Here is a 144,179-nt window from a genome sequence, read left to right as displayed (position 1 = left end):
ATCTTGATGTTTTTGAGAGCTGATGATGGAAAATGAATAATTGTTGATAGATTAATATGTTTTGTTAAGTGATTTTTGGTAAAAATGTCAATTTTGGACTAAATTGTGAAATATGATAAATTGTGTGGTAAAAGTGTGAATAAATGAAAGATATGAGCTATTATGAGCATGTATGAAATTCGGCCAGCTTGGGCTATGATGAAATTGATTAAATTTGCATTTTACGAGTTTAGGGACTAATTTGTAAAAAGATCAAAAGTGTAGGGGTAAAATAGTAATTTTACCAAAATATGAAATTGGGTTAAAATGAATAGAATATGAATTGAAATAGCTGAATTTTATTGATTAGATCAAGTTAAACCTCTTATGAGTCTATATCGAGGGAAAAATAAAGTTTCGAACTAGTCGATCCATTTCAATGTTTTGACGATCGAGGTAAATTCGTATGCTAATAAACGTATTTAAATTGAGCTATAAATGTTTATTTATTATTGAATTGAATTGAATTATATACGTTTATTTGACATTGAACTGCTATGAATGTCAAATGAGCAATTATGAGTAAGAATCGACAGAGTTACGACATCCGAAAGTCCCATACAAACCTTAGGAATAGTATAGGATACGAATGTCATGACATTAGGTTACAGAAATGTGATTACATGTAAGACCATGTCTGGTACATTGGCATTTTATTGTGATTACATGTAAGACCATGCCTGGTACATTGGCATTATATTGTGATTACGTGTAAGACCTTGTCTGGGACAGTGGCATCGATATGTGATAACATATAAGACCATATCAGGGATATGGCATTGTATTAGCTTATGTGATTACCGAGTATCCTTAACAATTCGAAGTGGTTCAACGGGCATAGTCAAGATGAGAATTAAAGTACGGTCAGAATAAGAAATACAAGTACGTACAGAACCTATGTGAGAATTGAATGAAAGTAAATTGTTGAGTTCATATTGTATTATGTATGTGTTTATTTGACTATAATGAAGTATGTATTGAATGTTATGTGAGATATGGATTATAGTTATTTTAACTATATATATATGGCAATCGATTAATAAGACCATAATCGGGTTATGGCATGTGAAAGAAAGACCACGGCAGAGCCTTGGCAATGCATGTGTAAGACCATAGTTGGACTATGGCATTGGAAAATTGATGAATTTGTATCATACGTAATAATAAACCAAAGAGGTTTGATGAGAGTATGGGTGATAAATAGAAAGGTATCAGTATAGGTATGTATGAAAAACTACTTAAGTATTGAGTTACATGAAGTTGAGATCTTGTGAATGAGGACATGAATAATTTGATGTTAGCTCATGAATTGATGTTTTAATTGTTAATGATTTATCTATTTCGAATTGCTATATGAATATTTTGATCATTTTTGGCTCACATACTAATTACTAAGCTGTGAAGCTTACTTGGTATTATTTTTCTATGTTTTATAGTGTCTCAGACACATTCGCTCAGGTTGGCAGTCAATGGAGATCGCATCACACTATCCGGCTATTGACTTTCAGTATTTTACACCTTGTGGCTTGGTTTTATGGCATGTATAGGCTAATGAGTTGATGATATGTTTTAAAGTTTAATATATTCATGAGATTTGGCTTGCTTTTGTTGGAAATGTTGGTATGTATTTGGCCATTTAGTTTGGCTTAAATTATGTGTTGGATAAGTGTTATATGTGATGTATATAATGTCTTGTGTTTTGACGTGGTTGTTGATATGACTAAATGGTTACTCATTTGGTTAGTTATTAATACTTGAGGAATGGTATATTATGGTATGATTATAGATAATGATAAGGCATGTTTTGATACATGATATAGATGATAATTAGATGAGTAAATGCATTTAGTAGTTATGTGAGATTGACGATTACGGCATATTGATTTGATATGTTTTTGAATATAGAATTGAGTAATTGAAATGGTTGTGGATAGATCGCATGTTATATGTAAGAAATAGCATATTTTGGTTGCTAAAATGTGTATTGAAATGGTACCGAATTGTTGCTATGTGTGCATGAGAGAAGGGTGGCAAATTGGCTTTATAAATGGCCTATTTTTGTCCACATGGGCAGAGGCACAGGCGTACGTCTTAGTCATGTGCGACACACGGTCATGCTACACTACTGTGTGTCCCTTGGGGTTCCCTTTGAATTTAAGTCAGTATGCCCTACAGGTTTGACATGTCCTAGACACACGGGCGTGTCTACTAGCCGTGTGTGGCACACGGGCTGGTACATGGGCGTGTGGCCGGCCGTGTGGCCAAGTCAGTAACCCCTCTAGATTTCACACTCTGGCACGCGGGCGTGTCCTCAGTCGTGTGGTGCAAGCCAGTATGTATACCCTATTTTCACACGGCCTGTGACACGGGCGTGTCTGCTGGCCATGTGAGGCATACGGCCTATACACACGGGCGTGTGACCCCTGAATTTGTGAAAATTTTATAAGTTTCTCCAAGTTTGCAAATGTTATCGGTTTAGTCCCGAACCACTTTTAAGCATGTTTTAAGGTCTCGTAGATCCTTATAAGGGTCAATGTGAATGATTTGAATGTATTTTGATTATGAATGCATAAATGTATATGAATGATGTGTATTATCTAATAATACCTCATAACTCTATTCCGACGACCGATACGGGTTAGGGGTGTTACACAATACTAGTATTATAATCAAGTCGGGACTTAATCGAAAACTCTAAGAATTTTTTGTGACTTTTCAAAATTTTTCCAAGGTACAGGGATCACACGCCTGTGTGGTCCAAGGGACACGCCCATGTGACCCTAGGACACGCCTGTGCTGCAGGTCGTGTTCGACCCCGTGTAACTCTCTGCTTGTGCACACGGTCATGTCACACGCCCGTGTGCTAGGCCGTGTGGTTAATTAATTCAATTTAAAATTAGGAGCAGGTTTCACACGGCCAAGACACACACCCGTGTTCTAGGCCGTGTGGCACACACGGTGCCACACGGCTGAGGCATGCGCCTCTATCTCTGCCCGTGTGCTCAATTCTGAGCATTCTGTTTCTTAAAATTAAGGTGCATGGGACACACGACTTAACTACACGCCCGTGCACTCGGTCGTGTGTCACACACGGTCTAGACACATGCCCGTGTGTTTGCCCATGTGGACAAAATAAAGCCATGACTAGCTTCATTTCTCAACCAAAATCACACCAAAGGCCTACACTTAAAACTCACATCAAATACCAACCATTTCAAGCATTTAAATTAAACAAATTTCATCATTCAACAAGGCATATCATTGCTTGCATACATGTTTATAACTTACCTTGGTATATTTCATATGTTAAACATAATTTGATCAACTACTTAACATATACTTAGCTACCATAGCATGACATTACAAGTATATCACAACAACCATTACTAGCCATTCCAATGACTAGATTACAAACATCATTTTCAAGCCACTAATGGTCAAGTTGTCTTATACATGCCATTATACCAAAATGGTTTTACTAAGTATACCCAAAATAAGCTAGTTGATAGTGTGACGATGCTCCAATGATCTCCAACCTTTGCGAGCTTTCGAGCACTATAAAACAGGGAAAATAAAACGGAGTAAGCATTACATGCTTAGTAAGTTTGTATAACGGAAACTAAACTTACCAATCCCGTTTATTAAATCTAAGCATGCAATATCATGTTTTCCATCCATTAGCAAAATTTCCTAAACACATGCATTCAATCAAACATGTTAGTCACCAAAATCTTCATATCAATCAAGTAAACATAGATGAGCTCATCATGCAATATTCTTTCAATTCATTATCATTTCATCTCATAATTCTCATACCATGTCAAGAGTTGTGTCGTTGAATTATTGAAATTTTTGATGGATGCTCAAGTAGTACACTTGAGGTGTACGATTCAATAACCCGTCATTCTATTTCAAGAGTACCCATTAGGGCACTTAACCAAGGAACACACTCTCGAGCCACATATCATATAACAGGATTGCCAATCCCAGCTAAATCCTTTATATAACGTATACTCGATAGTTATTTTATCAGGATTACCCATCCGGGCTAAATCCTTTCTACAATGAGGTCAATAGGATTACTCATGTGAGTAAATATGTCAGTAATAAATACAGGACCTCATCCATTTCGGGAAAGCACGTATATTCATCGAAATTCAATATTCAATTGGAACTTAACCATTTTTCCACCATTACAAGCATATATTCAACTTTTCATTATAGCAATCAAATAATTCACATCCATATAAGGGCTAGTTTAGCAATGCTTTTGAAAAGTGCTTTTGAGAAGTACTGTGGAAAAGTGCTTTTGAGAAGTGCTTTTGAAAAATTTGGTTTAAATTTTGAGTGTTTAGCATTGCTGTCAAAAAGTGCTTTTGAGAAATAAAATGTCCATTTTAGACATGTTATTATCAAGTAACAAATATACATTTAAATAATATTTAAATTAGTTAATATTATTATATTTTAGTAAGAATATAAAAAATATATTATAATTTCTTGTTAATATTTTAATATATAAAATATAAATTTTAAATATTTTAACCAATAAATATTAATTATATATAAAATTTAATTAGAGTATATAAACTATATTTTAAATATTTAAATATAACTATTAAATATTTGTAATTAGTATTTGAAAAATATTTTTTATTTTTAATTAATGATTTTAACACATTTGTAATTAAGTACCAAAAAAAAAGAGAAGTACTCTATTATTGAAGGGTGAAAAGTAATTAAGCACTAAAAGTGCTTTTGGGAGAGGAAAAGCTAAAATTTTAACTTCTCTGTTTGAAGTGCTTTTGAAAAGCACTTCTAAAAAGCTAAAATTTCATTAAAAGCGACTTGTTCAAGATGACTTTTCTTCCAAAAATGCTTTTGGAACCAGAAGTGCTTTTGAAAAGCAATGCAAAACTGGCCCTAAGTCACATTACATACAAACACAACATTCAATTAATCATATTTACATGTTCGATTAAGTTAAACGTCCTTACCTCGACACTTGTTCGCGTAAGTAATCTACTAATCCGAAACCTTTTCTTTTCCTCAATGTAACCTCAAATTTGTGTTGTCCAGATCTATATAAATAGCTTTAATCATATACTCATTTGGACTCAATTTACGTTCTAGGAAAAATTACCATTTTGCCCCTAACTTTTCCATAAATTCCAATTTCGTCCCAAAATCATGTTTTCATCAAAAATCACCTTGTAAAAGTTGTTTATCTATCAATAACCTTTCATTTTCTACCATAAATTTCCAATTTTCAACATATTCGTCCATGACCAAAATTTCATACCTTGATAACCTTTCAAATTAATCCCTCAAATAGATAGATTAAGCTATCCTGGTTTCAAAAATATCAAAATTACTAAAAACGGGACAAAAAAACCCACCCAATTAAGCCTTGAAAATTTCTTCTCTCTCCTAGGGTTTCCATAAAATTTGGGGTTGAAGATGACAAAATAATAAGATAATATCTTTTATCATCTTTTTAATTAATTAATTATTTCAATTTCCAATTTAGTCCCTACTCTTTTCTAATTGCTCCATGGATGAGTCACCAAAAATCTACATAATTTTCTTTAATGGTCTAATTACCATATAAGGGCCTCTAGATTTGAATTCCATAGCTATTTAATCCTTATAGCTACTAGAATTCAACTTTCGCATTTTATGCGAGTTAGTCCTTCTTGTAATTAAGCACTTAATCGATAAAATTTTCGTATCAAAATTTTCACACGACATGTCTATCATAATACGGACCATATAATAAAATAAAAATAAACTTTATTTTTGGATCGTATTTGTGGTCCCAAAACCACAGTTCCGATTTCACTGAAAAATGGGTTGTTATAGTTATGTTATGTAGTGTTATGTATGTATATTTGTATGTTATGTTATGTTATGTTATGTACTGTTATATATGTATGTTATGTTTATTGTTATGTTTGTATATTTGTATGTATGTTATGTTATATATTGTTATGTATATTTTGTATGTATGTTTGTATGTTTGTTATGTGGTATATTACTATTATGTGTATGACAGTTTATTAATGTTTATGTATGTTATGTATGTTATGTTTAGCACTGTTAAAAATTTGAATTTATATTGCAGTTTATATTATGCATGTGCAGTTTGCTATAATGTCTTGGGATAAATGTGTGGTGCATATGCATTTGGGTGAAACTTTTGTTACAAATCTATATGCATGCTATGTTGGAGGGGAAGTGCTGCAATGGGATTTTGACCCTAATTTTTTGTGTTACTACACGTTGTGTGGGATGGTAATGGAAGTTGGGTATAGAGCTATGAGAAATTTTGTATATTGTGAGGGTGGGGTAGATTTTAGTAAGGGATAGTGTCTTTGCTATGATGATTCATCATTCATAGCAATGATTAACCATATTAGACAAAGAGGATCCATACATGTATATGTTCAACACGAGGTAGACACTCCTAATGTTGTTGATGATACCATGTTGTTGCCTAGCAATAGGGAAAATGATGTAAATAGTGATGTAAAATTGTAATGAAGAATTAAATTGTAATGAAAGAGTTAATGGTGGGGCTGGGGAAACATTTACGGAGTTAGGTAGGGAATCTAATGTGGGACCAGACTTCATTGGGAGTAGTGATGCACGTGCTGAGGATGGGGAAAGTACTGAAAGTAGTGGGGCCAGTTATACAGATAGCTTATTAAGCAGTGAAGGGGCTTTAGGGACAAAATCAGAGGATGAAGAGGTGAGAAATATAAAGACTTGGTATAGAAAATATGGAGGGAGAAAACAAATAAGATGAGCAAAGGTAGGTGAAATTAGTGAAAGAGGAGAGAAAAATGGTGAGGTTTCATCAAATGAGGGAACTGAATATGTTGATTCATTAGATCTAGGGTCTTATGGTAGTGATTCAAATGGTGAGGTAGTTTGTAGGAGAAGCAAACATGTATGTTTTGATCCTAATAACCTAATACCACATTTGGAGCTTGGTATAATGTTTAGGGGACCAGAGGAATTTAAGACTGCATTAATAAAATATACAGTAAAAAAAGGTTTGATATTATGTATCTTAGGAATGAGAAGGGTAGGACTAGGGCTAAATGTAGGGTAGATGGATGTCCATTTAGAGTATATGTTGGTGTAGATAATAGTGATGGGTGTTACAAGATAAAAGCCTTCATAGAAACTCACAAGTGTTATATTACTTTTTAGAACAAAAAGGCATCTTACAAGTTTGTTGGGGAGAATTTCTTAAGTAAGATTAGACTAATTCCAAAGCTGAAGTTAACTGAGATGCAGAAACTAGCTAAGGAAGAGTTGAAAGTTGAGCTAAGCAGGGGTACATGTAGTAAAGCTAGGAAATAGGCATTGGAGGAAATAAATGGAAGGTTTTCTATGAGTTTAAGAGACTATGAGACTATGCAAATGCATTTAGAAAGGTAGATCCAGATGGAAATATAAAGGTGATGGTAGAAAAACCAACCCCTACTGAAGTTTCCAAGTTTAGGAGATTTTATGTAGGGTTTAGTGCTTTGAGAAAAGGGTTTTTGGTGTGTTGTGTACCCTTTATTTGTCCAGGTTGATGTTTTTTGAAGGAGAGATTCAAGGGGGATATTCTGTGTGTTGTGTGGGGAGATGGTAATGACCAAATATACCCTATCTCATGGGAAGTTGTGGAGAATAAAAGTAGAGAAACGTAGAGATGGCTTCCTAATAATCTTATTTCAGATTTAATAATTGGTGATGGTTCTAGATTCACCTTTATGACTGACAAATATAAGGTATGTGTACTAAAATAATTCTATGATATTATGCTGACCTTATTAAACCAGCCATATCATTTTTTTATTTTTTTGCATTTAGGGATTGATGGAAGAGATTTCTGAGTTGTTGTCAAGGGTTGAGCACAGAGTCTGTGCAAGGCATCTATATGCCAATTAGAGGAAAGAAAATCCTGGAGGCGACCTCCAACAAGCATTTTGGGAGCCTGCAAATCATACATAACTACTGACTATGAAGAACACATCGAAAAGACTGACCGTATCAAACATCGTGCCACTTAGGACTGACCCTGAGCAATGGTCAATGACCTTTCTTTTTTTGTAGGTCCATATGTGGTGCAACTGACAACAATTTTTCCAAGTTATTTAATGCAGCAATTTTAGGAGCTAGGTCAATGTTTATAATTTCTTGTTAGAAGAAATTAGACAGTATGTTATGGATAGGATTGTAAAGAATTTGACCAACACTAAAAACTGGAATAATCAATTATGTCCTAAGATATGTGAGAAGTTACATAAGTGTATCCAAACGAGTTCATAATGTTATGTCAAATGGAATGGAACAGAAAGGATTGAAATGGCCAACTTTCGCGATGTTGTAGTTGTTGACTTATTTCAGTGGTTATCTAGTTATAGGAGATGGGATCTCACTAGCATCCCATGTCCACATGTTATTGCAGAAATTTTATGAAAAAAAGTTGATATTTCTGAATTTGTTTATAAGGGGTTTAAAAAAGATGTTTATGAAAAATTGTATAGCTTTATATTGCCTACTGTCCCAAGTGAGAAATTCTGATTAAAAACTGATATAGGACCAATTGGCCCTCCCATTCCAAGGAAAATGCTCAAGAGACAAAAAAACAGAGTCAAAGAAGAGGGAGAGATAAGTGGGAGTAAACTGTCTAGAAGAGGGCGGAAGATAAAGTGTCACAAGTGTTCCATGGTTGGACACAACTCTAGAAGCTGTCAGAATTCAACTACTATAAGTGTTAATAACTTATAATAATTTTAATACAAAACATTTTTAATTTGAGAAATACTAACACGTTTAATTTGCAGAGTATACCTCCACTAGCTAGAGTACCTCTAGTAGCTCCTGCTCCACCAGCCGCAGCAGCTCTTGCTCCACCAACTCCTTCTCAAACTGTTGCATCCAAAGCATCTGCATCATCACCACTAGCTCCTTAACCACAACCAACTCCTCCCATCATGCCAACATTTTCAACACAGCAAATACATACAAGACTTCGTAGCAGGGGAAAAAAAGCTGTGCAAGAGATTGGGTTATACACTGATGAGAGGATAGGGATGCAAATTTTGAATGTAAGTAGCCAACCTCTAAACTGTTTATTGTATTTTGATGACATCTTTTTTAATTATGTATTTTATGCATTGTAGCCTAGTATGAGAGGGGAAACCATGGTGACTACCCCAACCAAATGCACCAATAAAAGGAAGGAGAAGGAAACTACTGATGGGACTTAGGAAAGTAGGAACACGAAAAAGGCTAAGTCCAAAGACCCACCCAAGCACAATCATAAGCCATGGAGATTGTTGATGTTAATCCATGTTTAATTTTATGGTCTATTTTGTTAACATGCGATGGATAGTTTTATTTTGTTGGATGATTTTGTTAAATGTATTTGGATGATGGACGGTTGAATTGATGGTTGTATCTTGATGAACACTTTATTGATGTTTGTATTTTGATGGATAGCTCAATTTTGTTTGTAATGGATGGTTAAATTTATTGATGTCAATTTATGGACAACAAAAAAATTATTTTTCATTCCATTCAATTCATTCATTCTCAACAACTAATGGAAATACATGAACAACATTTCACCATCCAAAAGCAAGATAACCAAAAAAACATCATCCATGATACAATTAACAAAAATTTATAAGCAACCATTAAGTTGTTGTCCCTGGACATTTTATCCTTGTACAATTTTATCTTCTCTTCCAAAAGAGTTTGTACACCCTAAACTCGGCCTAGATGTTATGGTCGTATCTGGCAATGTCACACGATAGTGTTTTTGAGACCTCGTTGCGACGATGAAAACATTCCATTCTATTATCTTTAGTAAACCTTTGTTAGAACTTAGGAAGTTGTCTTTATTCATTTAAAACATTTGTTTTGAAACATCCCTCGTTGCGGAAGCTTTAATAAAATAGTCTAAGTGATCATGCGTTTATAAAATACTTTAACTTTTTGAAAACCGAATTTCCTACGGCCAGTAGGTATAAATCCATAAAGTAAAATAAATAAATAAATAAAAACCCCAATTTAAAACTGAAGTCCGAGAGGGTCCTTAAATTACAACCCAAATAATCAATAATAATCAAATTATAAATCGTAAATTTTAAACCATGAAGTCCAAAACTTACTGTGGTCACCGCTGAGTCCTCTGTCGCACCGATCCGTCTAAGTCTGGGGATTACCTGTGCACATTAAACAAAAAGGGTGAGTTTACGTAAACTCAGTGTGTAATCCAGCAGAAACAAACAAACAATCAGTATTCATAGTGCACAGTTAAACAGACTTGGGCCTAAGCCCTTAGGCCCTTTTCAATACTAGTGACAATTTAGGCCTTAGCCCATCTCAGTACAGTGTCAAAAATGCTGTAGAGCCTTAGCCCATCACAGTATCTGTAACACCCCTTACCCGTATCCAATACCGGAATAGGGTAAGCAAGACTTATACACAAGCAATCATACAAAATCGAGACAAATTTCTATCCAAATTTAAAACTTTTCATACACATTCATATTGTCCATAAAACGAGTTTACGAGGCCCAAAAGATGCATTGGAAGCGGTTCAGGCTAAACTGAAAACTTTAGAAAATTCTACAAAACTTAGAAAATTTTCTCATTTTGGAGGGTCACACACCCCTCTGGGAAGGCCGTGTCGTCACACACGCCCATGTGGCTTGGGACATGTCCGTGTCCCCAGCCAGTGTAACTCTTTGTTTATGACATCATCAACACAATTAGGGTCATACGGCCAAGTCACACGCCTGTGTGCTAGGCCATGTGGCGAATTAAATTCCAAAAATTAAGTGCAGACTTCACATGACCTGGGCTCACGCCCATGGGGTAGACTGTGTGTCATACACGGTCTAGACACATGCCCGTGTGTCTACCCGTGTGGACAATTTTGAGGCTATTTTCCAAGCCATTTGCCACCCTTGGTTACACAACCACATACATGATATCAATGGCACTTAACATGGCATAATCGAACACTTAAAACATTATCAAGCAAGTCATGGTTGTGGCTTTATCATGTTAGCCTTTACATGTACAAGATATCACACTTTATCAACCCAACTTACCAATCCTCATTTAAGTCAAGGTTATCATCATACAAGACAAATCTCAATCAAATCATCAAGCATTCATAGCCATAACACATCTCATCACATACATATATCCACCAACCACATCACAATTGCATGGGTACATGCATGCTTGAAAGATTAGGCTTACAACCCAATAATCATTATAAGCCATATCATATGGCCATACACAAAATAAATCAAATATCATCATAAGCCAACACATTTGGCTAAACCAATATGACATATAACAAAAAGACCAAGTCCCTATACATGTCATACTCAAAATAATGAGACTAACTATACCCAAATATCCAATTGATAGTGTGATTGAGTCTTCGACGTCCTTCGATCCCCGAGCTAGCTTGGCAACACTATAAGAAATGGAAACAAAAGGGGAGTAAGCTTAAAGCTTAGTAAGTTCGCATGCAAATAATAAATAACATAAATCACACAAATAACATAAGGTAAAGTTTCATAAAAGTCATCAAGTCTCACAAGCATAACCTTCCCATTTGCATTCTTACCACATGTTCATAACAATACTGAGGTCTTACTCAAGAGTTTTACCTGTACCAACTCGTAGCACATTCTCATATTTCCTCATCGTTGACTTACTTGCCGAACTACTCACGGGTTTACCTATTGAACCCTTGGAATACTATCGGATACACTGAAAGCTTACACATAGTGCTTCATACGTAGCCACATGCTACCCCATATCACATATCACACATTGCTCACTTTCGAGCTCATCAAGGACCTATTCACACAAGCTGACAATCAAGACGTAACTACACGGGCTGCTCACACAAGCTGATAGGTACCTGCAACACATGACGGGCTACCCAGCACCTGGATTCACATAAACACATATCGCATATCTCATGAGCTCAACTCATACAGTTCCTAATGACATGTCACATTGTATCCTAAATTATTCCTAAGGTTCAAATGGGATTTTCTCGATGTCACATCTTTGTCAAACTCGTTCACAATATCATTCTCATTGACCATAATGTCGTTCGTACACTCATTATAACAATTTCACATAAAAATTCATGCATTAAATAGCATTAAAACATAATATGATATTGCATTATTTACAAATAAACATACCTCGGTACAAAAATAGTAAGAACGGATCTAATCGTCACACACATTGTTTTTTCCCCAGCCAAGGTCCATACGTTGTTTTTCTTGCTCTATAATACCAAATTTTACTTATTTAATTATCACATTATTCAGAACAGCCACTAAATTTTACTTTGGAAAAATTATAATTTTGCCCCTAAATTTTCACATATTTACAAATTAGTCCCTAAGCTCGTAAAATGAAATGTCTCTATTTTCTTTGTCACCCAAGCCTAGCCAAACTTATAACATGTTCATAGAAGCCCACATTTCTCATCAAATCATACATCTTTCTACCCATTTTACAAACTTTACAAATTAGTCCTTTTTAACCATTTTCACTAGAAATCATTTCGTAAAAGATGTTAAACACACATCAAACTTTCATAAGCTACCATGAAACATCAAAATACATGCATGTCACACATGGGTAGATTTTTTAACATGAACCCTAGCTCAAAATATGGATTGAAATAGGTAGATCAGTTGATGATAACTTCAAAAATACAAAGAACATTAAAAAAAGGGCTAGTATGCACTTCCTATTGAGCTTGAAAGTTGAAGAAACCCTAGCTATGGTGACCTTAGGAATTTTGGCTATGGCATGGAGAAGATGAGCAAATTTTGCTTATTTTTTTCCCTTTTTATTCTTTTATTAACCAAATGACAAAAATGTCTTAAAGGTCTTTCTTTCAAATTTTTCCTATCCATGCCCATTTTTGTCCGTAAATTTAGAAATTGGTCAAATTGCTATTTAAGACCCTCTAATTAAAAATCCATGACAATTTCATGCTCAAAGCTTCTAGAACATGTATTTTACAACTATTTTTGTCCATAAATTTAGAAATTGGTCAAATTTCTATTTAAGACCCTCTAATTAAAAATCCATGACAATTTCATGTTCAAAGCTTCTAGAACATGTATTTTACAACTATTTTTGTCCATAAATTTAGAAATTGGTCCAATTTCTATTTAAGACCCTCTAATTAAAAATCCATGACAATTTCATGTTCAAAGCTTCTAGAACATGTATTTTACAACTTATTCAATTTAGTCCTAATTATCAAATTGGGCACTTTATGCATAAAATTTTTTCATGAAATTTTCACACAAGCATGTAATCATATCATAGATCTCGTAATAATTATAAAATAAATATTTCTACTTCAAATTTGTGGTCTCAAAACCACTATTCCATCTAGGCCCTAATTCGGGATGTTATAGTATCAGTAGCAGTAACAGTTATGTAGTAGCAAAATCCTACCTATCTAGGCCCTAATATGATTATGGTTGCTTATGGTTAATGAGTATGATGGATGACATGTATGTTTGGTGTATGAAATATGATTAATGTGCATGACAATAAAGGTGATGCAAGTGTGTAACTTGAAAGTAGGTTAGTAAAGATGATGGATAAATATGAAATTGGTGTGGAATGCCATATGAAAGCATGATAGTTTGAATAAGTAATATGTTGACATTACCAAGTCATAATTTAACCATGAATGTGAATGCGTAAGTATTCAAATGTGCCATGTTGCATGCCATGAAATGAGTGTAAGTATGTGAGTGTTTAAGGGTGACAAATGTCTTGGAAAATAGCCTAGAAATTGTCCACATGGTTAGACACAAGGGCATGTGTCTTGGCCATGTGTGACACATGGTCTGCCTTATGGGCATGTGATCCAGTCGTGTGTCTCCTACACCCTAATTATGTAAAACAGAATGCCCGGTAGTAAACACACGGGTTGAGACATAGCCGTGTGTCTTAGCTATGTGAAGGACACGGCCTTTGGACATGGACGTCTACCGAGGCCGTGTGAAGTCTACACTTGATTTTTGGAATTTAATTCGCCACACAGCCTAAGCACCCAGACGTGTGACTTGGCCGTCTGACCTTATTTGGTTGATGACGTCATAAACAGAGAGTTACACGGGCTGAGGACATGGGCGTGTCCCAAGCCACATAGGTGTGTGAGACCACACGGCCTACCCACACGAGCATACGACTCTCTAAATCAAGAAAATTTTCTAAGTCTACTTATTATTTTCATAGTTCTCAGTTTAGTCCGAAACTACCCTTGATGTATGTTTTGGGCCTCGTAAGCCCAAAATAGGGGCGAAATGCATCTGCATGAATGGTTTTAAATTAAACAAAAATTTTATGGTCTGGTTTTGTATGATTGGTTATGTTTAAGTCTAGTAACGCCTCGAACCCTGTTCCGGCTTTGGATATGGGTAAGAGGTATTACAAGAACTCCCAGGTCAGACATTCGAGCTGACTGCCCTCCTTAACAGTGAGCCACCACTGATAAGCCTTATCCCTCAACAGTGAGACTGCACCCTTTAATTTCTGCTCTGGGGTGTAGTCTATCTCATCCATAATCTTCTCTGTGGCCTCAATCCAGTACTCGGCTACATTAGGGTCAACTCTAAAAGAGCTCAGCTCCATCGGACCAGAGTTGTTCATAACCGACCCTCGGCCTCCAGATCCAGTATTAGGTCCAGCGACCCTCTCAAAAATCCTTTGCATAGCATGGGACAATGTATCGTCCCCAACCATGCGATCTTGAGACCTAGTCTTAGTAGCAGGCGACACTAGCATCTCACTCGTATCCAAATTTGGTATGCTACCCAGTGAAAAGGACTCAGCTCGAGCTCCTCTGCGGCTTTTACCTTGGCCTCTAATACCCTATCCGTAGATACCTCGTACGCTCATTGTTTTATCATGTTTATCTTTATTAAAATTTTTATGAATCAGTTAAAGTTCCAGTGTTTATTAACAAATGTTTTATGTAAAATAGTATCGGTTATTCAGAGCTTTTTTTCGTAAATCACAGTCTCACTACAGTTTTCAATTTCTCTACAATTTTTAGTATACACTAACTAGAGTGTTTTCAGTACAGTTTACTACCTATAGTAGTTTCAGAATATACTATCCATAATAGTTTCAGTTTTAAACAAACCACAGTTCAGAATACTTACAAGATTGGCGCCAGAGACTCGGTGTACCACTTAGTAAAAACATTTTAAATTATTTGGAAATCAATTAATTTTCAAAAGCCCCTTTTTTTATAAAACCTATAATTCACAGTCGAGTTTTGAAACCTGACTCTGATACCACTAAATATAACACCCCAAATTTGGCCTAGACGTTATGGTCGTATTGGCAATATCACACGATAGTGTTTTTGAAACCTCATTGTTACGATGAAAACATTCCATGTTATTATCTTTAGTAAACCTTTGTTAGAACTTAGGAAGTCATCTTTATTAATTTAAAACATTTGTTTTGAAACATCCATCATTACGGAAGCTTTAATAAAACAATCTAAGTGATCAAGCATTTAAAAAATACTTTAACTTTTTAAAAACTGAATTTCCTATGACCAGTAGGTATAAATCCATAAAGTAAAATAAATAAATATAAACCCAATTTTAAAACCAAATTCCCAGAGGCTCCTTAAATTACAACCCAAATAATCAATAATAATCAAATTATAAATCGTAAATAGAAAACCATGAAGTCCAAAAATTACTGTGGTCACCGCTGAGTTCTTCGTCGCACCGATCCATCTAAGTCTGGGGATTACCTATGCACATTAAACAAAAAGGGTGAGTTTATATAAACTCAGTGTGTAATCCTGCAGAAACAAGCAAACAATTAGTATTCATAATGTATAGTTGAACAGTCTTGGGCCTAAGCCCTTTTCAGTATCAGTGACAGTTTGGGCCTTCGCCCATCTCAGTACAGTGTCAAAAATGCAGTAGGGCCATAGCCCATCATTATCAGTAGCAGTAATAGTTATGCAATAGAAAAATCCTACCCAACCAACCTCTACACACCATCTTCGCCGAACCCTACACTCCATGTGGGGATATAATCAACACACCCATCCCTACACTCCAAGTAGTACCGAATATGGTACAAAATAGTAGTTTGCAACTAAGCTGCCAGTAAATTAGGCTTAAAGCCTTTCAGTACACTTCCTTCGGATAACAACCCCCAACTCAAAGCAATGCAATATACAATGGAAGGTATGCTATTATGCAATTTGATCGTGAGGTTTCGTGATAGGTTTTAAATATTTATAAGTACTCGTTCTTGGACTAACTATTATCGCGATGTAGGCAAGTGTACCTATCGAATAGCAGTATAGTTTTAGCAAGACCGGATTGTCGAACCCAAAGGAACTAAAAGTACTAGTAATGACTGTCTTTTTATTATCTAGCCTAAGAATAAATAGATTTTGTTTAATTAACTAATTATCTAAACTAAAAGATTTTGTTTAATCAATTGAATGAAGACAATACCTAAGAAAAAATCCACCTAGACTTTACTTATTATTCTGGCTCCAAATCGAATGATTTATTCATTCAACTTATTCCGTAGAGATCCTTAAGTTATGTTATTATCCCTATTCAAGACTAATAACGTCTAATCCCTAGATTGAATAACCGAGACTTTTCTCTAATTAACACTCTAGGGTTGCATTAACTCGATCTATGGATCCCCTTATTAGCTTTCACCCTAATCTGGAAAAATCTTGTCACCCTATTTCTAGGGCGCAATCAACTCCGCTTAATTATGACAAAAGTACTCTTAGACAGGGTCTATTCCTCCTCTGAATAAGAGCATGTCTTGAATCAGCATCCTGGGATATCAAAACAAGAATTAAGAACACATAATTAAGAACAAGTTAAATATTTATCATACGATTCAGAAAATAATAACATGATTCGTCTTAGGTTTCATTCCCCTTAGGTATTTAGGGGTTTTAGTTCATAACTAAATAAGAAAACATCTCAGAAGAATAAAGAATACAAAACATAAAGAAAACCCAAAACTCCTAAAGGGAAATTGAGGAGAGATCTTCAGTCTTAATGATGAATCTTGGCTTCCGAGATGGATCAATCGGCTTCCTTAGAGGAATTCCTTACCCCCCCTCTTCTCCTCTTCTAGGGTGTATTTATAGGCTTTGAATGTCAATAAGCCCTCAAAAGTGGCCTTTTTCAAATTGGACTTAACTTGGGCTCGGGAGGGACACGCCCGTGTGCAATTACTTTAGGCTATGTTCGAGCCTATTAAAATAGCACAGGCTTGTGCTATACCCGTGTGAATCGTGCTTCAATTCTGCCAGATTGACACGGCCGTGTGGTCTACCCATGTGAAGAGGTCCAGGCTGTGTTGATTTCGTACTTTGGCCCATTTTCTCTATTTTTGGCCCGTTTCTCGTTCCTTTCGCTCTCCTATGCTCTCCTAAGTATAAAACATGAAATTAAAGCAGTAGGAGCATCGAATTCACCAATTCTAACGAGAAATCATCCATAAAATGCATTAAACATGGGGTCAAAATATGTATAATTTACTGTTTATCAAATACCCCCACACTTAGGCATTTGTTTGTCCTCAAGAAAAATTCTCAACTCATAATCAAAATAAATTTTTCTCAACTTATAATTTCTATCGATAATATCTCAGAATAATCCATAGATAATCATACATTGAGAATTCAACTAAAAGAACATAAAAGTTTCAAACATTCCAAGTTGAGTATTTAATCATGCAAACATAGGTGTCTCTCCGCATCTAAGTAATTACCTTTGATTCAGAATATCACAGAGTTTCACATCCTCACTAAAGATTCACTTAAATCACTCGAGGTGTTCAAGGACAATAAATGAAGAACTCAATAGTCAATAATGAAAAGTCATTACCATAGGCTTGCATGAAAATCAAATCTCCACCACTATAATTTAAGATGATACATCAATCAAAAGGTCTTTATAGGGTTGTAATGAGGCTTGGTTAGGGGGGTGTGGTCACAAGCTGAAAGAAAGGGTTAGAATCAAGATTGAATTGAAAAATTGCCTAACTTGAAAAAAAAGTTAATCTTCACTTGCGTATAATAGAGCTTCTTCTCAGAATATGAAATTACAGATATGTATACATAGTTGTTTTTGTTATTTTTTTTTAGAACAAGTTAAATAATATAGACTAACTATTAAGAACCAAATATAGCTAGGTAATCCATTCAACTCAAATCTCGACAAAAATAGAGATTAATTTAGGGGATTTCAACAATAATAGGTTAAAGGTTAATATTAAGGGTAATAGAAGAAATAGCTTGTTAGGCTCAAGAGGGTTTACTAGGGGTTAATCGTGGAGGTAGGCTTTTCATGGCATGAGTGGGTTAATCCTAAGTGCCTTAATCATTTTGACATATCAAATCAAATGGTGTGGTCTTAACATGCATAATCAAGCAAGTTCTAAAATAACAGTTCAATACTGACGCGCTCAAAGCAATAATAAAAGTGAGCATGAAAGAATTAATAGATGCTCAAAAGGCTCAAAAATCTCACAAAAATTATGGCTTTTTGATGTTTAGACTCGTGAATTCAAATTCAAAGTAATACCTAGACTTGAGGAAACAACCTATAATTTTAAATTCTTAAAATTCAACTTATCATGCTTGATTCTCTAATGTCTTAAGTTTTAAACAATCAATGCATAAATGCCTATATTTTAATTCAAGAAATATCAATCAAAATCATAAATCAATTAAAATTTATCCTAAATATGATATGAGAGTTTTTCAAGAGAACAAGGTGATTATTCAGGGATTTTTCTGATAATCAATGAATGCCCCCCCACACTTAAGATGCGCATTGCCCTCAATGTTCAAAGATAGATATTATAAAATAAAAATAAGATAGGGAGAGAAGTGAAACTTCCTGTATTAAGAATGGATAATGTTCTTGGATTGACGAGATCGAGTATTAGAGATAACTCTGGATGGCAAGCTTAATTTTGAAGGTAAGCCGTTTTTAAAAGGAAAACAAATGAATATTAAAAACTTAATGAAAGAAAAATAAAATAAGATAATTATTCTAATTTTTCAAGTGGCACGGCCGGGGCACACAATTGTATGCGCCTGGCTCGGTCGTGTTTGTCGCGAATTAAGATATCACCACACGGTCTTCTCGCACGCCCGTGTATATAAGCTGTGTCGCTACAAGATCATGTCACACGGTCGTGTCTAGCATGGTTCGCTTCTCCCACGGTCGTGTACGTTCTCGCACGCCCGTGTCATTCTGACGGTGTTGTCCACGGGTGCTAGACGCGGGCGTGTCGTATGCCCGTGTTTATTTGGTAAATTCGACCACGGCCATGTCGTACAGCCGTGTCGTTTTATCGTAGCCCGTGTTTGGGGAAATCTTCTACCCTGTTTCTGCACAGCCATATCGTACAGTCGTGTTTCTATCTGTGCTAGTCACACGGTCTTAAGTATGGTCATGTGATAGGCCGTGTGGAGTTGGGCACCTGTGCTTTAAGTACTCTGTTAGTGACATAAATGTTTAAAACTTGAAATGTAAATAATTTAAAACCGTTAGTATTCGGGTTGCCTCTCGAGAAGCACTTGTTTATAGTCTAAACTCGACTGTTACCTTGTTGGTTTATTCCGGGCGGTTTGTGGAGTCGTAGCTCCTCTCTATTGACTTTAAAATTCTCACCATTATAAATTTTGAGACGGTGTCCATTTACTTTGAAAGTACCGTATGATGGGTGAGTTACCTCTATTGTGCCATATGGAAGAACAGGTTGAATTACGAAGGGTCCTGACCATCGTGATTTTAGTTTCCCGGGAAACAATTTGAGTCTTGAGTTGTATAGTAAGACGAGATCTCCAACTTCAAATTGTTTTCGTTGCTTTAAACGAATGCCATGGCACCGCTTTGTTTCTTACTTGTATAGGCGTGAATTTTTGTATGCATTGGCTCGCCATTCATCAAGCTCGTTCAGCTGCATCAACCTGTTTTTTCCTGCAAGTTCGGGATCAAGGTTTAGAAATTTAATAGCCCAAAAAGCTTTATGCTCTAGTTCGAATGGTAGATGACAACTTTTTTCCATAAACAAGTCTATAAGGTGATGTCCCTATGGGAGTCTTAAAAGCAGTTCTGTAAGCCCATAAGGCATCGTCTACTTTTGTTGCCCAGTCTTTTCTGTTTGATTCTACTATTTTTTCAAGGATCCGTTTGAGTTCTCAGTTTGCTACTTCAACTTGTCTATTAGTTTGAGGATGGTATGGGGTGGCTGTTCTATGATGAACTTCATATTTCTTAAGGGTTTTTTCAAATTGGGTATTACAAAAATGAGTGCCCCTGTCACTGATAATTCTTTAGGTGTTCTGGATCTCGAGAAAAGTTTTTTAAGGAAATGTACTACCACTCTAGCATCATTAGCAGGTAGAGCTTGGGCTTCTACCCATTTGGACATGTAGTCAACTGCTACTAAGATGTATTTATTCCCAAATGAACTGGGGAATGAGCCCATGAAATCGATTCCCCAAATGTCAAATATTTCACATGAAAGCATATAGTTTTGAGGCATTTCATCACGTTTAGATATGTTACCTGTCCGTTGGCATTTGTCACATGAAGTAACATACCTGATAGTGTCTTTGAATAACGAAGGCCAATAAAAACCCGATTCAAGTATTTTGTGTGCGGTCTTAGTTCCACTATAGTGTCCTCCGGTTGGCCCTAAGTGGCAATGTTCCAATATTTTTTATATTTCTGATCCTGTAACGCATCTTCTGATGACTTGATTTGCACATCTGTGAAACAGAAATGGATCGTCCCAAAAGTAGTTTTTCACATCATTAAAGAATCGCTTCTTTTGCTGGTGTGTTAACCCTTTTGGGATAATGTTAGCAGCTAAAACATTCGCGATGTCTGCAAAACAAGGTACCTCGGAGTTAGATATAGCGAAAAATTACTCTTCAGGGAACGAATCATTTATTTCAACGTCATCTAGTTCTCTGGTATTAGATTTCTCAAGCCTGGACAGATGATCAGCCGCGAGATTTTCAGCTCCTTTCTTATCCTGAATCTCCAAGTCGAATTCCTGCAATAGGAGAATCCATCGAACGAGTCAAGGTTTTGCATCGAAGTTAAAAGGTATATCTTTTTCTAGCAATTTAGTCAAAGGCTTAACTATTTTAGAAAAATCCTTAATAAATCTTCTATAAAAACCAGCATGCCCTAAAAAGCTTCTAATAGCCTTAACCTAACTAGGGGGTGGTAATTTTTCAATTGTTTCTATTTTAGATTTATCCACCTCAATCCCTTTACTAGAAATTTTATGCCCTAATACAATACGTTCTTTAACCATGAAGTGACATTTCTCCCAGTTAAGCACAAGGTTTGTTTCCTCACATCTTATTAAAACTCGTTTTAAATTTTTAAGGCAGAGATGGAAAGAGTTACCGAATACCGAAAAATCATCCATGAAGACTTCCATGATATCTTCCATAAGTTCGTCGAATATGGCCATCATATAACGCTGAAAAGTGGAAGGAGCATTACATAATCCAAAAGGCATTCTACGATAAGCGAACGTACCATATAGGCATGTGAATGTCATCTTTTCTTAATCTTCAGGAGCTGTTGGGATTTAGAAGTAACCAGAGAGTCTGTCTAGAAAGTAGTAACACATGTGTCTGGATAATCTTTCCAACATTTGGTCAATGAATGGCAAGGGGAAGTGATCTTTTCTTGTGGTGTCATTCAGTTTCATGTAGTCTATGCAAACTCTCCACCCTGTGACTGTTCTTGTTGGGATTAATTCATTCTTCTCGTTGGTCACAATCGTCATGCCTCCTTTCTTGGGGACAACTTGTACTGGACTTACCCAAGAACTATCAGAAATAGGATAAATAATTCTAGCATCTACAAGTTTAATTACCTCAGCTTTTACAACTTCCTTCATGTTGGGGTTCAGACGTCTTTGATCTTACACACACGGTTTGTATTCATCTTCCATCAAAATTTTGTGGGTGCAAAAAGAAGGGCTGATTCCTTTAATGTCAGAAATTTTCCAAGCTATGGCCCTTTTATGTTCTTTTAATACTTGGATTAATTCCTCTTTCTCCTTGGGTTGCAAATTAGAAGCAATAATAACTGGTAATGTAGAATTATTTCCAAAGAATACGTATTCTAAGTGGTTTGGTAATTGTTTAAGTTCCAGTTTGGGAGGCTCCTCAATAGAGGGTTTTTGCTTAAGTTCATCGTTTATCTTAATACCCTCATATTCTACTTGTCTTGATGAATGGTCATTAGTTTCCTCACATGTCTCCTCGTCTTGAACTGGATATGGTTTCATCGTCTCCTCTTGTATAATTTCCTGAAAAGCGTCTTGAGTAATATGATCCATAGAGTTAATGAAATAACATGAATCATCCTGTTCCCTAGAGAATCTCATAGCATCGTAAATTTTAAAGATAATCTCCTCGTCACCTACTCTAAGTACCAATTTACCGTCACCCACGTCAATCACAGCTCTAGCAGTCGCTAGGAATGGGCACCCTAAAATTAAGGGTACTTCCACATCTTCATCCATGTCAAGCACAACAAAATCAACAGGGAATATAAATTTATCTACTTTTACGAGTACGTCTTCTATAATACCCCTAGGATATTTAACAGATCTATCGGCTAGTTGAATACTCATCCTAGTAGGTTTAGGTTCCCCAAGACCAAGTTGTTTGAACATTTTATATGGCATCAAATTAATGCTAGCGCCTAAATCAGCTATTGCTTTTTCAACATTCAGACTAGCAATTAAGCAAGGGATAGTAAAACTTCCTGGATCTTTCAGTTTGGTTGGCAGCTTGTTTTGGAGTATGACGGAGCACTCCTCATTGAGTTCTACTGTAGATAAGTCCTCGAACTTCCTTTTATTTGTTAGAAGCTCCTTCAAAAATTTTGTGTAGGTAGGCATCTGTGAGATGGCTTCAACAATAGGTAAGTTGATATGTAATTGCTTAAAAAGTTCAAGAAACTTGCCAAATTGTGCATCAATACGATCTTTTTTTAATTTTGCTGGATATGGAACTGGTGGTTTATATTCCTCCGGCACTGGTTTATCACTATTTTCGGGTTTTTCTTCCCCCTTTTCACTTTCCACGGCTTCTTTTCCTAACTTCTTTTTAGATTTCGCAAACACTTTCCCACTCCTTAGTGTAACTGCTTTGACATGCTCTCTTGATTTGGTGTTACTAAGTAAATTTCCTAGTGGTCTTTCCGAGATCAGTTTGGATAACTGGCTTATCTGAGTTTCGAGCCATTGGATCGATGCTTGTTGATTCTTAAGTGTTGTCTCTGTATTTTGGAAACGGGAATCTAACACAGAGATGAATTTAGAGAGCATCTCCTCAAGGTTCGGTTTCTTCTCTTATTGATGATATGGGTGTTGAAAACCCCGAGAATTTTGTGGCTTTTGATTCCCTTGACCACCCTAAGAGAAATTTGGGTGGTTCCTCCAACCTGCATTATAAGTATTACTGTATGGGTTATTTTGAGATCGAAATTTATTGTTACCCATATAGTTGACTTGTTCCTCTTCAGTTGTAGGATTGGAGGATTGATATTCTGTATGCACACCTCCTCCACTTGAGTCACACCTCATTACTGGATCTACCTGCGTAGAACCAAGTAAACCATCAATCTTTTTATTAAGAAGTTCTACCTGATTTGACAGCATAGTAACTAAGTCGACGTTATAAACGCCGGCTGTTTTTGTTGGCTTAGTCCTCATGACTTGCCACTGATAATTATTCAGTGACATTTCTTCAATGAAGTCATAAGCCTCTTCAGGTGTTTTGTTGTTGATGGTTCCTCCAGCAGCTGGGCCAATCATCTATCTTGTTGAAGGATTCACACCATTGTAAAACGTTTTAACTTGCAGCCATAGAGGTAACCCACAGTTAAGGCACCTTCGCAATAGATCCTTGTATCTCTCCCATGCATCATAAAGTGTTTCTAAATCCATCTGCATAAAATAAGAAAAATCATTACGTAACTTAGCCATTTTAGCCGGTGAAAAATACTTTAGTAGAAATTTTTCAGTCATTTGTTCCCAAGTAGTGATGGACCCTCCTGGTAATGAGTTTAACCACTGTTTAGCTTTGTTTCACAGTGAAAAAGGGAATAATCGAAGGCAAATGGCATCATCAAAAACGCCATTAATTTTGAAAATGTTGCAAAACTCCAGAAAATTCGCCAAGTGAGTGTTGGGATCCTCATCCTACAAACCATCAAACTGAACAAACTGCTATATCATCTGAATTGTGTTAGGTTTCATTTCAAAATTATTCGTAGCAATAGCAGGTCTAACTATACTTGACTCAGTTCCTGTTAAAGAAGGTTTAGCATAGTCATACATAGTACGTACAGCAGGATTTTGATTAGCCGCAATTGCAGGAGGTAGTTGATTGCCTTGGTTTTCAGCCATCTCTTCGGTTGGGGGTTGAGTATCGTCTTCTTGCTCATTCTTCGTGTATCTTAAGCTTCGTCTTATTTCTCTTTGGTTTCTATGAACTATGCGATCGGTTTCTTCGTCAAACAATAATGGTCCCGACGAGTTTCTTCTAGTCATAAACTATGAAAACTTGCCAAGAGAAGGAAAAAGGAAGTTAATAAATAATAATAAAATTAAATTACATCGCAAGAAAGATAAATGGCTAAAGTAATAAAAATTGAGTGTTCCTAATATTTAAGGTTTTCCGCAATTAAACAAAAGGAAGAAAAGGAAAGAAATAAAATTTCATAAGAAATGCATTGAATTTTCTTTAAGTAGGAGAAATAGGGAGGTAGGTGTTAAAGATTTGTAATTAAGGGAAATACCTTAGCTCAACTATTCCTTCCCATTCTAAACGTTAGCTCAGTTTTCCACAAACGTTGAGTAGAATAACAATTTTAGAATTTCTATGGCTACAACAAACTGTCATGTCTGGTCTATTATGACAATGTAGGTGCCACCTACTTTTAAGTTAATCCAGTCTTGCATTTCCTGAATGGTGGAACTTATTATTCAGGTTTTTTTAGGGAGTTTACTTCAAATTTTCAATAACTTTTAATTGCTTAATTAAAATTTGAGCCACTAACTTTACAGAGATCTCTGCCATGCCTAGAAGGAAATGGCTGATATGACTCGTTTAGCATGCGTCATATTTTGTACATGGTGATCTATCTGCTCCCTCCTCCTACATTGCCTCCGGTAGAGATGGTGCCAAGGGAATATTATCAATTAATCCCTTAAATTTTTTTAAATGAAAAGTTAATTTAATAGTAAAAATATGCTTTGGGCTCCCATAAATGAAAAATTTTCAATTTAACCTCTTTAAAATTCTAGACCAACAAGCATATACAAAGAAAAACTTGTACTTTTAACTCATTAAAATTTTATAATTTAATTTTGATCCCTCAAATATAAACTTCTAACTCAAGTTCAAGAGAAAACGGCATTGCCCATTCCATATTAATTGAACATTTATCTAATGTATTTATTGCCTAGAGGTTACTTCTTAGATACTGTTAGTACAAATCTCCGATGAGGAAAATCTCAAACACACGAACGTAACTCAAATAGAAAAAGAAGAAATACAATAAGGCTCCAAGGCGTGTATCAAGCCACTATCTTTAAGGTTATATTTACCCCCACCTATTTTCGGTGTGCAAATGAGTTTCAAGCAAATTAACCTCGATGATACAATGAAGCCAATGACTATTAGTGTTTTGCACTGACGAGAATAGTCCATTAAGCACTAAGCAATGTATTACAAGAAACTCAATTTCTACAAAGAATTTTTGCTGTAACTCTTTATAGAACAATCTAATAATATTAGAAAAAAAGGAAGGATATAAAGAACTTTTAGAACTTATTGGTGTGTTTTCCAAATGAAATCTCATTCCAATTTATAGGAATTTTCATCTCTCTTCATAAAGATATCTTTCAATAGGTGTCTTTATGAATAAATAAATAATAATAATTATTCATTTAATTTTATAACTATTCAAACAATATTTTTATAACTATTCAAGTAATATTGTAATATTGTTTGAATAGTTATAATTGTTTTTCAAAAATCAAATGATATAACTTTTGACCAATGACCAAAAGATTTATCTTTTGTTTAATTACACACATTCATTTATAATTATTGGAATACAACAAAATTTGAAAATGTTCAACAATCTCCCCCCATTTTTAAAATATTTTAGATTTTGATATTTGTAGAAATCAATTTGCATAAATGAAAGTGTCTTACGATTGAACCTTTATTTAGTGAAAATATGTTAAAGTTAATCGAAATTGCGTGGTAGACTAAGCTTTAAGCCAACTATTCCATTTGATTAACCGAACACATCTCACACAATGATTTCAACATTGGTCAATGCATAGTATCTAGGGACACTATTATTGCCATGTGTCTGTGTCCTCTTTTCATGAGTGCTGTTAAAGCCAAGCCCTTGAGTTCCTAAAAACGGTCACATAGGTAGATCCCATCAAGAGTGTTCTCATAATTATAACACTCAAACATATTTATATTATGGGTCCATTAAGAGTACATTACTCATCCTTCCCTTATCATTACAGGTACCTAGCACTTTAATCTTAGGATGAATTTATTTATAGTGCTAACAGTCACATACTAATGATGTACTTTGTCTTATTGAACTCAAGACTTGATGTTCTACCAAGCGTTGAGTCGAGTTTCCATCATGGGTGACTTTAATTAATGGGCTTGAGTCCCATCCCTTTTGAGGTCCTTTTTACTACATCTCTAGCAAGACTTTTTGTCAAAGGATCCGCCAAAATTTTACTTAACCTTACATAATTAATAGTGATCACTCCATCAGAGATTAATTGTTTGACATAGCTATGTATTAATCCAATGTTTCTAGACTTTCCATTATATACTTAGTTATATGCTTTTGCTAGAGTAGCCTTACTATCACAACGGATAGAAATAGGTGAAATTGGCTTAGGCCATAAAGGTACATCATAAAGCAAATTTCTTAACCATTCTACTTCTTTAGATGCAGCGGCTAATGCAATAAATTATGTTGCCATGGTGGAATCAGTAATACATGTTTGTTTCTTGGAACCCCAAAAAATGTCTCCTCTACCAAGAATGAAGATCCACCCACTAGTAGATGCATGATCCTCCAAACTTGTAATCCAACTAGCATCCGAATACCCTTCTAAAACTGGAGGATATCCATTATAAGACAATCCATAGTTAATAGTTTTCTTTAAGTACCTAAGTACTCTATTCGAAGCTTGCCAATGCAAACTACTTGGATTACTTGTATATCTACTCAATTTCCCACAACATATGCAATATTTGGTCTTTTACAAGTCATTATGTACATAAGACAACCAATTAGACTTGCATATTTCAATTGATCAATTTTCCTACCACATTAGATACTAATTTTATTTGAGGATTCAAGGGTGTAGATGTAACAGCCCGTTTTTAGTGAAATCAGAATAGTGGTTTTGGGACCACAAGTCTGAGTCAGAAAGAAAATTTATTTTAATATTATTGCATGGTCTGCATTATGATAGGAAAGATGTATGAAAGTTTCGATAAGAAAAATTTATCGATTTCATGTTTAATTATAGAAAAGACCAAATTGAATAAAATACAAAAGTTGAGTTCTAGTAGCTATAGGTATCAAATAGCTATAGAATTCAAAATTTGAGGTCCTTATATGGTAATTAGACCATTAGATGGAGTTAGTAGATATTTACGATGAATTATCCATGGAAAATTAGAAAAAGAAAATGACTAAATTGGAATTTGAAATAAATAAAGATGATAATAACTTAATATCATCTTATTTCATAATCTTCCCCATGGAAAATTAGAAAAAGAAAATGACTAAATTGAATTTGAAATAAATAAAGATGATAATAACTTAATATCATCTTATTTCATAATCTTCCCCAAATATCTTCTATGGAAACCATAGCTAAGAAAGAGAGATTCAATCAAGCTTAATTGGGTAAGTAATCATGTCCCGTTTTTAGTAATTTTTACATTTCCAAGATCGTAATTGTAACACCCAGAACCCGAGACCGTTGCCGGTGTCGGACACGAGGGGTTAACAAGCCAAAACCACTTATGGCACCGACCAATTTGACATTCCCAGGCAAGCTGGAAAACTGTGTCGCTGTCGCCTTAAAAAGCATATATCGAGTTTCACAACTCGGAAACTGATTCCGTAAATTTTCCCTGAATTTAGACTCATATATCCATCCATGGATTTATTTCTAGAATTTTTGGTCGGGCCAATTGGTACAGTTTATTAGTTAAAGTCACCCATGTTACAGGGGTCGACTACACTGACCTTCGCGTGTTACAACTTGAATATCTCTCTGTACAGGGTTTCAATACTGATGCCGTTTGTTTCTAATGAAACTAGACTCAAAAAGGAATCTGCGCATATAATGCATGACTTCTAATTCATTCTGGATAATTTATGGTAAATTTTCAAAGTCACAACAGGGGACCCAGAAACCGTTCTGGTCCTGTCTCATGAGAACTTTAATATCTCTTGGTATACTGTTCATATGATCGTTTTGTTACTTTCATATGAAAATAGACTCGTCAAGGTTCGATTTCATAATTTATTCACTATTTAAAACCATTTATACAAATTTTGGTGATTTTTCACATCCACGTCACTGCAGCTGGCAGCATCTGTTTTTAAGGTAGGCTTTACCTATATTGTAGTTCCCATGGACCAACTATAGTCTAGTCATACTTAGGTCCACATATGATCATATTTAGCCATTCCAATGGCTGATCATGTGACCAACTCTCTCATTCCAAACCATAATCACATCATGAAACCAAATATAATTACAAACCACATATGGTCAAATTCCATACTCCACTTTTACGAACCATTTTCGCATGGCCGCACACATATACATCACAAGGTACTTAAAACAACCGAGGGTAGTCCTATACATGCCATATCCAAAACTCAACTAAAGGAGTACCAAAAGGGCTTTGATAGTGTGGTTGACTTCAACTTCTATGATCCCGAATCCGATCGCTAACGAGCAAAATCTATAAACAGAGAAACAAAGAAACGGAGTAAGCAATTTATGCTTAGTAAGTTTGAGCCATAATATACACACAACCAAAGCATAGCATTCAAGTAGCTAAACAATAATTCATATGCACAATTTCTCAAAGACATGCTTACTTCACAATCCCAACTCTCATGTTCATACACAAATAACGGCTTAGTTAATGCCGATAGCTCATTTATCATTGGAGCGAATATTCATAAGACTTACTCATAGTGTGCAAAGCACACACAAAACATACCTTGTTGTTGGGAACTTCACAGTGCATTAACTGAAAATTTTACAGCAAGCTTATAATTTTCAAATCACATACCTTCGGAGTTTAACCGGATATAGCTACTGCTCAAACGCCTTGGGACATAGCCCGGTTATGGTAACCCGCACAAATGCCTTCGGACTTAACCCGGATATCACAACTAGCACAATTGCCTTCGGCTTAGCCCGATATCATAGCTCGCACCATTGCCTTGGGCTTAGCCCGATATCACAACTCGCACAATTGCCTTCGGGCTTAGCCCGGATATCACAATTCGCACATTCATACACATCTTTGTTTCAATTTCATAACAAACTTTTATGCAAAATTTACTTAATCAAGAATATCATTTCGGCTCAATGGCCACATACAAGGGCACAATTTCGATTGCTTATTACTTGCTCAATCGAATCAAAATCTAAGTTTCGATACTCAAAACTTACCTCGGATGTTGTCGAACGATTCGATGGCAATTCGACTACTTTTTCCTTCCCTTTATCGGATTTGGTCCCCCTTTGCTCTTGAGCTTAATTTAACAAATAATTTGATTCAATCATTTGAGTATCGAAAAGAGGAACTCAAGGCACTTAGCCCACATATATTCACTAGACATTAAAGTCACATAAGTACGGAATTCATGAATCGACTCAACACACAAAGCCTTCAACATGCTTACTCATGGCCGAACAACACAACCTCTTAGGCACTCATTCATGGCCGATTATGCATGTTGATGTTGAGGCCAATTACATGTTTAACACCACACATGAATGGCACACATTTTACTAGCTAATGCTTTACATATTGTAGCTCAATACTTATAATATAGCATCAAGCACTCATATGGCCGATTATACTTAGTCATACTTGCACCAAATCAACAATAAATTCCAAGATTTTCACATCATATGTGTACTAGGCCGAATGTACTTGCAATTTCACAAACATTCTTCAACATTTTCTTCTTTAAACAAACATATTTATCACTTATTTCATAACCAAAACATCATGTGCAAACATATATACACATATAGGTGCAAGGCCGAATTCTCAAGGTGTTAACAACCATCCAAAACACAATTTTTAACTATCATGCAAGAAGCATAAACCATGCTCATGAGCATACCATGGCCAAACACCTCACACACCATACCCCTTTTAAATTTTTGGTCATGGTTAAACAAAGGATTCAATGTCTTACTCAAGAATGCTAAAAGAAATTTCAAGAGTAGTCAATCCATCATTGCATGCATCATCAACAAGCTTCACATTTAGCATGCAATGGCTTTAACACAATATCAACCTTGGCCAAATACCATTTCCATGGCACAACAAGGACTTGAACCATGGCTAACATGAACATCAAGTTAGCAACTAAAACATGCATGAATCTCATGACACAACCTCAAACATACCTTAATCTTGATGCAAGTATAGCCAAATCTCCTTCTAGATCTCTTCTAAACCAAAAATGGAGCAAAAATCCCTCCTTCTTCCTTAGTTTTGGCTCAAAGAAAGGATGAACAAATTTTTTTCTTTCTTTCTCTACAACTCACGGCAATGGGGGGGAGATACCACACTCACACACATTTTTTTTTCATTCTTTTCTTACCCATACACCTTTGTTTATTATTTCTCCCTAATGCACCAACAAAACATGTTTCATGACATGTTTAGCCCATCCTCTCTTGCCATGGCCGCCACCACCTATAAAAGGGGAATTTGACATGCAAGTCCATTGTTTTGCATGCATGCTTTAATTAGTCATCACACATTTCCTATCGTACTTTCAAAGTTCACTACTAAGTCCTTTCTAGTGAAATTCACCTTTATAACACTAAATCAATCATCAAAAATGTCACACACAAATTAACACATATCATAGGCATCAAAATAAATTTTAAATTATTTTTATGCCTCGGTTTTGTGGTCCCGAAACCACATTCTGACTAGGGTCAATTTTCGGCTGTCACAGTAATAACCTAATCTATTTATTTTGGGGATTAATTTGCAAAGTTATCAAAGTATTAAAAGTTTTCCATGGATGAGTACGCTGAAATTTTGAAATTTATGTTAGAAAATGAAAGGTTGTTGATAGATAAACAATTTTGTAAAGGAAATTTTGATGAAATTGTGATTTAAGACTAAATTGTAAAGATGTAAAATTCATGGAAAATATCTAATTTTTGTGAAATACATGGGTTGTAAATGTTATATATTGATTATATTTGGAATAAGGATTAAGTTGCATGAATTTCAATTTCCGAGCCTAGAGACGAAATTAGAATTAATTAAAAGTATAGGAGCAAAATGGTATTTCTGCCTAAAATGTGAATTTGATTGACTTGAAAATGAATTTCATTAAATTGATTTAAATTTACTCATATAGATCTGGATAGACCTAGTACGGAATTGGATCGAGAAAAAAAAAGTATCAGATTCGTAAATCTCCATATACGAGCAAGTAACGAGGTAAGTTCATGTAACTAAATTGTGTATATTTATATGCTTGAATTGAATGTTGTGTACGTGAATTGTATAAATACCATATACATGAAATTGATTACATATCTGATAAAGCCCGATAACTATTAAATCTCATTTGAATAATGGAATTCGATGGATACAGGATTTCCCGAATTGGTTGTAGTCCTACATATGTTGCAGACACACCACAGCTCCTACGAGTATCCCGTTATAAGCCCTCTCGAGCTTCCCGTTATATGGTTCCTGCGAGCATCCTAATCGGTAGTGATCTTGCATATGTTGCGGACTACTGCAACTTTTTGTGAGCGTCCTGTTATATGATCTGTTGTGATCCTGCATAAATTGTGGACACAAACGCAGCTCTTTATGAGCATCCTGATAGAGGTTCTTTGTGATCTTCTTGATATGGCTCACTTGAACATCTTGCTATATGGCTATCCGGAGCTCTATGATAATAACTCTTCGGAGTTACCTGTTAAGCTCAACGAGCTTCCTATTTTAAACTCTTATGAGTTTCCTATTATAGCCCGGATAAGCTTCATGTTACATGGCTTACATGAGCATCCTGTTATATGGCTCGAGAGAGTGCTTCCTGATTACGTGCCCTAATTGGGTACCCCTGAATATGAATTGACGATTTACAGTTTTGTACACTTTGAGTGTACTACATGTGTATTTATATATATTTCAAATAAATTCAACAGGAAGAGTTCTAACATGGTTAAAATGAACTTAAGATGATCTGTTATGGAAATGCACATGTTATATGGAAATATGATATGAAAAGCACATGTTTATGAAAGTTACTACATGATGAGCTCATCTTTGATTCTTGAAATTTATGTGAAGTAATGACTAACATGTTTGATGAAGTTGTGTGTTTTAGGCTATTAGCCAAATTGCTTGGATGTATTTTTGTATGCTTACCTTAAATGTAAATGTATGGTAAGTTAAATTCCCGTTATGCAAACTTATTAAGCATTAAATGCTTACTTTGTTTTATTTACCTCTATTTTATAGTACTCAGAGGCTCGTGAAGGTTGGAATTTGGTCAAAGTTACATCACACTATCCCTCGAACCTCTCGGTCTATGAAATAAGCTAACTTTTGATATAATGGCATGTATAGGTTAAATAGATTAAATGATGAAATATTTTGGTTGTAACTAGCCATTGGAATGACTAGTATTAAGCATACTTTGATGTAATTATATAAGGACTTATCATGTTTGAGGTGTATTGAAAATGGTTTTATGGTGGAAGGTATATAAACCAAATGATGGATGGAATTGAATTAGTATAATTGATAAAATTTGCATATATACATAAGTGCAACTTTGGTAAGTTTAATCACTTAAACATATGTGCTAATATGTCATACATAATACTTGTATTTTGCTTGATTTAAATGTATTGAAATGGCTTAGAAATGTATTAAAATGTTAATGTAGGTACAAGGCAAATTTGTGTGAGAAATAAGGCTTGGAAATGGCCTTATTTTGTCCATAGGGGTAGACACACATGCATGTGTCTTAGCCGTGTGTGACACATGGTCATGCGCACAAACGTGTGGTTTGGTTGTGTGTCCTCTGCATCTTGAAAATTTAGAAATAGAATGCTTCGATTTACTCACATGGACAGAGGCACGAGCGTGTATCTCAGCTGTGTGTGACACACGGCCTAGAACACAGGCGTGTGTCTTGGCTGTCTGAATCCTGCACTTAATTTTTAAAAATTAAATTGTTCATACTGTCTAGCTACGGGCGTGTGGCTAGCCGTGTGACTCAAGCCAGAGAGTTACATGGGTATGGACACGGGCGTGTATCTCACATCGACTGCCCACACGGCTTGAAACACAAGCATGTCACTTGGCTGTGTGAGCCTCACGGCCTACCTACATGGGCATGTGTCCCCTGTATCTAATAAAAATTTTGAAATTTTCAAAAAAAAATTTGAGTTTTCGATATATTCCCGATTTATTTCTAATGCATAATTTGGGCCTTGATGGTCTATTTAAGGGACGATATGATTGAATATGATTGGTTTCAGATATGAATAGTAAATGAAATGAATTAACTGTATTTGTTCTGTAAAATCTGGTAATGCTCCATAATCCTATTTCGGCAACGGATATGGGTTGGGGTGTTACAGTAGATGTTGGTATAAAATTGAAAAGATCAAACTTGTCAAACTTACTATATATACACTTTTCGAATTCATTTATTTTATTGTCATTAGCTAAAACAACCTTGTCAAACTTTTGGTGCCACTGTTTTGGCCCTTGTTTAAGTCAATAGAAATATTTAACAAGCTTACATACCTTATGCTCTTGTCCTGGAACAACAAATCCTTCTGGGTTCCATGTACACTTCCTCTTCCAATTCACCATTTAAAAATGCAGTTTTAACATCTATTTGGTGAACAACCAAATTATATATAGAGGTAAGTGATATTAAGAGTTTAATTATAGCAATTCTTTCAACTGGAGGGGTCACACGGCCATGTGACACAAACGGTTCAGACACACGTCCGTGTCTCAGGCCGTGTGGACATTCAAAGTAGGGACACACAGTTGTGTCCCAACCTCTGTCTGTGCCTGTGTAACTCTCTAAATTGGGTCACATGGCCAAGTCACATGTTCGTGTGCTAGGCCGTGTAACTCTCGAAATGGCCTCATACGCCTGTGTGTCAGGCCATGTGCTAGGTCGTGTAACTGTCTGACTTGCAACACTTTGAAACCTACAAGAACCACACGACTGAGACACACACCCATGTCTTAGGCCATGTGGACAAGAATTAGGCCATTTTCAAGCCATTTCTTTCACCCAGATTACGCACACACATACTATCTATTTGCATCTATTTCAAGCATTCAAAATGTACCTAAAATATGCATAATCAAGCTAGAACAAAATGTTACCAATTCATATAACCAATATGCCTCAAGGTACCACAATCACAAGTTATCAAATTAACTTACAACATACATATAATTAGCCATTTATCAACTCAACATTTTCTACTTAATTCCATACCAAACCATACCACATTGGCCACAGTCAAACATACTAAAAGAGCCATTTATAACATGTATTCAATTAACCATTCAAACGCACACCATTTAAGCACCAAAATGCCAAAATGTTAACAATCATAAAGCCATATATACATGCTAACGTAACAACTAACCAACCACCCAAAATACCATATTTACAACCCAAACATATTGGCCATTTCATCAAAAACAAAATACCTATACATGCCATTATAACCAAGACTTGAAAACATCAAAATCTACCAATATATAGTGTGATATGTCTCCGACAATATTCCAACTCGAACAAGCTTTCGATTAACTATAAAACATAGAAAAAAAACACAAAGTAAGCATATAATGCTTAGTAAGTTCGTAATACATAAACTATGCTTACCAATACAATGCATAAGCTTAAAATAAATATAAATCAAATCCAACACAAGCTTGACACAAGCCTAAGCATCACAAACATCCCAACTTAGTGCTTAATCACATAAATTCTATATCAACACATGATAAAATAACTTTCATAAGTTTAAATCATATAAACTCATACTTTCCAAAATCATGAATATACATGCTTCTTACCTTCCATACTAACAAAGTAACTTGCATTAAAATTCTTACCGAACCTCATATGAAGTGGAATCATGATGGTCGCCACAATCCTATTTCATAGTTAATGGTCGTCACCATCCCTTTTTATAATCGATAGCCGAAGCTATTCCTTTTCATAATTCGATGGTCATCACCATCCCTTTTCATAATCGATAGCAGAAGCTTTCCCTTTCCATAATTTTATGGTCGTCACCATCCCTTTTCATAATCGATAGCCAAAGCTATCCCTTTTCATAATTCAATGGTCGTCCCATCCCTTTTCATAATTGATGGTCGTCACCATCCCTTTTCATAATTTATAGTCAAAGCTATCCCTTTTCATTGGTCAATGATCGTTGATATGCCATATGATTTTTCCACCGAGACATAATTTGATATTATAAAATAATAGAATTTTAAACATAATTTAACACGCTATTTAAACGTACGAACTTACCTCGACGACAAAATATAAAAACGGAGTCGATTAATCCAAAGCTTTCTCTTTGCCTTGATCTAAAGTCATATGAGGTCTATCTTGAACTGAATGAATAAATTCAATCAATTTAATAGTCATTCTTTTCAAATCAATCCAAATTCATATTTTTGCAAAATTATAGTTTTACCCCTAATGTCTTGATTTCTTTATAATTTAGTCATTAAGCTTGTAAAATGAAATTCATACAATTTCATCCCTACCTAAGCCTAGCCGAATTTCATATAAGCTCATAGCAGCCCACACATTCATTATTTCAGAAATTACACCATGAATATTTCCTATTTTTCAATTTAATCCATAATTGACAATTTCATTAAAAATCACTTAAAAAAAGTTGTTTATCTAACAACAAAGGTTCATTTTCTTCCATCAATCTTCACAAAAAACATGAATTCATTCATGGAAAAACCTTATTCTTTTAACAGTTTTGCAAATTAGTCCTTGAGCTAGCTAAATTAAGCTACAACGATCTAGAAAACATAAAAATCATTAAAAACGAAACTGAAATTCACTTACATGCAAGGATATAATGACTGAACCTTCAAATGCACTTCAATAGAGTTTTTCTTTCCTTATTTTCAATTGAAGATGGACAATAAGATAATAGGTTTATTTTTTTTATTAATTTTACTAACCTTTATTTATTAAATTACATGTTTAACCTTATTATTAACCTTTGAAAATTCATAACTAATGTCCATATTTGTCCACTCAATATATCAATGGTACATAAATCCCTTAACAAATTAAGTTCATAGTCATTTGATACCTTTAACTTATAGAACTTTCATTTTGCACCTTTTACAATTTAGTCCTTTTCACTAAATTAAACATGCAAATGATAAAATTTCTTAATGAAACTTTTATAGGACCTTTCTAATACTCCATAGAAATTAAAATAATAATAAAATAAATATTTCAACGTTAGATTTGTGGTTTCAAAACCACTCTTTTGATTTCACTGAGAAACGGGTTGTTACAACTCTCCACCCTAAAAGAATTTTCATCTCAAAAAATCTTACTAGCAAAGAGGTTCGGATATTATTTTCTCATAGCTTCTTCCGATTCCCAAGTGGTCTCCTCTATACCGTGTCGTTGCCAGAGAACTTTTACTAAAGCTATATTTTTATTTTGTAATTCTTTAACCTCTTGAGCTAAGATTCTAATCGGTTCTTAGCTATACGACATATCAGGCTGAATCTGAACATCCGCTGGTGAGATAACATGCAAAAGGTCTAATTGATAACATCGTAACATTGATACATGAAACACATTATGAATATTTTCTAACTCTGACGGTAAAGCTAAATGATACGCTACTAGCCTGATTCTTTCAATAATCTCATACGGCCCGATAAATCACAGGACTTATCTTTCCTTTACGACCGAAATGAAGAACTTTCTTCCAAGGAGATACTTTCAAGAATACTTTATCGTCGACACAAAATTCAATATCTTTACGTTTTAAATCTGTAACACCCCGAACCCGAGACCATTGCCGGTGTCGGACACGAGGGGTTAACAAGCCAAGTTCTCATATTTTGCCCACCAATTTGACATTTCCAGTCAGGCTGGAAAACTGCATCACCGTCGCCTTAAAAATCATATCTCGAGTTTCAAAACTCGGAAACTGGTTTCGTAAATTTTCCCTGAATTTAGACTCATGTATCCATCCATGGATTTATTTCTAGAATTTTTGGTCGGGCCAATTGGTACAGTTTATTAGTTAAAGTCACCCATGTTACAGGGATCGACTGCTCTGACCTTCGCGCGTTGCAACTTGAATATCTCACTGTACAGGACTTTAATACTGGTGCCGTTTGTTTCTAATGAAACTAGACTCAAAATGGAATCTGTACATATTAGGCATGACTCCTAATTCTTTCTGGATAATTTATAGAAAATTTTTAAAGTTATGACAGGGGACCCAGAAACCGTTCTGGCCCTGTCTCACAATAGCTTTAATATCTCTTAACATGTAACTCCTATGACCATTTCGTTTCTTCCATATGAAAATAGACTCCATCAAGGTTCATTTACATAGCTTATTCACTAATTAATACCATTCCTACAAATTTTGGTGATTTTTCACATTCACGTCACTGCAGCTGGCAGCACCTGTTTTTAAGGTAGGTCTTACCTATTTTGTAGTCTCCATGAACCAACTAGTCTTGCCATACATAGGTTCATATATGATCATTTTAACCATACCAATGGCTGATCATGTGACCAACACTCCCATTTCCAATCCATAATCACATCATGACACCATATATATACATACAAACCACAAATAGTCTAAGTTCATGCTTCCTTTTACGAGCCATTTTCGCATGGCCGTATACATATACATCACCACATTTTTAAACCAACAAGGGGTTGTCCTATACATGCCATTTCAAAATTCAACCAAAATTTATACCAAAATAGAGGCGTTGATAGTGTGGATGACTTTGACTTTATTGATCCCGAATCCGATTGCTATCGAGCGAAATCTATAGAACAGAGAGCCAAAGCAACGGGGTAAGCATTTTTATGCTTAGTAAGTCTCAAGGAATATAATCAGCTTTAATTAAAGCAATACATTCACATAACCAAATACATCATTCCATTAATACTCATTCACATAGTCATTCTTACTTCACACTTCATCATTATATACTTTCACAAAGTATCGATCAATTCAATAGCTGAAATTCATTAGTCGATTGAGCGAATGTTGCTCAAACATGTCGACTTTCCAATGCACATATAAACGTATTCTTATTCTTTGGGCTTTTTGAGCGTACTAATTGAATTTATTACAGCAACCAACACTCACCTCCAGCCCAAGATTCTTCGAATATAACCGGATATAACCACGCACAAATGCCTTGGTCTTAGCCCGGATAGAATGTCTCGCACGAATGCCTTGGTCTTAGCCGGATGTAGCCACTAGCACAATTGCCTTGGTCTTAACCGGATATAATTTCCAGCATAATTGTCTTCGGGCTTAGCCCGGATATCATTCAATTTCTCATGCACACATACATCAATAATCATTGGACATACATATTTCATTTTCAAGTTACTAAGGCTCAAACACAATTATAATCACTAGCATAATCGCGGGACTTAGCCGGGTATTATTCAATACTCATACACACATAAATCAATAATCAATACATCCATATTTCATTCCACATAATTCAAGTAAGGTCACTTCTTGAGGACTTACCTCGGATGTTGTCGAACGGCTTTTACGGCTATTCGATCACTTTTTCCTTCCCCTTGTCCAATTGTGGCCCTCTTAGCTCTTGAGCTTAATCTTGATGCAAACTTAGCCAAATCTCCTTCTAGATCTCTTCCAAACCAAGCATGAAGCAAAAATCCTCCCCTTTTCCTTAGTATTTTCGGCCAAGAAGTGAAAATGGATGAACACAACAATTTTTTTTCTTCCTTCTTTCTCAACTCACGGCAAGGGGGGGAATGCTACTCTCTCACACACATTTTTTTTTCATTCTTTTCTTACCCATGCTTATTTGTTTATTATTTCTCCCTAATGCCCAACAAAACATGTTTCATGACATGTTTAGCCCATATCTCTTTGTCATGGCCGGCCATCACTTGTAAAAAGGGGAATTTGACATGCAAGTCCATTATTTTGCATTCATGCTTTAATTAGTCATCACACATTTCCTATCGTACTTTCAAAGTTCACTACTAAGTCCTTTCTAGTGGAATTCACCTTTATAACACTAAATCAATCATCATAAAATGTCATACATAAGCACACATATTATAGGCATCAAAATAAATTTTTAATTATTTTTATGCCTCGGTTTTATGGTCCCGAGACCACATTCCGACTAGGGTCAATTTTGGGTGTCACAACTCTCCCCACTTAAGAAATTTTCGTCCCGAAAATCTTACCGTAAATAGGTTTGGATATCGCTCTTTCATAGAGTTCTCGGTCTCCCAAGTAGCTTCTTCTATCCCGTGTTTGAACCATAACACTTTCACTAGCGGAACCCGCTTGTTTCGCAACTCTTTCACTTCTCGTGATAGGATACGAATCGGTTCTTCCTCATAACTCATATTAGCTTGAATTTCAATTTCGATGGACTAATCACGTGCGATGGATCGGATCTATAGCGTCAAGCATCGAAACATGAAAGACATCGTGAACCTTTTTGAGTTCGAGGGGCAAAATCAAACGATATGCCACTTTGGACCGACTCATTCAGATATCTCATATGGCCCAATGAACCTCGGCTCGGCTTGCCCTTACGGCCGAATCGAGTATCTTTTTCCAAGGCGATACCTTGAGAAACACTTTATCACCCACCGATACTCGATATCCTTACGCTTCAGATCCGCGTCGACTTCTCGACGATCGGAGGCTATCTTCGACTTTCACAGATTACTTTCACTTTCTGCTCAAAGATCTCTAATCAAATCCACCTCAAGATCTTGCTTTCACCAAGCTCGGTCCAAAACAATGGTGTACGGCATTTACGACCGTCTGAGCCTCGTAGGGTGCCATCTTAATACTTGATTGAAAGTGTTGTTGTAAGCGAATTCAATCAACGGCAAATACCGCTCCCATGAACCACTAAACTCGAGGACGCAACATCTCAACATATCCTCAAGTATCCGAATTATCCGCCGGATTGACCATCGGTTTGGGGTGAAAGGCGGTGCTGAAATGCAACTTGGTACCCAAAGCTTCTTGCAACTTTTTCCAAAATCGCGAGGTAAATCTCGGATCTCTATCCGACACGATGGAAATAGGCACCCGTGTAATCTCACAACCGAGAAACGTACAATCGGCTAGTTTGTCCATTGAAAATCCGTGACGTCACGGGGACAAAGTGAGCCGACTTAGTCGATCTATCTACCACGACCCAAACCGCATCCTTCTTACTTTGCGACAATGGCGGTCCGGATACAAAGTCCATTGTGACTCGATCCCATTTCCACTCGGGTATCGTGATTGGTCAAGTAATCTCAAGGCACCGATGTTCCGCTTTCACTTGTTGACATATTAAACATCTCAAACAAAGTCGAGATGTCTCGTTTCATACCATGCCACCAAAACCGACGTTTCAAATCGTTGTACATCTTCGTACTCCCCGGGTGGATTGCCATTCGGCTACAATGGGCTTCATTCAGAATTATCGAAATGAGTTCCGAATTCTTTGGAACACACAGACGACCTTTGAACCTCAAACAATCGTCATCATCGATTTGAAACTCCGAGTCCTTGTTCGGAACACACTCAGCCCGTTTTGCAGCCAACTCGTCGTCGACTTTCTGAGCTTCTCGAATTTGATGTGTCAATAAGGGTTTGGCTTTCAATTCAGCCACTAACACACTGTCGGATCGAACAGACAAGTGCACATTCATCGGTCGTAAAGTGAATAATGATTTACGACTCAAGGCATCCGCAACCACATTCGCCTTTCCGGGTGATAGTCAATGACCACTCATAATCCTTTAACACTCGAGCCAACGTCTTTGTCGCAGATTTAAGTCTCTTTGGGTCATCAAATATTTGAGACTTTTGTGATCCGAGTACACATGGCACCTTTCACCAAATAAGTAATGTCGCCAAATCTTTAAGGCGAATACGATGGCGGCCAATTCGAGATCATGGGTCGGATAATTTTTCTCATGTGGCTTTAATTACCTCGACGATAGGCCACAACTCGACCTTCTTGCATTAATACACAACCTAACCCAAGTAGGAGGCGTCGCTATAGATGACAAACTCTTTGCTTGGACTCGGGTTGCACTAGAATTGGGGCTTCACCAAATAAGTTTTCATTGATCGAAACTTTTTGACATTTCTCGTCCATTCGAACTTAACATCCTTTTGGAGTAGCCGTCATCGGCGTGGCTATCGTTGAGAAACCTTTACAAATCGTCGGTAATAACCGACAAGCCCAAAAAGCTCGAACCTCAGTAATATTTCTGAGGCTTCCAATTAAGTATGGCTGAAATTTTATTCGGTCGACTCGAATACCCGATCTGAGATACCACATGACCCAAGAAGCTAACCTCTCTTAACCGTAACTCACACTTGTTGAACTTAGCATATAATTGCTTATCCCGTAAAATTTGCAAAGACTAACCGCGGTGTTCAAAGATGTTCGGTCTCATTTCTTGAATAGACCAAGATGTCATCAATGAACACGACTACTAATCGATCCAAATATGGTTTGAAGATCCGATTCATTAAATCCATAAATGCGTAGGGCATTAGTGAGCCCAAACGGCATCACTAGGAACTCATAGTGACCATATCTCGCTCAAGGCGTCTTGGGTACGTCCGAATCTCGGATTCGCAATTGATAATAGCCCGATCTCAAATTTATTTTCGAGAATACCGAGGCTCCTTCAGTTGATCGAACAAGTCATCGATACGTGGCAACGGATATTTGTTCTTTATCGTCGCTTTATTAAGTCGACGATAATCGATGCTGCAACCGCATGGTTCCATCCTTCTTTTTCACGAACAACACCGGCGCACCCAAGGCGAAAAACTCGGCGAGCAAAACCTCTATCCACCAATTCTTGCAACCGAGCTTTCAACTCCTTTAATTCGTTGGTGCCATACGATACGGAGCTATCGAAATTGGAGTGGTACCGGTACCAATTCGATGCCAAATTCTATTTCTCGAGCAGTGGTAAACCCGCAATTCTTCGTGGAAAACATCCGGTATTCACAAACCACGACACGATTCGTGTTTCTTTTCGATTCCTTGTCATCGAGCACGACGCAAGGTACGCTTCGCACCCTTTTCTTACATATTTTCGGGCCAACATTGCGATATTATACCGGCAACCCCTTTAAGTCCGTAAACTCAACCCGAATTATCTCATTATTCGCGACCTCAAATCGATAGTCATGCTTTTGCAATTTACAACCGCGATCGTGCATGGTCAACCAATCCAAACCAAGAATAACGTCGAACTCATCGAACGGCAAAAGTATCAAGTCCGCCGGAAAACAAGAACCTCGTAACACTAGGGACTTTTCTTGCACACTTTGTTGACAAGCACGTAATGACCCAAGGGTTTGACACCGAATTACAAACTCAGAGACTCAATAGGCAAAGTCTTCTTTGGATGCTAAGGTTTTACATATATATGAATGAGTAGAACCGGGGTCAATCAAAGCAATCACATTTGTATTGAAAAGAGTGAAAGTACCGTAATGACATCCGGAGAGGCAGATCCTCACGCGCGCCAGATGGCATAAGTCCTTGCAGAACACGAGCCTCGGATCGATGGTAGCATCTCTAGATCCTCTCGACCGCCATCGTCATTGCCCATATTTCTAGGTGGCCTACCTCGGCAAATGGTAGCACCGGGTTTCCACTCGACTTACATTCTGCTCATGCATCCTCGGGCAATCCTTCATAAAGTGGTCGGCCGATCCACACTTATAGCAGGAGCGATCACGAAACCAACAGCTCCCGAATGCCATTTGCCACAATGTAGACACTCCGCCCCTCTCGGCGATCATTTCCACCATGGCGATCAAGTGACTCGTGTGGTCACAGGGGTCGATCGCGTCCTCGTCTAGAAAAGCCCGAAATGCCTCTAGACCGGCTCACATCATCTCGAAATCTCTTCGATGCTTGTTGAAGAGACTTTCCCGAGGACCTCTTTCCGAATTCTCCAGTTCCCACATCAGCTTTTTGTTTCTCCTTTCTAAGCTCTTCGGCTTTACAAGCTCGCTCAACAAGTACTACGAACTCTCGATCTCGAGAATGCCAACGAACATCCTTATATCATCATTCAGCCCATCCTCAAGCGTTTACATAATGGCTTCGGACGAAATGCATTCTCGTATGCATCTGGCTAAGCCTCACAAATTTTCGTTCGTAGTCAGTAATCGACATAGAACCTTGCTTAAGATCAAGGAATTCCTTCGCTTTTGGTCGATGAATCTCGACTAATATACTTTTTGAACTCGGTTTGAAAGAATTCCCAAGTCACTTGCTCTCTAGGCACCACAAGTCGAGTACTCCACCAATAGTAGGCGGACTCGCGTAGCAAGGAGATGGTACACTTTAAGCACTCATCGGGTGTACAGGATAGCTCATCGAGCACCGGATAGTGTTATCCAACCAAAATTCAGCTCGCTTCGGCATCATCATCATCCGTAGCCTTAAATTCAGTGGCCCCATGTTTTCGAATCCTATCGATTGGGGCTTACTTGACCTTATTTGGTCATCACCGGAGGTATTTTAGGTGCGGGGTTGCATTTGTCGGGAATGGAGGTTGTGGAACACCGTGTTAGTTCGAATGTATTGATTAAACCATTCGCTCATCACACTATAAAAGGCTTGCCTAACCTCGTCATTCGGATTGCTGGCCATAGGTTGAGAGTCCGCTTGGCGCTGTCCCTTGCGCGGAGCAGCGCCACACTCTCCACATCATCAGCTATCGCTTCGGTTGGGATCGGGATCCATTGCTATAAACAAACACAAAGTCAAATTGTCGAAATCACCACACTATCGATTCATCATTTAATGGCATGTATAGCTAGACCCCAAACACATCACGGTAGTCCTAGAATCGACTAAACCGTGGCTCGATACCAATAAAATTGTAACACCCGAACTCGAGACCATCGCCGTGTCGGACACGAGGGTTAACAAGCCAAGTTCACATATTTTGCCCACCAATTTGACATTTCCAGTCAGGCTGGAAAACTGCATCACCGTCGCCTTAAAAATCATATCTCGAGTTTCAAAACTCGGAAACTGGTTTTGTAAATTTTCCCTGAATTTAGACTCATGTATCCATCCATGGATTTATTTCTAGAATTTTTGATCGGGCCAATTGGTACAGTTTATTAGTTAAAGTCACCCATGTTACAGGGATCGACTGCTCTGACCTTCACGCGTTACAACTTGAATATCTCACTGTACAGGACTTTAATACTGGTGCCGTTTGTTTCTAATGAAACTAGACTCAAAATGGAATCTGTACATATAAGGCATGACTCCTAATTATTTCTGGATAATTTATAGAAAATTTTTAAAGTTGCGACAGGGGACCCAGAAACCGTTCTGGCCCTGTCACACAATAGCTTTAATATCTCTTAACATGTAACTCCTATGACCATTTCGTTTCTTCCATATGAAAATAGACTCATCAAGGTTCATTTACATAGCTTATTCACTAATTAATACCATTCCTACAAATTTTGGTGATTTTCACATTCACGTCACTGCAGCTGGCAGCACCTGTTTTAAGGTAGGTCTTACCTATTTTGCGTCTCCATGAACCAACTAGTCTTGCCATACATAGGTTCATATATGATCATTTTAACCATACCAATGGCTGATCATGTGACCAACACTCCCATTTCCAATCCATAATCACATCATGACACCATATATATACATACAAACCACAAATAGTCTAAGTTCATGCTTCCTTTTACGAGCCATTTTCACATGGTCGTATACATATACATCACCACATTTTTAAACCAACAAGGGGTTGTCCTATACATGCCATTTCAAAATTCAACCAAAATTTATACCAAAATAGAGGCGTTGATAGTGTGGATGACTTCGACTTTATTGATCCCGAATCCGATTGCTATCGAGCGAAATCTATAGAACAGAGAGCCAAAGCAACGGGGTAAGCATTTTTATGCTTAGTAAGTCTCAAGGAATATAATCAGCTTTAATTAAAGCAATACATTCACATAACCAAATACATCATTCCATTAATACTCATTCACATAGTCATTCTTACTTCACACTTCATCATTATATACTTTCACAAAGTATCGATCAATTCAATAGCTGAAATTCATTAGTCGATTGAGCGAATGTTGCTCAAACATGTCGACTTTCCAATGCACATATAAACGTACCTTATTCTTTGGGCTTTTTGAGCGTACTAATTGAATTTATTACAGCAACCAACACTCACCTCCAGCCCAAGATTCTTCGAATATAACCGGATATAACCACGTGCACAAATGCCTTGGTCTTAGCCCGGATAGAATGTCTCGCACGAATGCCTTTGGTCTTAGCCGGATGTAGCCACTAGCACAATTGCCTTCGGTCTTAACCGGATATAATTTCCAGCATAATTGTCTTGGGCTTAGCCGGATATCATTCAATTTCTCATGCACACATACATCAATAATCATTGGACATACATATTTCATTTTCGTTACTAAGGCTCAAACACAATTATAATCACTAGCATAATCGCCTTCGGACTTAGCCCGGTATTATTCAATACTCATACACACATAAATCAATAATCAATACATCCATATTTCATTCCACATAATTCAAGTAAGGTCACTTCTTGAGGACTTACCTCGGATGTTATCGAACGGCTTTTACGGCTATTCGATCACTTTTTCCTTCCCCTTGTCCAATTGTGGCCCTCTTAGCTCTTGAGCTTAATCTTGATGCAAACTTAGCCAAATCTCCTTCTAGATCTCTTCCAAACCAAGCATGAAGCAAAAATTCTCCCCTCTTTTCCTTAGTATTTTCGGCCAAGAAGTGAAAATGGATGAACACAACAATTTTTTTTCTTCCTTCTTTCTCAACTCACGGCAAGGGGGAATGCTACTCTCACACACATTTTTTTTCATTCTTTTCTTACCCATGCTTATTTGTTTATTATTTCTCCCTAATGCCCAACAAAACATGTTTCATGACATGTTTAGCCCATATCTCTTTGTCATGGCCGCCATCACTTGTAAAAGGGAATTTGACATGCAAGTCCATTATTTTGCATTCATGCTTTAATTAGTCATCACACATTTCCCTATCGTACTTTCAAAGTTCACTACTAAGTCCTTTCTAGTGGAATTCACCTTTATAACACTAAATCAATCATCATAAAATGTCATACATAAGCACACACATATTATAGGCATCAAAATAAATTTTTAATTATTTTTATGCCTCGGTTTTATGGTCCCAAGACCACATTCCGACTAGGGTCAATTTTGGGCTGTCACAAAATCCGTATACGATTTCTGTCGATCTGAAGCTTCTTTCAAACTATCTAGGATTACTTTCACTTTTTCTTCAGTCTCTCGAATCAAATTAGCGCCGTGAATCTTTTTCTCACTGAGCTTAGTCCAATACAAAGGAGTTTGCCATTTATGACCATACAAAGCTTCATACGGTGCCATCTTTATGCTTGATTGATAACTATTATTGTACACAAAATCAACCAACGGTAAATATTTCTCCCAATTGCCTTCAAATTCTAAAACGCAACACCGAAACATATCTTCAAGTACCTGAATCACTCGTTCGGATTGACCATCTGTCTGAGGATGAAAAGCAGTGATAAAATGTAATCGTGTATCTAGAGCCTCCTATAACTTGCTCCAGAGTCGTTATGTAAACCGCAGATCTCTATCCAAAATAATGGAAACTGGTACCCTCTGCAAACTAATAATCTTAGTAACATATAGCTCGGCTAACCTCTCAAGAGAATAATCTGTACGTACTGAAACAAAATGTACAGACTTTGTCAGACGATCAACGACAACCCAAATTGCATCTTTATTCTTCAGAGACAAAGGTAATCCCGATACAAAGTCCATCGTGACTCGCTCTTATTTCCATTCCGGTATCATCACTTGCTGTAACAAACCAGAAGGTACCTGATGTTCAGCTTTAACTGGCTGACATACTAAACATTTTGATACAAATTCAGAAATTTATCGTTCATACCCGGCCACCAGTACATTTGTTTTAAGTCATTGTACATCTTATCATTACTAAGATGAACAAACAAGCTACCACTCTAAATTCTTCGGTACGCAAATTTTGCCTCTAAAAAGTAAAGAATCATCGGATCCAATCTGAAAATCTGACTCAGGAGTGGACTCATTCTGTTTCCTTTTAGTAATAACAAGTCATCACATTTTTGAGCCTCGCAAATCTATCGTAAAAACATCGATCTAGCTTTTAACTCAGCTAAGATTGAACCATCATTAAACAACATCAATCACATATTCAATGCTCGTAAATCAAATAGGGATTTTCTACTCAAAGCATCAACAAGTACATTTGCTTTACCCGGATAATAATCAATGATCAAGTCATAATCTTTCAATAATTCAAGCCATCTGCGCTATCTCAGATTCAAATCTTTCTACAAAATTAAATGCTTCATACTTTTTTGATTTGTAAAGATGTGACACTTTTTCCCGTATAAATGATGTCGTCAAATCTTCAACAAAAACACAATAGTTGCAAGCTCCAAATCGTGTGTCAGATAATTCTTTTCGTTTGGCTTTAACAATCTGGAAGCATAAGCTACCACTTTCTCTTCCTACATCAGAACACATCTTAAATCATTTTAAGACGCATCACTGAAAATCACAAACTCTTTACCCGACTTAGGCTGAACTAACATCGATGCCTCGGTTAACAATGCTTTCAAATGATTAAAACTTTGCTGACATTTCTCAAACCACTCGAATTTCATACCTTTCTGCAATAATCTTGTCATCGGCATAACAATCATCGAAAATCCCTTAACAAACAATCTATAATACTCGGCTAGTCCTAGAAAGCTTCTAACCTCTGATACATTCCTCGGACATTTCCAATCAACAACAGGTAAAATATTTCTCGGATCAACTCTGATGCCTTCAGCTGATACAACATGTCCCAAAAAATCTAGTTTCCTTAAGTCAAAATTCACACTTATTAAACTTGGCGAATAATTGCTTTTCGCGTAGAGTTTGCAAAACAATTCTCAAATGTTCAGTATGTTAGATCTCATCTCATGAATAGATCAATATATCATCAATAAATACCACCACAAGCTGATCTAAATACAGTTTGAAAATTCTATTCGTCGGGTGCATTAGTTAAACCAACGGCATCATAAGAAATTCATAATGTTCGTACCTGGTCCTGAACGCAATTTTCGACACATCAAAATCTTTAACTCGTAACTGATAATAACCTTAACGAAGATTAATCTTCAAAAATATTATTGCACCTTTCAACTAATCAAACAGATCGTTAATTCATGGCAATGGATAGTTATTCGTAATTGTAACTTTGCTGAACTGGTAATAATCAATATAATCTCATAGATCTGACCTTTTTCTTAACAAGTAGAACAGATGCACCCCAAAGAGAAAAATTGGGTTAAGCAAAATCCCTATTTGTCAACTCTTGCAATTGTTCTTTCAACTCTTTCAACTCAGTAGGACCCATTCTGTAAGGAGCAATTGATATCGAAGATGTTCTCGATACTAACTCAATGGAAAACTCAACCTCTCTAATCGGCGGTAACCCAGGTAACTCTTCTGGAAACACATCTGGATACTCACAAACCACTAGAACTGATTCTAACATCCACTCAGAAACTCTAGAATCAAATACATATACAGGGTATGCATTGCAGCCCTTTCTTACATATTTTTATGTTGACATAGCCAAAATAACACTAGGCATACCACTAAAACTATCAAAGCTGTTCTGAAACTTTAACACAATAAGCTTTCGTCTACAATTCACAATAGCATCATGCAGAGTCAGCCAATCCATGCCCAAAATCACATCAAACTCATCGAACGACAATAATATCAAATCGGCTTTATGACCTCGATCAACTAACACAACAAATTCTTTCAGTTCAAGTATCCCGACAAGAAGCTTTATTTCTTCATTTAACCCCTCCTTGAATCGTTTACACATAGCAACCTTGGTTAGAATACATTCTTGGGCATATTTGCTCAATCTGATAAATTCTCTTTCGTATTTAGACACTGACATACGACCCTATTTAAGCTCAAGGAATTCTTTACGTTTCTGATTAAGGAACCTCTGACTTATATACTTTATTCTGAACTAAATTTGAAAGAATTCCAATTCGATACGTTCTCTCGGCAAACCAAAACCAAAGTATTCCACCATTAATATGCTGAGTTTTTTAGTAGAGATAAGACATATTTTACAAACTCTGCCGGTGTACAAGATAATTTAGTTCTCTCCATATCATCACCAACTATAGCTTTAAATTCTTCAGAACCATATTTGCGAATTTTGTCAACTGGCGATTTATAAACTCACATTGGTTCCAAACCTTGAGGAATGATAGGGATCGATTGAGGAACAAGTGGGAGTGGAGGTTATTGTACCACTCAACGCTGCTCCGTGAATGGAGGCTTGCGCATTACTTTCGACTTCGTCAGAGTTGGCTCAATTGGATGTCATTACCATATGAAAACATATTTCAAACGAGTCAAGAGTTATCACACTATCACAAGTTATATAATGGCATGTACTGCTAGACTCGTACACGCTACGTTTAGCCCAAGAATTGACTGTAGCTCTAATACCACTAAATGTAACACCACTAACCCGTATCCATATCGGAAAAAAGTTACAGAGTATTACCGAAAAATTTAAAACTTAAAACATTCATTTCTAAACATTTCAAAAATCATGTTATAGTTCATTCAAAAATAAGCATATTGTCCCTTATATGAGCCCTCGAGGCCCTAAAAACACTTTAGAAATGAATCGAGACTAAATCTGAAATGTATAGAATTTTTGGGAAAAAATTAGAATTCTTCAAGCTACAGGGGTCACACGACCGTGTGACACACAAGACTAAGACACATGCTCGTGTCTCAGGCAATATGGACGTTTGAAGTATGGACACACAGCCGTCTTCCAGCCCGTGTCCTTACTCGAGTAACTCTCTAACTTAAGTCATACGGCCAAGTCACATGCCAGTGTGCCAGGCCGTGTAACTCTCGATGGTCGTCACCATCCCTTTTCATACAGTAATGACGTCCATTCGAGCGGAGTCACATTCAAAGTAGGGACACAAGGTCGTCACCATCCCTTTTTATAGTTGATGGTCGTCACTATCCCTTTTTCTAATCGATAGCCGAAGCTATCCCATTTCATAATCCAATGGTCGTCACCATCCATTTTCATAATCGATAGTCGAAGCTTTTCCTTTTCATAATTCGGTGGTCGTCACCACCCCTTTTCATAATTGATGGTCGTCACCATCTCTTTTCATAATCGATAGTCGAAGTTATCCCTTTACATAATTCGATGGCCATCACCATCCCTTTTCATAATCGATAGCCAAAGCTATCCCTTTTCATAATTCGATGGTTGTCACCATCCCTTTCCATAATCGATAGTCGAAGCTATCCCTTTTCATTGGTTTATGATCATCGATACGCCGTTTGATTTTTTCGCCGAGACATAATTTGATATTATAAAATGATAGCATTTAAAACATAATTTAACACGCTATTTAAACGTACGAATTTACCTCGACAACGAAATGTAGAAACGGAGTCAATTAATCCGAAGCTTTCTCTTTACCCCGATTTAAAGCCGTACGAGGTCTATCTTGATCTAAATGAATAATTTCAATCAATTTAATAGCCATTACATTCAATTCAATTCAAATTCATATTTTTGCAACATTACATTTTTGCCCCTATTGTTTTGATTTCTTTAGAATTTAGTCCTTAAACTCATAAAATGAAATTCATGCAATTTCATCCCTGCCCAAGCCTAGCCGAATTTCATATAAGCTCATAGCAGCCCATACATTACATTATTTCACAAATTACACCATGAATATTTTCTAGTTTTCAATTTAATCCCTAAATGACAATTTCATTAAAAATCACTTAACAAAAGTTGTTTATCTACCAACAAAAGTTCATTTTCTTCCATCAATATTCACAAAAAACATGAATTCATTCATGACAAAACCCTAGTCTTTTAACAGTTTTGCGAATTAGCCCCTGGGCTAGCTAATTTAAGCTACAACGATCCTGAAAATATAAAAATAATTAAAAACGAAATCGAAATTCACTTACATGCAAGGATACAATGACCAAACCTTCAAATACACTTCAATGGAGTTTTTCTTTCCTTATTTTAAATTGAAGATGGACAACAAGATGATAAGTTTGTTTTTTTATTATTAATTTTACTAACCTTTATTTATTAAATTACATGTTTAACCTTATTATTAACCTTTGAAATTTCATAACTAATGTCCATATTTGTCCATTCAATATATAAATGGTATAATTACCACATAAATCCCTTAAATAATTAATTTCATAGTCATTTGATACCTTTAACTTATAGAACTCTAATTTTGCACCTTCTACGATTTAGTCCTTCTCACTAAATTAAACATGCAAATGATAAAATTTCTTTACAAAACTTTTTTACGACATTCCTTATACTCCATATAAATTAAAATAATAATAAAATAAATATTTCAATGTCATATTTGTGGTCTCAAAACCACTATTTTCGATTTCACTGAAAAATGGGTTGTTACAAGCTTCACCCTAAAAATCTTGTCTAAGACCTGAATATGATAATATTGAATTTACCATTTCAGTTAAGACTTTTTTTCCTTTCAGCTATACCATTTTGTTGTGGTGTGTAAGGGGCTAAAACTTGATGGACAATTCCAATGTATTCAAAATAACTTGGATTATAATATTCTCCACCTCTATCAAATCTTAAGCACTTAATAAATGATTCACACTGAAGTTCAACATCAAATTTATAAACTTTAAATTTATCAAGCACTTCATCTTTTGAATGCAATAAATATATATAGCAATATTTAGAACAATCATCAATAAAAGTAACAAAATATTTCTTTCCACCTAATGTAGGAGTATTATGCATATCATATAAATCACTATGTATCAAATCAAGCAATTTTGTTTTCCTTTTAACCTTAAGGAAAGGGTTTCTTGTAATTTTAGTCAACATACATGTATTGCATTTTCAATATTATTATGAAAAATAGGAATTAAATCTAACTTATGCATGTCATTAAATTTTTATAATTCAAATGACCTAATCTATAATGTCATAATCAAGAAGATTCAACCATATAAGCAGAAATAATATTTTTATCCTTATTAATAATATTGAGTTTGAAATGCTCTCATACATATATCAGTTCCCTACAAAAATTCCTCCCTTAGACAAAATAAACTTATCTGCCTCAAAAACAAGTTTGAAACCAAACTTATTCAACAAAAATCCAGACATTAAATTCTTTCTAACTTCTGGTACATTAAGTACATCATTCAAGGTTAAAATCTTTCTAGAAGTGAATTGTAGTTCAACAGATTCTTTGCCTTTAATTGTTGTGGTGGAAGAATTTCCCATGTACAAGACATTGCCATTTTCACATTGTGTGAACTTTGTGAACATGCTTTTGTCTTTGCACACATGTTTGGTTGCTCCGGTATCAATCCACCATGCATTATTATCTTGTGCCATATTAATTTTAGATATAATTGCAACGAACTTTTTGTTATTATCAGCCTTAGAAGATGATTTTTTCTTTAAAAATCAACATTCATACTTGAAATTTCCCAGCTTACCACAATGATAGCATGAGCCCTTTTGTTTCTTTTTGAACTTAGGTGCTCTATTAGTCTGTCTGAATTTTCTCTTGAATGGTTTAGTAGTCTGTACTTCCTCCATAACATGCACTTTGACATTTTTAGAATTTAGGTTCTGATCTTGCTTTCGATATTCTTCTTCAGTACGAACATGATTTGCTAAAGCCTCAAGATATACTTCCCATTTCTTATGTTTTAGACTTCTTTTAGAGTCTTTCTAAGATGGAGGAAGTTTGTCTATTATGGAGGATACAACAGTCATTTCATTCATTTTCATATCATATTACTTAAATTGATTCAACATCTTTTTAATATCACGGAATTGTTCCATAACAGAACAACCATCAACCATTTGATAATTATTGAAATGACTGACAAGAAATTTCTTACTTGCAGCATCTTCAGTCGTGTATATTGTCTCCAATTTGTCCCATAATTCTTTAGCGGTGACCTCATTTTGGTAGGTATCAAACAAACCATCAGATAAACCATTCAACATGTGGCCCATGCACATATAATCAGCATTGTCCCATTTTTGCCTTTCTCGAGTTGCAGCAACAGATTCGTTTTCATTCTCTTCAGGTCCTGGAGTACCCAAAATATAGGCAATCTTCAAAGTCGATAATAAGAAGTGTATCTTTTTCTGTCATCATTGAAAATTGTCACCATCAAATTGATCAAGTTTGTCAAAATTGGAAGCCAACTCCCTTAGTGTTCCACTTTCATGTGTTGTGGTAATCATCATGAAATATAACCTTAAAATTGTTAGTACAAATCTCCAATGAGGAAAATCTCAAACACACGAACAAAACTCGAACAGAAAAAGAAGAAATAGGAAAAGACTCCAAGGCGTGTATCAAGCCATTATTTTTAAGATTATATTCGCCCCCACCTATTTTCGGTGTGCAAATGAGTTTCAAACAAATTAACCTCGTTGATACAATGAAGCCAATGACTATTTGCATTTTGCACTAACAAGAATAGTCCACTAAGCACTAAGCAATGTATAACAAGAAACTCAATTTCTACAAAGAATTTCTGCAGTAACTCTTTGTAAAACAATCTAATAAAATTAGAAAATGAGGAAGAATAGAAAAAACTTTTAAAACTTGTCTGTGTGTTTTCCAAATGAAATCACATTCTTATTTATAAGAATCTTCATATCTCTTCATAAAGACATCTTTCAATAGGTGTCTTTATGAATAAATAAATAATAATAATTACTCATTTAATTTTATAACTATTAAAGTAATCTGTAATATTGTTTGAATAGTTATAATTATTTTCAAAAATCAAATGATATAATTTTTACCAATAACTAAAATATTTATTTTTAATTAATTACACTCATTCATTTATAGTTATTAGAATACTATAAATATTTAAAAATGTTCCAACAGATAGAAGCATCAATCTAAATATCAAAACAAAACAGTTTAAATGCTCAAGTGCATAATATATGCCATTTAAAAAAAGTTCAAATGGCTAATCTGGAATCGGATAGATACCAGTAAACGATGAAGGGCAATGCGTGTAGCACTTTATTATAGGTAGAATCTCAAACTGTTGGACGCTCTAAAGTTGGGAGAGAAGTTTAATCACATCAGGCCGTGGGCGACACAAAGCCTCCAATGGCCTAGCCTTGTGGATAGTCAATCCAATAGTATTTGGTGTCATATCCACCTTGTCTGACCCTACGTTTTCCCATTCAAAGCATTGTATAAAAACACCAATTGCCAACAAAACGGACCGTAAGCCCATGTTTCTGCCAGGACAAGCTCTCCTTCCAAGTCCAAATGGAAGATATTTCAATCCTTCCTTGTCTTCCAAAGTTCCCTCATAAAATCTTTCAGGCTTGAACTTGGTTGGCTCCTCCCATATGCTAGGATCCCTTTGGATGGCCCAAGCATGGACCAAGAGCATTGTGCCTTTAGGTATCTCATATCCATCCACCACACAATCTTCAGATGGGCAATGAGGCAATAAAAGCGGTGCTGCGGGATATAGCCTTAGTGTCTCGTTTACAACACAACGAAGGTATGGAAGTTTGGGAAGATCTGATTCATTTAGCAGGCGCTCATTTCCAACATGGCGAATGATCTCGTCTCTTGCCTTCTGCAAAGCCTCTGGATGACTCAGCAGGAGTGCCATTGTCCACTCCATTGTAATAGCCGTAGATTCAGTTCCTGCAATGAACATCATCTGTTGCAAGCCAATGTCAGAAAATAGATAATTTGTTTCCTACTTTTTGCTTTGGTAGATTACTCATAACTTAAACGAAAACTGTCAAACAAATATCATCCATATCAGTATTAAACCCATTTTTTTATGTTACTCGGACATTTTATTTTTTGGGAATTAATGTTTAACAACTCTATGTGACATATATTCGAATAAAGGCATATGAAAAGTTTAATGTACCCAGTTCTGCCACTCAAAACAGAAAAAATATTATTAATTACATTTTTTTTAAAGTTGGAGTTGGGTCGAGGTTAAGGTCTGAACATGACAGTAGAGCATCAGGTTGTGTTAGGGTGGACAAAAATCACTCGACCTGATACTCTACTGTCAAATTCTACTGTCAAATTCCATTATTAATCCATATATGATTAATCATGTATTTTTAGTATTTTGAAAATTTTGACTATTATTTTTAAAATCTTCTAATAACGCATATAACTTATTACTTTTACACAATACCCTTAAAGACAACATATAGAAGACTAGAAAGCAAGTTGCTACCTACCAAAACCATAGTCAATGAATTTGAATGCTACTTGCTAAAATTTTAAAATTTAGAAACAAGTTGATATAGAAGACTGGAAAGCAAATTGCAACCTACCAAAACCATGGTCTTGATGACTTGATCGGAACAGAAGTCAGGGTCGTCTTGTTGAAGAGACAGAAGCCTTTCAATCAGCGAAATATTCTTCTTACTTTTATTTAATCTTATCCCATCTACTAAATTCTCAAGGTATTCATCTCTTCTCCTATGTATTTCTTTCAATTTCTTTTCAATCCCTAGGAAACCAATCCACCTCAAAACTGGGAAGAAATCACATATGTTGGTCCCTAGGCTCGGAAAAAACAAGCTCTTAAATTCCGTGAAGAACATCTTTTCTGCCTCCACTTCCTTAGGATCCTCGACCCCACGTTTTCCGGCCACCGTCCTCCACATAACATTCGTCATCAAGAGACAAAACAAGTACTTCAAGTCCACCTTTTGGGTGCCGTTGCCTGATGAGACCTCAAACAAGCGACGAACAAAGTCCGCAACTTCTTCTTCACGTATGGAAGAAAACTTTTCAACGCTGTTAGAACAGAAGATCTCAACAGCGCTGAGACGGCGATGGTTCCGCCAAAGTGATCCGTAAGGAGTCCAAACGAAAGTAGTGTAGTTGTACGTCATAAGATCCCCAGCCATAGTCCGAGGCCGGTTTGCAAATATTATATCATTCTTGTTCAAGCATTCTTCAACAGCAGAAGGAGAAGAAAGAACAAGGACATGTCTGCAACCGAATTTGAGATATAAAACAGGGCCATATTTGGATAATAACGTGGTCAGTGATTGGTAAAGTGGGTTTTTGATGAGGTGAAGGTGGCCAATAATTGGCAGAGAAAAGGGACTGGGAGGCAAATTTTTGGTTTTATGAGTCAAAAGTTTGATGGTGAGAAGAATGAATAAGATGATTACAAGGTAATGGTACAGGTTTTCCATGGAAACAAACAGGAAAACCATATGAAGAACGCTTTGTTTAGAGACAATGACTGAAGAAAGAGGGTGAGGCCCTGAAATTATATAGCATCAAATTCTTGAGTAGATAGACATAGTGTAGGCTCTTCTTTTTCCAAAATGACTAAAAACAAATCACTATTGACTTAAATAAAAAAAATCATGGCCTGCATATTATAGCATCAAATTCTTGAGTAGATAGACATAGTGCGGTTAGACCCAGAACCACCCAAATGATGACTCATTTATTGCATTTTACAAAAATAATAATATTTCTTGGGTGCTACTATTGGAATAGACTGCGACAATATGTATTTTTTTAAATAGTCGTAAGAGATATGAATATTTAAGGAGAGAAAAAAATTATTTTAATAAGTGTCACCGATTTCATCTCGCATGTATTTTTTAAAATATCGTAAAAAATATGAATATTTAAGGAGAGAAAAATTAATTTAATAGGTGACTCCGATTTCTCAAGCAACGCATAAAAAATTTTACAAGAAAATTTTTATTTTGTCATATTGGAATAAATTTTATTTTCTCATTCTTTAATTTTTTATCTAATCCCTTACCTTAAGAATTATAGTCGCATTTAAACACCTCTATCTCACCATTAATCTTCATGGTTAATGCAGCAGCCTGGTTTTAGTTAAATCGGAGCAGTGGTTTCGGAACCACAAACCCGAAGTTGTAAAATTATTTTTATATTATTTTGTGTGTTTACAGCATGTGAATTTATATGTGTGAAAATTTAGTATTTTAGTTTTATCGATTGGTTGCTTAATTTGATAAAAGGACTTAATCGCGTAAAATATAAAAGTAGCATGTTATATGTTAAAGTGCTTAACTGCTTTAATTAATTAAAAGTGAAGTCCTTATGTGGTTATTTGACCATTAAACAATGGAGTGGACGGTTATGGGCTTATATTATATGGTTTTCAAATTAATTTATAAAGGTTAAAATGGTAAATAGTATATTAATATGTAATAAATAAAACAAAACATAAAACATCATGCATGTTCATCTTTTATGGCCTAATGTGAGAAGAAAAGAATCCATTGTTGAAGCTTTTAAGTTCGGCACCTAGGGAGCTTGATTTAGGTATGTTGTTTGCTCGGTTTTTGATAATTTTTATATTTTTGAGATCGTTGCTTCGTCTTTTAGCTAGCCCATGCCTTAATTTTTGGATTGGTTGATGAATTCATGAAATGTCATTGATGAATAATTAAGCTTTTTGTTGTTTGATGATGGTTTATAAGAGTTTGATGTTAGATTATTATGTTTAATTAAGTGATTTTTTTTTATAAAAATGCTTATTATGGATTAAATTGTGAAATTGAAACATTTAGGGGTCTAAATGTGAAATAAATTGAATTAATCGGCTGCTAGGGACCTAGGGAAAATTCAACCTAACATGAGCATGTTGAAATTTTGTGTATTTTGAGTTGTTTTGAAATAGGGATTAAATTGAGAAAATGTGAAATATTAGGGGCTAAAGTGAAAAATGCCTATTTATGTGTTTTTGGATGAAATTAAATGAACATGTAATTAAATAAGTTAAATTTGAATTTATTTAGATCAAGAAAGGAAGAAATCAGATTTGGATAGGGGGAAGTCGAAAGTTGTTGAATAGTCGTTCCGATCCGTTCGTTTCCGTACAAGGTAAGTTCATAAGTAAATAAGTGTTTTTGAATGCAAATGTATATGTTTTATATATTTTTGAATTGATTTTTACATATAGACATGTTGTCGAATTGGTAGCATTGGATGATTAATTTTGTGCCTGAATTGATTTAATTACGAAGTAGAAAGCCTTAAATGAACCTTAGGAAATGTATAGGATACTGATGTCATGACATTAGGATTTCTGAGATGTGATTTCATGTAAGACCATGTCTGGGACATTGGCATCGAAGTGATAAAACATGTAAGACCATCTCTGGGACATTGGCATTGCATATGATTCGTATAAGACCCTGTCTGGGACAGTGGCATCGATATATGTTAACATGTAAGACCATATCCGGGATATGGCATTGTATGAGCTTTATATGATTTCCATGTATCCTTAAAAATTCTGAATGGTTCAACGGGCACGGCCAAGTCGAGGCCGAATGTGAATTGGAGCTAAATGGTTCAGGTATGTGAGAAGTTTATAAGTTCATGAAGAATTAAGATAAGTGTAGTACTTAATGTGAAAAGATATAATTTATATGAGAAAAGTGATCGTATGTGTGTATGAGACTAGTTAAACTTCACTTATTCAAATTGAATTATACATTTTCTTGTAATGAATTATTTTCTTATGGCTTACTAAGCTTTCAAAGCTTACTTCATGCATTCTTTCATTGTTTTATAGATATAAAAAGCTAGCTTTGAGCTCGGGGATCGTCTAGGATCATCGTCACATTATCGACCATTATTCGGTACTTTTGAAGTTTGAATCTTATACCTATGGCATGCATAGTCTAGTTTCGATATGGTTCATTTTGATTTGTAAATAAGTAGCCATGCAAAATTGTAACACCTCTTACTCGAGTTCAACGACGGAAGAGGATACGAGGTGTTACCGTACCTAAACACATGCTTACAAACATTTCTGTGCCATAAATTTTCGTCCAAATTAAAACTTTTTGAAAATAAACATAGAGTCCCTAAAACGAGCCTACGAGGCCCAAAACACGCTTCGAAAAAGATCCGGGACTTAACTGAGTACTTTAGAAAACTTCAAAAAATTTTAATGTAAACAGGGCACACGCCCGTGTGTCGTCTTAACATGATCGTGTTGAAGGCCCGTGTAGCTCACACGGTCTAGGCATATCTGGACACGCTCGTGTCACTAACCCGTGTGGATTTATTTCTCGATTCGAACCTACAGGGGTTTTCACACGGCATGACATGCCCGTGTCCATGGCCCGTGTCCCTCACACGGCCATGACACGCCCGTATCTCAGCCCGTGTACAAAAACCTTGACATTCTGTTTCTAACGTCATCAACCAAATAAGGGCACACGACCAAGGCAGACGCCCATGTGTTAGGTCGTGTCCTTCACACGGCTGAGACACACGGCCGTGTCTCTGCCCGTGTGTTTACTACCATGCATACTGAATTGTAAAATTGAGGTGCAGTGGATACACGGCCGGACTACATGCCCGTGGGGCAAACCGTGTGTCACACACGGCCTAGACACACGCTTGTGTGTTTGCTCAGGTGGACAAAAATAATACTATTTACCAAGCCTCTTTGCCACCTTTACTTGCACCAACCTACACAATATCAACCAAAACCAATCCAAGCATAACACATATAACCAAATCAACCACAACCATGAGAAATTTGCATCAAATGCATTTAATAATAATCAATATTAGCCAATATTAATGGCCTATACAAAATGAATATCATATCCATCATATGAGCCAACACTTATCGCTAAACTAACAAGACACTAAACAAAATATTCAAGTCCCTATATATTCCACAATCAAAACATTTAAACTAGCTATACCAAAAGCTTCAGGTGATAGTGTGGTCGATGTCTCCAATATCCCTTGATCCTCGTTACTAGGTTGGCGGCACTAAGAAAATAAAAAGGAGAGGAAGTAAGCATAAAGCTTAGTTAGTTGCATATAAATAAGTAATAACATCAACCATGCATATTATAAATCAATACAACATTATTGAGTGAACATGGATAAATATCACTACACGCTTATATATATATATCACAAGTATAACCAAAGATTTCAATATCGTCCCAAGATCATTTTCATAGCTAGAACTTACTCATGTCATTCTTACCATCAAGGCAACATAACTAGACTCATATCTTATGAGTTTTGAATAAAAACCTGTATCACTCACAACATGATTATACCATTCCATACCATTGACATAAGCTTTTAAAATAACCCGTGAAAGCATTTGGAATACTAAAAGATATCTGACAAGCTTTACACAATAGAGTGAATTACCGATGCCATGTTCTAAACATGGTCTTACACTGGCTCACATGTCGAGGCCTATGCCAAGTCCCAGACATGTTCTTACACTAGCTCTCATCTCAACGCCGATGCCATGTCCCAGACATGGTCTTACACTGGCTCTCATAATGTGGCCGATGCCATGTTCCAGACATGGTATTACACTAGTGCACATATCAATGCTGATGCCATGTACCAGACATGGTCTTACACTGGCTCTCATATCGTGGCCGATTTCATGTCCCAGAAATGGTCTTACACTAGCACACATATCGGGGCCGATGCCATGTCCCAGACATGGTCTTACACTGGCACACATATCCTCCAAATGTCATAGCATGGATATCTAATCTATTCCTAGGTTCAACCGAGAATTTACCGCATTAATTTCATCATGCATTATTCATAATCATATTCAACCATATTATGCAAAATAAATCATTCAACACATAATAATGATAAAGTTACCTTACTTACGTACAACTTACCTCGGTATACAAAAAGTGGGCAGCTAGTTGGATTTAGTCTCTTGGCCTTCCCCCGGTCTAAGTTTGGATTTCGTATTTCTTGATTTGTAAGGGTAAAGAGTGGCTGAAATTTTGAAGCTCCAAAACCCCTAAAATGGCTAAAATTTTCGGTGGTGAAAGAAGGGATGAAAAAGATGAAGTCTTTGTTTTATTTAATCTTATTTTCTAATCAAAATAGGCTACCAACTTCACCAAATTTGATTTTTTTTATTCATCTTTGTCCCTATGGCTGACCACCCTTATTGAAATGGGTCTATTTTCCCTTTAAAGACCCCTAATTATGATTGTCTAGCTATTTAACACCATTTTCTAGAAAAAATAAAACTTTTGTTCTTTATGCGATTTAGTCCTTTTTCGCAATTAAGCATGCAATCGCTAGAATTATTTCACCAAAATTTTCATGTACTCATATAAACATGTTATAACACATAAAATTATATTAAAAATAATTTCTCCAACTTTGGGTTAGTGGTTCCGAAACCACTGTTCCGACTAAGCCAAAAATCGGGCTGTTACAATACTCCCCCTTAGGGATTTTCGTCCCCAAAAATCTTACCGTTAAAAAAGTTTGGGTATTGGTCTCTCATAATTTCCTCAGGCTCCCATGTGGCCTCTTCAACCCCATGTCGATGCCACAGTACTTTCACGAGTTCTATACTTTTATTTCTCAATTGCTTAACCTCTCAGGCTAAGATATTAACCGGCTCTTCGCCATAAGTCATGTCTGATCGAATCTCAACCTCTGTTAGAGAAAGAACATGCAAAATGTCAGAAAGGTAACGGTGCAACATCGACACATGGAAAACATTGTGGATCTTCTCTAATTCAGATGGCAAGGCTAGTCGATAAGCTACCGGTCCAATTTTCTCAGTCACCTCATAAGGTCCAATAAAGCACGGACTTAATTTTCCTTTCTTACCAAATCTGAGGACTTTCTTCCATGGAGATACTTTCAAAAACACCTTATCACTGACTTGAAACTCAATTTCTTTTTGTTTCAAATCCACGTTGGATTTCTGTCTATCCAAAGCAACCTTCAAGCAGTCACGAATCACCTTCACTTTCTCTTCAGTCTCTTTGAGCAAGTCAACACTGTGAATCTAATTCTCTCTGAGTCCAGTCCAATATAAGGGCGTTCGGCACTTACGCCCGTACAAGACCTCATAAGGCGGCATTTTCAAACTCGATTGATAGCTATTGCTGTAGGCAAACTCTACCAGCGTAAATAGTTTTCCCAACTGCCTTGGAATTCTAGGACGTAACACCGCAACATGTCTTCAAGAATCTGAATTACTCTCTCCGACTGACCGTCAATTTGCGGATGGAAAGTCGTGCTAAAATTCAACTTTGTCCCTAAAAATTCTTGTAACTTTTTCCAGAACCTCGAAGTAAACCTTGGATCTCTATTCGAAATAATCAAAAAAGGAACTCCATGAAGTCTCACAATCTCAGAAATATATAACTCAGCTAGCTTATCTAGTGAGTAGTCGGTATGCACCGGAACAAAATGAGTTGATTTCATTAGTCGATCAACTATGACCCAAAAAGTATCTTTCTTTCTAGGTGACAATGGCAATTCTGTCACAAAATCCATGGTAATTCGATCCCATTTCCATTCGGGAACCATCACAAGCTGAAGTAAACCCGAAGGTACTTGGTGCTCGGCTTTCACTTGCTGACAAATTAAACATTTTTACGCAAACTTGGAGATGTCTCTTTTCATGCCCGGCCACCAATACAATCTTTTCAAGTCATTATACATCTTAGTACTCCCCAAATGGATGGATATACAACTACTATGTGCCTCGTGAAGAATTTTCCCAATAAGCTTATATCTCTAGGTACACAGACCCTATCTCGAAACATCAAAAACCATAGGTACTAATCCAAAAATCTGATTCGTCAACTGTCTCACACTGAGTCATCTTGGCTTGCAAATCTTCATCACTCTTCTGAGCTTTACAAATCTTTTGAAGAAACATAGGTCTAGCTTTCAACTCTACTAGAATCGAACCATCCTCGATTACAGACAACTAAGTAATCATAGCTCTCAAGGCAAACAATAACTTTCTACTTAATGCATCAACGACAACGTTCGCCTTTCCTGGATGATAGTCAATTACTAACTCGTAATCTTTAATCAAATCCAGCCACCTTCGTTGCCGTAGATTCAAATCCTTTTGAGTCATCAAGTATTTTTAGGCTTTTATGGTCAATGAATACCTGACATTTCTCACCACATAGATGGTGTCTCTAAATCTTCAGTGTGAACACTATGGCGGCTAACTCTAAGTCGTGAGTCGGATAGTTTTTCACATGGGGCTTCAGTTGTCTCGAGGTATACGCTATCACCTTATCTTCTTGCATGAGTACGCATCCTAATCCATTCAAAGATGCATCGCTATACACTACAAGTTCTTTTCCTGGTTTCGGTTGCACTAAAATTGGAGCTCCATTCAACAATGCCTTTAGTTTCTCAAAACACTGTTGGCATTTTTTCGTCCACTCGAACTTGACATCTTTCTGCAGCAACCTTGTCATCGGAGTAGCAATCATAGAGAATCCTTTAATGAATCGTCTGTAGTAACCCACTAAGCCTAGAAAGCTTCTAATCTCTGATACATTCCTCGACAGTTCCACTCAACAATAGCCGAGATCTTACTCGGGTCAACTCTAATTCCATTGCCCGATACGATGTTTCCCAAGAATCCAACCTTTCGGAGCCAAAAATCACTTTTACTAAACTTGACATACAACTGCTTATCTCTTAATGTCTTAAAAATGATTTTTAAATGCTCCGGGTGCTCACTCTCATTATGAGAATAAATTAATATATCGTCGATAAAAAAAACTACGAACTTATCCAAGTATGGCCAAAAAAAATGATTCATCAAGTCCATAAACATGGTGGGGGCGTTTGTTAAGCCAAAGGGCATGACAAGGAACTCATAGTGCCCGTATCTTGTCCGAAACGCAATTTTTGGCACATTTTGCTCCTTAACTCTTAGCTGGTAATAGTTGGATCTCAAGTCTATCTTAGAAAACACTGTGGCTCCCTTTAGTTGATCAAACTAATCATCGATCCTTGGCAAGGGATACTTGTTCTTCACCGTCACCATGTTGAGCTGTCTGTAGTCTATACATAACCTCATCGACCCATTTTTCTTTTTCACAAAAAGTACCAGAGCACCCCACAGGGAATAGCTCAGTCTCGCAAAACCTTTTCCCATTAATTCTTGTAACTGTACTTTTAACTCCTTTAACTCCGTCAGAGACATCCTATATGGGGCAATCGAGATAAGTGCCATACCAGGGACTAACTCGATACCAAACTCAACTTCCCTAGTTGGAGGTAATCCGGGCAATTCTTTCAGAAACACATTTGGGTACTCACATACCACTAGCACTAACTCAATCTTTACTCCTGACTCTCGGGTATTCAACACAAATGCAAGATAGGACCCATACACTTTTCTCATGTATTTCTCTGTAGTCATAGAAGAAATCAATACTGGAAAGTTGTCTGATTCACCTGATTCAACTCGAATAATATCTCTATTTTCACATATCAATTCAATAAATTTACTACCACAGTTTACTAACACGTTATGAACAGTCAGCCAATCCATGCCAAGAATTAGGTCAAATTCATCAAACAGTAATAGCATGAGGTTAGCCAGAAAACAATGTCCCCTAACCATTAAAGGACAGTTTCTACACACTTTGTCAACTATTACATATTTGCCTAAAGGGTTGGACACTTTTACCACAAATTCAGTAGACTCCACTAGCATATTCATACTAGATATCAATTTCATGCAAATATAAGAGTGGGTAGACCCCAAATTGATCAAAGCAACTACAGATATATCATAGTTAGAAAAGGTACCCGTAATCACATTAGGAGACGCAGCATCTTCGTGGGCACGAATGGCGTATGTCCTTGCAGACGCTCTGCCTTCGGACCTCATAGTAGATTCTCTAGGCGTACCTCTCCTGCCAGCCCCACACCAGGGTTCTTCTGTGGTCTACCCCTCGAGAGAGCATTACTCACTCTCACATCTTCCTTTTTGTCTTTCTCCTCCATCTCAGGACAATTTCGAATAAAGTGGTCTAGTGAACCGCACTTGAAGCAGCCTCTATAATTACCTTGACACTCACCAAAATGTAGCCTGCAACATTGCAAACACTCCAGTCTATTCAGTCGAGCACTACCAACGCTCGCAATGGAAGTGGTCTGAGCTTTAGACGTTGTATACTGCTTATTCTTGGTTCTGCTCGAGAATCCTGTCGACGCATTTGTTTAAGTAGGAAACTCCATCAATTTCTTGGATGAGTTCTGAAATAATCTTCCCATTTCTCTTTTTTTTGAGTCACGTGACTTAATGTCAGCTCTCCTCTTCTCTTTGGTCAATTCTTCGGCCTTACATGCTCTCTCAACAAGTACTACAAATTCTCTTAACTCTAAAATCCCAACCAACGATCTGATGTCTTCATTCAAACCATCCTTAAACCTCTTGACATAGTGGCTTCAATAGATATGCACTCTCTAGAGTATTTGCTGAGTCTCACGAACTCACGTTCATACTCTGTTACCGTCAATTGGTCTTGATTCAATTCTAGAAATTCTTTCTTCTTCTAGTCTATAAACCTCTGACTAATATACTTCTTTCAGAATTCTTACTGGAAAAACTCTCATGTAATCCTTTCCCTTGGTACAATCGACACAAGGGTGTTCCACCATTGGTAGGCCGAGTCTCACAAGAGCGACACAACACACTTTATGTACTCCTCAAAGGTGCAAGACAATTCATCGAATACGCTAGTGGTATTTTCTAACCAAAACTCTGCTCTCTCTCTAGGTCATCATCAATTTCAGCTCGAAATTTCTCGGCCCCGTGCTTACGAATTCATCTACCGGATTTTTTTCTCTCCTAACCATTTCTACTCCTTGGGGAGCCATATGGGCAGGCTGAGGAATCGGAGGTGGGGGAGGAGGAGTGTTCTGATTTGCACGAACAAACTCCGAGTACCAAGCATCCATCATATAGAGGTAGGCTTCTCTATTCTCTCTGCCCTAACTCAATGTCATGGGCCCACTTTCAGTCCCTTCAACGGGAGTCGGTGCATTACTTTCCACATCATCCATCATAGCTCCGCCAAGATCCATTTACTATATGAAAACACAATTTAAATTTTTCAAGAGTCGTCACACTATCACAATATATTAATGCCATGTATAGCTAGACTCGTACTCATGCTAGGTTAGTTCGAGAATCGACCAAACCATAGCTCTGATAACATAAAATGTAACACCCCTTACCTGAGTTCAATGCTGAAACAGGATACGAGGTGTTACCATACCTAAACACATGCTTACAAACATTTTCGTGCCATAAATTTTGGTCCAAATTAAAACTTTTTGAAAACGAACATAGAATCCCTGATACAAGCCCACGAGGCCCAAAACAAGCTTCAAAAAAGATTCGGGACTTAACTGAGTACTTAAGAAAGCTTTAAAAAAATTCAATGTAAACAGGGCACACGCTCATGTGGAAAAGTGACAAGCCCGTGTGTCGACTTAACACGATCGTGCTAAAGACCCGTGTAGCTCACATGGCCTAGCCATATCTGGACACGCCCGTATCCCTAACCTGTGTGGATTTATTTTTCGATTCGAACCTACAGGGTTTTCACACGGCTTGGCACATGCCCGTGTCCATGGCCCGTGTCCCTCACATGACCATGACACACCTGTGTCTCAGCCCGTGTACAAAAATCTTGACATTCCATTTTTCACATCATCAACAAAATAAGGGCACACGTCCATGTGTTAAGCCGTGTCCTCCACACAGCTGAGATACAGGGCTGTGTCTCTGCCCGTGTGTTTACTACCCTGCATTCTGACTTGTAAAATTAAGGTGCAGGGGTCACACGGCCGGACTACACGCTCGTGGGGAAAACAGTGTGTCACACACGGCCTAGACACATGGCCATGTGTCTACCCGTGTGGACAAAAATAAGGTTATTTACCAATCCTGTTTGCCACACTTACTTGTACCAACCTACACAATATCAACCAAAACCAATCCAAGCATAACACATATAACCAAATCAACCACAACCATGAGAAATTTGCATCAAATGCATTTGATAATAATCAATATTAGCCAACTTTAATGGCCTATACAAAATGAATAACACATCCATCATATGAGCCAACACTTATGGCTAAACTAACAAGACACTAAAAAAAAGATTCAAGTCCCTATACATGCCACAATCAAAACATTTAAACTAGCTATACCAAAAGCTTCAGGTGATAGTGTGGTCGATGTCTCCAACGTCCCTTGATGCCCGATACTAGCTTGGCAGCACTAAAAAAATAGAAAGGAGAGGAAGTAAGCATAAAGCTTAGTTAGTTACATATAAATAAGTAACAACATCAACTATGCATATTATAAATCAACACAACATTCTTGAGTGAACATGGGTAAATATCACTACATGCTTATATATATATCACAAGTATAAACCAAAGATTTCAATATTATCCCAAGGTCATTTTCATAGTTAGAACTTACTCATGTCATTCTTACCATCAAGGCAACATAACTATACTCATATCTCATGAGTTTTGAATAAGAACCTGTATCACTCACAACATGATTATATCACTCCATATCATTGACATAAGCTTTTAAAATAACTCGTGAAACCATTTGGAATATTAAAGGATATCTGACAAGCTTTACACAATGGGGTGAATTGTTAATGCCATGTTCCAAACATGGTCTTACACTGGCTCACATATCGAGGCCGAGGCCAAGCCTAGACATGTTCTTACACTAGCTCTCGTCTCAACGCTAATGCCATGTCTCAGACATGGTCTTACACTAGTGCACATATGAATGTCGATGCCATGTCCTAGACATGGTCTTACACTGGCACACATATCATGGCCGATGCCATGTCCCATACATGATCTTACATTGGCACACATATTCCCCAAATGCCATGGCATGGATATCCAATCCATTCCTAGGTTCAACCGAGAATTCTCCACATTAATTTCATCATGAATTATTCATAATCATTTTCAACCATATTATGCAAAATAAATCATTCAATACATAATAACGATAAAGTTACCTTACTTACGTACAACTTACCTCGGTATACAAAAAGTGAGCGACTAGTTGGATTTAGTCTACTTGCTTGGCCTTTCCCCGGTCTAGGTCTGAATTTTGTATTTCTTAATTTGTAAGGGTAAAGAGTGGCTGAAATTTTGAAGCTCTAAAACCCTAAAATGGCTGATTTATTCGGTGGTGAAAGAAGGGATGAAAAAGATGAAGTCTTTTGTTTTATTTAATCTTATTTTCTAGTCAAAATAGGCTACCAACTTTACCAAATTTGATTTTTTTCATTCATCTTTGTCCCTATGGCTGACCACCCCTTTTGAAATGGGTCTATTTGCCCTTTAAAGACCCCTAATTATGATTCTCTATCTATTTAACACCATTTGCTGAAAAAATAAAACTTTTGCTCTTTATGCGATTTAGTCCTTTTTCACAATTAAGCATTCAATCGCTAGAATTATTTCACTAAAATTTTCATGTACTCATATAAACATGCTATAACACATAAAATTATATTAAAAATAATTTCTCTGACTTTGGATTAGTATTTCCGAAACCACTGTTCCAACTAAGCCCAAAATCTAGCTGTTACAGAAATGACTTAAAAGTGTTGTTAAGAATGATGTATAGTCAGCCTTGTAATTAGCTTATTTTGGAAGTATGTTTTAAAGTATAAATTGTGTGATGGATGGTCATATAATTCGGCTTAAGAAATAAGGTAAATGATGGATGCATTTTCAATTTATGGTATGTATTTCTATAAGTTATGTGATGTTCATGTCATTGTTTATTAATTGGCTGGTTATTTTGATATGCTATATAATGGTAATAATGACTATGTTTTAGGTATGTTTCATTGGTTATATTTATAATTATAAAGTGACATGTTGATATATGTATTAGGTAAAATTTGCTAGCCGAATAGAAGGAAAATAGAATGGTTTTATATACGTAATTTTAACATGTTGCATAGCACTTAAATTTGGTATGTTTGATTCGGCAGTTGAGTTAAAAAAATGGTTATTATTATGGTAAATTGTGAATCATTTGATAGTAACAAAGTAATATATTTGGCCATGATATAATGTTAGTTTTTGTCTTATATGCTAATGAATGTTATGCCATGTGATACAGATTGATATGGGATAATATGCGAATGAGTATAGATTTGCAAAAATGGTATATTTAATATTTAGTTAAAAGCATGAAATTGTACTAAAGGATGTTTTAGTGTATACTTGGTATATGAGTTAAATTATGTTTGTTTAGGAGTTAGGTATTCGAATGCCATATAATTGAAGGTCACTTAGTACGCACTTTGTGTTTATGAAATGTGTGAACTTGGCTTTAATGTATGCAAGCTTTGTTCGAATATTTGAATAGGTTGATGATGTTGATGTGATTAAATTTTGAAACTTAGTTGATATATGTAATATGATTAATAAAGCATGTTTGATTTTAATTGGTTATGTGATTTAAATGTATGAATTTGGCTTATACGAATGAGTAGATGTTTGCTATTTGAATTTGAAAATATATTGTAAGGAAGCCGATATAACTTTGTGCATGAAATGTAATAAATGACTATGCAGAACTGTGTTTGGTTCGGTAATGCCTTGTAACCCTAATTCGGTGCCAGATATGGGTTAGGGGTGTTACAGTTAATTCATTTCTTTCAAGATCAATGGTGGATCTATACATGGCTAAAAATGGCCTGCCCTTCAGTATAAAGACCCCTCGATCTTCCTCGAAGTCAAGGACTATAAATTCAATAGGTACGATAAAATTCCTCACCTTAACTAATACCTCATCAAGTACCCCTTTTAGGCGTATTACGAATCAGTCAACTAATTGCAATGTTATCGATGTGTTTTTCAACTCCCCTAATCCGAGTTTCATATAAATTGATAGAGACATTAAATTAATGATGACCCCTAAATCATAAAGGGCATTGCTAAAATATCTATCTCGTATCTCTATCACAATTGTAAAAGTACCCGGATCTTTCAATTCCAGGGGTATCTTCGTAGCAATAATAACAATAGAAAGGGCATTTATGTTAATTTGCTCACCCATTTCAACTTTTTATGCCTCGACATAATTTCTTTTAAGTACTTGGCATATTATGTTATTTTATCAATTAACTCAAAAAGTGTTAAATTAACGTTAAAGGACTTAAATAAATTAAGAAAACTTACAAAGTCCACTTCGTCCCTCCTTTGTTTGTCATCGATTCTTGATAGGAATGGCATCTTTGTAGTTGCAGGATTCGAGATTACCGGCTCAGCTACCAGTTTGGCTACTTGTTCGATTGACTCTTCACTCTTATATTCGTCCAGGGGTTCCTCGATAGATTTTTGTAAATCCTAGTCTATTTGAATGGGAGCACTAAAATTGTCAAAGGTTTTACCTGATTGCGTTCACGTGCTTTTTCCCATCCTTTCAAGGATTATTCTTCTTCTTGCTTGGGATTTCGGTACCAATTTGCCTTTGAAGGTTGCGCATCATCTCCATCATTTAGATTTGGTTTTGGAAGTTATCCTTAAAATTAGTTAATATGTTATGGGTTAAAGTACACTCAGACTACACTTGTCGGATATCTGTCTTCATTGTTTGTATTTCTCCCTTAATCCGATCTAGTCCTTGACCACATACAGTATGGTCATTCCCCACGAATCTATCTTAAGATCTTTGTATGTGCGGAGGTTGGAAAGGAGGGTTCAAATAGTTTTGCATTGAGTTTTCACCTCATTGATTACCTCCCTACCTTAGGTTCGAATGATCTATCCAATCAGGGTTATACGTGTTTGAATAGGGGTTTTCACCCTTATTGCCCATGTAATTCACCTTATCCAACTGGTTCTCAGAATGTAGCCCATAACTTTGGGCTAGCTCTAACATAGTTGGTTTCGATGCTACTTTCAAACGATTCAAATTCTCCAAAATTATTTTATATACATCCACCTTTCATCATTGATGGTTTTAGATTGTTGGTAAACTAATTGTTAGGCCACATATATGAATTCATAACCATGTAGTCAATTATTTGATAGGCTCATTTGTATTTATGGTTCAACAAGGCTCCTCCGGATACGCCATCCAATCCGGACCTTAGATTATTGTCTAAACCATTATAAAGTATTTGCATATTGAGCCATTCTTACATTCTGTGATGGGGACACTTCCTCAACAGTGACTTAAATTGACCCCAAGCTTCATACAAATTCTCGCCTTCGAATTGCTTGAAATTAGCGATATCATGTCAAAGCTTAATGGATATGCTTATCAAGAAAATTTTATGTACAAATTTTCCTGCTAAATCATCCCACGTGGTTATAGAACTTGGTTTTAGTGAATCCAACCAATCAACAACATCGTCACATAAGGAAAAGGGGAATAACCGAAGATGAACAACGTCATTGGTTACCCCGTGATATTTGAAAGTGTTTCACAACTAGAGGAACTGCTTTAGATGTTGGTTTGGATCCTCTATCATGTTTCTTTGGAACTGCAAGGTATTTTGGATCATCTAAATTGTAGCCGACTTAATCTCAAAATTATTGGTGTTGGTCGTCGATCGTTAAATGCTGCATTGCGTGACATCTAGTGCTGGTAGTGCATACTTGCGCAATTTCCTTTGAGCCATCAGTAGGTCTCTACATATTTGTACTTTTGGTTCAGGTGGATCATCAAACAATGGATTTTCTCGAGGTAAGTGTAACACTCCTAACCCGTCTCCGTTACCGGATTAGAGTTATGGAGCATTACTGTACAAAACAAAACTTTAAATTTCAAAATAGAACAAATATTTTAATTTAAGTATAATCTCCAATAATTCATTCCAATCATAGAAAACATACACATTTGGGGCTTAAATCGAGCTTTCGGGGCCTTAAAAATAATTTTGAAGCAATTAGGGATCAATTTGAGTAAATTAAAAAATTTTGGGAAAAACATGAAAAATTAGAAAATCAGGGGTCACATGGTCACACGGTCGCGTGGTCAAGCCGTGTGACATGGCCTAAAATGTGTGGACATTCGAAGTAGGGACACACAGCCATGTCCCAACCTGTGTGTCCACTTGTGTGTATTCAAAATTGGACCACAAGACCATGTAGCAAACCGTGTCTCAGGCCATGTGAAACATACACCTAAAATATAAAAGACACACAGTCGTGTGAGGGGACCGTGTGTGGTACACGGTCATGTGACAACCTATGTCCTAGTTTGTGTGCTCCAATTTTAGCCTCTAAAACAAGTCAATTCTAAAACAATTCTTGTACATCAAGGAACACCATTTGCACATGCATTCCTATGGTCAAAACACTCTCCAAACACACTCAAAACATACCAAATCAATCAACTTAAAAGTTTTAACCAATATGCCATTCAAAGGCACCACATGTCATTTATCAAAATCATTCTAGAACAAAACTACAATGCCATCTCACAACCACATAACATAATTATAAAAGAGCTACTTATTGTCAACCATTACCATCACAACTTACCATTTTAGATAGGCATTCCAAAATAACCATAGTCATAAGAGTTTTAGCATATACAAGCCAAACTAAACCATATATACATATAATAATTTACAAGAGAAACCAAAACATATCAAAAGGCTTTAATGACATCAAACCCTATACATGTCATTTATAACCATAATTTAGAATAACTAAAACTACCAAAGTGATTGTTGGATAGTGTGATAGAACTCTAATGAGATTCCAACCGATCGAGCTTCAGATAGTCTACAAAACAGAAGAAACACAACTACTTAAGCATTTAATGCTTAGTAAGCTCACATAAGTTTGACTTCAACTTACCGAACATGAATTGTTAAACCATCCAACCATGTTCATTCCATCATTTAAACATTATACTTTCCTATTCACCACAATTCACATGGTTAGTAGAACACATAAAAACATAACATCTATATAATATAGCATATGCCAGGAGATGAATTTCCATAATTCACTCTTCCATCACATGATAAATTCATGTCCTTTACATTTCGCATATACATTCATCTTTCCTTTTCATGTGAACATTAGCAATAATAAGTTTTTATACGTGCCTTTTCATTAATCTTTACTTACTCATTGAACCATATAAAATTACTTCGGATACTCGGGAATGCTCACACATAGTGTGCTTTTTCAAGTAACCATATCCTTTTCAATAATACTCACACGAGCTGTGGGTTGGAATGTTAGCTACACAATACCGCTCACACGAGCTATGGAGAATCTGCAATAAATGCAGGACCTTAGCTATTGGTAGGACATTCAGGACCAGCAACCGAAACTGTATAAACCCTAATGACATGTCATTTGTATCTTAAGAATTCTTAAGGTTCACATGGGGTTATTTAACCGTCAATTAATCAAAACATTGTGATTTTGCTGAGTCAAATTATATTTAACATATTATAACGGATAATCAATTCAAACCATAATTAATAAGGTTATAACTTATACGGACTTACCTTGACAACTATGGTTGCAATAACAGCGTTGAAGACTAGTCCAAAGCTTTAGCTTTTCCTTGATTTAGGTCTGGTTGTTGCGTATCTTGATCTAAATAATAATTTCATTCAATTAAATATTTCAAATAACTTCAAATATCCAATCCAAACCTATAACTCATATTAATGTAAAATTACAAAATTACCTCTAATATTTTAACTTTTACACAACTTAGTCCTTAAGCCCATAACATGAAAATTCACAATTTTTCTAACCCAAAATATGCTAGCCGATTTTTCCCTATACCTATATCAATCCACATTTTTATTTCACTCAAAATACATGGAATTTACCATTTAAATCATTTAATCCCTAAACCCTAAATTCACTAAAATTCACTTAACAAATCATGTTCATTTAACAACCAAACTTGATTATCTAACACTAAACATCAGAAACACATCAAATTCATTCATGGATAGTCCCTCAACCTTTAATAATTTTTCAAATTAACCCTTTGGCTAAGTAGATTAATCTAAAATGAGATAAAAAAAACATAAAAAAAAACTAAAAACGGGTTTCAAAATCTTACCATGCATCAAATGCAACTTGAACAAAAATTTCTTAACCTAAAAATGGAGGTTTCGGCAAAATCCAAGTGAAATTGAAAAAGATGGTAGCTAATTTCATTATTTATTCACTTATTTAATAATTTACTACATTACTCTTAATTTAAAAGCTTATAAAATAATTAAATCATGTCCACTATTGTGCACTAGCATTATGATTGGCACAATTACTAAATAAGTTTATTAATTTTCATTTCAAAAGCCATTTAATTCATTTAACTATTACAAACCAAATTTTACATCTTTTACAATTTGGTCCTTTTACCTAATTAACCATTTAAACTTCAAAATTTCTTAATGAAAATTTAATAAGACCTTAAAATAACCTTATAGACATTAATAAACATTAAAATATTTACTCCTCATCGAAATTATGGTTCCAAGACCACTATTTTTGACACTACCGAAACAATTTGTTTCAAAAGGTCAGCTATCACGGATGGATCATTCTGCATTAATTGACGATTGCATCTTAAAAATTGTTTTGGATCAAGTATGGCTCAATTGGAGTGCTTTCACTTCGAGTCATAAACTGAAATCAAAGACAAATAATAAAAATTAGTAGACTAGATTAAAAATTAAAGATAACAAAAATAAAATAAAGCAAGAAAATTGTATCTATAACTTTTAATTTTCCTATTTATCCTAGTAATTGAAAAAAAGAAATTTAAATTTAATGTCGAAACCTCCCCAACAACAGCTCTAACAACTTGCTTACCTCCAAACATGAAAATTTTTAGAGTAAAAATCATGCAAATAATATATATATAATTCAGTGTGGTATTTGTAAGCGAACAAGTCAAATTGTAATATAGTTGTGTTACAACGGAGTACTGGTAAGCATTCAAACGGTCGTACCCAAGAGAGGTTGAATTAAATCTAAAAATATCTTCTACAGTAGTAGGTCTAAAGATTAGTAACTAAAAATTATATTACGATAATTAAAACTAAATATTGAAGTCATAAAATGAAAACAAAAATACTAAAATGAAAAACTCTCGAATAACAAGAAGAAGATTAACTTGCTTCAGTGATTGTAGTTAACTTCAAAAATCGGGTTTTATTAGTGAATTAGTTATTAACTAACCAGTATTACCTCTCTACCTTTACTAATTAATTAATCGACAAACACTCACTTATCTCTCAATGATAAGTGCTAAAAGTAACATGTTTTAATTTCGTTCTTAATACGTTTTTGAATGATTATTCAATGTAAAATGGTGAATTTTTTGCTCCAAAAATTCATGTTTCTACACTTATGAGAGCATTTGGGAGCAAAAGGAGCGAAAAACAAGTGAAAATTAGAAAATCAGAGCAAGTTTCAAGAGCCACATAGGTTGGACCATTCTACATGACTTAGACACACAACCGTGTGAGCCACATAACCATGTGGCAGGCCGTGTTGATTTCGTGAATTGCATTATAAAACTTCAAAGAATACAATTTTTAAGTTTTTTGGGCATCCTAAGACCTATATATGACAAAAATAAGAAGATAAGAGCGAGCTATCATAGAATATTTAAGAAAATAACTCGATAAACACTATTAAAATCGATTATGAAGCAGATTTCCATAAAGATTAAAGATTCCCTTTTTATTTCTTTGGAGATTATAATGAGTTTCTTTGTTTCTAGTGGTTATAATGTATTTTGGATATTTTTATTTGTTAGCATGAACCAATTTTCTAAATACCTAGGGGAGATGAACCCTATGATGAATTATGTTGTTTGATTTTCATTTTACGCAATAAATACTTAAATCTTATTCTCAATTACATATGGTTAATTCTTGGTTTAATATTTCTAGACTATTGATTCATGTTTGATGTGCTTATATTAGAGGAGGAATAAACCCTATTTAAGAGTAAATCTAGCGTAATTGAGTGGAGTTGCATGCAATCCTAGAAATAAGACGACAAAAATTTATCGAATTAGAGTCAAATTTAATAGGGGAATCCATAGATCGAGTTAATGCGATAATAAGGGTTTTAATTAGAAAGAAACTTCAATTAATCAACCTAGAGTCAGTTGCTCTTATTCTTGAAGAAAGATATTAGCATAATTTAGGGATTTCTATGCGTCAAAATACTAAGTGAAGAAATTGCGTAATTCAGATTTATAGTGACAGATGAAATCTAAGTGAATATTTCCCGGGTATTGTTTCGCTTCCTAATTGTTAATTGTTTATTTTTTTGATTTTTTTTTGTTGTGTGCTTAGTTAATTTTAGTTTTTAGTGATCATTCAAATTTATCAGTTAAATAATACAAAGACAGTAATTACTAGTGCTTTTAGTCTTCGTGGGAACAATATTTTCGCTCACTGAAACTATACTATTAATTGATAGATACACTTGCCTTAGTCAAATTTTAGTTGGTTTACAACTACATCACTCGGCCTCACTTTCCTGACCGGGATAAATCACGATTTACTTGAAAAACTTATCTCTCGACCTTGTTTAACCTAGAATACTTCCTATGGTCATCAATATTAGGGTTTAAGCACTCAAATATGTACCAACTAATTCGTATTGGAAGCCCTCATTCTTTCGTTAATTACTCCCACATCCACTCGTTAATGTTCCTAAAAGACTTAGCCACCCATCTATTCAATAATCATCTTTTTTAAAATTAAATTAATCATGCCAGGACACAAACTAAATTAATAGAGAGAAAGATAGAAATTGGTTCATTTGATAAATTGGATGTGCTCAGATCCGTGAAATCCCTTAACAGTTGTCGAGAAATAGTCGTTTCCAAGAGAAACGTAAAAAAAAGTTATGAAAATACTAAATAACAAAGACTTGGACTGAAATCGAATCCAAGTCAAATAACAAGAAATAAAATTGTTTTTAAAATAAAATAAAACTAAGCTAAAATCCTAAACTACTAAATTAAAATCCTAAAACGGCTTGCTAAAAACTCCCTCTAGTTAAGCATAAGCCTCCTACTTATAGGCAAAGTTAGTAGCCCTAATTAGGTCAATTACAAGCCTCAATTGCACTAAATATTAATTGTACAAATGAAATCACCCTTACTTGATTTCTGCCCTCTGTCAGACCTATGTCGCTACACAACCTAGTCTGTTTCATGACACAGAACTTCGAATATAAATTCTTGTGCTCATTCAGTTGTGTTGCGACATTGGAATCTTGTGTTGCAACTCGATTATCATTCCTAATGCTTTTGGTCTTTTTAAAATAAGTGTGTTACACACATTTAAATCGTTAAAACTATCTTAAGGCTGATATTGGCCCAATAAGTCAACTAACTTGAAATATTGCTTAAAAACACTTATTTTGCAATAATTTCAATCTAAGATGATAAAACTGAAATGCAATAATTAAACACAAAATGACTTAAAAACAAGCTCGTTAAGTGTTAAAAAGTACTTAAATTGCCACTACAATTTGTGGCAGGTCACGGTGTCAGATAGTTAAAAAAAAAATTTGTGCCGCCAGAAGCCTATATATACCCGTTAGCCAATGTAAAATCTGTATATGTTGATGTTATTAATTTTTTAGAAATTTCTTTTTTTTTATGTTAAAGAGAAGAAACATGGGGAGAAATTATTTGATTATAAGTAGGAAGAATTCAGGAAAAATCAATGTTCCGAACAAGGGCAAAGCAAAGATAATTTTATTTTATTTTTTTGTTTTTGATGAGTCACTAAACTAACTAAACTCATGATAAAGGCAAGCGCATCTATCGAATAGTAGTATAGCTATAGTGAGTTAGGAATATAGTATCCACAAGGACAAAAAGTACTAGTAATTACTATCTTTTTATTATCTAGCCTATAAATTAAAGGGGATGTTTTTAATCTAAATTTAACTAAACTAATTATTACGCGACAGAGAATAGAATGAGAAAATAGCTGAATATAACCAAAGAGAAAGGAAATACCCAGGAAAGAATCCACCTAGGCTTCACTTATTATTCTGAATCTGAATTAGACGATTTATTCACCTGTCTTGATTCGTAGAAATCCCTAAATTTTGTTAATATCTCTTTGGAGAGTAAGAACAACTGAGTCTAGGTTGATTAATTGAAATATCTTTCTGATTAAAACCCCTATTGTCGCATTAACTTGATCTATTGTAACACCCCTTACCCGTATCAGACGCCGGGACAGGGCTCAAGGCATTACCAGATTTAAAGATAAACAAGCACACAAATCCGGGCCATAAAATTTCGTTCAAATTAAAATCCCTTAAATCACATGCAATTTGTACCTTAAAAGGGCCTACGAGGCCCAAAACATACAGCGGGAGCGGTTTGGGACTACATCGAGAACTTTCGGAACCTTTTTGACACTTAGAAAATTTTTCTTATATTGGAGAGTCACACGCCTGTGTGGGTAGGCCGTGTGGTCACAAACGCCCGTGTGGCTTGGGACACGCTCATGTCCTCAGCCTGTGTAACTTTCTGACTATGAAATCAACAACCAAAATAAGGTCACACGGCTAAGTCACACGCTCGTGTGCTCAGACCGTGTGGCAAATTAAATTCCAAAATCAGGTGCAGACTTCACACAGCTTGGGCATACGCCCATGTCCTAAGGCCGTGCCCTTCACACAGCAGAGACATATGCCCGTGTCTCTACCCGTGTGTTTAGTACTGGGCATTCTGTTTGCATTAATTAAAATGCAGGGGACACACGGCCAGATCTCATGCCCATGGGGCAGGCCGTGTGTGAGACACACGCCCTTATGTCACGTATGGCCTAGACACACACCCGGATGTCTACCCTTGTGGACAACTTTGAGGCTATTTTCCAAGCCGTTTGACACTCTTAAATGCTCATTCATTCATTCATCTTTGATGGCATGCAACATAGTAGATTTAGTCACTCAAATACTCATAAACATGATTAACCCATGCCTTTATAATGCCAACATATTTCCTATCTAAACCATCATGCTTTCATATAGCATTCCACACCAATTTCATATTTATTCATTATGCTAAACCTACTTTCAATTACTCAATTATACCATAGTTTTGGTCATACTTATTAGCCATGATTCATTCATTTAGCACATGTGCTATTCATCACACTACTCATCCGCAAGCAATCACATTAAGCATAATACATTGCATGCATGCATAATTGATTAAGGTTACAACCCAAATAATCAATATGAACCATATCACATGGCCATATACAAAATGAGTCAAATATTACCATAAGGGACACATTTTGCTAGACCAATATGGCATATAATAAAAAGACCAAGTCCTTATACATGCCATACTTAAAATGTCGAGACTAACTATACCAAATGTCTAGTTGATAGTGTAATCGAGCCTCTAATGTCCTTCGATCCCTGAGCTAGCTTGGCGATACTATAAAAAATTGAAAAAGAAAGGGGAGTAAGCATAAAGCTTAGTAAGTTCACATGCAAATAAATAGAAACATAATCATATATATAAATACCATTGACATAACATAGTTTTCTTATGTGTTATCATAAATTCATAAGCATAGCTTAAATTTGAAGACATAACTTACACATTTTCAATCTTACCAAAAGTTCATCACATATCGACCTCATTCATATGAGTTTTCGTACATACCTATACCAACTCATAACAAATTGCCATATTTACTTATCATTGACTTACTTGTCGAATAACTCACAAGTTTACTCGTTGAACACTCGAAATACTGTAGGATACACGGAAGACTTACACATGGTGCTTCAAACATAGCCACATGCTACCTAATATCACAATCACACATTGCTCGCTCTCGAGCTAATCATAGGCCTGCTCACACAAGCTGACAGTCAGGATGTAACTACTCAGGCTGCTCACACAAGCTGACAGGTATCCGCAACACATGTCGGGCTACCCAGCCACTGGTAGAACGTACAAGACTAGCACCTGGATTCAAATAATCACATATAAACATAATCTCATGAGCTCGTAATCACATAGTTCCTAGTGACATGGCACATTGTATCCTAAATTATTCCTAAGGTTCAAACGGGATTTTCTTGATAACTCGTATTCGTCGAACTTGTTCACAATGTCATTCTCATTGACCATAAATTCATTCATACATTCGTCATAATAAGTAAACATAGAAATTCCTATGTTAATAAAGTATTAAAACATGATTTAACATTGCATTATTTACACATGAACTTACCTCAGTACAAAATATGGACAATTAATTCGATTTAGTCCAAAATATTGTTCTTTCCCCGGTCTAAGTCCGAACTCCATTTTTCTTGATCTATAATAGAAAATTCAGCTCATTTAATCATCACATTATTCAAATCAGTCCAAAAACTAAATTTAGGAAAAATTATGGTTTTGCCCTTAAACTTTCACATATTTACAAATTAGTCCCTAGGCTCGTAAAATGAAATGTGTTCATTTTCTTTGTTACCCAAGCCTAGCCGAACCTATACCATGCCCATATCAGCCCACACTTTCCTTTATTTCACAATTTTACCACTCATTTTTTCACATTTTACAAACAAGTCCTTTTTATGCATTTTTATCAAAATCACTTAGTAAGAGATGTTAAACACACATCAAACTTACATTTTCTTCCATTAAACACCAAAATACAAACATGTCACACATGGTTCAAATTTTATACATGAACCCTAGCTCAAAATATGGCTAGAAATGGATAGATCATGCTTCAAGGACTTAAAAAATGCAAAGAACATTAAAAACGGGGCAAGGGAGCACTTACAATTAAGCTTGAAAAGTTGAAAACCCTAGCTATGGAACCTTTCAAAATTTGGCACACAAGGAGGAAGATGGACACAATTTTGACTTGATTTTTCCCTTTTTATTCTTATATTTACCAAAAGACAAAAAATGCCCTTAAGGCCTTTCTTTCAAAATTTTCCTATTCATGCGCATTTTTTTCTAAAATTTTAGAACTTGGTCAAAATGCTATTTAAGGACCTCTAATTAATGATCCAATGCAATTTCATGCTTGAAGCTTCTAGAACACAAGTTTTACAACTTATTCAATTGAATCCCTAAAATTAAATTGGACACTTTAGGCATAGAATTTCTTCATGAAAATTTTTCACAAACATGCAATCATATCATTTACTATCAAATAATCATAAAATAATTATTTCTATTTTGGATTTGTGGTCTCGAAGCCACTATTCTGACTAGACCCTAATTCGAGATGTTACATCTGTGGGCTCCCCTATTAGATTTGACTCTAATCCGGTAGATTTATGCCATCCTATTTCTAGGAGTGCATGCAATCCCACTTAATTATGCCAAATCTACTCTTAAACAGGGACTTTTGCTCCACTGAAGTAAGCACATCACACTTGAGTTAGTATCCTGAAAATATTGAAGCAAGAAATAAGCACACATAATTGAGAACAAGAACAAGTATTTATCATATAATCCAAAAAATCAAATAATAAGATCCATCATAGGTTTCATCTTCCCTAGGTATCTAGGAAATTTAGTTCATAATTTGGGAGGAAAACATTTCAAAATTAGGAAAACAACAAAACATAAAGAAACCCAAAAACTTCTTAAGAAATTGAATGAAGATTCTCCAATCATGAAGGAGATCCTACTTCTGAGTTCAATTCGTTGGTGTTCGTCGAGTAAATTCATCATTCCATTCTGCGTGTCCCCTTTTAGTCCTCTTCTAATAGGTATTTATGAACTTTAGAATGCTCAGAAACCGTAAAAATTAGCTTTTTTGTGTAAAAGGGAAACAAGGTTCGAAATCGACATGGGCTAGCACATGGGCGTGTGGCTAGCCTGTTTGGCTCACACGAGCTTGTGATCAATCCGTGTGGGAATGCCTAGGCTGTGTGGTTCCTGAAAATAGCTCGTTTTGTCCGATTTTGGCCCGTTTTTCGCTCTTTTTGATCCCCTATGCTCACCTAAGTATAGAAACATGAAATTAAAGGATTAAGAGCATCAAATTCACTAATTGACATAACAAATCATCCAAAAATGCATCAAAATGGGATAAAATATGTTAACTTTTAAGGCTTATCAAATATCCCCACACTTAAGCATTTGCTTGTCCTCAAGCGAAATCCTCAACTCACAATTAAAATTTAACTTTCCCAACTCCTAATTCTCATCGATAAAGTTTTTTCATAATTCAAAAATAATCACACATTGATAATTCAACTCAAAGAGCACTAAAGATTCAAACAATCCAAGTCACACATTTTTAAAGCATGAAAACATAGATGTTTCCCCTTATCTAAGTAATTACCTTTAATTCAAAAATGATAAGAATCGATATCCTCACTAAAGATTCACTAAAATCACTCAAAGTGTTTAAGGTTTAAAAATTAAGCAATCAAAAGTCAGACATGAAAAGTCATTACCATAGGCTTACATGAAAATCAAATCTCCACCACTATAAAATGAGATGATACACAAATCAAAAGGTTTTAAAGGGTTGTAATGGGGCTTGGGTTAAAGGTGTGGCTAAAGGCTGAAAAAAAGAAGGTTAGAATCGAGATCAAATTGATAAATTTCCAAACTAGAAAAATAAACAAATACTAAATTACATCAATCGAAATTATTTAAGAATAACACGAGCTTCTTCTCAAAATAAGAATTTAATTGTTCAAGCTCAATATCATAAAACTAAGTAATAATCAATATATATGTGTTTTTTTTTTACAAGAGATAATAAGAAATAATTTAATAACTGAACAAAAGAGCATAGTTAGGCAACTAACTAAATCAAATCTCGATAAAAAGGGAGTCAATAAAGTGAGAAAAATTCTCAACGAATTAAAAATGAGTTATGGATTAACATTAATGGGTAAATCAAGAACGGTGTTTTAGGCTCAAAAGGGGTTCACTAAGGGTTAATTACGTAGATAGGCCTTTATGGGATAAGTCGGTTAAAACCTAAGTGTCTTTATTATCTCAGTATATCAAATCAAAGGTGTGGTCTCAACATGCATAATCGAAGCAAGTTCTAGAATAACAAATCAATATTGACACACTCATAACCAATAATAAAGTGAGCAAGAAAAGTGTATTCTCTAAAGGCTCAAAATCTCACAAAAGATTATGGTTTTTTATGCTAATCTTGCAAATCTCAAACTTCAAGGTAATACTTCAATTTAGGGAAACAACCTAAAAAAATTTAATTCTTAAAATAGACTTATCACGCTTGATTCTCTCATGTCTTTAAGTTTAAACAATCAATGCATAATTACTTACGAATTTAATTTAAAATACATCAACAAAAATTATAAATCAATAAAAATTCATTCTAATACTAGTATGAGAAAATTACTTAAACACAAGGCATAATTCAGGGATTTTCAAATAATCAAATAAATAACCTCCCCACACTTAAGATGTACATTCTCCTCAATGTACAAACAAAAATAATCACAATAAAAACAAAATATCATAAGCGAGGGAGAGAATTGAAACAGCCCTGAAGATTGGATGAAATTCCCAGAATAGTGAAAAGCGGAATTGTAGATAAATGTAGATGTAGTGCATGATTCTGAACAACTGATAAGAAGATAAATACAATGCTGAAGAAGATTAAAGGGTTACTAACCCGATTAGAACAACCATAATAAAATATAGTTCAAAATATAAAAGCAAAAGAGGGAAAATACAATTAAATAGAAAATTAAAATTAAAATTAAAAGAAAATAAAATAAGTGGACTCAATGGTCCTCATCATTAGACACATCAGTGTCGTCAGTTGTCAATGCTGGAGGGGCTACATGGAAATGCTAACATATCTGTTGCAATGTCGCGTCAACACAGTAAAACCTCTAGTCGCAGTACTGACGGAAGCTAGTGAACTACTCGATGAGGTCTACTAAAGTAGCAACAGAAAGAACAGGTCGGTGACTCGAAGGTGGAGGCTATGGTAGGTCCTCGTGATAGGGAGGAACACCATCAGCGAAGTCTTCTACTTCATTCTGAGCATCAGAATTAAACAATCGACACTGAGGGGGTCCACTACACGATGCCGCTCGATCATCCTCATATGTATCATGCTCGAGATTCCCTGAAGGGACATCTAGCCTACTAGTGTGAGTGTGAAAGACTGCTCTGGTGTGTCTAGGAGACTAAAATGTAAAGCAAGGTGAATCACATAAGGGCCTAAACAGATGGGACCCTTCTTGTTGCGGTTAGTCTGATGGCGGAAGTGTAACAGCCCGATTTCAACCAAATCGAAATAGTGGTTTTGAAACCACAAATCTGAGTCAGAAAAATATTTTAATATTATTTTCTATGTTTACAGCATGATGTGTGATATGTGTGAAAATTTGGTGTGAAAATTTTATCATTTGTGTGCTCGATTTTACAAAAGGACTTAACCGCGTAAAATGCAGAAGTGGCATGCTATAAGTTAAAAGTGTTTATTTGCTATGATTTATTATTTATGAGGTCCTTATGATGTTATTAACCCATTTATAATGATAATGGACATTAATGGGCATTATATCATGAATATTTATGGTTTTAATTAAAGGATAAAATGGTAATTGATGATTTAAGTTTTATTAAATAAAATAAAAACCATTTTATGCTTAATTATCATCATCCATAGACGAATAACAAGAGGAAAAGAAGAATAAAATGTTGTTTTAGGGTTCGGCCCCTGTTTTTATTGATTGAGGTACGTTTTTAGGTCGATTTTTGATGATTTCTATTTTTTTGTAATCGTTACTTCGTGTTCTAGCTAGCCCGTATCTTAATTTTTGAATTTTTTGAATATTTTCTGAAGCGTCATTGATGACTGCTTGAGTTTTTGAATGTTTGATGATGAAATATGAAAGTCTGATTATAGATTTTAGTAATTTGTAAAGTGATTTTTGACAAAAATGTCAAATAGGGATTAAATTGAGAAAAATATAAATGAGGCGTTAATATGTGAAATAAATGAAAAATATGGGCTGATAGGGGCACTATGGTAATTTAGCCAAGCATGGGTTAAATTGAATTTTGTGAGTTTCTTGTATTTGTGAAATAGGGACTAAATTGAATAGATGTGAAAGTTTAGGGGCTAAAGTGTAAAAATACACAAATGTATATTTTTGGATGAAATTGAATGAATAAGTGATTAAATGAGTTAATTTTGAATACATATAGATCAAGAAAATAGGAACTTGGACTTAGATTGAGGCAAGAACAAAGTACTCGATTAATTGACTAGTTTCGTTATTTCTACGATCGAGGTAAGTTCGTAGATGTTAATTTCATTATAAATGAATGTTATATGCTTTAATATTGCATAAAATGTATTTATGAGATTGTGGATAGTGATTTAATTTTGAATCCTACTATACAGAAGTGTTCGACAACGAAATCGATAAGCGAAAGTTCTTGGTTAAACCTTGAGTACGGATATGATGGTAATGAAATGTTATTAAGTTAATGTATTGGCTTCGGACCATGATATTGGCATTTTGAGTGCAAGTAAATACCTTGATTTGGCTACGCGCCATGGTATAGGTATTTTGTGAGGAGTTACCTTGATTTTGGCTACGGGCTATAGTATAGGTACTCTGGGATAAGTTACCTTGATTTGGCTACGGGCCATGGTATAAGTACTTATTGGTTGTGATCCTTAAGTATCCGATTTTTATTCTAAATGATCCAATGGGTAAAAGAATGACTTGTTTGAGAAAGAGGTTAGTACGAGGTGGTACAAATATGTACGGAACCTATTTGAGCATTACACTGAGTAAGTTAAATGATATGTTAATGAATCATGTTTTGAGACATGATAGAAAGGTTTGTGTATACGAGATGTTGTTTTTGGTAGTATGTATATTATAGAATTGTATTTATTTGATGAATTGAATTTCTTAACTACGAACTTACTAAGCTATGAATCTGTGTTTGTTTGTCTATGTTTTATAGATAGTCAAAGCTAGCTCAGACTCGGGGATTGTCGAGACACATCATCACACTATCGATCATTTTTGTTAGTACTTTTGAAGCTTTGTATATATGGTATATGGAATGTATAGGCTAGTGATATTTTAGTATGTTTTGAGTCTTGATATTAGCCATGAGATTTGGCTAGTAAATGTGGTATGTATAATCATCTAATTTGGCTTGAATTAAGTGTTTGATAAGTGTTATATGTGTTGTATATAATGCTTTATGAATTGGTTTGGTTTGAGATGATGATATAATGAATTTTGTGATATGAAATAGATGATATTATGACGAATTAGTGAAAAGGGAATATATGCAAATTGTAATGATTTTGGCATAATGATTTGTTATAATTTGAATATGGAATTGATTAGTTAAAATAGTTGAAGTATATGGTATGTTATGTGTATGTTTTGATGGGTTTTGGCTGTTTATAAATAACTTGAAATGGTACCAAATAAGTTGATTTTATGCATGATTGTAGGGTGGCAAATTGGCTTTCCAAATGGCTTATTTTTGTCCACACGTGCAGACGGGTGTGTGTCTCGGCCGTGTGCAACACAAGCAATGTTACACAACCATGTGTCCCCTAGGGTAGCCCTATGAATTTAAGTCAATCTTGAGCACGGGCAAGACACATGGGTGTATGGTTGGCCTTGTGACTCAAGTCAGTAACCCCTCCAGTTTTCCCACGGCCAAGGCACACGAGCGTGTCTCCGAGCGTGTGGTGCAAGTCAGTATGTATGCCCTATTTTCACACGGTCTATGACACGGGCGTGTCTGGTGGCCGTGTAAGGCACATGGCCTGTTCACACGGACATGTGACCCTGTAATTAAAAAAAAATTTCTAAGTTTCCTAATGTTCGTAAAAGTTATCGGTTTAGTCGCGAACCACTTCTAAGCATGTTTTAAGGTCTCATAGACCTATGTAAGGGACATTGTGAATGATTTATATGGACTTTGATTATGATTCTTAAATGTATGAGAATGAAGTGTATTGATCGGTAATGCCTCGTAATCCTATTCCGTCCACGGATACGAATTAGGGGTGTTACATTTAATTGGTGCAGAGCTACAGTTTAGTCGATTCTAGAACTAACGTAGCGTGTGAAAGTCTAGCTATACATGCCATATTTATATTTCTTTTCAATCTAACATGTTATTCACCAAAAATCCTCACAACAATGAAGTAAACATAGATGAGCTCATCATGCAATATTTCTTTTCAAGATAATTATAATTTCTTCTCATAATTCTCATGCCATGTCAAGAGTTTTATATCCGTTGAATCATTGAAATTCCGATGGATGATCAAGTAGTAAACTCGAGGTGTACGGTTCCATAATCCGTCAATTCTTATTTGATGGTACCCATTAGGGCACTTACTCAAGGAACACACTCTCCAGCCACATATTGTATAACAGGATTACCAGTCCAGGCTAAATCCTGTATATAACGTATGCTCCAAAAAGCTCAATTAGGATTACCAATCTAGTCTAAACCCTAATTGTAATGTATACTCGAGAGGTATTATATCAAGATTACTCGTTCAAGCTAAATCCTTTTTATAACAAGGTCAATAGGATTACTCATCCGAGCTAAATCTCGTCTGCAACAAATGCAAGACCTTATTCGTTTCGGGAAAGCACATATACTCATCGGAATTCAATATTCAATCGGGACTTAACTCTTTTTTCACCAAATCAAGCATGTATTAAACTTTTCATTATAGCCTTTAAGTAATGTACATTAATATAAGTCACATTCCTTACAACACAACATTTAATTAAACATATTTACATGCTGATTAAGTTACACAAATTTACCTCGACACTTGTTCGCATATAAAATCTACTAATCCGAAACCTTTTCTTTTACTCGGTCTAACCATGAATTTGTGTTGTCCAGATCTATATAAATAGATTTAATCATCAATTTCACATATTTCATATTTATTTGGACTAAATTCACATCCTAGGCAAAATTAACATTTTGCCTCTAAGTTTTCCATAAATTCCAATTTCATCCCTAGGCTCGAAAAATGAAACTTGTGTAATTTTCCAAGCCTAACCAAAATCCCATTACAAAATTTACAGCACGTGTATTCATAAAAATTCAAAATTTTTCTTCAATTTCACAAGTTTACATTTTAGTCCCTAAATCATGTTTTCATCAAAAAATCACTTTGTAAAAGTTGTTTATCTATCAAAAACCTTTCATTTTTTACCATAAATTTCTAATTTTCAGCATATACATCCATGATCCATTTTGCATTCTTTGATAACTTTTCAAATTAATCCCCCAAATAGATAGTATAAGCTATCCTGGTTTCAAAAATATCAAAATTACTAAAAACGGGACAAGGAAACTTACCCAATTAGGCCATGAAAGTTTCTCCTCTCTCCTAGGGTTTCCATGTATTTTAGGTTGAAGAAGATGAGAAAATAAGATGATATTTTCTTTTCATCTTTTAATTAATTACTTATTTTTCAAATTCCAATTTAGTTCTTGCCCTTTTTCCAAATTTCCATGGATGAGTCACCAAAAATCTACATAGTTTTGTTTAATGGTCTAATTATCATATAAGGACCTCTAGTTTTGAATTCCATAGCAATTTAATCCTTATAACGTCTAGCGGCACAGTTTCAAATTTCTTTCAGGATGATCCTTCCCACATCAATGGTCTTACCCGTTAAGATGGAGTATAGTAAGACCATTCGCTCCAATGAAATTGTAGTCCCATGTGAGCTAGGCAGAAGACTGAAACGGATGAAATAAAACCATACCTTTGCAATAGGTGTTAAGTATTCTCTTCGACACGTGTGGGTTCCTTGTTTCGACACAGTCCAACTGAAACCTTCAACTGTAAGCTCCTCGAGAATTTCTCGCAGATTTTAGGCTTGATATTGCTCATCAATATGGAATATTCATCGTTTTCGAGATCTGGTAATTCAAAGAACTCATTAATAGCATTTGAATTTATCGGTACCTTGATTCCGCGAACTGGAACTTCTATCATCTCGCTTGAAGTTAAATTTGCATAAAACTCACGAACTAGTTCCTCATCCACACTTGGTCTCTTTTCACAAAATAACTCCCAATTTAGGGTTTCAGCAACTTGACGAATACGAGCCATAAAGACTCGGTAGTTGCTCTCCTTTAAAGTGAAGGCTTTTTCTGGATGCATCTGTTGGTTTTTTAAGATACTTTCGTATCTCACTTTGGCTTCTTCACAGTGAAATTTGTTTTGTGTTTCATCAATTTGAGCGGAAGCACGAGTTCTCTTGCGAGGCATGTTTAACCTGATCATAAGATAGAAAAATTAGTTTCTCAATTAATTTTTAATAAAATTTATTAGTAATTCAATAATTTGAAAAATTAATTAATTAAATTAAAATTAAGAAAAACTAGGTCTTACCACCTTTTTTTGTAAAAATATAAAAACTCTAGGAATTAATAATAATAATGAAGAAAAATATAGGAATTTAAAAGAAGGGTTGGAGGTTTGTGGCTTAGCATGGATAGGAAAGGAATGCCGCATAAGCAGCTAGGGTGTGCGGGTGTGGTGCGTGTAGGAGCAGCGGTGCACAGTAGGGCTGGTAGCAACACGGGCGTTCGACAACAGGTGGGACTCAGGCGCACGCAGGATGGTGCAGAGGGTGTACTGCGTATGGGTGAAGGCTGGTCGAAGTGAGGTGGGTCAGCTCGAGGCAACGCCGCGCGTTGTCTGTGCGGACGTCGCGTGCGATGGATCTGGGCGTGTGCTAGCCGACTGCTTGGAGCTGCTGCTGCTTGGGGTTTCAGCACTTGGGTATTTTGGTGCTTTGGGTTTTAAGTGTTAGGTGAATGGGAAGATGGGTAGTATTTATAGGGGGAGAAACAGGAATTAAAGTAGAATTCTTAAAACAAATTAATTAATAAAAGTTCTAAATTCTAATCTTATATAAAGATAACAACAATTAATAATTAGATATATGCATATATTAAACTATTAATTGCTATTTAATTTACTAAAGCAAAGATAAAATCCTAATTTCATGCTAAATTGATAAAGATTAATATATAAATAGATATAATTATATATTAGAGATTATCATTTTATTATCAAAACTTATCAAACAAAATCCAAAATTGATAATAATTAATATATATTATAATGGGTATAATTATATATTAATAATTATCATTTTTAACTAAAATATTTATTCTAGAAGCCCTTTAAAAATATTTACGAAAGAGGCATCTAGTTTTTATTATTTACTTAAAAGAGCAATCAAATTTTAAAAATAATTCAATTTAAGTCCCTAGACTTAATGAAAATTAAAATTGGGTTGCAAATTAAAATTGGATCAAATTGACCCTTTTATTTGAAAAACAAAAATTTATTTTATTGATTAGGAAAATTTTCTTGAAAATTATGTTAAAATAAATTCGGGAAAGATTGGAGGGTCGAAATGGTCCCGCTTAAGTTCCAACCTCCTAGATGTAATTTATTTAAACATACTAAACCCAAAAATAGACCCTAAATTATTTATTAAACAAAACACAAAAATTATTAAATATCTGACAAAATGAACGAGACGTTATCCCGTTCGGTTTTATTTCCCCAATAGTGTTTCAAACACTGAGCATTAACTTGAAAATTACCTCTCTTACCTTGGAGTTCAACAACTCCGTATGGATAGACTCTGTGAATTGTAAATGGACCGGACCAACGTGATTTTAGCTTACCTAGAAAGAACTTCAATCTCGAGTTGAACAACAATACTTGCTGACCTGCTTCAAATTCTCGAACCCGAATGTGTTTGTCATGCCATTTCTTGAGTCTCTCTTTAAGTAATTTGGCATTTTCATATGAGAACATTCAGAATTCTTCTAACTCGTTGAGTTGGAACATCCGTCTTTCTTTTGCGAGCTTAGAATCTAAGTTGAGTCGTCAAAGAGCCCAATAAACTTTGTGCTCTAACTCCAAAGGTAGATGACATGCTTTACCAAAAACTAGCCTATAGGGTGACATCCCTAAAGGTGTCTTGTATGCTGTCCTGTATGCCCATAAAGCGTCATCTAGTCTTTTGGACCAGTCCCGTCGGTTCAGGCAAACTACCTTCTCCAATATGCCATTGATTTCTTTATTTTCTAGTTTAGCTTGTTCATTCGTCTGTGGATGGTAAGCTTTGCAACCTTGTGTTTCACCCCGTGCTTGTCTAGTAACTATTTTAACCTCTTGTTCACAAAGTGGGACCCTTCATCACTAATGATGGCTCTCGGGGTTCTAAACCTCGTGAACACGTGTTTCTGCAAAAACTTCATCACAACCCTAGCATCGTTTGTCGGATATGCCTCTGCCTCGACCCACTTGGACACATAATCTACTGCAACTAGTATATACTTGTGACCAAAAGACGAAGGAAAGGGCCCAAGAAAATCAACACCCCAAACATCGAATAATTCGACCTCAATGATGTTTGTTCGAGGCATCTTATTTCTGTTGGTGACATTTCCAACTCTTTGACACTGGTCACAACTCTTTACATATGCATATGCATCCTTGAATAGTGTTGGCCAAAAGAATCCGGCTTGCAATACTTTGGCTGCAGTACGAGTTCCTCCGAAATGACCCCCACTTGGGGCTGAGTGACAGTGGTATAGAATCTTTAGTATTTCTTCTTCTGCCACGCATCTCCTAATCATCTGATCTGCACACTTTTTAAACAGATATAGTTCCTACCAGAAATAGTACTTCACATCATGAAGAAACTTTCTCCTTTGTTGATATGTCTTATCATACGGCATTAAACCACAAGCTAAAAAGTTAGCAATATCAGCAAACCAAAAGGCATTATGGACATGACTTACCTTCAGTATATGTTCATCTGGAAATGTTTCTTGAATCGGTAAAAGTGGAGAATTCTCTTCTTGTGGCTCCAATCTGGACAAGTGATCTGCTACTTGGTTTTCTACTCCCTTTTGATCTTGAATTTCCAAATCGAACTCTTGAAGTAGTAGTACCCATCGAATCAACCTCGGCTTAGCGTCTTTCTTGGCAAGTAAATATTTAATTACCGAGTGGTCTATATAGACAATTACCTTGGTACCTACAAGATAAGATCGAAACTTGCCGAAAGCAAATATGATAGCAAGTAACTCTTTTTCTATTACCGTATAGTTTAACTGAGCTCCTGTCAGAGTTCGGCTTGCATAGTAGATGGGATGAAAAACTTTGTTCCTTCGCTGGCCCATGACAGCTCCTATTGCGAAGTCACTTGCGTCACACATCAATTCAAATGGCAAGTCCCAGTCTGGTGTGACAATTATGGGTCCCGTGACTAATCGATTCTTCAAGTCATTGAAAGCTTTTAAGCATTCTTCATTAAATTTGAATATTGTGTCCTTCTCCAATAATTTTCATAAAGGTTTAGCAACTTTGGAGAAGTCCTTGATAAATCTTCGATAGAACCCGGCGTGCCCCAAAAAGCTCCAACACCCTTTACAGATGTTGGAGGTGGGAGTTTCTCAATAACATCTACTTTTGCTCTGTCTACCTCGATCCCATGTCTTGTTATCCGATGCCCCAGAACGATACCTTCTCGTACCATAAAATGGCACTTTTCCTAGTTAAGGACTAGGTTTGTCTCTTCGCATTACCTAAGTACCTTAGCCAGATTGGCTAAGCAATCATCGTACGTATCTCCAAACACTGAAAAGTCATCCGTGAAAACTTCCAAAAATTTCTCAACCATATCAGTGAAGATAGACATCATACATCTTTGAAATCTAGCAGGTGTATTATGTAAACCAAATGGCATCCGTCTAAATGCAAATGTACCGTACGAGTAGGTGAATGTGGTTTTGTGTTGATCTTCTGGTGCTACCGTAATCTGGTTGAACCCTGAGTATCTATCGAGAAAACAGTAGTAATCTCGCCCCGCAAGTCTATCCAGCATCTGGTCTAAGAACGGCAAAGGGAAGTGATCCTTTCTAGTTGCCTTGTTCAGCTTTCGGTAATCGATGCAGATTCTCTATCCCGTAACTATTCTAGTCGGTATCAACTCGTTATTCTCATTCTCTATGACCGTCATACCTCCTTTTTTTGGTACGCATAGGACCGGACTTACCTATGAACTGTCTGAGATGGGATAAATGATACCCGCATCTAACCACTTGATAATCTCTTTTTTCACTACGTCCTTTATGATGGGGTTCAGCCTTCGTTGTCCATCAATAATCCCTTTTTCACCATCTTCCAAGAGGATCTTGTGCATGCATCAGATGGACTAATACCGCGAATATCATCTATGGTCCATCCGATAGCCTTCTTAAATTGTTTCAGAACTAAGATAAGTTTTTCTTTTTGCTCAGTAGTTAACTCTGTTGAAACAATCACAAGCAGAGTAGAAGCGTCACCTAAATAAACATATTTTAAATGAGAAGGTAATACCTTGAGTTCTAGTTTAGGTGGCTCTTCGATTGACGCTTTTGGCTGTGTGTAATCTCTTTCCTCTAAATCCAAAGATTCAAAACGAGATTGTGGACTAAATCCCTTTTGATTAGCTTCTAGCAAAGCTAAGTTTCCATCCTCCTCTTCACCACTTGGAGGGTCTGATGTCAAAATTCTTTCCAGGGGATCCTCAATAGAGTTGAGTTCCTTCTCCACTATTAAATCCTCTAAGTTGGATACTGCAGAACAATCATCTATTATGTCAGGAAATCGCATTGACTTGAAAACGTTAAATGTTATCTGATTATCCTGAACACACATAGGAAGTTCGCCCTTCTGCACATCAATAAGTATTCTTCCTGTTGCTAAGAACTGTCTCCCCAGGATAATTGGTACTTATTTGTCTGCTTCAAATCTAAAATTACAAAATCAGTAGGAAATATAAACTTATCTACACGTACCAATGCATCCTCAATTTTTCCTTCTGGATGTGCTAAGGATCGATCTGCTAGCTGAAGTGTAACCGTAGTAGGTCTAACTTCACCTATCCCCAACTTCTTAAATATCGACATAGGCATCAAGTTGATACTTGCGCCCAAGTCACATAGTGCCTTACCATAATATGTTGCTCCAATGTTGCATGGTATGGTAAAACACCCAGGATCCTTCAGCTTAGGGGGTAATTTGTCTTGAAGATATGCACTGCATTCCTTCGTCAAAGGTACCATCTCAAATTCTCCAAGTCTTCTCTTCTTGGACAGGATATCTTGCATGAATTTTACGTAATTTGGCATTTGTTCAAGTGCTTCAACCAACAATATGTTGATATGAAGTTGCTTGAGTACGTTAAGAAACTTCTTGAATTGGACCTCCTGTTTTTGCTTCTGGAGTCTTTGAGGGTAAGGTGGTGGAGGTTTATAAACTGGAGTTGGTACTGGTTGATTTGTCTTTGGCGGAAATTCTGTTGCTAACGGAGTGGTTGGCTGATCAGAGTTGGCTGGTTCTGAGGTTACCTTTTTAGGTATTGCAGGTTCTGGTTCTAGTAGAACAGGAACTTCAACACTCTGTTGAACTTCTTCCAAATATTGAGCTTCAGCATGCTCGTTTTCAACTTCAATGATGTTGGACTCTACCGTTTTTCCGCTCCTCAATGTTAGTGCTTTACAATGCTCCTTCCTTGGATTTCTCGGATTTTCTGTATCACTGGGTAAAGCACCTTGTGGATAGTTCCTAAGTTCAGTAGCAAGCTGGCCCACTTGATTCTCCAAATTCCTTAGAGTGGCGTCATTCTTCGCCATGTATGCCTTTAATAAATTCTCTAAGCTATTGGACGATTCAGCGTGAACTAGTCTCTGAACTTGCTGTGAAAAACTAGGCGGCTGGGTTGGTCTAGGTTGGGCATAGTTGTTACTGCCTCCAACCCCTTGGTTACTCCAGGAAAGATTGGGGTGATTTTGCCACGATGGCTTGTAAAAGTTGGATTGCAGCCATTGCCTTCCTCAGTTCTGGTTCTGATTACCTATGTAGTACATGGATTCTGGGTTTGACAGACATTCTTCAAACACATGTCCTTCCCCACAATAGGCACAAGCTATATTCTCATATTGGTTAGGTGGTTGAGCTGCAAAACTGTTAGACCCATTAGTGGTAAGATTCTTTAACATTGAAGATATCGAAGATACCTGGGATGCAAGTGAAGTGAGAGCATCCACTTCATGGATTCCAGCAACTCGTCTTCCTGACGTTGCTCGATTGGTTGGCTACTGATAACTGTTACTGGTTATTCTCTCGATGATTTCATAAGCCTCATTGTAAGACTTAGATAAGATAGCATCGTTAGTAGAAGCATCTACTACCATCCTTATGTGAGCGTTGAGACCACTGTAAAATGTCTCAAGTTGGATGCAATGCGGAATTCCATGATGAGGGCACTTTCGTAATAACTCTTTGAATATTTCCCATGCCTCATACAAGGACTCATCATCCATTTGTTGGAAAGCAATAATCTCATTTCTCAGCTTAGCAATCTTGCTAGGCGGGAAATACTTCACAAGAAATCTCTCTGCTAACTCTTGCCATGTAGAAATCGAGTTCGGTGGCAATGAGTTTAACCAGGCTCGAGCTCTGTCCCTCAGCGAGTATGGGAACAGTTTTAATCGTAATGTATCTTTGGGTACTCCGGCTAGCTTGAAAGAGTCGCTCACCTCCATAAACAGTCTTAAATGAAGATGAGGATCTTCAGTAGGCATTCCACTGAACTGGCCTACTGTCTGAAGCATCTGGAACATTAATGGCTTCAGCTCGAATTGTTGTGCCTCGATCTCAGGTCTTCTAATACCTGGATTAAGGTCATTAAAAACTGGCACGGCATATTGTCGTAAAACTCTATCCCTATCATCAGCAATAAGGATAGGATTTTGAGCAAGGTTTGCTGCATTTCCTTGATTGATTTCTCGAAATTCATCTCTTCGGTCCTTTTCTGGTTCGCTTGTTTTCTTCGTTGGTGAAAGGTTCGTTCTATTTCAGGCCCACTGGGAGTAAGTTGATAATTCGGTCAATACTCATAAACACCTGAAATAATCAGAGAAGAATTAATTAAGTAAGTAAAATTGAACAGGAAAATAAAAGAACCAAAATGTAAAAATAAATTCACAAATAATGTTTCTTTTTTAAAAACAGTCCCCGGCAACGGCGCCAAAAACTTGGAACGGTGGAAATGTGCAAGTGTACACAATCGTAACAAGTAATAAAGTGACAAGTAAATGTCGAGTTATCGTACCCACAGGGACTGTAAAAAGCGATATTTATGAAATTAATTAAAACACTTTGGTGAGGTAAAAATGATTTTGGTTTGAAAAGAGTGATTTATAAATTAAGATTTTAAAACTAAGCAAACAATTTAAACAAAATAAAAGAGTTCTAGTGCACGATTTCAATTAAGATTTAATCAAGATGATATAGTTGTGTTGGATTAATTATACCTTTTTAACTTAGAAATATTAAATTCGTGCTTACGCTGTTATGAATAAATTCACGGCAACCCAGTAATTTGCTAACTTATGAACATATTTACTAATTAAAAAATTCCATTTATCTCTTGAGCATATCCCTATGCCAATTCAACCAACTAAACAAATTTAATAAAGTAAACATGCTATCGCACATACATACTTATTGAATTAAATTATCTCTCGCATATTCCTATGTCGATTCAACAGATTAATTCAACTTAATAAACATGTAAAAGATTATGTGAAGTAACAAAGTAGCCATACCTTGAAACAATTTAATCACAACAATCTTTCAAGTTATGCAAGGCATATGTATCGCCAAATACAATGCTAATTTAATTTTCAGTTACCTTAGAAGAATTAAACATGCACTGATTAAGTACTGAGTCCATTAATTGCAATTTCAATCCATTTAAACAATTAATTCTTTAGTTATCTAAACAATTATAATGCCAGATAACCTAAGCATGATTTTACTTAATCAAGCATTTCACTGAGGCCTATAACAGCATAAACACTAATTTAATAATTCAAGTAGGAAAAATATAATCAACCCAACACGAATTAAATTCAAGCTAAATTGATTAAAATAGCCATTTCAAAAACAATATTTTTCATTGATATGTTCATCATAAAAACAACAGAAATTAAAAAGAAAGGGAACAGAAAGCAAATCCAGTGTTTCTCTGCGGCTTGACTGTTGCTCCGTTCTTAGTCTTCGTTGTCTTCACCGAGCAAGGCTTCTATGATTCCTTGATTGTTTCCCAAGATGGCTGAAGAACACCTCTTTCCCAAGAGAGGAAATCAGCACAAGAGGAAGGGAAAATGGGATGGAAAAATGGAGAGGAAACTTTGAGAGAAGTGAAGAGAGGATGAGAGAATGTTGTAGAATGAGGGATGTTGAGGGATGCATTGAAATGGGCAGCATAGGGTGACTTTTATAGCTTAAGAGGGATGCTAAAAATATCAAATTCAGCATCCAAGAGAACCCTCCCATGGCCGGCCACACATATGGCAAGGTTGAAGCTTTCAACCCTGCTAAAAATAGGCTGGGGCAAATCTACAAAGCCTAAAATAAAGGTGGGGTTCGAACGTAATTTGGAGGTTTTTTAAGGGCCTTTTTGCAAGCATATTTTATAAGCTAATTTTCTGATTTGGGTCAGCCAATGGACGGTTCTTGTCAGCCCAATTAGTGGCTGGTTCGGCTCACTTCATTCGGTTCAACCAGTGCGGTTCACTAGGCCCTTTCTTCATAATTAATTAAAATTAATTCATTTAACCTAAATTAAATAGGAAATAAATTAAAATTACTTTAATTATGAATTAATACACATTTATAGACCGTCTTGGTCTGGAAATTAATTGGCCTCGATACTTCAAATTGCTCTCGATTTTGTTCTTCTCGTAGTGTTCACCGGGCTCTTTTTCTCCAATTGTGTAATTCTGTCAAAAATAACCAAATTTAATCAAAATTAACTACAAAATTAATTAAAATTCATAATGTTCATATTTTTAACATAAGTTAATTATTTTATAATATTTAATTATTTTTTGACAAGAATTTAACCGACTTTGCATGAATTTAAGTAGAATTGGGTATGAAAAAGTATATAAATTTTTGTGTTTCCAAATACTAAAGGTCCTGACGGGTTTCTTCTAGTCATATACTAAAGGAACCTGTCAGAAGCAAACAAAAGAAAACAAAATTAGAAAACAAAAATTAAAAATAAAAACAAAAATAAAATGCAATAAAAGTAAAAATGGCTAAATTAATAAAAATCTAGTGTTCCTAATATCTTAGTCCCCGGCAACGGCGCTAAAAACTTGATGAGTCACTAAACTAACTAAACCCACGATAAAGGCAAGTGCACTTATCGAATAGTAGTATAGCTATGGTGAGTCAAGAATATCGTATCCACGAGGACTAAAAGTACTAGTAATTACTATCTTTTTATTATCTAGCCTATAAATTAAAGGAGATATTTTTATTCTAAATTTAACTAAACTAATTATTAAGAACGTGACAAAGAATAGAATGAGAAAATACTTGAATATAACACAAGAAAAAGACAATATCCAGGAAAGAATCCACCTAGACTTCACTCATTATTCTGAATCTAAATTAGATGATTTATTCACTTGTCTTGATCCATAGAAATCCCTAAATTTTGTTAATATCTCTTTCGAGAGTAAGAACAACTGACTCTAGATTGATTAATTGAAATCTCTTTCTAATTAAAACCCCTATTGTTGCACTAACTTGATTTATGGGTTTCCTGTGACGTCCCTAATTTGACCCTAGTCGGGAAGTGGTGTCGGGACCGTTAAACCGAGTCTTATAAGTAATTAGAAGTTATATTCTATGTTTATGATGTTAGCAAATGCATGTGTGAAAGTTGCATGCATTAATTTGATCATTTCCATGTGAATTTATTTAGATGGACTTATATGAAACATTGTTGAAAGGTGATAGGCCAATCTTCAAAGGTCTAATAGTACATGCATGCAAAAGAATGGTTTTGCATGTCAATTTACCCAAAGAGAGGGAAGTGGCCGCCATGGTGATGAATATATAAAAGAAAACATGTCTTAAACATGTTTTGCTAGTGGTGGATGTTAGAAATAATAAAATAAGAGTATGGAAAAAAAAAAGTATTCATCTTTCTCCATAGCCCTTGGCCGAATATCCTAAAGAAAGAAAAGAAAAAAATTTGTTCATCTATTTTCACTTCTTGGCCAAAAATACTAAGGAAAAAGGGGGAGGATTTTTGCTTCATGCTTGGTTTAGAAGAGATCTAGAAGGAGATTTGGCTAAATTTGCATCAAGATTAAGGTATGTATGAGGTTGTGTTAGGAGTTTCATGCATGTTTTGGTTGCTAACTTGATGTGCATGTTAGCCATGGCTCAAATCCTTGTTATGCCATGGAAATGGTATTTGGCCAAAGTTGTTATGGTGATAAAGCCATTGCATGCTAAGTGTGAAGCTTGATGATGATGCATGCAATGATGGATTGTCTACTCTTGAGTAAGATTTTGAGTTTTCTTTTGTTTAACCATGATTGAAGTTGAAAAGGGCATAATTGTCATATTCGCCATGATGCATTCATGAGCATGATTCATGCTTCTTGCATGTTAGTTAAAATTTGTGTTTTGGATGGCTATGGACACCTTGAAATTGGCCATGCTCATATATGTATATATATGTTTCCACATGATGTTTTGGTTATGAAGGAAGTGATGAATATGTTTGTTTAAAGAAGAAGATGTTGAAGAATAATTGTGAAATTGCAAGCACATTCGCCTAGCACACATATGAGTGCTTGATGCTATATTATAAGTTTTGAGCTACAATATGCAAAGCATTAACTAGTAAAATGCATGCTGTTTTTGTGAGGTATTAAGTGCATAATTGGCCTCAACATGTACATGAATATTCGCCTTGGGTAGCCTATTGAAGGCCTTAGCTTTTCCTTGATGCTCGAATAAATTGTATTGAATTGCTTGATGTAGTATAAAATGTGCATGACCATTGTGTATTCAAGCTAAAGGGTGGCCATATGACCATTTAAACTCCTTGTCATATTCGGCCATAAGCTACCACAATGAGGTTTTAATAAATTGAATTTGTTTGAATTAGCTCAAGAGCTTAGAGGGCCACAATTGGACAAGGGAAGGAGAAAGTGATCGAATAGCCGTAAAAGCCGTTCGACAACATCCGAGGTAAGTCCTCAAGAAGTGACCTTACTTGAATTATGTGGAATGAAATATGGATGTATTGATTATTGATTTATGTGTGTATGAGTATTCGAATGACACCGGGCTAAGTCCCAAGGCGATTATGCTAGTGATTATAATTGTGTTTGAGCCTTAGTAACGAAAATGAAATATGTATGTCCAATGATTATTGATGTATGTGTGCATGAGAAATTGAATGATATCCGGGCTAAGCCCAAGACAATTATGCTGGAAATTATATCCGGTTAAGACCGAAGGCAATTGTGCTAGTGGCTACATCCGGGCTAAGACCAAGGCATTCGTATGAAGTCATTCTATCCGGGCTAAGACCAAGGCATTTGTGCACATGGTTATATCCGGTTATATTCAAGAATCTTGGGCTGGAGGTGAGTGTTGGTTGCTGTAATAAATTCAATTAGTACACTCGAAAAGCCCAAAGAATAAAATGCGTTTATATGTGCATTGGAAAGTCGATATGTTGGAGCAACATTCGCTCAATCGACTAATGAATTTCAGTTATTGAATTGATTAATACTTTGTGAAAGTATATAATGATGAAGTGTGAAGTAAGAATGTGTATTAATGAAATGATGCATTTGGCTATGTGAATGTATTGCTGTAATTAGAGTTGATTATATTCTTTGAGACTTACTAAGCATAAAAATGCTTACCCCGTTACTTTGGCTCTCTGTTTTATAGATTTCGCTCGATAGCAATCGGATTCGGGATCAATAAAGTCGAAGTCATCCACACTATCAACGCTCTATTTTGGTATAAATTTTGGTTGAACTTTGAAATGGCATGTATAGGACTACCCCTTGTTGGTTTAAAATGTGGTGATGTATATGTATACGGCCATGCGAAAATGGCTCGTAAAAGGAAGCATGAACTTAGACTATTTTTGGTTTGTATGTATATATATGGTGTCATGATGTGATTATGGATTGGAAATGGGAATGTTGGTCACATGATCAGCCATTTGTATGGTTAAAATGATCATATATGAACCTATGTATGGCAAGACTAGTTGGTTCATGGAGACTACAAAATAGGTAAGACCTACCTTAAAAACAGAAGCTGCCAGCTGCAGTGACGTGAATGTGAAAAATCACCAAAATTTGTAGGAATGGTATTAAATAGTGAATAAGCTATGTAAATGAACCTTGATGAGTCTATTTTCATATGGAAGAAACGAAATGGTCATAGGAGTTACAGGTTAAGAGATATGAAAGCTATTGTGAGACAGGGCCAGAACGGTTTCTGGGTCCCCTATCGCAACTTTAAAAATTTACTATAAATTATCCAGAAAGAATTAGGAGTCATGCCTTATATGTACAGATTCCATTTTTAGTCTAGTTTCATTAGAAACAAACGACACCAATATAAAGCCCTGTACAGAGAGATATTCAAGTTATAGCGCGCGAAGGTCAGAGCAGTCGATCCCTGTAACATGGGCGACTTTAACTAATAAACTGTACCAATTGGCCCAACCAAAAATTCTAGAAATAAATCCATGGATGGATATATGAGTCTAAATTCAGGTAAAATTTACGAAACCAGTTTCCGAGTTTTGAAACTCGAGATATGATTTTAAGGCGACGGTGACGCAGTTTTCCAGCCTGACTGGAAATGTCAAATTGGTGGCAAAACATGTGAACTTGGCTTGTTAACCCCTCGTGTCCGACACGGCGATGGTCTCGGGTTCGGGTGTTACAATTTTATTGGTATCGAGCCACGGTTTAGTCGATTCTAGGACTACCGTGATGTGTTTGGGGTCTAGCTATACATGCCATTAAATGATGAATCGATAGTGTGGTGATTTCGACAATTTGACTTTGTGTTTGTTTATAGCAATGGATCCCGATCCCAACCGCGATAGCTGATGATGTGGAGAGTGTGGCGCTGCTCCGCGCAAAGGGACAGCGCCGGCGGACTCTCAACCTATGGCCAACAATCCGAATGATGAGGCTAGGCAAGCCTTTTATAGTGTGATGAACGAATGGTTTAATCAATACATTCGAACTAACACTACTGTTCCACAACCCCATTCCCGACAAATGCAACCCCGCACCTACAATACCCCGGTGACTGACCAAATAAGGTCAAGTAAGCCCCAATCGATAGGATTCGAAAACATGGGGCCACTGAATTTAAGGCTACGGATGATGATGATGCCGAGCGAGCTGAATTTTGGTTGGATAACACTATCCGGTGCTCGATGAGCTATCTTGTACACCGATGAGTGCTTAAAGTGTACCATCTCCTTGCTACGTGAGTCCGCCTACTATTGGTGGAGTACTCGACTTCGTGGTACCTAGAGAGCAAGTGACTTGGGAATTCTTTCAAACCGAGTTCAAAAAATATATCGATCGAGATTCATCGACCAAAAGCGAAGGAATTTCTTGATCTTAAGCAAGGTTCTATGTCGCCACCGACTACGAACGAAAATTTGTGAGGCTTAGCCGATCACGCGAGAATGCATTTCGTCCGAAGCTATTATGTGTAAACGCCGAGGATGGGCTAAATGATGATATAAGGATGTTCGTTGGCATTCTCGAAATCGAGAGTTCGTAGTACTTGTTGAGCGAGCTTGTAAAGTCGAAGAGCTTAGAAAGGAGAAACAAAAAGTTGATGTGGGAACAGGAGAATTCGAAGAGGTCCTCGGAAAGTCTCTTCAACAGCATCGAAGAGATTTCGAGATGATGTGAGCCGGTCTAGAGGCGTTTGGGCTTTTCTAGACGAGGACGCGATCGACCCCTGTGACCACACGAGTCACTTCGATCGCGATGGTGGAAATGATCGCCAGAGAGGGCGAGTGTCTACATTGTGGCAAATGGCATTCGGGAGCTGTTGGTTTCGTGATCGCTCCTGCTATAAGTGTGGATCGGCCGACCACTTTATGAAGGATTGCCCGAGGATGCATGAGCAGAATGTAAGTCGAGTGGAAACCCGGGTGCTACCACTTTGCTCGAGGTAGGCCACCTAGAAATATGGGCAATGTCGGTGGTGGTCGAGAGGATCTAGAGATGCTACCATCGGATCCGAGGCTCGTGCTCTGCTAGGACTTATGCCATCTGCGCACGCGAGGATCTGCCTCTCGGATGTCATTACTGGTACTTTCACTCTTTTCAATACAAATGTGATTGCTTTGATTGACCTGGTTCTACTCATTCATATATATGTGAAACCTTAGCATCCAATAAAACTTTGCCTATTGAGTCTCTTGAGTTTGTAATTGGTGTCAAACCCTTGGGTCATTACGTGCTTGTCAACAAAGTGTGCAAGAAAAGTCCCCTAGTGTTCCGAGGTTCTTGTTTTCCGGCGGACTTGATGCTTTTGCCGTTCGATGAGTTCGACGTTATTCTTGGTTTGGATTGGTTGACCATGCACGATGCGGTTGTAAATTACAAGAGCAAGACTATCGATTTGAGGGCGCGAATAACAAGATAATTCGGGTTGAGTCTACGGACTTAAAGGGTTGGCGGTTGTAATATCGCGATGTTGGCCCGAAATATGTAAGAAAAGGGTGCGGCGTACCTTGCGTCGTGCTTTCGATGACAAGGAATCAAAAAGAAACCCAAATCTGTGCGTGGTTTGTGAATACCGGATGTTTTCCCAAGAATTGCGGGTTTACCACTGTTCGAGAAATAAAATTTGGCATCGAATTAGTACCGGTACCACTCAATTTCGATAGCTCCGTATCGTATGGCACCAACGAATTAAAGGAGTTGAAAGCTCGATTGCAAGAATTGGTGGATAGAGGTTTTGCTCGCTTGAGTTTCTCGCCTTGGGTGCGCCCAAGATTGTTCGTGAAAAGAAGGATGGAACCATGCGGTTGTGCATCGACTATCGTCGACAATAAAGCGACGATAAAGAAAAAATATCCGTTGCCACGTATCGATGACTTGTTCGATCAAGCTGAAGGAGCCTCGGTGTTCTCGAAAATAGATTTGAGATCGGGCTATTATCAATTGCGAATCCGAGATTCGGACGTACCCAAGAGCGCCTTGAGCGAGATATGGTCACTATGAGTTCCTAGTGATGCCGTTTGGGCTCACTAATGCCCTACGGTATTTATGGATTTAATGAATCGGATCTTCGACCATATTTGGATCGATTCGTAGTCGTGTTCATTGATGACATCTTGGTCTATTCAAGAAATGAGACCGAACATCTGAACACTGCGGTTAGTCTTGCAAATTTTACGGGATAAGCAATTATATGCTAAGTTCAAGCAAGTGTGAGTTACGGTTAAGAGAGGTTAGCTTCTTGGGTCATGTGGTATCAGATCGGGTATTCGAGTCGACTCGAATAAAATTTCAACCATACTTAATTGGAAGCCTCAGAAATATTCGAGGTTCGGAGCTTTTGGGGCTTGCTTAGGTTATTACCGATGATTTGTAAAGGTTTCTCAACGATAGCCACGCCGATGTGAAGCTACTCCAAAAGGATGTTAAGTTGAATGGACGGAGAAATGTCAAAAAGTTTCGATCAATGAAAACTTATTTGGTGAAGCCCCAATTCTAGTGCAACCCGAGTCCGCAAAGAGTTTGTCATCTATAGCGACGCCTCCCTACTTGGGTTAGGTTGTGTATTGATGCAAGAAGGTCTTGTTGTGGCCTATGCGTCGAGGCAATTAAAGCCACATGAGAAAAATTATCCGACCCATGATCTCGAATTGGCCGCCATCGTATTCGCCTTAAAGATTTGGCGACATTACTTATTTGGTGAAAGGTGCCATGTGTACTCGGATCACAAAAGTCTCAAATATTTGATGACCCAAAGAGACTTAAATCTGCGACAAAGACGTTGGCTCGATTTGTTAAAGGATTATGAGTGGTCATTGACTATCACCGGAAAGGCGAATGTGGTTGCGGATGCCTTGAGTCGTAAATCATTATTCACTTTACGAGCGATGAATGTGCACTTATGCATTCGATCCGACGGTGTGTTAGTGGCTGAATTGAAAGCCAAACCATTATTGACACATCAAATTCGAGAAGCTCGGAAAGTCGACGACGAGTTGGGCGCAAAAGCGAAATTTGAGTGTGTTCGAACAAGGATTCGGAGTTTCAAATCGATGATGACGATTGTTTGAGGTTCAAAAGTCGTCTGTGTTTTCCAAAGAATTTGGAACTCATTTCGATAATTCGAATGAAGCCCATTGTAGCCGAATGGCAATCCACCCGGGAGTACGAAGATGTACAATGATTTGAAACGTCGGTTTTGGTGGCATGGTATGAAGCGAGACATCTCGACTTTGTTTGAGATGTTTAATATGTCAACAAGTGAAAGCAGAACATCGGTGCCTTGAGATTACTTGACCAATCACGATACCGAGTGGAAATGGGATCGAGTCACAATGGACTTTGTATCCGGACCGCCATTGTCGACAAGTAAGAAGGATGCGGTTTGGGTCGTGGTAGATCGATTGACTAAGTCGGCCCACTTTGTCCCCGTGACGCACGGATTTTTCAATGGACAAATTAGCGAATTGTACGTTTCTCGATTGGGAGATTACACGGGTGCCTATTTCCATCGTGTCGGATAGAGATCCGAGATTTACCTCGCGATTTTGGAAAAAGTTGCAAGAAGCTTTGGGTACCAAGTTGCATTTCAGACCGCCTTTCACCCCAAACCGATGGTCAATCCGGCGGATAATTCAGATACTTGAGGATATGTTAAGATGTTGCGTCCTCGAGTTTAGTGGTTCATGGGAGCGGTATTTGCCGTTGATTGAATTCGCTTACAACAACGACTTTCAATCAAGTATTAAGATGGCACCCTACGAGGCCTTGTGCGGTTGTAAATGCCGTACACCATTGTTTTGGGTGAGCTCGGTGAAAGCAAGATTTTCGGTGGATTTGATTAGGGGATTTGAGCAGAAAGTGAAAGTAATCCGTGAAAGTCTGAAGATAGCCTCCGATCGTCGAAGTCGTGACGCGGATCTGAAGCGTAAGGATATCGAGTATCGGTGGGTGATAAAGTGTTTCTCAAGGTATCGCCTTGGAAAAAGATACTCGAGTTCGACCATAAGGGCAAGTTGAGCCCGAGGTTCATTGGGCCATATGAGATATCCGAAGCGAGTCGGTCCGGTGGCATATCGTTTGATTTTGCCCCCGAACTCGAAAGGGTTCACGATGTCTTTCATGTTTCGATGCTTGACGCTATAGATCCGATCCATCGCACGTGATTAGTCCATCGAAATTGAAATTCAAGCTAATATGAGTTATGAAGAAGAACCGATTCGTATCCTATCACGGAAGTGAAAGAATTGCCAAACAAACGAGTTCCGCTAGTGAAAGTGTTATGGCTCAAGCACGGGATAGAAGAAGCTACTTGGGAGACCGAGAACTCTATGAAAGAGCGATATCCAAACCTATTTACGATAAGATTTTCGGGACGAAAATTTCGAAGTGGGGAGAGTTGTGGCGTCCCTAATTTGACCCTAGTCGAGAAGTGGTGTCGGGACCGTTAAACCGAGTCTTATAAGTAATTAGAAGTTATATTCTATGTTTATGATGTTAGCAAATGCATGTGTGAAAGTTGCATGCATTAATTTGATCATTCCATGTGAATTTATTTAGATGGACTTATATGAAACATTGTTGAAAGGTGATAGGCCAATCTTCAAAGGTCTAATAGTACATGCATGCAAAAGAATGGTTTTGCTTGTCAATTTACCCAAAGAGAGGGAAGTGGCCGGCCATGGTGATGAATATGGGCAAAAGAAAACATGTCTTAAACATGTTTTGCTAGTGGTGGATGTTAGAAATAATAAAATAAGAGTATGGAAAAAAAAAAGTGTTCATCTTTCTCCATAGCCCTTGGCCGAATATCCTAAAGAAAGAAAAGAAAAAATTTGTTCATCTATTTTCACTTCTTGGCCGAAAATACTAAGGAAAAAGGGGGAGGATTTTTGCTTCATGCTTGGTTTAGAAGAGATCTAGAAGGAGATTTGGCTAAATTTGCATCAAGATTAAGGTATGTATGAGGTTGTGTTAGGAGTTTCATGCATGTTTTGGTTGCTAACTTGATGTGCATGTTAGCCATGGCTCAAATCCTTGTTATGCCATGGAAATGGTATTTGGCCAAAGTTGTTATGGTGATAAAGCCATTGCATGCTAAGTGTGAAGCTTGATGATGATGCATGCAATGATGGATTGTCTACTCTTGAGTAAGATTTTGAGTTTTCTTTTGTTTAACCATGATTGAAGTTGAAAAGGGGCATGATTGTCATATTCGGCCATGATGCATTCATGAGCATGATTCATGCTTCTTGCATGTTAGTTAAAATTTGTGTTTTGGATGGCTATGGACACCTTGAAATTGACCATGCTCATATATGTATATATATGTTTCCACATGATGTTTTGGTTATGAAGGAAGTGATGAATATGTTTGTTTAAAGAAGAAGATGTTGAAGAATAATTGTGAAATTGCAAGCACATTAGGCCTAGCACACATATGAGTGCTTGATGCTATATTATAAGTTTTGAGCTACAATATGCAAAGCATTAACTAGTAAAATGCATGCTGTTTTTGTGAGGTATTAAGTGCATAATTGGCCTCAACATGTACATGAATATTCGCCTTGGGTAGCCTATTGAAGGCCTTAGCTTTTCCTTGATGCTCGAATAAATTGTATTGAATTGCTTGATGTAGTATAAAATGTGCATGACCATTGTGTATTCAAGCTAAAGGGTGGCCATATGACCATTTAAACTCCTTTTCATATTCGCCATAAGCTACCACAATGAGGTTTTAATAAATTGAATTTGTTTGAATTAGCTCAAGAGCTTAGAGGGCCACAATTGGACAAGGGAAGGAGAAAGTGATCGAATAGCCGTAAAAGCCGTTCGACAACATCCGAGGTAAGTCCTCAAGAAGTGACCTTACTTGAATTATGTGGAATGAAATATGGATGTATTGATTATTGATTTATGTGTGTATGAGTATTGAATGACACGGGCTAAGTCCCAAGGCGATTATGCTAGTGATTATAATTGTGTTTGAGCCTTAGTAACTGAAAATGAAATATGTATGTCCAATGATTATTGATGTATGTGTGCATGAGAAATTGAATGATATCCGGGCTAAGCCCAAGACAATTATCTGGAAATTATATCCGGGTTAAGACCAAGGCAATTGTGCTAGTGGCTACATCTGGCTAAGACCAAGGCATTCGTGCGAGTCATTCTATCCAAAGCTAAGACCAAGGCATTTGTGCACATGGTTATATCCGGTTATATTCAAGAATCTTGGGCTGGAGGTGAGTGTTGGTTGCTGTAATAAATTCAATTAGTACACTCGAAAAGCCCAAAGAATAAGGTGCGTTTATATGTGCATTGGAAAGTCGATATGTTGGAGCAACATTCGCTCAATCGACTAATGAATTTCAGTTATTGAATTGATTGATACTTTGTGAAAGTATATAATGATGAAGTGTGAAGTAAGAATGTGTATTAATGAAATGATGCATTTGGCTATGTGAATGTATTGCTGTAATTAGAGTTGATTATATTCCACGAGACTTACTAAGCATAAAAATGCTTACCCGTTACTTTGGCTCTCTGTTTTATAGATTTCGCTCGATAGCAATCGGATTCGGGATCAATAAAGTCAAGTCATCCACACTATCAACGCCTCTATTTTGGTATAAATTTTGGTTGAACTTTGAAATGGCATGTATAGGACTACCCTTGTTGGTTTAAAAATGTGGTGATGTATATGTATACGGCCATGCGAAAATGGCTCGTAAAAGGAAGCATGAACTTAGACTATTTTTGGTTTGTTTGTATATATATGGTGTCATGATGTGATTATGGATTGGAAATGGGAATGTTGGTCACATGATCAGCCATTTGTATGGTTAAAATGATCATATATGAACCTATGTATGGCAAGACTAGTTGGTTCATGGAGACTACAAAATAGGTAAGACCTACCTTAAAAAGCAAGGTGCCAATTGCAAAGTGGCGTGAATGTGAAAAATCACCAAAATTTGTAGGAATGGTATTAAATAGTCAATAAGCTATGTAAATGAACCTTGATGAGTCTATTTTCATATGGAAGAAACGAAATGGTCATAGGAGTTACTGAGTTAAGAGATATGAAAGCTATTGTGAGACAGGGCGAAGCGGTTTCGGGTCCCCCGTCATAACTTTAAAATTTACTATAAATTATCCGAAAGAATTAGGAGTCATGCCTTTTTACGAAACCGGTTTCGAGTTTTGAAACTCGAGATATGATTTTAAGGCGACGGTGACGCAGATTTTCATTTGTTGGAAATGTCAAATTGGTGGCAAAACATGTGAACTTGGCTTGTTAACCCCTCGTGTCCGACACCGGCGATGGTCTCGGGTTCGGGATGTTACATTTCCCCTATTAGATTTGACTCTAATCCGGTAGATTTATGTCGTCATATTTTTAGAATTGCATGCAAGTCCACTCAATTATGCCATATCTACTCTTAAACAGGGACTTTTGCTCCACTGAAGTAAGCACATCACACTTGAGTTAGTATCCTAAAAATATTAAAGCAAGAAATAAGCACACATAATTGAGAACAAGAACAAGTATTTATCATATAATCCAGAAAATCAAATAATAGGTTTCATCTTCCCTAGGTATCTAGGGAATTTAATTCATAATTTGGGAGGAAAACATGTCAAAATTGGAAAAACAATAAAATATAAAGAAACCCAAAATCTTCTAGAGAAATTGAATGGAGATTCTCCAATCTTGAAGGAGATCCTGCTTCTGAGATGAATCCGTTGGCATTCTTCGAGTAAATTCTTTGTTCCACTCTACGTGTCCCTTTTAGTCATCTTCTAATAGGTATTTATAAACTTTAGAATGCTCAGAAACCCTAAAAATTGGTTTTTTCTGTTTAGAAGGGAAACAGGGTTTGAAATCGACACGGGCTGGCACATGGGCGTGTGGTCAGCCCATGTGGCTCACACGAGTGTGTGATCAGCCCATGTGGAATGCCCAGGCTGTGTGGTTCCTGAAAATAGCTCGTTTTGTCTGATTTTGGCCCGTTTTTCACTCCTTTTGATACTCTATGCTCACCTAAGTATAGAAACATGAAATTAAAGGATTAGGAGCATCAAATTCACTAATTGACATAACAAATCATCCTAAATCGCATCAAGAATGGGATTAAAATATGTTACTTTTATGGCTTATCAGTTTTACCAAGAGAATATGTGATAGTTTTAAGGTATGTTTGATTTAACAGTAATCCAATGGCAATTGGGCAGCAACAGATTTCATTTGTGTTTTGAGGAGTGCACCATCACCTTAAAAGATATAGCATTACATCTTGGGCTCCCAGTTAACAATTATGCAGTCACAGATTCAAGAATAAATAAGGCTTCCAGTTGACAATGGTTTTGTGCAAGGGCGAAGCTAGAACAATCTTTTAGAGGGGCCGAATGAAATTTTAATTTTTTATAGTTTATATCTTTATAATTTTTAAAGGATTAAAATCAAATTTTTATAATTTTAGGGGGGAAGAGTACAATTTTACCTTTACTAATTAAAATTTAAAAAAATTAAGGGCTTAAATAACAATTTTACATTTTAGGGGGCCGAGCCCTATGTCAGCACCCTTCTAGATTCGTCACTGGTTTTGTGGTAACGGGTTCAAGTTGGTTATGCTGTCAAAGGAACCCATTTTCATGCCACAAGAAGAGGATGCTTTATAAACTCCATAGCTAGTTTAATTGTCTAAAACATGCATTAGTCATTGGGGGAAGGAGTACTCTTTAGGGAAGGTGCTGATTACAGAAGGCAAACGAACTTTTGTCTCACTAAAAGCACATTTATCTCACGGGATTCCTAATGGACCCAAATCAAGCAAAGTTGAATATCACAAGATTCTTGATGGACATGATTCAAACAGAAGATGATGGACTTGATTCAAGCAAAGCTGAATATCACAGGAGTAGTACATTAGCAACTGTGTAATGTGATAAATAAAATTGTATTGAGTATTATTATCTTACAATTTACAATGATAGTTGGGATTAACAATTGGTCGATCCATTATTCATATAACTAGAAGTACGATAAATAAAATGAAAAGTTATTCAGTTCACTTCAAAAAGAATGGTCGTTGTTAAGCTCCCAAAAATTATTCATATACGCACTGATATGTAATAATGATGTTGACAATTTTTTTTAAAATTATCATAAGAAAATAAATTTTGAATAACTTTAACGTGTACTAAGTGATCAACCATGCTGTAATAATTGGATGTGTCACTTCAAGCATAAATGTGGGAAAAAATTTAAAAAGCGAAAGGAAAAAATGGAACAGGGATAAAATATGGACAAAGAAAGAAGAAAAAGAATTATGGGCTTGTATAAAATACCGAGAAAAATAAGGGCATTTGGCCGTGACGGTCCGGTAAGAAAAATTGAATCCTTGAAAAAAGGAAAAAAAAGAAACGAAAATAAAAATATAGAATCGAGAAGAATAAAACAAACCAAAAAAGAAGGAACAAAAAAGAGAATGATTAAAACAAACAGAAGAAAAAAAAAAGAAAAAGGAAAAAGGAGAAAAATGATGTGGGAAAGTTGTGACAGATGGATCACGTCGGTGCAGGATGTCAACCCCGGTACCACAGTCATGGCCTTCCCTCCCTCCTTTTTTTTTTTTTCCTTTTTCTTCTTTTCTCCTCATAATTAAACAAAATTTAGTCCTGACCTTCCCTACCTTGTCAGACTTAGGAAAAAACAAAAGAGAAAGTTTTAATTTTTTTTTGTTATATTGGTGTTGTTTGAAGTTTTGGGAATGGTCCATTTTGTTTTTTAAGGGAAAACTTAATAGTTTTAAGGTATGTTATCTTTTAATTAATATAATAATTGATAGATTATATTATAAATAATGTTTAATTGTATTTGTTTTTAAGTGGTGATTAGTTTCATATTAATTGTGTATGTATCAGAATGATTTCTCTTCTAAGAGCATCTGATCACATTGTACTTATGATTAATAAGCTGGTAAAAAAATTGATATTTCCTATTCAGAACTATATGTATAGAGTTACGGTTTAATTTGTAATTACTTAGCCAATTTAACAAATGCGGATATATGATATGTACAGGGTGTGTACCACATGTTGAAGGCGTGTGTCCATTTTTCGGGATACTTTCCGGACAAACTTATTATGTCGTACATGAAGGTTGCGGGATTTGGAATAGCGGCATTGGTTCGAATGGTTGATTTGAGGTTGGACTTAAAATTTGCCTTGGTTACGTGGTGGCACTTTAAGACCTACACTTTTCATTTGCTGTGTGGGGAGTGCACCATCACCCTCGAAGACGTCGCAATGCAACTCGAGCTTTCAATTGACAGTGATACAGTCATGGGTCTGGGAAATTGGTCCAACCTTTGGCCATTTACTGCCATCTGCTAGGATACTCGCCCGGTGATAGGGAAGCTTGATTTACAGGTTTAAATTTTTCCTGGTTAAAAGGAAATTTCAAAACCTTATCGAGTAGCACAATTGAGTATGAGTTGATGTGTGCTACTCAAGTATATATTTTGCAGCTGATACGGGGTACTTTTGTCAAACTTAAATAATAAAGTCCATATTATGTACTTGCCCCTATTAGCTAATTTGTACTAGGCTTGTTCCCACAATTGGGGCCCAGCAATATTAGTAACGTTGATTCGTGAGTTTTTTTCAGGCGATAAAGCATAACACACAAGATATAAGTGACTGTCTAATACTGTTGTACTCATGGGCATTGTACAGGATGTCGTTTCTAGCATCAATGGGTCACCAACCTCCCGCGTTGCCCATTGTAAATAGGTAAAAAAAAAATATCAACTTGAATCAAGAACTAATTTTTTTTTTGTTTGGGAATTTGTGTTAATAAGTTTGCTTTACTTTCAGATGGTTTTTCGAGTATTGAGAAGTCGAAGACACTCATCGTCTATTGACAAATGATAGAGCCATATTCCAAACCAAACGTTGTAGCTGTCATTCCACCATGGGCTCGCAACCATTTAATTATGTGTTGCATCAACGTACTAGTGTTGAACTTTTCAACGGTGGAATGGTACAATGAGGATAGAGTTCTGCAATAGTTTGGGTTCATACAACATGTTCCAGACCCTCCAATTATATTTGACAATGTCCACGAGATTAATAAAAGATGAAAAGAAAGAAAGAATTGGGTATTGGAACATTATGAATATATTGCATTGTGGAACACGCTCGACTAGAGAGGCAACCTTAGCTACATTTTTGTTTTATTAATTTCATGCCCTTAGTCAACTACCAAAGTTGGTACGTGGAGAACATGTTGCCTTATTTATTTGGTACGCAATTGATGGTAGTCCCGAAACATATGTACTAAAAAGGGTCCAATCAAAATGGATTGAGTCAACCACATTGTGGCCAAGGTGAGTCATCTCCTGCTACCCAAACTGAGCCCCAGCCCAAGCCCTAACCTCAGCGGTCACATTCACAACCAAATGGTAGTTTGTATCATTCAGAGTTGTGGGTTGATAGTTTTGGTCTGGAGTCCTAAAGCTATGCATGTTAACTGAAGATGCATGGTTTCAACTCTAATTATCAGCAACTGTAATCATTGATGATAGTTGTTATGTTTGGCTCACCACCTTCATATTCTCAATTGCTTTCTGTAGCACCCCAAACCCAGCCCAGAAGTTATGGCCGAATCCGGCATGCCACATCAAAAACGTTAAAAAAAAAATTTCCATTCTAAGTCCAGAAAATCGTATTTGATGTTCAAAAGATTAATTCATTAAGGGTTAAAGTGAATGGAAGCTGTGCACCAGGTAGGAAACCAGAAAAGAGGTGGTGAGTCCATCGGACTGCTTAAGTACCAAGCTCCCTTCGGATCCAATCCTAGACATGCATACCGCCATTGCCACACCTTAACGTCATGGATATTTCTAGGAAACCGGTTCGATTAAGTCATTCTTAGGAAAAGTGATTAATTTTGGAAAATACTTTCATTGCGGAAGCTTTGCTTGTTGTCGTGTTATTTTGAAATCAACTATTGTTTTTGAAAACGCGCCCTAAAGCTATCCAATTTCAACAGTTAAAATAAATATTACCTATCTTAGTAATACATATTAAAAACCACCAAAAAAATAAATAAGCGGCCTTATTACATTTAAAAGCCTAAAACCTCAAACATAATTAAAAGGATGTCCAGTTCACCAGAAGAAAATCAAACTTTCAGAACGGGTGGCCACTCCAATTCCCTCACGACTCCAAGCCCACTATGGTTGGGGATTTCTGCGTAGATGAAAATAAAAGGGGTGAGTTTGGGAAACTCAGTGTGTAAAATAACCCAACCATAGCCTATATCAGCTTAAACCACAGAAATAGAATAAGTTGGCCTTAGCCCGAGCGAATTGAGAATAAAGCCCATAGGCCCATAATGAACGAACAAATATTACATGTTTATGCGAAACCCAACCAGATTCATCCATAACACCCGTGCATCGTTACACCATGTGGGAGACTACTCAACCCACCCAACCGCTACACACCACGAATTTGCAGCATGGCTGCAGAGCGAATAATGTGACAGAGTCACAGATCTGAATAATCGTGGCGGGGCCACGAGTATCAGATATATGTGGCGAGCCACCGGATCGATTTTGTGGCGAGCCACGGATCGATATTTGTGGCATAGCCACCGAACGCTTCCTCCATAATATAACCCATGTCCCCATGCAGCAGATATATAATCATGGCATACATCATACGTAATCGATCGTCATGCTTTTGGTCAAAATTAACCCTAGGGGTATAACGGTAATTTTACACCTAGGGGTATAACAGTAATTTTCCATACATAGGGGTATTATAGTAATTTAGCTACTTTTAGGGTTTTCATGCATATCCTAACTATTTACGTACTATCAGAACACTTACCGCACATACTTACTGAATTGGGCCTATTGGCCCATGAACCCGATCTTTGGCCCATTAAGCCCAAATTATCAAAATGTACGAAATCACGCGTACTGCAGTTTATTACTTTAGATTACCGAATATACAAACCCAACTATCTTACGAGCATTCGCACACTCGCAAATTCCCAAAATCTGACTTTTCGGCATTTCGCTTTTCGGCTTTTGCCAATCTAGTCTATGAGAGGGTGTCGATTACACACATTTGCTGACGATATATGTGATTGAGATCCACACGAACCACCTACAATTGGATTACTAACACGTTAATCTAACTATTCAAATACAAACTACGTATTAACCCCTTACAATATTCGGCCAACCACACCTACAGATCATAGTAAGCTTATAAGAAATCAATAAGCAACTCATTAACAAATTTTTGTCAATGTTTACCACCTAATAATAATTTCACTGCAAGCTGTCTTCCTGAGCAATAGTCACTAAATTATTTATAATTGGAGCTACGAAACTCCAAATCAAGTGCCGTTAATTTTCCCTGAAAATAGACTCATATATATTTTATCCATAAAATTTTCAGAATTTTTGGTATGGCCAATCAATACCAGATTTTTCTTAAAGTTTCCCATGTTTCACTGTTTGACTAATCTGACCACTCTTCATTACGAATCAAATTTCTCATTGTACAGAATTGAAAATATGTTCTCGTTTATTCCATTTGAAACTAGACTCAGTAAGCTTTAATTACATAATTTATTCAGCTTCTAATTCATCTCCCACAATTTATGGTGATTTTCCAAAGTCACGTTACTGCTGCTGTCCCAAGCAGATTTATTACCAAATCACTCTTTCACACCTAACTTGCATGCTTGTTATTTAAACATGTATATCACCAATCAAACATCACATATCTATGATTTTACTTAAGTATAATCTCCATTTCATCATTTTAAAGCACAACATGTTAGCTGATTTTTCCCTTTAACATCTAAGGCATATGCATGCTCATTTGTTTGGCTCAACTTCACCTATCTTCCATTTTTTCATCAAAAGAACATGAAACAACAACCATTTCCTTCATTTTAATTCATGACTAAATGCTTACAACACAACTAAAAACCAAAATATGCTTCAAGAGTTAAGTTAGAATCAAGAAGAACTCATGAACATCAAGATAGAAGCCAACTACCATGAACTTACCTTCAATTTTCTTCCCCAAGTGACCGAACACTCAAGAGCTTTCTCCTCTCCTTTCTCTTCTCTAACTTTCAGCTATGATGAACAAAGATGGACAAAACTTTGTTCTTTTCACCCCTTTTTCTTTTAATAAAACTTCATATTTCATCCATTTAATTCTTTAATACAAAAGACATGAAATTCTTATTATGAAACATTTACCTAACCCATTATCATGAAACATTTACCTAACCCATTATCATGGAACATTTACCTAACCTATTATCATTGAACATTTACCTAACCTATTATCAATTTGTATCAATTTGTACCATAAATTATGGATATCAAGTGTACATTTTGTCTACAACAACATGATGGCTGGCCACTTCATGTAAAATGGGAGGTTTGTCATGCAAATCCTCCTATTTTGCACTCCTATTTATTTGGTCACTTCAATTTAGCCTATAGCATTTTCAAACATTTTCACATAGGTCCTATTTCATAATTTCTCCCCTTTTCTTATGGAACAAAATTAACTAAAATTGTCGGGTTCTATCTTAAGTTTGGGCTTTCTAGAGGCCCACTAACATAATTAAACCTATGCCAACATTCACAGGATTCCCGAAAATTGGGGCGTTACACTTTCTCTTTTCCCCGATCCAACTTTGATCCCCCTTGCCCTTGAGCTTAATGAATACAAGTAGAAGTATTCAATATTTTTACCAATAATGTTTACTTGTTAATCACATTCGGCAATCACATATCAAACTCATTTTATTATAATTTATCATTTCCACAATTTATTTTAAACATACAAATTTCATAAATAATACAATTTTATACACCATGGCTACTTTTGCCGAATGTTCATATAATTTAAATAACAATTCATCATTCAACTTTCAAACCAAAACACCATTATATGACCACATATACATACATCCATATACTTAAGCTCAATAATTATAATATAACATCAAGTACTCATTTTACTCATGTGGCCGATTATACTTGGTCATACATACACATAATCAAAAATAAATTCCAAAATTTTCACATCATTTATGTACTAAGTCGAATACACTTGCCAAGTTCACATACATTCTTCAGCAATTCCTTCTTTAAACAAACACATATTCGGCTAAAACAATGAAAATTTTAGCGGCTTTTAATTTAACGGCAAATCAATTATAACACATTTAAGCATTCTTTTCATATTATCAACTCCAACCACATACATTATTCAAGTATAACATTTTCATATTCGGCAATAGTATCAAACATAATAGCCGATTCTTCTCACTTTGTATCTATGCATCTATTTGATCATTAGTTTAGTTCAAACACCCATACACCAAGATTCATCCAATTTAACATGAAACAAAAACCTTAATCCTCAATAACTACTATGGCCGAAAGTTCTAGTCATCCCAAAATCAAAATTTCTAACATGGGTTACCGAAAGAACTTGGTAACTAGTTCAAATTTATCTAAAATTTCAAGAATTCACATGAATTTCTCACCTTATTTATGGCTTAGAATCACCGAATGGTTGCTCCTTTTTCCCCTTAGAATCGGCCAAGAAGAAACAAGAATAAAGACTTTGTTTCTTTCACCCATTTCCTTCCTTTAACTATTATTATTCTATATTTTAAAGCCATTTAATAATGGAAAATGCTAAAATAAAATTCATATATTTTATACTAACTTATAACATGGCCGGCCACTAATAACAAAATGGTTAATTTGACATGCAAAACCCTTCCTTTTAATACTTTCATTATATACCATCTTAAAAATTTGCCTACCACTTTTCATTTTTCTCACACAAGTCCTATTTAATAATTTCATATATAATTGACAAAATTAAAGTATGAAATTTTCACATATGTATGTTCATGCACAATAAACATAGAAAATAACAGTTAATTATTTTTATGACTCGGTTTTGTGGTCCCGAAACCACTTTCCGACTAGGGTCACATTAGGGCTGTCACAGGTACCTTCGCAGCATAGCTAATTTCTAAAGGTCTTTCTATGATACGGTCTTCTTTAATCGCTTTCTTTCACGCTTACTTGAGCTATCCAGGCCATCTGGGCTTGCATTTTCATTGTTTCTGATAAGTACAACAGTAAACTCAAGCTTGTTGTTTGGTAGTGGTCCTATAGTAAACGAGCTTTTTACCATCATAGGCAAAATTCTTTCCATCCAACTCATTTTTATAGGTCTCATGCACTCTATCAATCACTTTCCTTCCAATACCGTTACCATCCACATGGCAACCGTCTTCATATGAAAGAGAAATGCTATAATGGTAGAAGTGTCCATCAATACTCCCACACTCACTTTGAATTGCTCATCTATCCTCCTGTCAAGCAAATACTGCAAGTCCCCTTAGTTATTGTAGAACAATTGCTTGGCTTCATTACTCCATTGATCCCATATTTCATTTAACTCTTGGAGATTATTTTGCGCCACGCTGATGCGAGTGTAACCCCATAATTCTGATGTGTATCCTTCAGCGTTTCCTTTGACCATTTATGGACGTTAGCGTTGCCCTCCATTCTATCAAGAAATCCATTCTCCATAATAAAACTTTCTAAATTAGAAACTGACCGTGAATCGATACCTTTTAAATGCAAAATGACATGCACAAAATAAAGAAAACAGTCAGTATCATATGATATTAATAAACACAAAGATAACATAAGTATAATTCTATCTATATTGAGCTCTTACGATTTTTCTATATGTGGTTTGTTTCTAAAGTTTGAGGTACCTGAACCAGCAGATTCCTTAATCCTCACCCATTATAGGCTCATTTGATTCGAATTCAGTTCAGGGGAATACATTTCCCTATGGCTACACGGAGATGAAAATCTCATGAAACCATAGGTACGGATGTATCCCGAAAGTGATCCACTATCCTGCACAGAGGCGAAAACCTCACGAAGGTGTAGCTTCTCACTCCCACTTAAAAGTGTGACCACAACGATCGTGCAAATGCAATGCGTATCAGAATATAGCAACACATGCAATAATACAAACACATGTAATGCAAAGAGGATTAAATTTTAAAATTTTTAATTTCTGACATTAAGACAAGAGATAATCAATTACACGGCTTGACTCTCTTATTAGTCCCGAGAGGAGTCGCCAAGCTGTCGAAACCATTTTTAAAACCGAGTTTTGGAAAATAGGAATCGACTTTAAGAAAAACGAAAATGGGAGTGGCCACCAATCCTTTTAGGTGTGATTGGATCACCTTATAAAATGTTTTGTTTTAAAACATTAATTTTGGTCTACGATAGTCAAGAAAATGGATTCGGGAGTCGGTTACGTCCGAGGAAGGGTTAGTGTGACAGCCCAAAATTTGACCCTAGTCGGGAAGTGGTTTCGGGACCGCTAAACCGAGTCACCGAAATGTTTGAATGTAATATTTATTGTCTAGAATATGTAATTATGAATGTGTGAAAATTTCAAGTTCGATTTAGCCGATTGCATGTGAATTGAGTTAGTAGGACTTGTGTGACACTTTTGAAAAGTGAAAGGCTAATCTATAAGGACCTAATAGTGCATGTAGTCAAAGGGAGGACTTGCATGTCAAATTTCCCCCAAGTTGTAGTGGCGGCCATGACAAGGAATCATGGGCTAAACATGTCATGAAACATGTTTTGTTGGTGCATTAGGGAGAAACAATAAACAAATAAGTATGGGTAATAAAGAAAGAAAAAAAATGTGTGTGTGTGAGTGAAACCCCCATTGCGTGCATTGTGGAAGAGAAAAGAAAAAATTGTTCATCCATCTTTTCATTCCCTCTTGACCGAAAATACTAGAGGAAGGAAGAAATTTTGCTTCATGTTTGTTTTGGAAGAGGATTAGGAAGAGGTTGGCTATACTTGCATCAAGATTAAGGTATGTTTGAGGTTGTGCCATGAGATTCATGCACGTTTTTAGTTGCTAGCTTGATGTTCTTGGTAGCCCATGGTTCAAATCTTTGCTATGTCATGGGAATGAAATTCGGCCAAAGTAAATGTGGTGTTAATGCCATTGCATGCTAAATATCAAGCTTGATAATGATACATGTGATGGGGATTGAGGGCTCTTAGATTTTCTTTTAGCATTTTGAATGAGATACTAAGTTCTTTGTTTAATCATGACCAAAATTATGGTGTTGTGATGTATTCGGCCATGGTACATCCATAAGTGTGATTTATGCTCATTGCATGGAAAGTAAGATTTGTGTATTGAAATTTTGTTCATGTTTAGTTACAATCAACTTGAGATTGGCTCTAGCATATATATATGTATATATGTTTGCACACGATGTATTGGTATGACATATATGCTATTTCAAGGTGTATATTTGCTTGTGATGATGTCTCGATTATGAAGTAAATGAGAGATGTGCATTGAGCTACGATATGTAATCGTTAGTAGTAAATGTATGCTGTTTTTGTGTGGTATTAAGTGTATAATTGGCCTCAACATGGACATGTATGTTCGGCCACATGAGGGGAAATTGGTGTGCATGCATTCGGTTAGAGGCAAGCATATTGATGCCTATTCTTGGCTTAGAAAATTCAGCTAAGAGGAATATTAACTAATGTGTTGAGTTCGATTCATGATTTCGTACATATGCGACTTTGATGCCTAATGAGTATATATATTGGCTAGGTATCTTGAATTCCTCTTTCGATGCTCAAATGATAAAACCAATTTATTTGTTAAATTAAGCTCAAGAGCAAAGGGGAGCTAAATGCGATAAGGGGAAGGAAAAAGTCGTCGAATAGTCATCGAAATCGTTCGACCACGTCCGAGGTAAGTTTTCGAGTATCGGAACTTAGATTTTGATTCGATTGGATGAAGTAATAAGCAATCGAAATTGTGCCCTTGTATGTGGCCATTGAGCCGAAATGATATTTCTTATTAAGCAATTGTGCATAAAAGTTTTGTTATGATATTGAAACAAAGATGTGTATGAATGTGCGAATTGTGATATCCGGGCTAAGCCCGAAGGCAAATGTGCGAATTGTGATATCCGGGCTAAGCCCGAAGGCAATTGTGCGAGATATGATATCGGGCTAAGCAAGGCGATTGTGCGAGTTGTGATATCGGGTTAAGTCCGAAGGCATTTGTGCGGGTTATCATAACCGGGCTATGTCCGGCGTTTGAGCAGTAGCTATATCCGGTTGAACTCGAAGGTATGTGATTTGAAAATTTTAAGCTTGCTGGAAAATTTTCAGTTAATGCACTTGTGAAATTTCCCAACAACAAGGTATGTGTTGTGTGTGCTTTGCACACTAGGAGTAAATCGTATGAATATTTGCTCCTATGATAAGCGAGTTATCGGCCTTAACTAAGCCGTTATTTGTGTATGAATATAAGAGTTGGGATTGTGAAGTAAGCATGTCATTGAGAAATTTGTGCATATGAATTATTGTTTAGCTACTTGAATGCTATGCTCGGTTGTGTGTAAATTATGGTTGAAACTTACTAAGCATAAATTGCTTACTCAGTTCCTTTGTTTCTCTGTTTTATAGATTTTGCTCGTTAGCGATCGGATTCGGGATCATTGAAGTGAAGTCATCCACACTATCAAACCCCCTTTTGGTACTCTTTTAGTTGAACTTTGGATATGGCATGTATAGGACTACCCTCGGTTGTTTTCAAGTGCTTTTGTGTTGTATATGTGTACGGCCATGCGAAAATGGTTCGTAAAAGTGAGTCTGAATTAGACCATTTGTGGTTTGTAATTTTATATGGTTTCATGATGTTATTATGGATTGGAATGGGAGTGTTGGTCACATGATCAGCCATTGGAATGGCTAAACATGAGCATAGGTGGACCTATGTATGACTAGACTATAGTTGGTCCATGGAAACTACAAAATAGGTAAGGCCTACCTTAAAAACAGATGCTGCCAGTTGCAGTGACGTGGATGTGAAAAATCACCAAAATTTGTAGGAAGGGTATTAAATTGTGAATAAGTTATGTAAACGAACCTTGACGAGTCTATTTTCATATGAAAGTAACGAAACGATCATATGAACAGTATACCGAGAGATATTAAAGTTCTCGTGAGACAGGGCTGGAACGGTTTCAGGGACCCCTGTCGCGACTTTGAAAATTTACTATAAATTATCCAGAAATAATTAGAAGTCATGCATTATATTTTCAGATTCCATTTTGAGTCTAGTTTAATTAGAAACAAACGGCACCAGTATTAAATCCCTGTACAGAGAGATATTCAAGTTGTAATGCGTGAAGGTCAGTGTAGTCGACCCCTGTAACATGGGTGATTTTAACTAATAAACTGTACTAATTGGCCTGACCAAAAATTCTAGAAATAAATCCATGGATGGATTATGAGTCTAAATTTAGGGAAAATTTACGGAATCAGTTTCCGAGTTTTGAAACTCGAGATATGATTTTAAGGCGACAGTGATGATGCGTTTTTCGGCTGTCATGGAAATGCCAAATTGGTCGGTACTTTAAGAGGATTTGTCTCGTTAACCCCTCGTGTCCGACACGGCGATGGTCTCGGGCTCGGGGTGTTACAATTTTATTGGTATCGAGCTACGGTTTAGTCGATTCTAGGACTACCGTGATATGTTTGGGGTCTAGCTATACATGCCATTAAGTGATAATTGATAGTGCGGTGATTTCGACATTACGAATTTGTGTTTGTTTATAGCAATGGATCCGATCCCAACCGAGCAATAGCGATGATGTGGAGAGTGTGGCGCTGCTTGCTCGCGCAAGGGACAGTGGCCGCGGACTCTCAACCTATTGCCAACAATCCGAATGATGAGGCTAGGCAAGCCTTTTATAGCGTGATGAATGATTGGTTCAACCAATACATCCGAACTAACACGGCTGTTCCACAACCTCCATTCCCGACTAATGCAACCCCCGCACCTACAATACCTCCGGTAACTGACCAAATAAGGTCAAGTAAGCCCCCAGTCGACAGGATTCGAAAACATGGGGCCACTAAATTTAAAGCTACGGATGACGACGATGCCGAGCAAGCTGAATTTTGGTTGGACAACACTATCCGGGTGCTCGATGAGCTATCTTGTACACCCGATGAGTGCTTAAAGTGTACTATCTCCTTGCTACGCATAATTCCGCCTACTATTGGTGGAGTACTCGACTTGGTTGTGCCTAGGAGCAAGTAACTTGGGAGTTTTCCAAACCGAGTTCCAAAAGAAGTATATCGATCGAGATTCATCGACCAAAAGCGAAAGGAATTTCTTGATCTTAAGCAAGGCTCTATGTAATTCATCGACTACTGCGAAAATTTGTTAGACTCGATGAGATACGCTCGGGAATGTGTTTCGTCCGAAGCTATTATGTGTAAACGCTTCGAGGATGGGCTGAATGAGGATATAAGGATGTTCGTTGGCATTCTCGAACTACGAAAGTTCGTGGTACTTGTTGAGCGAGCTTGTAAAGCCGAAGAGCTTAGAAAGGAGAATCAAAAGGTTGATGTGGGAACTGGAGAATTTCGAAAAAGGTCCTCGGGAAAGTCTCTTCAACAGGCATCGAAAAGATTTCGAGATGATGTGAGCCGGTCTAGAGGCGCTTCGGGCTTTTCTAGACAAAATCGCGATCGACCCCCTGTGACGACACGAGTCACTTCGATCGCCAGTGGTGGAAATGATCGTCGAGAGAAGCGAGTGTCGACATTGTGGCAAATGGCATTCGGGAGCTGAGGTTCCGTGATCGCTCTGCTATAAGTGTGGATCGGCCGACCACTTTATCAAGGATTGCCCGAGGTTGCTTGAACAAAATGTAAGTCGAATGGAAACCGGGTGCTACCCTTTGCTCAAGTAGGCCATCCAGAAATACGGGCAATACTAGTGGCGATAAGAGAGGGTCGAGAGATGCTACAACAAGACCCGAGGCTCGTGCTCCTGCTAGGACTTATGCCATACGCGCACGCGAGGATGGTGCCTCACCAGATGTCATTACCGGTACATTCACTCTTTTCGATACTAATGTGATTGCTTTGATTGACCCTGGTTCTACTCATTCTTATATATGCGAAACTTAGCATCCAGTAAGACTTTGCCTATAGAGTCTACTGAGTTTGTAATTCGGGTGTCAAACCCCTTGGGTCATTACGTGCTTGTCAACAAAGTGTGTAAGAAAAGTCCCCTAGTATTTCGAGGTTCTTGTTTTCCGGCGGACTTGATGCTTTTGCCGTTCGACGAAGTCGATGTTATTCTTGGTTTGGATTGGTTGACCATGCACGATGCGGTTGTAAATTGCAAAAGCAAGACTATCGATTTGAGGTCTTGCGAATAACGGATAATTCGGGTTGAGTCTACGGACTTAAAGGGGTTGCCGGTGTAATATCGCAATGTTTGGCCCGAAATATGTAAGAAAAGGTGCGAAGCGTACCTTGCGTATGTGCTCGATGACAAGGAGTCGGAAAAGAAACCCGAATCTGTGCGATGGTTTGTGAATACCGGATGTTTTCCACGAAGAATTGCGGGTTTACCACTGTTCGGAAATAGAGTTTGGCATCGAATTGGTACTGGTACCACTCAATTTTGATAGCTCCGTATCGTATGGCACCAACGGAATTAAAGGAGTTGAAAGCTCGATTGCAAGAATTGGTGGATAGAGGTTTTGCTCGTCAGAGTTTTTCACCTTAGGGTGCGCCCGGTGTTGTTTGTGAAAAGAAGGATGGAACCATGAGGTCGTGCATCGACTATCGCCGACTTAATAAAGTGATGATAAAGAACAAATATCCGTTATCGCGTATCGACGATTTGTTCGATCAAGCTGAAGAACCTCGGTGTTCTCGAAAATAGATTTGAGATCGGGCTATTATCGATTCTTGAATTCGAGATTGAGACGTACCCAAGGCGCCTTGAGCGAGATATGGTCACTACAAGTTCCTAGTGATGCCGTTTGGGCTTACTAATGCCCTGCGGTATTTATGGATTTGATGAATCGGATCTTGAGACCATATTTGGATCGATTCGTAGTCGTGTTCATTGATGACATCTTGGTCTATTCAAGAAATGAGACCGAACATCTTGAACACACGAGGTTAGTCTTGCAAATTTTACGGGATAAGCAATTATATGCTAAGTTGAGCAAGTGTGAGTTCGGTTAAGAGGTTAGCTTCTTGGGGCATGTGGTTTACGCGATCGGGTATTCGAGTCGGCAGAACAAAATTTCAGCCATACTTAGCTGGAAGCCTCGAGAAATATTACCGAGGTTCGAGCTTTTGGGGCTTGCGGTTATTACCAACGATTTGTAAAGGTTTCTCAACGATAGCCACGCCCGATGTGAAGCTACTCCAAAAGGATGTTAAGTTCGAATGGACGGAGAAATGTCGAAAAGTTTCGATCAATGAAAACTTATTTGACTGAAGCCCCAATTCTAGTGCAACCCGAATCTGGCAAAGAGTTTGTCATCTATAGTGACGCCTCCCTACTTGGGTTAGGTTGCGTATTGATGCAAGAAGGTCGAGTTGTGGCCAATGCGTCGAGGCAATTAAAGCCACATGAGAAAAATTATCCGACCCATGATCTCGAATTGGCTGCCATCGTATTAGCCTTAAAGATATGACGACATTACTTAGTTGGTGAGAAGTGCCATGTGTATTCGGATCACAAAAGTCTCAAATATTTGATGACTCAAAGAGACTTAAATCTGCGACAAAGGCGTTGGCTTGGTACATTAAAGGATTATGAGCTGGTCATTAACTATCATCCGGAAAGGCGAATGTGGTTGCGGATGCCTTAAGTCGTAAATCATTATTCGCTTCTGAGCGATGAATGTGCACTTGTCCGATTCGATCCGACAATGTGTTAGTAGCTGAATTGAAAGCCAAACCATTATTGATACATCAAATTTGTGAAGCTCAAAAAGTCGACGATGAGTTGGTTGCAAAGCGGGTGAGTGTGTTCGAACAAGGAATCGGAGTTTCGGATCGATGATGACGATTATGCGAGGTTGGGGTCGTCTGTGTGTTCCAAAGAATTGAACTTATTTCGATAATTCGAGCGAAGCCCATTGTAGCCGAATGGCAATCCACCCGGAGTCGAAGATGTGCAACGATTTGAAACGTCGATTTGGTGGCATGGTATGAAGCGAGACATCTCGACTTTGTTTGAGATGTTTAATATGTCAACAAGTGAAAGCGGAACATCAAGTGCCTTGAGGATTACTTCACCGATCACGATACCCGAGTGGAAATGGGATCGAGTCACAATGGACTTTGTATCCGGACCGCCATTGTCGTGAGTAAGAAGGATGCGGTTTGGGTCGTGGTAGATAGATTGACTAAGTCGGCTCACTTTATCCCGTCGCACGGATTTTCAATGGACAAACTAGCGAATTTACGCGTTTCTCAGTTGTGAGATTACACGGGTGCCTATTTCCATCGTATCGGATAGAGATCCGAGATTTACCTCGCGATTTTGAAGAAGTTGCAAGAAGCTTTGGGTACCAAGTTGCATTTCAAGACCGCCTTTCACCCCCAAACCGATGGTCAATCCGGCGAATAATTCAAATACTTGAGGATATGTTGAGATGTTGCATCCTCGAGTTCGATGGTTCATGGGAGCGGTATTTGCCTTTGATTGAATTCGCACAACAATAGTTTTCAATCAAGTATTAAGATGGCACCCTACGAGGCTTTGTACGATCGTAAATGCCGTACACCATTGTTTTGGTGAGCTCGGTGAAAGCAAAATTTTCGGGTGGATTTGATTAGAGATTTGAGCAGAAAGTGAAAGTAATCCGTGAGAGTCGAAGATAGCCTCGATCGTCGAGAAGTCGACGCGGATCTCAAACGTAAAGACATCGAGTATCGGTGGGAGATAAAGTGTTTCTCAAGGTTTCGCCTTGGAAAAAGATACTCGATTCGCCGTAAGGGCAAGTTGAGCCCGAGGTTCATTGGGCCATATGAGATATCCGAGCGAGTCGGTCCGATTGCATATCGTTTGATTTTGCCCCGAACTCGAAAAGATTCACGATGTCTTTCATGTTTCGATGCTTGACGCTATAGATCGATCCATCGCACGTGATTAGTCCATCGAGGTTGAAATTGAGCCAATATGAGTTATGAGGAAGAACCGATTCGTATCCTATCACGTGAAGTGAAAGAGTTGCGAAACAAGCGGGTTCGCTAGTGAAAGTGTTATGGCTCAAACACGGGATAGAAGAAGCTACTTGGGAAACCGAGAACTCTATGAAAGAGCGATACCTAACCCTATTTACCGGTAAGATTTTGGGGACGAAAATTTCTTAAGTGGGGAGAGTTGTGACACCCACAATTTGACCCTAGTCGGGAAGTGGTTTGGGACCGCTAAACCGAGTCACCGAAATGTTTGAATGTAATATTTATTGTCTAGAATATGTAATTATGAATGTGTGAAAATTTCAAGTTCGATTTAGCCGATTGCATGTGAATTCAGTTAGTAGGACTTGTGTGACACTTTTGAAAAGTGAAAGGCTAATCTATAAGGACCTAATAGTGCATGTAGTCAAGGGAGGACTTGCATGTCGAATTCCCCCAAGTTGTAGTGGCGGCCATGACAAGGAATCATGGGCTAAACATGTCATGAAACATGTTTTGTTGGTGCATTAGGGAGAAACAATAAACAAATAAGTATGGGTAATAAAGAAAGAAAAAAAAATGTGTGTGTGAGTGAAACCCCCATTGCCGTGCATTGTGGAAGAGAAAAGAAAAAAATTGTTCATCCATCTTTTCATTCCTCTTGACCGAAAATACTAGAGGAAGGAAGGAATTTTGCTTCATGTTTGTTTTGGAAGAGGATTAGGAAGAGGTTGGCTATACTTGCATCAAGATTAAGGTATGTTTGAGGTTGTGCCATGAGATTCATGCACGTTTTAGTTGCTAGCTTGATGTTCTTGGTAGCCCATGGTTCAAATCTTTGCTATGTCATGGGAATGAAATTCGCCAAAGTAAATGTGGTGTTAATGCCATTGCATGCTAAATATCAAGCTTGATAATGATACATGTGATGGGGATTGAGGGCTCTTAGATTTTCTTTTAGCATTTTGAATGAGTTACTAAGTTCTTTGTTTAATCATGACCAAAATTATGGTGTTGTGATGTATTCGGCCATGGTACATCCATAAGTGTGATTTATGCTCATTGCATGGAAAGTAAGATTTGTGTATTGAAATTTTGTTCATGTTTAGTTACAATCAACTTGAGATTCGGCTCTAGCATATATATATGTATATATGTTTGCACACGATGTATTGGTATGACATATATGCTATTTCAAGGTGTATATTTGCTTGTGATGATGTCTCGATTATGAAGTAAATGAGAGATGTGCATTGAGCTACGATATGTAATGCGTTAGTAGTAAATGTATGCTGTTTTGTGTGGTATTAAGTGTATAATTGGCCTCAACATGGACATGTATGTTCGGCCACATGAGGGAAATTGGTGTGCATGCATTCGGTTAGAGGCAAGCATATTGATGCCTATTCTTGGCTTAGAAAATTCGCTAAGAGGAATATTAACTAATGTGTTGAGTTCGATTCATGATTTCATACATATGCGACTTTGATGCCTAATGAGTATATATATTGGCTAGGTATCTTGAATTCCTCTTCGATGCTCAAATGATAAAACCAATTTATTTGTTAAATTAAGCTCAAGAGCAAAGGGGAGCTAAATGCGATAAGGGGAAGGAAAAAGTCGTCGAATAGTCATCGAAATCGTTCGACCACGTCCGAGGTAAGTTTTCGAGTATCGGAACTTAGATTTTGATTCGATTGGATGAAGTAATAAGCAATCGAAATTGTGCCCTTGTATGTGGCCATTGAGCGAAATGATATTTCTTATTAGCGATTGTGCATAAAAGTTTTGTTATGATATTGAAACAAAGATGTGTATGAATGTGCGAATTGTGATATCGGGCTAAGCCGAAGGCAAATGTCGAATTGTGATATCGAGGCTAAGCGAAGGCAATTGTGCGAGATATGATATCCGGCTAAGCCGAAAGCGATTGTGCGAGTTGTGATATCCGGGTTAAGTCCGAAGGCATTTGTGCGGGTTATCATAACCGGGCTATGTCCGAAGGCGTTTGAGCAGTAGCTATATCTGGTTAAACTCCGAAGGTATGTGATTTGAAAATTTTAAGCTTGCTGGAAAATTTTCAGTTAATGCACTTGTGAAATTTCCCAACAACAAGGTATGTGTTGTGTGTGCTTTGCACACTAGGAGTAAGTGCGTATGAATATTTGCTCCTATGATAAACGAGTTATCGGCCTTAACTAAGCCGTTATTTGTGTATGAATATAAGAGTTGGGATTGTGAAGTAAGCATGTCATTGAGAAATTTGTGCATATGAATTATTGTTTAGCTACTTGAATGCTATGCTCTGGTTGTGTGTAAATTATGGTTCGAAACTTACTAAGCATAAATTGCTTACTCCGTTCCTTTGTTTCTCTGTTTTATAGATTTTGCTCGTTAGCGATCGGATTCGGGATCATTGAAGTGAAGTCATCCACACTATCAAACCCCCCCTTTTGGTACTCTTTTAGTTGAACTTTGGATATGGCATGTATAGGACTACCCTCGGTTGTTTTCAAGTGCTTTTGTGTTGTATATGTGTACGGCCATGCGAAAATGGTTCGTAAAAGTGGAGTACGGAATTAGACCATTTGTGGTTTGTAATTTTATATGGTTTCATGATGTTATTATGGATTGGAATGGGAGTGTTGGTCACATGATCAGCCATTGGAATGGCTAAACATGAGCATAGGTGGACCTATGTATGACTAGACTATAGTTGGTCCATGGAAACTACAAAATAGGTAAGGCCTACCTTAAAAACAGATGCTGCCAGTTGCAGTGACGTGGATGTGAAAAATCACCAAAATTTGTAGGAAGGGTATTAAATTGTGAATAAGTTATGTAAACCAACCTTGACAAGTCTATTTTCATATGAAAGTAACGAAACGATCATATGAACAGTATACCGAGAGATATTAAAGTTCTCGTGAGACAGGACCAGAACGGTTTCTGGGACCCCTGTCGCGACTTTGAAAATTTACTATAAATTATCCAGAAAGAATTAGAAGTCATGCATTATATTTGCAGATTCCATTTTGAGTCTAGTTTCATTAGAAACAAACGGCACCAGTATTAAAGCCTTGTACAGAGAGATATTCAAGTTGTAACGCGCGAAGGTTAGTGTAGTCGACCCCTGTAACATGGGTGATTTTAACTAATAAACTGTACTAATTGGCCCGACCAAAAATTCTAGAAATAAATCCATGGATGGATATATGAGTCTAAATTCAGGGAAAATTTACGGAATCAGTTTCCGAGTTTTGAAACTCGAGATATGATTTTTAAGGCGACAGTGATGCAGTTTTCCAGCCTGTCTGGAAATGCCGAATTGGTCGGTACTTTAAGAGGATTTGTCTCGTTAACCCCTCGTGTCCGACACCGGCGATGGTCTCGGGCTCGGGGTGTTACAGTTAGCACCCTCGTAATGCCCAAAAATTGGTACCTAATTGATTATCAAGTGTCTTTAATGTCGGAAATTTGAAAGTTTTATGATGCAAACCTCTTTTAATTAGAATGTCTCAATTTTGAAAATTAAGGCTCACTTATTTCAAACGAGTCAAAACATCACATCCAGTAAGTTAGGACGCAACATTTTAAGACCTTCGAAACTAAGCTCGTCCTTCGAAAATTTCTATCTCGAAACAAAAAAATGCCATATCCAGTAAGTTAGGACACTATGTTTTGAAATCTCGAAATAATTGTTTAAGTTTTGAAAACTCAAAATCACTTAGAAGGGTGCTTGACTATTCGAATTCAACGAGAAAAGTCGCAACCCAGTAAGTTAGGGCACTACCTTTCTCGAAGTTTCCAAACATCAAGCATTGCCTTTTAATTTTTTTTAAAAAAAACCTTGGAATATTATTTTTAAATGACGTTTTAGGATGACATATTAATGCATCATGAAGCATAGATGTACAAAATATTCTAACATTTCCATACAAACATAAATAATATCATTTTGACAAAACTAAATAACATGAACATACGTTTAATGAAAAAAATCATACTAGGGTAAATATAAGATAATAAACAAATAAAAACATGAGTAAACTAAAAGAAAAACATAATACATGCAAAAATTATACAACAATATATATCATAAAATAGCACATAAAAGAAATAATTAAACATAGCATATATAAAAAAATGAAACTATGCACAAATAAGATAAATGACATACACAAAAAAATGAATAAATAAAACATTTACAAATTATAAAAATATAATGCAATAGTTCAAAATACATGAAATGATAATATAATATATATATGCATAGAAAATATATATTTGAAAATAAACTATATAAAAGGTTAAATATTATAATATATAAAATACATAATCAAATGTATAAAAGATAGGAATAAATATACATATTTGAAAAATGAAGAAATTAAAATAAAAAAGGTTGAAAAACTAAGATAGCGAAGAATAAAATAAGAACAAACCACAGAGAGTAAGAACGCAAGAGGAGAGAAATTTGAGTGAATGCTTTCAAGAATTCTTATTGCTTCCCAAAACTCAAGTGATTTACAATGAAGGGAGAGGCCTCTATTTATAGTTGAGCCTCCCAAATCCAACGGTACAGATCAATTACATCAACGGTTAAGATTAAAGGATATCTACAAATTAAATCTCCAAGATTACAAGATCATATCTTCAAGATTGCATATCATATCTAAGATTGCATATCATATCTAAGATTGCATATCCTTAAAGATTATATTTCCATATGAGTCAAGCTTATAGATGGACCTTAAATCTTTTCAAATAATGGGCCATTCCGATTGGGCCAAATTATATTTTTGTAATTTGTACTGGACTTGGACTTTGTTTTATTTTTATTTTTTGGGGGTTTATTATTTTAAATACTGAAATGGGCCGGGCAAAAATGGGCTATTACATTATTTATTTGTCAACAAAGATTCATTTTCTTCTATCAAACATCAAAAATCACATGCAAACATTAATGGAAAAACCCTAACCTTTTAACAATTTTACAAATTAGTCCCTGGGCTAGCTAGATTAAGCTACAACGACTTCGAAAATAAAAAAAAATCATTAAAAACGGGACAAAAATCACTTACATGCAAGCTAGAGACTGAACTGAATGCTTCAAAGCCCTAAAATGGCTTTCTATTCTTCAATAATCGATGGAAGAAGATAATAACTTATTTTATTAAATTACCTATATAACATTGTATATTAGCCTTTAAAACATTTAAATGATGTCCATAAAAGTCCACTTATGATAACAATGGCCCAATTACCACATAAATCCATTCACCATTTAATTTCATAGCCATTTGGTTCCTTTGACTTATATAACTCTAATTTTGCATCTTTTACGATTTAGTCCTTTTTACTTAATTAAACATGCAAACGATAAAATTTCTTAACAAAATTTTTATACGACCTTGCTAATATTTCGTAGACACTAGAATAATAATAAAATAAATATTTTCACATCCAATTTGTGGTCCTGTGTAACGCCCCAAAATCTAAGTATTTAATTTTGTATGTTATGTTGCATAAATGCATGCTTGCTTTAGTGGTTGAGTGTCCTGAGAAGTGTTGGAGAAGTCCTGAGTTCAAGCTTTGAATTGTACAAAATTTTGTTTTTACTTGAACAAACCCTGTCTCTAGTCAATAGGCTTCTTAAATAAATATGGTTAAAACATGACATAAAAAGCCTGCTACTCTAGGGGATAGTGGCGTGTTACTGCTACTAAGGGTCTTGAGTTCAAGTCCCGTTGTGCTCAAGGAGTGTTTTATTTTGCTTCTCTTGCTGTGTGAGAAGTAAAAGTTGGCTGAAATATTTCTAGTTGAGGAGAGTTTGAATTCGATGGTTGAGGAGGTAATGGTGGAGTGATATTAGGAGGATATTGTGGGATTTGAAAGTGCAGGACTTGCAGCTGATTAGGTGCTTTGACCACTCAGAAATTTAGCTTTGAGTTGGTAATTGGACACTCTATTTAGGGTTTTTGCCAAATTGTCATTCTTCTCACTCTTTGTTTCTGAAGCTGAATATTGCTATTGTTCTTTTCGTGTATCTTTCGGTTCTAGTGTGTTTCGATTCTTCCTTCTCCCCTTTTCACTTTGTTGCCTAGGTCGATTACCTTATTACTTTTCTTTTCGGTTTTGGCAAGTGCTCTTTGACTATTTTTCATCTGTTTTCCCCCAATCAATTCTCCTTTGGCTTATTTTACCATCTTCCTCTCTTTTGACTCTCGTGGTTATCAGAGTTCAATTCTATCCATCTTGCTATTGTGACCGAATACCCCCTTACTTCTCCTCTCTTTTCTCCCTCCAAATCGTTCCTCTTACTGTCTCTTCCTATTTGTTAGCCAGGCTAAATACTCCATCCTTTTCTATAATGCCCCGTACCCAAGACCGTCGCCGGAGTCGAATACAAGGTGTCAACGGACTTAATTCATTACCTATACAGCTCAAACAATTTATTTTTAAAACTTCCAGACAAGCTGGCAATCTGCGTTATAGTTGCTTAAAAATTCATATCTCGAGTTTCAAAACTCAAAATCCAATTCTGTAAATTTTTCCTGAAACTATACTCATATATATATCTACTAATGTTTTTCTAGAATTTTTGGTAGGGCAAATTAGTACAGTTTATTAGTTAAAATCTCCCCTATTTCAGGGTTCGACTTCTTTGACCTCTGTATATTACGAATTAGATTTCTCTCTGTAAAGAATTTCAATGACTATGCCATTTGTTTCTCGTAAAACTAGACTCAATAAGGAATCTGTAAATATAAAGAATGACTTCTAATTATTTTTTTACAATTTATGGTGAATTCTTAAAATCAGAATAGGGGATCCAGAAATCACTCTGACACTATTTCACAAATATTCAAATATCTCATAAAATATAATTCATATACCTGTTTTGTTCAATCCATATGAAAATAGACTCATTAAGCTTCGATTCCTCAACTTATTAATCATTTAAGTAAATTTATACTATTTTTAGTGATTTTTCAAATTCACATCATTGCTACATCAATATTCATTTTTATAACAAATTTCACTTTAGTATAGATTTCCATGGACTAAATAGCATTTTAAACATACATGGCATCAAATATGATTTAGATTGGCCAATCCAATGGCTAATCATTCACAAACCATTTTCTTACCAAACCATAACCATGTCATAAAATCATTTACACAAAGTGAGTATTTTGCCATACATGCCACATTTAAAATACACAAGCCATTTTACCAATTTAGGCCTTCGGATAGTGTGAACGAGTCTTCGACCTATCCCGATTCTCAAGCCGGCTTGTCAACAACTACAATGAATGAAAAGGAGGAGGTAAGCATAAATGCTTAGTAAGTTCACATGCAAATAGCAAGTAACATAATCATGCAATTCCACATAAAACATCATTTGCATAAACAACATCAAGACATTCATGTTTCGTTTGCATTTAATATCTTTCTATGATTTCATCATACCAAATTCTCAACCCGAGCATTTAAGCACATACCTATCAAATTTTCTCATTCACCACACTTACCAATATATCACCTTCGTTTTAGGCATTCTTCTCATCCACTTAAGATTCACCCGTTGAACACATCGGAATATAATTCGAATACGCGGATTTCATGAACGTAAGTGCCATACCCGCAGCTAAACAAACTCAATATCCGACGGAACTTATGTAGCCAAGCTACCATGTAACCCGTCCATAAGTGAACTCAGACTCAACTCAACGAGCTCAAGCGTTTGCATCCATAAGTGAACTCGGACTTAACTCAACGAGTTCGGATGCCTAGTTACATCTCACGAACTCGGGCTCAACTCAATGAGTTCGGAACTCAAATATCCTAGTGACATGTCACTTGTATTCTAATCTATTCCTAAGGTTCAAACGGGCTTTTTCCTCGATTACACATCTTTGCCGTCTTCCACGGAATATCAAAATCGATACTTCAGTGATAGTTCATACTTATCAAGTAATTCACATAATTACATATTATTCAACAATAACCACAAAACATAACATTTCATGATAATAATAAGCATCATATCATATAACCAACATTAAATTGCTTAAAATGACAATTATGTTACTACGTTTACACATGAACTTACCTCGATACAAAATATTAGCAATCAAGCCTATTCTTCGTAAACTTTGTTTTTCTCTCGATCGCGACTTGAATCTCGTTTCTCTTGATCTATAATGCCAAATTAATCTTATTTAATACATAAATTCATCAAAACAGTCTTTAATACGAACTTTGGCAAAATTACATTTTTGCCCCTAAACTTTTGCATAATTACACTTTTGCCCCTAGGCTCGGGAATTAAACTTTATCCCTTATTCTTATGTTTTATGACATGCTGATCATTTTTCCCTTCTATAGAAACATCAAATTAACACTCTAACATGCACTTATGACTATTAGGTATTTTTACCTATTAAGCCCTTTTACTCGTTTTCACTTAAAACTGTGTAATACAAGTTGTCTAACATAATTTAAAACCTCATATTCTATCATAAAACACCAAAATACACAAATTTAACCAATGGGTATTTTTCCAAATATGAACCCTAGGTTGAATTATTGCTAGCATAAGCTTAATTGAGCTATCGGGATTTCAAAAACATAAAGAACATTAAAAACGGGGCTTGGAATCACTTACTATGGAGCTTGGAAGCTTGAAACAAACCCTAGCTATGGAGAACCCTTGAAATTTCAGCCTAATCAAGAAGATGGACAAAAATTGGCTTTTAATTTTGTTTTTAATTCATTTTAATAACTAAATGACCAAAATGCCCTTCCTACTAAACTTTCAAAAAAATTCCATCCATGTCCAATTTTTGTCCATAGACTTAGAAATTGGTCAGATTGCTATTTGAGACCTCCTCATTAATATTCCAAAGCAATTTCATACTAAAAACTCCTAGAGTGCAAGTTTTGCAAATTATTCGATTTAGTCCCTGATTTCAATTTAAGCACTTTAGGCATAGGATTTCATCACAAAATTTTCACACAATCATGCAATCATAGCATAAACATCAAAATAATTATAAAATAGTTATCTCTATCTCAGATTTGTGGTCACAAAACCACTATTCCATTTAGGCCCTAATTCGAGATATTACAAGTCTCGCTCCCTTTAAGGATTTCCATCCTCGAAAAGCTTACCGATAAACAGGTGTGGGTATTGGATTCTCATAGTTTCCTCAGGTTCCGATATAGTCTCTTCTACCCCGTGATTTTGCCACAATACTTTCACAAGAGCGACACTTTTATTTCTTAATTGTTTGACTTCTCGAGCTAAAATCTTAATCAGTTCTTCTTTGTAAGTCATATCCAGTTGTAGCTCAACTTCTGTCGGTGAAATTATATGTGAAGGATCCGAACGATACCGACGTAGCATAGATACGTGGAAAACATCATGCATCCTCTGTAATTCAGATGGCAATGCTAACCGATAAGCTACTGGTCCAATTCTTTCAATTACTTCATACGGTCCAACAAAAACGCGAACTTAACTTGCCCTTTCGTCCAAATCTAAGGACTTTCTTCCATGGAGACACTTTCAAAAATACCTTATCACCAACTTGAAACTCGATTTCCTTTCGTTTCAAATCCGCATAAGATTTCTGTCTATCTGAAGCAGCTTTCAAACAATCTCGAATCACTTTCACCTTTTCTTCGGTTTCTTTTATTAGATCAACTCCATAAATCTGATTTTCCTTAAGTTCAGTCCAATACAATGGCGTCTGACATTTACGACCATACAATGCTTTATAAGGTGCCATCTTCAAACTTGTCTGATAACTATTATTATAAGCAAATTCTACCAACGGTAAGTACCTTTCCCAACTACCTTGAAATTCCAATATGCAACATCTAAGCATGTCTTCAAGAATCTGAATTACTCTCTCTGATTGTCCATCAGTTTATGGATAAAAGGCAGTGCTGAAATTTAACTTTGTACCTAATGCCTCTTGCAACTTTTGCCAAAACAGTGAAGTAAATCTCGAATCTCTATCCGAAATGATTGACAAAGGTATTCCATGAAGTCTAACAATCTCACGGATATACAATTCGACCAACTTATTAAGAGAATAATCCGTACTTACTGGAATAAAATGAGCCGATTTAGTCAGTCTATCAACTATTACCCAGATGGCATTTTCGTCCCCGAAGTTAACGGCAACCCTGGTACAAAATCCATAGTAATCCGATCCCATTTCCATTCAGAAACCATGATAGGTTGGAGTAATCCTGAAGGTACTTGGTGTACAGCTTTCACTTGTTGACAAACTAAGCACTTTGATACAAACTCAGAAATATCTCTTTTCATTCCACTCTACCAGTACATTTTCTTCAAATCATTATACATTTTCGTACTGTCCGGTTGAACCGCCAAACAACCATTATGTGCTTCATGCAAAATCTGTGACAGCCCAAAATTGACCCTAGTCGGAATGTGGTTTCGGGACCACAAAACCGAGGCATAAAAATAATTTAAAATTTATTTTGATGCCTATAATATGTGTATGCTCATGTATGACATTTTTTGATGATTGATTTAGTGTTATAAAGGTGAATTCCACTAGAAAGGACTTAGTAGTGAACTTTGAAAGTACGATAGGGAAATGTGTGATGACTAATTAAAGCATGCATGCAAAATAATGGACTTGCATGTCAAATTCCCCCTTTTATAGGTGGTGGCCAGCCATGACATGGGTTATGGGCAAAGAAAACATGTTGAAACATGTTTTGTTAATGGAGCATGAAAGAAATGATTAATAATTAGATGTGGGAAGAGAAACAAAAAAAAAAATGTGTGTGAGAGTGTAGCATTCCCCCCCCATTGCCGTGCAACTAAGAAGGAAAACAAAAATTTTTGTTCATCCTTGTTCTCTCCTTTTTGGCCGAAAATACTAAGGGGAAGAAGAGATTTTTGCTTCATTTTATTTGTTTAGAAGAGATCTAGAAGGAGATTTGGCTAAACTTGCACCAAGATTAAGGTATGTATGAGGTTGTGTCATGAGATTCATGCATGTTTTAGTTGCCAACTTGATGTTCATGTTAGCCATGGTTCAAATCCTTGTTATGCCATGGAAGTGGTATTTGGTCAAAGTTGATATTGTGATAAAGCCATTGCATGCTAAGTGTGAAGCTTGATGATGATGCATGCAATGATGGATTGTCTACTCTTGAAATTTCTTTGTAGCCATCTTGAGTAAGACATTGAGTTTTCTTTTGTTTAACCATGATTGAAGTTGAAAGGGCATGATTGTGATGTATTCGGCCATGATGCATTCATGAGCATGGTTCATGCTTCTTGCATGTTAGTTAAAATTTGTGTTTTGGATGGCTAGGGACACCTTGAAATTGACCATGCACATATATGTATATATATGTTTGCACATGATGTTTTGGTTATGAAGTAAGTGATGAATATGTTTGTTTAAAGAAGAAAATGTTGAAGAATGCTTGTGAAATTGCAAGTACATTCGGCCTAGTACACATATGATGTGGAAATCTTGGAATTTATTGTTGAATTGGTGCAAGTATGACTAAGTATATTCGGCCTTAGGTAGCCTATTGATGGCCTTAGCTTTTCCTTGATGCTTGAATGAATTGTATTGAATTGCTTGATGTAGTATAAAATGTGCATGACCATTGTGTATTCAAGCTAAAGGGTGGCCATATGACCATTTAAACTCCTTGTCATATTCGGCCATAAGCTAGCATAATGAGGTTTTAATAAATTGAATTTGTTTGAATTAGCTGAAGAGCTTAGAGGGCCACAATTGGACAAGGGGTAGGAAAAAGTGATCGAATAGCCGTAAAAGCCGTTCGACAACATCCGAGGTAAGTCCTCAAGAAGTGACCCTACTTGAATTATGTGAAATGAAATATGGATGTGTAATGATTATTGATTTATGTGTGTATGAGTATTTGAATGATACCGGGCTAAGTCCGAAGGCGATTATGCTAGTGATTACATTTGTGTTTGAGCCTTAGTAACGAAAATGAAACATGAATGTCTAATGATTATTGATGTATGTGTGCATGAGCAATTGAATGATATCCGGGCTAAGTCCCGACGACATTTATGCTGGAAATTATATCCGGGTTAAGACCCGAAGGCAATTGTGCTAGTGGCTACATCCGGGCTAAGACCCGAAGGCATTCGTGCGAGTCGTTCTATCCGGGCTAAGACCAAGGCATTCGTGCGTGGTTATATCCGGTTGTATTCGAAGAAGCTTGGGCTGGAGGTGAGTGTTGGCTGCTGTAATAAATTCCATTAATGCGCTCGAAAAGCCCAAAGAATAAGGTATGATTATATGTGCATTGGAAAAGTCGACATGCTTGAGCAACATTCGCTCAATCGACTAACGAATTTCAGCTATTGAATTGGTTGATACCTTGTGAAAGTATATAATGATGAAGTGTGAAGTAAGAATGATTATGTGAATGTGTATTAATGAAATGATGCATTTGGCTATGTGAATGTATTGCTTTAATTAAAGCTGATTTTATTCCTTGAGACTTACTAAGCATAAAAATGCTTACCCGTTGCTTTGGCTCTCTGTTTTATAGATTTTGCTCGATAGCAATCGGATTCGGGATCATTAAAGTCGAAGTCATCTACACTATCAAAGCCTCCATTTTGGTATAAATTTTTGGTTGAACTTTGAAATGGCATGTATAGGACTACCCTTGTTGGTTCAAATATGTTGTGATGTATATGTATACGGCCATGCGAAAATGGCTCGTAAAAGTGAAGTCTGAACTTAGACTATTTGCGGTTTGTATATATATATATGGTGTCATGATGTGATTATGGATTGGAAATGGGAGTGTTGGTCACATGATCAGCCATTGGTATGGTTAAAATGATCATATGTGAACCTATGTATGGCAAGACTAGTTGGTTCATGGAGACTACAAAATAGGTAAGACCTACCTTAAAACAGATGCTGCCAGCTGCAGTGACGTGAATGTGAAAAATCACCAAAATTTGTAGGAATGGTATTAAATAGTGAATAAGCTATGTAAATGAACCTTGATGAGTCTACTTTCATATGGAAGAAACGAAACGGTCATAGGAGTCACATGTTAAGAGATATTAAAGCTATTGTGAGACAGGGCCAGAATGGTTTCTGGGTTCCCTGTCGCAACTTTAAAAATTCACTATAAATTATCCAAAAAGAATTAGGAGACATAACTTATATTTACAGATTCAATTTTGAGTCTAGTTTCATTAGAAACAAACGGCACCAGCATTAAAGCCCTGTACAGAGAGATATTCAAGTTATACCACGCGAAGGTCAGAGCAGTCGATCCCTGTAACATGGGTGACTTTAACTAATAAAATGTACCAATTGGCCCGACAAAAAATTCTAGAAATAAATCCATGGATGGATATATGAGTCTAAATTCAGGAAAAATTTACGAAACCAGTTTCCGAGTTTTGAAACTCAAGATATGATTTTTAAGGCGACGGTGACGCAGTTTTCCAGCCTGACTGGAAATGTCAATTGGTGGGCGAAATATGTGGATTTGGCTTGTTAACCCCTCGTGTCCGACACCGGCGATGGTCTCGGGTTCAGGGTGTTACAATTTTATTGGTATCAGAGCCACGGTTTAGTCGATTCTAGGACTACCGTGATGTGTTTGGGGTCTAGCTATACATGCCATTAAATGATGAATCGATAGTGTGGTGATTTCTGACAATTTGACTTTGTGTTTGTTTATAGTAATGGATCCCGATCCCAATCGGCGATAGCTGATGATGTGGAGAGTGTGGCCTTTGCTCCGCGCAAGGGGCAGTCTTGCGGACTCTCAACCTATGGCCAACAATCCGAATGATGAGGCTAGGCAAGCCTTTTATAGTGTGATGAATGATTGGTTTAACCAATACATTCGAACTAACACGGCTGTTCCACAACCTCCATTCCCGACAAATGCAACCCCCGCACCTACAATACCTCCGGAAACTGACCAAATAAGGTCAAGTAAGCCCCCAGTCGACAGGATTCGAAAACATGGGGCCACTGAATTTAAAGCTACGGATGATGATGATGCCGAGCGAGCTGAATTTTGGTTGGACAACACTATCCGGGTGCTCGATGAGCTATCTTGTACACCCGATGAGTGCTTAAAGTGTACCATCTCCTTGCTACGTGATTCCGCCTACTATTGGTGGAGTACTCTGACTTCTGTGGTGCCTAGAGAGCAAGTGACTTGGGAATTCTTTCAAACCGAGTTCCGAAAAAAGTATATTAGTCAGAGATTCATCGACCAAAAGCGAAGGGAATTTCTTGATCTTAAGCAAGGTTCTATGTCGATTCTGACTATGAGCGAAAATTTGTGAGGCTTAGCCGTCTGCGAGAATGCATTTCGTCCGAAGCTATTATGTATGGCGCCGAGGATGGGCTGAATGATGATATAAGGATGTTCGTTGGCATTCTCGAAATACGAGAGTTCGTAGTACTTGTTGAGCGAGCTTGTAAAGCGAAGAGCTTAGAAAAGAGAAACAAAAAGTTGATGTGGGAACTAGAGAATTCGAAAAGGTCCTCGGAAAGTCTCTTCAGCAGTATCGAAGAGATTTGAGATGATGTGAGCCGATCTAGGCGCTACGGGCTTTTCTAGACGAGGACGCGATCGACCCCTGTGACCACACGAGTCACTTCAATCGCCGATGGTGGAAATGATCACGAGAGAGGCGGAGGTATCGCATTGTGGCAAATGGCATTCGGGAGCTGTTGGTTCCGTGATCGCCTCGCTATAAGTCGGATCGGCCGACCACCTTATGAAGGATTGCTCGGGGTTGCTTGAACAAAATGTAAGTCGAGTGGAAACCGGGTGCTACCTTTGCTCGAGGTAGGCCACCTAGAAATGTGGGCAATGTTAGTGGCGGTCGAGAGAGGATCTAGAGATGCTACCATCGGATCCGAGGCTCGGGCTCTGCTAGGACTTATGCCACGCGCGCCGAGGATCTTGCCTCTCCGGATGTCATTACCGGTACTTTCACTCTTTTCAATACTAATGTGATTGCTTTGATTGACCACGGTTCTACTCATTCTTATATATGTGAAACCTTAGCATCCAAGAAGACTTTGCCTATTGAGTCTCTCGAGTTTGTAATTCGGTGTCAAACCCTTGGGTCATTACGTGCTTGTCAACAAAGTGTGCAAGAAAAGTCCCCTAGTGTTCCGAGGTTCTTGTTTTCCGGCGGACTTGATGCTTTTGCCGTTCGATGAATTGACGTTATTCTTGGTTTGGATTGGTTGACCATGCACGATGCGGTTGTAAATTGCAAAAGCAAGACTATCGATTTGAGGTGCGAATAACGAGATAATTCGGGTTGAGTCTACGGACTTAAAGGGTTGCGGTTGTAATATCGATAATGTTGGCCGGAAATATGTAAGAAAAGGGTGGAAGCGTACCTTGCGTATGTGTTTGATGACAAGGAATCAGAAAAGAAACCCGAATCTGTGCCCGTGGTTTGTGAATACCCGGATGTTTTCCCTGAAGAATTGCCGGGTTTACCACCTGTTCGGGAAATAGAATTTGGCATCGAATTGGTACCTGGTACCACTCCAATTTCGATAGCTCCGTATTGTATGGCGCCAACGGAATTAAATGAGTTGAAAGCTCAGTTGCAAGAATTGGTGGATAGAGGTTTTGCTCGCCCGAGTTTTTCGCCTTGGGGTGCGCTAGTGTTGTTTGTGAAAAAGAAGGATGGAACCATACGGCTGTGCATCGACTATCGTCAGCTTAATAAAGTGACGATAAAGAACAAATATCCGTTACCACGTATCGATGATTTGTTCGATC

The 144,179-nt window shown here is 36.5% G+C and overlaps 1 protein-coding gene, 1 long non-coding RNA gene, 2 other non-coding genes and 1 pseudogene across 4 annotated transcripts; 3 read left to right on the top strand and 2 right to left on the bottom strand.

Moving 5' to 3' along the window:
- Window positions 1–54,867: 54,867 nt before the first annotated feature.
- On the bottom strand, window positions 54,868–57,515 carry LOC108464838 (cytochrome P450 81C13-like). Its single transcript, XM_017765114.2, has 2 exons — window positions 56,405–57,515; window positions 54,868–55,764 (listed from the first exon to the last, which is right to left on the bottom strand). The coding sequence occupies exons 1-2, from the start codon at window positions 57,299–57,301 to the stop codon at window positions 55,138–55,140; spliced, it is 1,524 nt and encodes a 507-aa protein (XP_017620603.1). The 5' UTR covers window positions 57,302–57,515; the 3' UTR covers window positions 54,868–55,137.
- A 14,595-nt stretch (window positions 57,516–72,110) lies between these two features.
- LOC128290862 (small nucleolar RNA R71) lies at window positions 72,111–72,217 on the top strand. The gene has a single exon (XR_008280646.1). It is a non-coding gene; the product is annotated as a small nucleolar RNA R71 (small nucleolar RNA).
- Window positions 72,218–89,749: 17,532 nt separating this feature from the next.
- Window positions 89,750–93,893, bottom strand: LOC128290589 (uncharacterized; annotated as a pseudogene).
- Window positions 93,894–96,301: 2,408 nt separating this feature from the next.
- On the top strand, window positions 96,302–96,408 carry LOC128291156 (small nucleolar RNA R71). The gene has a single exon (XR_008280932.1). It is a non-coding gene; the product is annotated as a small nucleolar RNA R71 (small nucleolar RNA).
- Window positions 96,409–112,637: 16,229 nt separating this feature from the next.
- Window positions 112,638–113,354, top strand: LOC128290089 (uncharacterized). Its single transcript, XR_008279731.1, has 2 exons — window positions 112,638–112,980; window positions 113,251–113,354. It is a non-coding gene; the product is annotated as an uncharacterized LOC128290089 (long non-coding RNA).
- Window positions 113,355–144,179: the final 30,825 nt, after the last annotated feature.

This window comes from Gossypium arboreum, chromosome 3 (genome assembly GCF_025698485.1).
Source record: "Gossypium arboreum isolate Shixiya-1 chromosome 3, ASM2569848v2, whole genome shotgun sequence".
NCBI lineage: Eukaryota > Viridiplantae > Streptophyta > Magnoliopsida > Malvales > Malvaceae > Gossypium > Gossypium arboreum.
Note: the sequence above shows the minus strand (reverse complement) of the source record. Positions and strands in the feature narration are given on the sequence as shown.

Bases quoted from the DNA above. Each gene is read 5' to 3' on its own strand.
- LOC108464838 (XM_017765114.2), bottom strand. From the start codon at position 57,301: ATGGTTTTCCTGTTTGTTTCCATGGAAAACCTGTACCATTACCTTGTA. The intron at 55,765-56,404 runs GTAGGTTGCAAT...GGCTTGCAACAG, and splicing joins TCATCAAGACCATGGTTTTG to ATGATGTTCATTGCAGGAAC.